This window comes from Perissodus microlepis, chromosome 2, assembly GCF_051167445.1.
Source record: "Perissodus microlepis isolate ML-2025 ecotype Zambia chromosome 2, ASM5116744v1, whole genome shotgun sequence".
Taxonomy (NCBI): Eukaryota; Metazoa; Chordata; class Actinopteri; order Cichliformes; family Cichlidae; genus Perissodus; species Perissodus microlepis.
The window spans coordinates 26,165,820-26,309,998 of NC_140462.1; the positions used below are offsets into that span (position 1 = coordinate 26,165,820).

Here is a 144,179-nt window from a genome sequence, read left to right on the forward strand (position 1 = left end):
ACCTGCTCTGCATTAAAAGAAGCCAAACACAGAGAGCAGACTGACAGGAAGTCCCAGAGTCTGCTCATACTAACTAAATAAAAGGCCCTGTAATTTAATGAAATCAGGCAGGGAGAGCATGTTTGTAGAAGAGGTCATCCTCACCGTTTCCAAAGTTTCAGATGAACTGAAGCTGATAAGAGTTAAACTAATGATATTGGTGACTTATTACTGACTTGATTTAGCCTCACTATGAGTTTGTTTTGTGCTCATGTCTGAAATTGAGATTTTGATGGGAAACACTCATCGAACAGCTCACGGCTGATGTTGATGTTCGGTCTTGAAACAAGATAATTTTAACAGTATGTTCTGGTCTCTGAGAGGCGTTCACTGCTTCAAATTAAACTGTGCAAAAAGCAGCTCAGTTTCAAACCTGGATCACATCAGGGACGATGCAGGATTCCCAAATGTTAGCGGGATGGAGTCACAACCACTGTTATAGGTAGAATCTGAGACAATTACAGAGCAACTTTTGTTGTAAAAATGTAACTAAGACATAATGATTTGATTGTTCTTCAACTTCACTTTCATACAGAGATGTTAGTGCAGACAGATGCGAGGTGAGGCTGAAGGACACATGGTGTCAAACGAGCGGCAGCGTGGTCTCACTTTTCGGTTTTATTTTACAAAAAAAAAAACTACACAGAAACCATCAGCTCTATGGTTGCTTCAAGCTCTGACATGCTGCAGAACAACACGAGTACAAAACACACTTTACAAAAGTTCACACTCTGAATTATGGAAGTAAAAACTAGCTGTTATATATATATATATATATATTTTTTACAGCGCACAGAAAAAACAACATTGGTTTGATTAAAAATAAAAAAGGAACAATTTTAAAAAGTCTTCACACACATTTCTTCTTTTCCAGACATGAATTACACCAGAAAATCACCTTCAGATCCTCTCATGGCCACGCAGCAGAGGATTTAACACATGACCTTTGACCCTCTTTAGAGAGCCTCTGCTTTTCTCCTTCTCGTCTTCCCTCTTGGCAGTGTTACTGCCTCCGGCTGATCATCTTGCTGGACTGACTGTTGAGAACCTTATTGAAGAGATCGTCTGAAGAAACAGAGAATGAAGCAGAGCAGATTCAGATGAGAGTGGCGTGCAGCAGGAACTAAACACATCATGAAGACATTACAAACACTCACCGTTCCTGAAGCCCCTGGAGTCTGCCTGCAAGACACAAAGGAGGGCATTGCAGCCCAAACATGTGATTCAGTAATCAGAGGACAGGTATTACATCAATCTTTCTGATTTCAGGATTTTGGACATTTTGAGGTGCAAAAGTGATATTCAGATTATTTGTGAAAAGGTTTTTTGGCATAAAGAAAGGCCTTTCTCACCCTGGAAGCGGCAATGGCTCTGAGAGGAGCTGCAGGTCCGTCGCTCTGCTCTCTGTCCACCTTTGGAGCTGAAGACACAAAAACGCCAGGTCAGCTTTAAAGGACAGGTCCACATTTGAAAAGCGCTTACTTCGCTTCAATTTTATGTATACAGCGCCAAATCACAACATCAGTGGCTGCATGGCGGGTTATATTGTAAGATAAACCCTACAATAATACAACTATCTTATCCATAGTTCGATGTTGTAAACATGGTACTCACGCAGAGGTCTAATGATGCTGTTGACGGCGTGGATAATTCCGTTTGTCGCCATCAGGTCAGCGTCAGCCACGGGGATTTTGTTGACGTAAACTGTGTAGTTACGCTGAGAGACAAAGAAAGGCGTCAGACTCACCGATTATCCTAAGAAATGTGATATTCCACATTTGCAGCAATACTGCGCAACATCTATGGTCAACACAAATTAAATATGCCTTTAAATGTGAAATAAGATACAAAGTGCTGAATAAAATATTGAAAACAAAATATAAAATAGACAAATTAGAGATGAATAATCAAAATATAATAATAATAATAATAATAATAATAATAATAATAATAATAATAATAATAATAATAATAATAATAATATCAATAATAATAAACTGTGTATTTAAAAAGAAAAAAGATTTCGGCATCTTTTAAATAAAGTTTTTGAACCAACCAAGCCCAGCTCCAGCTTCTCCCCCTGCAGAGTTTGGAACCTGGTGTGAGAGGAGACGCCACCGCTCACCAGCATACTCTCCCCCAGGTGATACTTGAGCACACCTGACAGCTGCTGAGGGTCACCTGGACACAGAAACACAAACGGTTCTTACTGTGCGTCTGATCTCATTTCCTTCTTCATGCTAAGCTCTGCTATAAGCCACGACTCGCTTTGCCCCGTGTCAGTAGATGACTGGAATCAGAGCAGAGTCTCTGTATGTCTTTATTAGGGTGGAAGGTGCTGCTGCTGTTTGTGCAGCAGATTAAACAAACAGTTTGTGAACATTCAGCGTGTTCAGTCCAAACAAAGAGCAGAAAATTAGCCGCCCTGAGAAATCTCTACAAACCACCTCTCAGTATAAACTGCTGTAAAGAAGAGAGACGCTTTCCACACGTGTGTGGAAACTGTCCATGTGGATTAATTAAGAATGTGAATAAAGAGAAGATGTGTGGTTGAATAAAACTCACGCATCAGCCTGTTGCGTTCATCCTGCGGCAGTGCATTGAAGGCATCGTTGGTGGGAGCGAAGAAGGTGAACACCTTCTGCTGGTTCAGAAGCTCGGTCATACCTGCTGTCTGAATGGCATTGACCAGCGTGCTGAAAACAGCAATAAATGATGTTAGCTCGAATGGCATCTACACAACAACACACTAACACCTCTGCTTCCAGTCATTATGCAACACCAAACTAACAGCTTTATGATAATCTAGGCTAACAGCTGACTCACTTTTTTGGAGCTTCAAACTACAAAAAACCCTTTTTCACTGATCATAGTTCGTGCAGTTGCTGCTCTGTGCCTCTAAGGTGCACTGTAGAGTCATTAAAACTGCCAATAGGTGACAGGGAGTGTTTTTGCTGTACTTTTCCATCAGAGAAACATGATTCAGATGGTACAGATCCTCACATGAAGCGGTCATCGGCCTTCAAGACATCCATGATGTTTCCCATTGGTGGAGTGATTACTTTGTCCACTGTGAACATGGTGGCATAGCGTCCAACCTTGTCATGCGCAGCGATACAGGCGTTCTCGATGCAAAGGTTCTACAAAGAAAAAAATTTGTGTTTAAATACCTAACACTGGGCTTTGGAATGAGAAAAAACGAGTTCTAGTTATTATTATTACTGTTATTATACTGTTTAGATACCACTGCTAGCAAGCCAGAGTGTTTCTGATATATTTGTTGATCTAATATTTGTTGTGGAAACCTGTTAACCTTCACACTGACCATGCTGAGTTTGACCATCTTGATTTTGAAGGTACCCTTCTAGTTATTATTATGTTGCTTAGATTAAAAAAAACTGACCAACTAAAGCTTCTTCTCTGTAATGTTTGTTGACTTGCGGAGGAAACCTGACCACAGGCCTGAGGGAATCACAGATGACTAAGAATTTTTTCATGCTACTGTCTCCACATTCTAGAGTCTAGTCTAGGATATTGCGTTGGTCTTATCTTTACAATGTAAAGTGTCAAACACAAACCTTAAAACATACTTCACATTAAAATGTAACAATTAATGGTGTAATGTAACTCTGTGGCTAAGTAGACAGGTTTATATCCTCTTTAAATGAGGTAACACACCACACACACAGTCCCACAATGGTTAAGTATGGAAAGACTTAACCGCTGTGGGATGCAGGAAGCTTGATGTGGTCTGCAGAGTTCATTACTGAGCAGACAACCACCCACAAACCCGACCTGGGACATGTGGAAACGAGCAGAACTACACAACCGCCTCACATCCTGTGTGACCAGAGCACAATCAATACTACTGCTAGGACGTATCAATGCGTAAAGCATCAGTGTGAGAGGCAGCTATTCCACTACAAAATCAGTTCACTTTTCGGTCATTCATCGATTATCTGACTTGACTTTTGCAAAGTATGTTTCTGAGAGCCTAAGGAAAAAACTAAAACTGACACATAGAGAGGGGTTAACAAGGGCAGAACAAGGGTCAACGGAGGGGAGAGAAACGGGGACCAAAAGAGGCCAAACAAGGGCTAACAGCGTGCAAGGGAGCACACAAGAACCAGCAACGCTAACATGGGGTAAAGGCCAAAGTGACTCAATACAGGGGCGATAGAGGCCAAATAGGTATCAACTTATTAGGTGTAAGCTTGTGAGATTAAAAAGGTTTTGAACGTAGACATAGTTATAACTGACCTTCGGTCAGCAGCCAGCTTGTTCCAAAGAACAAGACCACAGTAGCTGAAAGCACCCTCAGCAGGCTGAGACCTGATTCTGGGAACCGTTAAAAGATCTGTATCTGATTACTTGAGAGGTCTGACTGGGTTAGAGAATCAGCAAGTCGAAGATAGGCCAAAACGTGAGCCTTGAGGAACCCCTGATTGGATTTTTTTAAACTACTAATCACAGTTTAGGTCTCTGACCTGAACCAATGAAATCATAAAGGCTTTGAATTAAATGTCATAATCAAAACTGTTAAAGTCAATAATGAGATCAAGCAGAACTAAGACAATACAAACAAGGACCAACCAAGTAGAGGGTGCACAACATAAAGTAATCACCCAAAATAGTGACATGGTATGACTAATAATCTGGCTAGCCTACTCAGCAACTGGTGATGCTGACTGTTCAGCTCCAAACAATCATGGGAAAATAAGCATTTATTGTGTTTCATTTATTACTTCAATAAAGTTCTGTCTGCATGTTTCAAGTTAAAGTTAATAAAGAAAAGAGGTTTTCAAGAGAGATGAAAAACAGCATCTCATTAGGAGATGGAAGCGGTTTAATTCCTCATGGCAGCAGCAGACGGAGGCAGCAGCTCCATCAGAAGTTGATTCTTCAGCAGCAGCTTCCTGTTCTGACCACAAACAATCACATAAAACAAAACCACATAAAAGAGCAACATCTGCTGTGAACAGCCTCTTGATCCAGCAGAGAACCATCCACACTCAAATCAGCCAAACAGCTGTACAGTTGGCTGTTCTGCATTCAGAATATTTAACTTGTTTCAGGTCCAATTAAACAGTCTCATGGCTGTATTTTGACACATGATGAAACAATACTACTCTGCTTCTTTACCCTGTGAATTCCAAGTACTGCTAACCACATCTGTACACTTCTAGAATTTGTGATTTTTGGCTGTTCAGTCGCCCTAACAGAGAGTTATGGTTAGTAACCACAACTGAGTCTGAGACACAAGGAATCTGAAAAGTGTCTCTAACAAACTGAGGAACAAACCACCAAGTAAAGAAATGTCAGTTCTTACTTTTCTGTAGACAAAGACTCTGAGTTTGAGGCCTCCCAGTGTCTCCAACTCCTGGCCATGGTATAGAGCCTTGGATGACAGCTGCTCCTTCAAGACGTGATTGCTCATTAATTTTCTCATGCTGGGAGTCATTGTCATACTTCCTGTTAGACACGTGGAAACAATGGCTGTTCATACCCATTTCTGATTATCCCTACAGGATGGCAGGAAAGGCCTTTTTTGGGGGCCACATGTTACCTTTAAAGGCGTCGTTCAGAGGAGCAAGCATGGTCAGAGCCTCAGACCCGGTCAGGTGGGGGGTTAGACCAGCTTCAACAAACATCCTGGTCGCAGTGGAAACAGATGAACTTTCAGCCAGCTCCAGGAGAGTTTTAGCTGCAAGAGACAAAGAAGTATTAATACTATCTCTGGTACAACTAATAATCCTTTTAGGTAACCCTAACCCTAACCTAAAAATGGTAACCGTAACTTGTGTTTGTTAGAATTTTCCACCATTGTTCACTTCCAGTAGTACTCAATGTGGACAAATGTGACTTGGTTTATTTTAATATAATTGGTCCCATAGTCACTCGACACCACCATCGGACCAATCAATTGGTTCAAGGTGTGATTTCATAACACCAAAATTTGATTTGGTTGAATACCACCCAGGTGTAGAGATCCAAGAAGTGGACGGATCTTGTCTCTTAGTCTCAGTGAGGACCCTAAACTTTGAAAGATCTGTAAAAATAATAAACATGAGATTTTTTTGGATCTCCTGCTAAGACAGAAGTTCTTCCAATGACCTGAAGGTGATAATTCAACTCTGAGTCCATGATTATTCCAAGTGCTTATGTTAAAACCACTACTGAAGGACTATTTTGTGCGGATTCCTTGTGCAGCAATATCTTCCCTATATTGGGTGAAGCATTGTGGTATTAGTAGTATTGTTTGTAGTGCAATTACCTGAGTCAGGAATGAGCAGCTCGCCGATGTAGTGGATGACTCCATTGGTGGCTAGCTGGTCCGTCTTGGTGATGATAGCTTTGCCGTTCAGGGTCATGTGTTCTCCATCACAGCCGACCTCCAGCATGGTTCCCTGCAGCGTTTCCATTGGTGTTCCTGACACAACTGACTCTGCGCAGTGCATGTTCTTCAGGATGTGGTAGTTGAGCAGGTCTGAGGGGGCCACACATCAGATCATACAAAAGTAATTTAAAAATATAAACAGAGCCAGATAGAAGGAGTCACAGTGTCTTGTGCCGGTCACCTTTTAGAGCTATGGGGTCTCCCAGAATTCTGTTGAGGGTCTCCCGAGGAATCTTCTCGAAGGCGTCGTTGGTGGGAGCGAAGACAGTGTAATGACCCTCGCTCTCCAGCATGGTGGTGAGACCTGCAGCAGCAAAGGCCGTCTGAAACACAGACAATGAGACATACAAGAAAACAGAGACAAGAGGTGCTTATTCCATCAGAACTTACAACTACTACAAGTGTCTGGGGACGTGCAAACCTGTTGCTGGAGAAAAGCTAAATGTTCAGGATTTCATAGTTCTCTGATTGTTTTCTGTATGTGACAGATATGGACAGCAGTCACCCAGAATCTGTTACTGTGGAGCATGTGGTTAAAAATGTCTTTTTGACATAAGAAACAACTTCTGTGAAAAAGATTTCTCCCCAGTGTCAACATACCCATGGCCACACTCTAAATTGCCAGACAAAAGGTGGTGGCCAGGGTTCTTCTTCTTCTTCTTCTTCTTCTTCTTCTTTCATGTTTAACGGCAGCTTGCATTGGTGGCCAGGGTTTGAAACAACTAAATGCAAAGAGGGATAACTGGACCGCACCACCACTTCCTGCTGAAGGGGCGAATGTGTGTTTTCTTTAATTTACAAATAAAGTAGTTGTACTTCGTGGCTCAAGAGTTGGGAGTTCGGGTTGTAATCGGAAGGTTGCCGGTTCGAGCCCTGGCTTGGACAGTCTCGGTCGTTGTGTCCTTGGGCAAGACACTTCACCCGTTGCCTCCTGGTGGTGGTCAGAGGGCCCGGTGGCGCCAGTGTCCAGCAGCCTCGCCTCTGTCAGTGCGCCCCAGGGTGGCTGTGGCTACAATGTAGCTTGCCATCACCACTGTGTGAGTGTGTGTGAATGGGTGGATGATTGGTTGTGTAAAGCGCTTTGGGGTCCTTAGGGACTAGTAAAGCGCTATGCAAATACAGGCTATTTACCATTTACTTAATTAAATGTTTGAGTTTAGTTTAGGGTTTAGTAGTTTTGATTTCCTTCTTTGGTGTTTAGTTTATTAACAAACCAGACTGTACTGCATTGTTTGCTGTTTATGATTGTGTTTTGTTTAGTTACCCCTCGTGTCTCAATGGTCTGATCAGCCATTATATATACCCTCGTGTGTAATTTCATGTGGAGGTCATTTATGTTTGTTTGGGCAGTCATTTGGTTTGTTAAGTTTGCAGTCTTTGCCTGAGTTGAGTTTTGTTTCTTTGACCTCTTTTATGAGCTCAACATTTATGACTTTTGTAAATATAATTTTTGGGTTGGGTTCACAAATGAAAACCCTATTTTTGTAATAATTCCTGTGACTCCTCCTGCTTTTTCAACTCGGTCCATCACAATTTCCCATAGAGGTCTGCAACAGCAACTATGGACTAGCAGGTCCAGTTAATGGGGTAGACCTTAGATTCAGAAGGAGAGTTCATGGGACTTTAGAACTGATAATTTACCTTGTGATATATTTTAATGATTTACTGTGATGGAATCAAACTCTTTGTCATTTTATGGTGAAAAATGTTCTTCTTAAACTGCTGAGGTATTTGCCCCTGCTATGTTTCACAGCCTGGTGAAACTCTCTGTGATAGTCATTTTATACCCAGTCATGTTACTAATGAACCTAATTAGCTGGCTGATGTTCCACCAGCTGTTACACAACTTTTACAGTTGCTTTAGCTGTTCATGTAACAACTTCATTTAAATATTTTTAGATAAGCAGGTATTTCTAATTTCGTAGGCTGTTTTAATACAATTTTTTCCAAAGGTTTAAAACAACAAAAGGATTTTAAATTCAATGGACTTACACGCAGAGTCTCCAGGTCGTCATCAATGTCAATGATTGATTGCATGTTGTTGGAGATGGCTGTGATGACGCGGTCAACCACGTGCACGATCCCATTGGTGGCATGTTGGTCAGGTTTGACCAGACGAGCGCAGTTCACAGTCACAATCTGTAGATATACATACATTGATGATCATACACATAACTTTATGATACCTAATGTAAGATAACAATGATGTTCAGAGCAAGACTGTACATACAGCCTCAGTTTTGAGCCTGGAGACAGTCTGGTAAAAAAAAAAAAAAAAAGGTATCTTAACAAGCACTGGGACTGCTGACCAAAGTCCTCTGTGGAGAAGGGAGAGCAATAGCTTAGCTGATTAATACACAGAGACCTGACTAAAGTCGGTTGTCTCAGCTAATGATTCTTCCTGCGGTGGTTTCACATTAATTACAAATTTCTCTGGTCTATATTCATGTTATCATGACAGCTAAACTTGATTCCTGTGCCAGAGTTACAGGCTAACAATAGTATGTCTTCATTCACCCCGTTGCTGTAGTGGTGTATATGGACGGGGGCATCCTGGTACATGGAGGAGAAGGTGGATCCGTGCTTCAGCTCCTCAGAGGTTAGCCGGCGATTCACCATGTGGTAATGAAGAGCATTTAACAGCTCGATATTCACATTGCTCACCAGAGCGTCAAGGATCTCCTGGAAAACGACAACAAACGACACACAATGAGTTAAGCAGGAGAACCATCGCTGATTGCTCCTCACAAAAGGAGCGCGAGGTTGCAGTAAAAGGGTGTGAGTGTGTACTGACTGTTGGCAGAGATTCCCAGGCCTTGTTACTCGGGGCGAAGAAGGTGAAGCTTCCTGGACCTTCGATCTCCTCCCTGAGTTGGGCTCGATCAGAGTACATCTGAGTGGTGGAGGCGCCGACCACGCCCAGAGTGCTGTAGATGTTCACAAGAGGCAGCGCTGCAATGGTGCACATAAACAAACACAGCTGATGACTCTCTGCAGTAAAATCCCAACAGATGTTTTAAACATATTTAGTGTAAGGGGTGAGAGGTCATACCTGCAGGACAGCCCTTCTCTCCGGGAATCTTCTCATAACCAGGGCAGCACTCATAGGTGATCACCCTGCAGAGAACACATAAAAACACAGGAGAACATGAGGATTCTTGTGGACCTTCTTGTATTCCCTGACGTCAGAGCAGAGGCCTCATGTCAGACTTCATGTTCCTGTTTCTCTATAAAACTCTCAGCTGCCACATCAGGAGCTCGTAACTTGTCTGTAGGGTTTCTGCTACAGGATACTCATAAATTCCTGTCTGACAGTAATTATGCTAATAAAGTTACGAGCTGCATGAGCAGACCTGAGAGTCTGCAGGTAGTGCAAGTGGTCTTATGAAATGAGAAAAAAAGAGCTCCAGTAACCATTCAGCCCTTACCTGACTCAACAAAACCCGCCTGTTTGTCCAGGAAAACAACAGCTTCTACAAAGCTGAAGACCCACCTTTGTTTACTGCATCAGTACTTTGCACACTAACCACTAGTTTATCTAAAGAAAAGACAAAAAAACTATCTGTATTATGGCTTTAGCTGAATGGAAGAAGTACACATCTTTCAGCCTGAGTAAGTCATCAGCTGGAAGGAGTTAATGTCGTACGACACAAGCTAAAAGGGGAACTCTGAAACCAAAGATATCTTCAAAAGAAACTTAGACTTTGAGAGAGCTGGATCTGAATCAGAGGCAGCTCGACTCTTTGCTGGATTATGTCAAAGTGCTGAATGAAGGCAAAGTATAAGATAGTGGAATGGCAATATGATATGAACATCATCCTTCCATGTGTGCCTGTTTGGTGGCTCTTCAGTGTGCCTATGTACAAATGACACCAATCCACCTATTTAAATAAGCATTTGTCTGTAGAAGACAAAAGAGAATGGGCACACCCTCTGGATAATCACTGGAAAAGTTGAACCTATTGAGGCCACAATATTAGCCAGAGAAAAATCACGCTGCTGTACTACAGCCAATATCATCCAGTGGGACAGGTGAGCACTGAATTTGGCTGATGACCCTTTTCTGAGCGCCCAAACATGACTCATTTGGACACAGAGTGGATGAGGTGAGTGACATGCTGCCTGCAAATTATGGAAAAGAGAAGAAAAACAGACAAGGAAAGGCTTTGTGTTTCCCTGAGTGTTTTGGATTCACAGTTTGAAGTGTATTCCACCAGAAAAAATATTACTTCTGCATCCAGAGCATTTAATTGCCCTCTGATTTTTTCCAGTTTCTCACTGACTGGAGTTTTTCAGTCAGTTTTTGTAGACGTGATTTATGGCCATTTCATCTTGCTTAGATTCAGTTACACACGCCTTATTGCAGGTCATGACATGTGTGCTAGAGTTACATGTCACACATTAGTGGAAGCAGCACATCTACTATTCCTACTCATTGTAAAGCTGTATGTATGGGACTGTTTTTCCTCGCTGCACCAACACATTCACAGTCTGTCCACAATCTGTTCGTCACAGTGGGCAGAAGGTTCCTCTATGTCTGAAAAACAATTTAAAATAATTGGAATTCACATTATAAACATAAACTTGTCTGAGAAAGGAGGAAATTAAGAAATGCTTTGGTGACAAGTTTATGGTGTCAGATTGTAGTTTAAAATCTTTTAAAAAAATCCAAAAAACACAGTTTATTTTATAAATTATGGTCTGGATGTAAAAAAAATAAGGAGAAAGAACAGTATGGCTTATGGCTGGGTTACCCTGTGAGTGACAGGGATTAATAATGGATTCTGACTCTGATTACCTAGTGTACCTAGTGGTCACTCTGGGAAGTGCACCCACTGAGCAGGATTTACAAGCAGTAACTGTGGGACCAGGAGGACCTGTGGAGGTCTGTCTGCTGGAAAAATCTCAGAACGTTACTTCAGCTACAGGCACATGTGGGCTGCAATGAAGCGTACAGCCTGAATGGAGCTTTCAGGACTTCCTGTTGAGATTTCCATAATAAATGTGGCTCCGCCGTCTGGGCTCATAAAGCTCATTTCCTCAGAGAGGAGAAGAATCTGCAACCAGACTAGATGTCTGAGAGGAGACCTGCACCCACTGCCAGGAAAAACACTAAAACCAGGGCAGGAGCTCCCATCTAGCTCCTCACTTCCTGTCCACTACAAAATAAAAGGTCATTATGAAGAGAAAAGTGGCAACTCGACTGCACGTATAAACATCAGTTTGAATAGTTCTGGACATGAACATTACTACTTTCAGTTTAACCGACAGCTTGAGGGTGATTAAGACTTAACCAAAGCAGATTTGAACTATTATGTCACTGCAAAGGTAGTGAAGAAGACTGCATACCCATAATCATAGTCAGTGTCTTTTAAACTGAGAGCAAATGAACATAATTCAGCGAGGAAAAAAATCTATCTTTGGCTCAACAACCTTCACTAAAAGAGCTTCTCAGCTCTGACAAATACTTTGATTACATGTATGAGAGTAATTCTTCATTTATTTGAATGTCGTCTTCAAAGACTGTTTATAAAAGACAGAATCAAAACTGGAGAAAACTTCTTGGTCAGTCTGTTTATCGAGCAGTTTGCTGGGGTTGAATTCCAGAGGGACATAACAATGACACACAGTGACAGTGACAATACTATCGTTATGAAAGCTCTAGCTACATGTATTAGAAATATGTTGGAAATAACAGTAGGCCAAAGATTAAGTCTTGAGTCTTGAACACCATAGTTAGAATGTAGAAGGTGGAGAGCAGATTAGCTGAGGTGAAGCCTAGCAGACAGCCAGCAGCTACAACAACGTGTGTCGCTTTAATATTTAATATTTATCCTGCATGTATAAGCCAACCTCTTTGTGTCAAACCAGTGTCAGCCTGTCTCTATGTTGCATGACATGGGAACTTTTTAATTTGCAGCTGGAGATAAATCATTGAGTGATCAGTCTGCCAGCAGTTGAATTCTTCTATAAAAATCCATTTCCTAAACTTCCTCCTGTGTCAGCTCCTCCACTATGTCCTCTCTCTGAGACGTTCTGAGTCTATAAACATCAGATGTGTATTTTCTTCAGCTTTACGAGTCAATGATTGTTGGAAGGATGACTGGCAAGAGTCCCCTGATGGAGGAATCTGATTATGAATTTCTGAGTTTCTTGTGTTTGTTTTAAAAGAGCGATTAGTGGACAAATCTTTCAGTGAAGCCAGGACCACCAACCAGTCACTGCTCCATATTAACACTTAAACCGTCTGCGGACAGAGGTCTTATTTCTGCTCTCAGGTCCTCTATAATAAAGTTTAACGTCGACAGACAGAAAAAGGAAGCTCCCAAAGCTCCCGCAGCCTTCATCACCGCTGCAATAAGTGCAAACATGTGAAGAGCAGCTACTGATGGTGTGTGTGTTAATGTGCGCAAACACACACTGGACTGATTATCAAAGCAGATGGAAACTCAGGTCCCTTTTGTTCTCCACATAAGTAAAGATGGCTGCTGTGGATTTATGACAAAACAAACAGAGCAAGGTTGCAGTAATTCTGCTGCTGGGATTGAGCTGCTCGATGAAAACCTTAAAAAAGAAATGCTTTCACATCCGTCAGCAGCGCGTCATCCTTCAGATTGTCAGAGGAAGCTTCAAACATGAAACTGCCAGCCATGAAAAGCCTGAGAAAAGTTTCATCAGGGATTAAAAGTCATTTCCAGAATGTAAAAACAAGGTGGACACGTACAAATGTTGTCTTTGAGAAACTTTTATTAACTAAAGCTGATGAATTAAAGTTAGACACCTCAGTGAGGAAATTAAGGGACGAGTTACACAAGCTTGGTTATTGTGAGGGTGCGGTACATAAACGTGTGCTACTTAATTCTAAATGAAATGCCCTTTATTTAACAAAAATGCCTGTTAATGATCTAGATTTTTTTTCTACAAAATTAATACTTTTACACAATATTTAAGAGACAGAAATCTAATCTTCTGACCGAATTCTGTGTCTTATACACCGCACAGGTGCAAGATCACTGATTTTATTAACATCTCAACAAAAACTCTGAGTAAGTCAGCCATGACAAGCTAACAGCTAACAGTTTAAATCCAGACTCTACAAACCACATCACACATTCCCAATAATCAAAGTCTAAACATAACACAGCTCAAATCATAGTCAAGCGTTCCAAACTTCATGTGTACATCAGTGTGTACCGCTATATGCCTTATTATGTGGGCAAAAAGGACAGAAAGTTCAGTTTTATGTTGCATTTTACAAATAAAGGATTTGAAAATTATACTAAATTGCTTCTAAAACATCTTGTAGCTCTAAAAACTTCCAAAGCTCTCAGAGCTGGAAGTGAGCTTGAACCTTTGAAGCTCTGAAAGCTAGTGGAGCCCTTGAAGGTGTCTGAGCTGTCAGAGTGATCGACGCTCTCAGAGCTCTTAAAGTTCTTGGACCTCTAACAGCTACCAGAGGTCTCAAGTCTTTGAAGTTCTCAAAACTTGTGGAGCTCTGGAAGCTACCAAAGGCTACCAGCATCTGGAAAGTCCTCAAAGCTCTCAGATTTCATAATAATTATCAAGACTAGGTTAGGTAGCAGAAGATCAGCGTATAACTTTGGACACCAGACCTCTGTGCACTATTATAAAATAGTTCTGACACATAAGAAATCACAGCAAGAAGATCAAAGGGACAAAAGTAATGTAACAGTGATAAAGATATGTAGACCAGAGTAAAGAAATCCCCCCCATCAGATCTCACCCAGCTGCTGAGCTTTAAACATCTCCAGGCTACATCTCTGACCTTTGAGCCATGTTTTAGCAGTTGTAGGCTGACACAAAGTCTCTTCTCGCAGTTTGACTCCAAACCTTTAACGCAGTGTCATTTTGCTTTTGTTGTTTTAGCTCCTAAACTGTGGAATGAATGAACTCTCACAATCTGCACAGCTGCCTCCTTCAGTTGAAAACCTGTTGACTTGGATAGTTTTACCTCCTTTAACTGCATATTTTGATCTTTTGTTCTTTATAACATAAATAAGATGGTTACTTCAGTGCTGTTATTGTAAGTATTATTATAATTATTAGCAGTATTACCTAAGGTTAAAGAAACAGATGTGGCATTAGTGTCTGACAGACAGAGGGTACTTTGAGGACCCGGGGTTCAGAGGGGGGTTGTAGTGAATTACGATGGGAGTTATGAGTCTTCCTTCTGCTGACCTCTAACCTCCGGATCCTCCTCCACAGAAACCCACGGGTCCAAAGCCGCAGAGACAAAGGCATGACTGTTAGACTCAAAATGCCCCACCAGTGTAAATCCAACTAAACTGTCAGAGATAAGAGCTCAGTGTTTCCACACCCACACTGTGGGTGTTGTAAGATTTGTGTGCATGGGGCGTCAGGGTCCTCCAGCGACTTCACTTCCTACAAATGTCCACAGAAAGTCTCACTTCCTCTTTCTGTCCTATTTGCTGCCAGCTGAAAGAATCTGTTTGTGAGAAACGTTCAGGCTGAACTGTGAGCTGCGTCAAGGCTGAGTCCAACATCCTGACTGGACACATTCAGGACAGGAAATGCACAAACACACAGGACGAGCCTCACAAATGTATGAATAAATACACAGAGTAAGCAGGAGAGATGAAAACAGTATGAGACAGAAAGAGGTGGCGGACGGGAGGAGGATCATCTTTAGATACAAGACGGGAGAAGAAAATAGTGGAGCAGGCTGAGAGATGAAGAAGATGAGGGAACAGAAACTAACTAAGAAGAATTAAAGTAGAAGAAAGAAGAAGTAAATGAAACATTGCAAACAAAGTTATGAATCATTTCTTATGCTGTCTGTTAAACTGCTGAAGCGGACATTTCCATGAGTGTGCCTCATGATAAATCTGTGACAGAAACACCAACGCCTTCGGTTTGAATTCAACACGCACCAATAACCGATCAGCTGATACTAGACTGTGGCAAATAAAAAGACATTAACCAGAGACAGGGGCTGATATTTAGCTCTTCTATCTGGCTTGCTGAATATTAAAAATTAGAGCGACAAAGACCAAAAAGGTTTTAAAATTGTTATTTTTATCATCATCTGTGTGAATCCAGCCTAAATGCTCCAATAATTCTACGTAACATGTGAAGCATTCCTCGTCCAGAGCTCATGGAGCGATGATGGATGGAAGAGTCACCCAGGACACCAAGATTCAGGTTCCGTTTAAAAATAAAAGTAGATGTCAGAATTAATATTTTTAGACTCCGATTTAAGAACTCGCGTTATAACGTGAGTTCAGGGATGCCACGGTTCTGCTGATGTAATTTAAAGAATCTCCCCAAATATGGAATAAATAAAGTATTTCTCATTGATAATTGATCTGAGCCCACACGAGCTGATGACTTAGCTGATACCCTTCCACAAATCCACTTTTTCATCTATTTTGATTTTAAATACTTCACACACACTTACTATGCCTCTGCAAGCTGTTTTGCAACCCTCTTTTCTTGTTTCAGCGTCATATCTGCTGTCACTGACGCTTGCTCTGATCTGTGAGAGGCTCTTTGTGCTACACACGGAAAGGTGGGGCGGTCCCAGAGCAGAGTTTTACCAGTAAATCTAAACGACTGCAGATATAAATCTCCTCTGACTGCTCCTTTGTGGTGCTACTTTAACCCTGTCTGGGTTCAAATAGACGCTTTTACAACATTAACCACATACCTTCTGACTTTGTGTACTCTGTTTTGGTGGTAGTTTTTCTTTTTCTTTTGTATTTTGTTAATTTTTTTTGTCTCAGTTTAGTTTTTCCCTTCAAGAAATCTTCATTTCTCCACAACATCCATCACCTTCCTCTTACATATTGGACCAAAGCTGAGTTTAAAGTGGCAGCAAACAAACAAACTGCTGGCACATTTTGAAGGCATGAATGCATTCACACTGACAGTGGGTGTTTGTGTTTGGTAAAATGTGCTGTCAGAGGCTTGACAAGTTGCAAATGTTCAGATTTAAAAATCACCTCTGATGTTCATGTTTGAGTTTGTTAGAAAAAGAGAAGCTAATAAAGTCTGGGGAAAGCTTGAGTGGACTGAATAAATGTGGTTAAACAGCCTTTAAATCGTATTTAGTTTCATGTGTCCAGCTGATTACTGCTTTGCTAAACTGGCTACTGGATATAACTCAGAGTTTAGTTTTTCTGAGTAAGATTTAATGCCTGTAGTGATGAATGTTATGTAGATTAATCAGGAGAAAAGCTGTTATCACTGCAGAGGCTTCAACTCCAAATCCCTGTTTATGTGTTCTGTCATTTTGATTCAGCATTTGCAACTGCTGCTTCATAAGTAAACTGTATCACTGTGTTCCTGTTAAACAGTGTTGTCTGTATAAACACATGCATGAAAAATAAGCCTCCTGTCTTTTAAATCTTCCTCACCCACCGTCACCTTCCTCATGTTCACAGCTCTGCAGGGACACTCCGCAGCCAGCTGCGTTTCACTCAAGAATGTGCTCATAGAAAGAGTTTGGAAGGATTTTAGGATTTAGCAGCACGTTTCCTCTGCAGCGCCTTCCAAACACATACCAAGCAGAAATCCGGATTTAAAATAAAAATCAAATGCAGCGTTTAACGTTCAGAAAGGTTTTTCCTCTTTGGGCTGAAGATGGAGTTGGGAAGTAAATGCAGACAGTAAATTTCAGTGGTTTACAGTCAGAGACACACACCCACATTATTAATGAGGCAGCAGAGGCCAGCTGTGCTGCAGATCTCATGCCGCATGAGCTGGACAGGATTAAAGCAGAGTGCTGTGTCTGTCTATTCCTGTGAGGACGAGTTTCAGTTTTAGACTTTAGGGCTTTCTGGCCCTCACTTTAGAACTGTTCACACTTGGGCTCAGGTTTAGCTTTAGGCCAAATGAGATGAGTTCTCACAAAAGCAGGTGTAAAAAGCAGTCTGTTTCTCTGCACTCATGGAGCTCAAATGGGAAAAATCAGCTCTTAAGTGAAGTTGGTTTTAATCCAAGTGTTTGTGGATGGTTCTGGAATGACTTGTCTGACTGGCCAACTTGACCTCATGACAAAAAAAGCCAAGAAAATCAACAGTATTTGATTTTTCCACTCCCAAATTTCCTCTCAAACTTTATGTGCATTCTCTTCTGTTCCTAATGTTCAGATGATGTGCATGAGGTCTTTCCTGTTTGTGGATGCTTTTCACCTGACAGACTTGTTTACTATACTGCCTGATTTCCAGTGTATGACCTCAACTTTGATCAAAGACTTGGATTTGATAGACACTTACAGCAACAGCAACAACAAAAAGGCTTTCACTTTATGTACATGGATGCATTAATAGAGATGAGTTTATTAAGAACAAACTGGTTTCTGTCATTTTGAGGTTTAGATTAAGTCTTGTAGTTTAGCTGCTGTTTAAGGTTTTAGTCATTTTTAAGGACTTTTATGGTTTGAGGATTTGGGCTTTGTATTCCTGGGTTAAGTAATATTTCCTTCTTTTTGTTTAGGGTATTCTTTCTTCCCCAAGTCTTTATCTTCTTTAAATGATAAGCGGACTGTTCTTATATAGCACTTTTCTACACTACCTGAGCACTCAGAGCACTTTATACAACTCGGCTCATTCGCCCAATCACTTTTTAAAAAGAAAAATATAAGTGCTTTCTATCTAACATTCACACTTCAGTGGATGCAATAGACCAACTTGGGGATATTTGGCATGCAGACTGGAGGACTGAACCACTAACTTTAGTACATCACTCTACCTCTACCTCCCGAGCTACAGCCACGTAGAGGCACTTCTTTTATTTTTAAAGTATCTCTCATGTCTTGTATTCAGTTTTACTTCCCTCGTGTTTGTTTTGATTAGTTTCAGCTGTTTCTTGTTGCCCACCTGTTTCTCTTACCTTGACTGCTGTCAGTGACTATGAGTGTATATATAGCCTCAGTTTCTTTTATCAGGGTGTCTGTGATCTAAAACTGGTACCAAATGCAGATGGAACTTAGTTTATGTCATTGTCAGAGCAGAACAAAAAATAAAAAAGGTATATGTGGGCATGTTTTGGCAGATTTGGACAGAAATGGCTACCACAGCAGGTAGCTCCACGTTTGATTTGGTAGAGTTATGCACTGGATGCCCTTCCTAATGCAACCCCACAGCGTCTTGCCATTCACTTGGGAGGGATCTTTTGTTTATCAAGTGAATGTGTAGAGACTAGCCTTACGTTAAAAGTCTTGTTATGATCATTTTCCTATGCTCTGTAAGATAAAGCTAAGTGAAGAGGACTTTGTTTTCCTATTCTGGACCACAGTGTGATTCATAGGCAGGTCTCTGGATTCACTCTTAGGACACTGGATGCTGTTTATCATTCTGCCTTCTGGTTTATTACTGGCAATGGTTACATCCATCATTGCTGCAGCTTACATGGAAACACTGGATGTTCTCTGCAGTCCTTATGAAATAATATAAACATTTTACTGTTTATAAGGCTGGAAGCTTCAGTTTCACATCTACTTTGTCCTTGCGTCGTATCCTTATGTGACTTTAAACTGGCATGACTGTAATTCAGAGCTAGCCTCATTGCAGTTTAAATAATTTTCAGAAACTCTCTGGACAACTTTACAAGCTAAACTCACTTTTCAAAGGATGAATAAGTGTTTTTAATAAATTAAAAGCTTGCTTCATATACTTTGAAGCACATCATTACTGCAGTTTGGGGACTGAGTTCTGTGTTTCAACCTTATTTGATCTGAAATGAAGCTTTAGGTAGGAAACACTGAAGGAATTCAGACTTGACTTGGACTTAAATTAATGACTCGGACTCTAACTCGAGAGACTTTAGACTTAGACTTGAGGACTCCAAAGGAAGTGGAATATATCAGAAAAGTCGATGTATATGTTTGCACGTGTCCTTTAAATGAACTCATGAGACTGAGAGTGGAGTCTCAGCCTCAGATGTAAACTGACTCTGAAGTTTGTGCTCCGCTCTTTTTATTCTGAGGTTATGTAAGAGGCGGGTACACCTTGGGAGAAGAACATTTCTCTGTCATCTGAACACAAACTCTCTCTTTTCAGCAGAACTAAAGTCAAACTAACAGAGTTGGGGTGAAATCAAATACAAAAATCAACTCAGAACCACAGCTGTAACCAAAAGTGAGAAGCTGTCGACCTGTGCTCTGCTTCTTAAGGAAAACTAAGAATGTATTCAAAATGGTAAATATGGCAAAAAGTGCAGTCGGTGGGACTTACGTGGGTTTGCCACAGATCTTGCGGTGGTACCACTGTTTGCAGTTGGTGAAATATTTCTTGCTGGTGCCTTTAATCTGTTGCATGGCGCAAACATTGGGTCTGAAACAGAAGAGAGACAAAGAGGAAAAAGTTTAGTTTAATTCAAATGTTTATACTTATTAACCACTGTCATTTACAACATACAGAGACAGTTGGCTTAAGTAAACCGCTAATCCTGAGCGTGAGAGCAGAGACACGTAGAAGCTCTGTTAAAAGTCTAAATCAAAGTATTTGAGTCATCGATTCATAAACTGAAACAGACTGACAGCCATAGGTTTCACAAATGATAAACTGGGACTGTCAAAAAATTCAGTTCATACCAACTCTGGTAAACATAATTATCCCCAATTAAGAAAAACACTCAAACTCACTCAAGCACAATGTTGTGATCTCAGTCGGCATGCATATCGTTTCATTGTGTATTGTTCTGTCTGCATAGGGACAAATATTAAGATGAACCACACCACACAATTTATAGCCTAAGCTAATTTGCACTGGCTGTCTCCCAAGGCGTCTGTGCAAAACACACACACGCATGACTAATAAGCAAAACAATCTATACCATAAATCATCCACAAAGAAATCCCAAACTCAGAACATAAAGGACAAACAGAGCAGTAAAATAAATGAAAGAGCAGATCGTTCATGGCTGCAGGGCTGATCCCTCTGCAACAACCGTCAAAATGATTAAAATGATCTCAGTTTGAGTTCTGCAGGTTAGGAATTTGTCACGTTGTTGACCCGAATTGAAAAAGCTGTTTATCCAAATGAGGATTTACGTAATGGCACCTTACAGTTCCCACTAGCTGACCCATGTGATTATATCCATCGAGGAGCCAGAAGGAGAAGGCAGGAGGAGGTCTGATATTAGGTAATTCTTCTGTGCGGAAACCAAGTAAGCAACCGTTTTCTGAAGTGTTGTTTCTTGTTTGGTAACTAAGAAAATGTTGTCTGCCCTTCTTCCCTTCCAGCCTGGGCTCACAGCCAGATGTGAAGTATTTAGGAAAATGCATTTGTCCTTGTACATGAACAAGTTTACATCGCTTTTTTCAATTCCAGTCAGGGTGACAGTGAAACCGGGAGTTTTTTCTCTTGTTAAAATCCTCTGAGAACTTTTCTATGATCCTTTTGTAAACCTATTATAGCTGTTAAAAAAAACAAAAAACAGAACACATGAAGAAAAACTTTTTTCTAAAAGTTGAGGTCATTAAAGTTGATGGAAACTAAACTTAAAAGTGAAACTGCTGTCGTTTATAAAGGTTTTGGCACTGGTTCTTGTCAAATGGTCGATGACTGATTGCTGGAGCTCTTTCTCTAACATCGTAGGGTCTTCAGCTTAGGTATAGAAATTAACTTAAATTGAACATGAAGAGTTATGGTAGATTATATCAACCAGTACAGAGTACAGAGTACAAGCCGGATCACTGTAACACCCTCACACGCTGACTCTCGGCTTACACTCACACAGACTCGCTCAGGCTGGCACCGGTTTCCTGTCTGTGAAGGAAATCCAGCTGTTTAAACCCTGACACCCCCCCCCAAACCATGGATATTTAATATCATACTGCAGTACACAAAGAAGAATTCAGATCCTTCGCTTAAGAAACAAGAAACCGTGTCACTCCAGTGAGAGCTGAAAATTACCACCACACCTGGCACGAATTGAAACCCTGGATTCAGATGGATATCTGGAGCTGGGCTAGTTTTTTCATATTTTCTTCAGAAGAACCAGGATGTCTCCCTTTTTGTGTGTATATTTCAGTTGTATTTGTATGAAGTGTGAAGATATGACAACAAATATTCAATTATGTCACATCCAACAACAGGGAAGAATGACTAGATGTGGACCGACTCAAAACATTAATCACCTGAGTTGGCTGAAGCTCCACCTCTAACAAAAACCCATTAAGTGAATCCATCCAGAACTTTAAAGGCAGTCCTGCTAACAAACAGACACATTCAACCAATCACATGAGGAGATGATGCTCAAAAAGTCAGCGACTTCCTTCAGACTATTTCTAAAATTATTTTTAATTGTCCTTTTATCATCTCTGATCAGTTGCTTTATTGATTTTCAATTCTCCAGTTGTGCTTTGGAGGAGTGCATTATACTCTTTGAGATCATGAGGAAAACGTGAAGTGGTAGTTCTTGAATAAACTTGATCACAACCATTGTCCAAATATGGAGATACGCGCTTTTCCCTGCACAGTGAGGCCATGAGAAACAGCCGTCAGACAGATGTGAGTAAAATGGATATTTTAGCTGAGGTGTGGTGCAGAAAAAAGCTGCACAACACGAATTTGATTAAAAATCAGCAGAACATCTGTTTTTCATTTGCAGCAAATAAGTATATTCGTGACGAATCGATCAATAAAATTCAGTCACTTTCTAGTAGTCGCCCTTAGAAGGAATCTTTTTATTTCTCCAGTAAAAATATTCGATACACGTCATGTTCCTGCGTAATGAAGTACTTTTATTTTTACACTTTGTTTCCAAACCGGGACTTTTACTTCTTTATTAAAGCTGAAGTTTTAGTACATTTAGTGCAGTGACTAAAGGACCAGAGTACTGACGCTCCCGCAGATTATCGATCACTCTCTGATCATTTCTATTGATCAGCTCAGTAGTAGTTGAGGTTCAGTCGGGCAGGACCAGGCTCGGCTCGGGTCACTTAGATTCAGGAGAGAAAAAAAGAAAAAAAACTCACCCATGCGTCCGGCCTCTGATCCGGCTGTGCTGCAGGACCGCCTGGAACGGAGACCGGGCCACACACACGGTCAGAACCAGGGCCAGACCCAGGGCCAGCGCGCACACATTCATCTTCACTTTCTGGAGAAAAACCTGCTGCTGCTGCTTCTTCTTCTCTTTCTTCCTGTGCTTTTTCCTCCTTCCCTCTCTGCAGCCCTCGGTCCCTACAGGGACCAGGACAGTCCGGCTTTATACACCGAAGAAAGAGGAGGAGGATGAGGAGGAGTGGCGAGGAGGATGGGGAGGGGCGCACCAGAGCAGAGCTGGGAGAATCCTTTGTTGCGGGAGAAGTACTAGTGCAATTGTGTAAAATACTCCCCGGCAAGTTGAAGTTTTTAAGAGTACCCTGCAGTAACATGAGACTACTGCTTTGAATTCACGAGTCACCGATGATGATCGATATATTATTGGTTTATCTGTTGATTGTTCTTCATGAGTCGATCAAATATTTCTCTTTTATCTGGTGTGAATCCCTTACTTTGATCACGTTATATTGTCAGAATAAGTCATTATTTTATTAATTTTATTTAATTATATATACCAACAACCATTGATCCATCCGTTTTCTTAACCGCTCATCCATCCAGTTGAGGGTGGTGTTTTCATGGGTGGGTGGGGGGCTGGAGGCAATCCCAGCTGTCACAGGGGAGAGGCGGGGTACACCCTGGATCACAGCTCTAACACAGAAAACAGACAACCATTCACACTCACAGTCACAACTGTTTCTGGCCTATGGGAAAACGCAAGAGTACTCTGAGGAAACCCACGCAGACACGGGGAGAACACGCAAGCTCCACACAGAAAGTTAGTCTGTGTTTTGTCACTGAATTTTTAGATTTTTCAGTTATTATCTCGTGCAAACCAGACATTATCCTATGTGAATGAGTTCTCCTGTGCAAAGAACACGGAGCCAGTTATTGTCTTATGCAAATTAGCAATTATCTTATGCAGATTACTTATTATCATATGCAAATGAGCTGTCTCGTGCAAATCAGTCACTGTCTCGCGCAAATGAGTTAATAATTTGAACAAAGTTAATGACTTGTTATGATATAATAATTGGTTTGCATGGTCTTTTCTTGTGAAAGAGTTATTATCTTGTATAGATAACGGTGTTTTTGCTACACTTGCCACAATTTATAATTCTTGCACATGGACATAATTTGCTGTATAACACACTGCCTGTCTATGAATTTCATTGTATGGCCTTCAGGTAAAACTAAAACTTGACCAGCTGAGCTCTGGGGGCTGCATGCATCTACTTAGTGGTTTTATAATGCATGAGATGTTTTACTGTTCCACTAAGATAAAAAAAAAAGTCACCTTATGAGATCTCAGGGGCTCCACAGATTTGTAAAAACTGAAAACATGGTCGAATAAATTCTGAAACGTGAAACTGATTTCATCCTCACATATTTTATATGTGAGGATGAAATCAGTTTCACGTTTTTGCTTCACGTGTGTTTCCTTTTTTCCCTTTCAGACCCTGAAGTAATTTTGAGTGTTTCCACTGGTTTGATGGTTCAGGTCACTAAGGTTCACAAAAAAAGGGATTATTTAAAATGCAGATGATGATATGAGACTTGCATATGATCTCATTGCCCTCCATCTCTCTCGGGCATTAAACAGCTGCAGCTCAGATTTGTCTTTTGACATTACTTCATACAGATAACATGATTTTTCTCCTCACATCAGCTCCTGAAACTCGTACAGTCGGCCCACGTGTTCTCTGTGAACTGAGGCAGGGCTGAAGTTTTTCCATCTGTGTTCATCGTGATGGTGATGACACCCACGAATATCTCACACAGTCAGGGGTGGTTTTAACAAAGAAAAAAAAAAATCTGTGTTTGAAACACATTCATGCTTCCACGCACTAAAAGCCAAAAAGGCTGCTAGGAACTTTAATTTAATTTAATTTCCATCTCGTGTGCTGAAGTAAATGAATAGGAATGGACACCCCATCACCTTTTCCATCTCCCTTATATTTACTAAATCATACATAGAAACATCAGTATCCAGTAAAGATTCAAGATTATGGTGGCCACAGAAGATCTGCTGACATGAAGTTATTCACTTTGCCCTTTTCCTCTCATCTAAAAAGAACAAAAAACATACAAATTCACTGACTACTTTATTAGGTACAGCTGTTGAAGTGTTTACTAACGTAAATATCTAATCAGCCACTCAGCCAACCACTTGGCAGTATCCAATGCCTTTAGGCATGTAGACATGGTCAGGATAAACAGTTAATGTTCAAACCAAACATCAGAATGTGGACAAAATGTGATATTTAATGTGGCATGGTTGTTTTTGAAAGACTGGCTGATCTGAGTATTTCAGAAACTGCTAAAATAATTTTCCAGAGCAACCGTCTATAAGGTTTACAGAGAATCTGAAAAAGAGAAAATATACAGTGAGAAGCAGTTTTCTGAGAAGAAGTGTCTTATTGATGCCAGAGGCCAGAGGACTGCTGATTCAAGCAAGGCAACAGTAACCACTAATAAGTAAATAACCATTCATTCCAACCAAGGTATGCAGAAGAGCATCTCTGAATACACAATACCTCGATGCACATGGACAGCAGCAGAAGATCACAGCGAGTGCAATTCCTGATGGCTAGGAACAGGAAACAGGCCAATGAGGCTCAGTTTCTGCTGGAACGTTCAGGATTTGATGCAAACAACATGAAATCATGGATCAGCGATTCAGGCTAGAGCTGGTTGTGTGATGATGTGGGGGATGTTGTCCTTTAGACTTTACCAACTGAGGATTGTTTAAACACCACTCCTCATCCAGCTGTTTATAACCACAGTGTAGCCATTGTCTGACGGCTGCTTCCAGCAGGATGACGCACCATGTCACAAAGCTCAGATTATCTTAGACTGGTGTGTTGAACATGACGACGAGTTCACTGTACTCAAACTTCCTCCACAATCACCAGATCGCTGTCCAACAGAGCACCTTTGGACAAGCAGCCTTCAAATCTGCAGCAACTGTGTGATGCTGTCGTATCAACATGGACATGTAAAAAGTTAAGTTTAGGCCTGAAGGCAAAAGAGGATTCCACCTGGCACTGATAAAGTGTACCTAATAAAGTGTCTGGTGTTTTATTTATGCATGTGTCAATAAAATTAAAGAATAGATGATTCTCTGCTGGACAGATGTGCAGTATTATACAGAATTAGTGGATGTGAAACGATTTCCTGTATCTGTCATGTGCAGAATCACTCTGTTGGTGCTGCCTGTGGTGCAGAGGGTGGTCAGGATTTCGGACAGTTTCTTCAGTGATCTCTTCTCCAGCATAGTGGACATTTAAGTCTCATAGCATTTGTTTCCTCTGTTACTTTTGAGTTACCATTCCAGATGAAAAAACATCACAATGGCCCAGTGGCTTTGTTTGAAGTCACAGTTTTTCCTCTTACTGGTCCATGAACTTAAATGTCTCTGACATGTCCGTTCCTGGCTTCGGATCGCCCTTTAAAAAAGAAAAAAAAAAAGACTTTCTGTTTTCTGGGGTTAAATACTGATTTATTTTAGTTTGATGTGATTTTATATCTGAATATCTGAAAGTGGAAACCACTCCACATTTAAACTCCCTCTGCACAAAGACATAACGTGTCCATGTCTATGTGACAGCTGCTCTTCATTTCCCCACACAAGCAGATTATCAGCAGGAAAGCATCACAGCAGAAAATTTAAACCCGCACGAGGAGATGTGAGCAGGCTGATAGGAGCAGTTTGGAGGAAGTGAACTGGACTGGAACTGGACCTCCAGGGTGGGCTTAAGTTGTTCCAACAAATGCGTCCTCAAATTTTCCAAATTTAAAAACAGCAGGAAGTAGGAAGTTGCTGCTCTGGTTTGCATGAAGTAACTTTATAGATTATTCACTCTGACACTGATTTTTTCCACCAACTTCTCCCTCTGCTCCTCAGTGAAGCATCACAACAAAGATTTCTTCCAGACTTCTTTCTGAAGTGCCTACAGTTACAGTGGATGAGGAGCCATTTTAGCATGGGAGTCTGTGGGAAGTGATTCGCTTTTGGAGCCAGCCTCTTTAGTGGTGACCAGAGTTCATTTCTCTGCCCCAGAGGGTCATGCTTGGCCTTGATGTTTTGGCAGTATTAACCACTGATAGATCGTGGAGCTGTTTTAGAAACCTGCAGAGATCCTGTCAGGGTAGTAGGGGCAAAGGTGCAGGTTTGCAGCTTTCATTTATAGTTACACTCTCAATAACAACTCGGTGTCATGGTCCCTCCTGTCCTTCAGGTGGGGTACCTGTCATTGTGAGTGTGGGTGACCTCTTTCAGTGGCGGGCGTGGTCCAAGCAAACTACAGTCAGACGCACCACAGTCAATGCAGTTTATAAACCTGACTTCCACCAGATTTTTAACCTACTCGTCTAGTAGTGCACTTATCCGCTTCTGTAATGCCTCTAGTATTATGCCCATCTGCAGCACTGTTGGTCTTGCAGAGGTGACAGCTTCTGGATGTTGCATGGGTTTAAATTTAAATTGTCTACACCTGAGAAGTAGAATATCTCACTTTTTGTGGGCATGATCCCTTGAAACATGTGGGTCACAAACAGATTCTGATCTGTGGAAGAAGGTTGGTTATTACCAGACCAAACAACAGCTGAAGGTTTAACAGGAGCTACAACAGCAAGAGGAAGATACACTAGACTTCTAGTGTCCATTTATACTTACTAGAAGTTATAAAATGTAATTCAAATTAAAACAAAACAGTATTTCTGGCATACACAAGACAAAATTTTGATTTATTATCTCAGATTTTAATTGTAAAAACGCAAAATTCAGAGTTTTTAATTATTTATTTATTTTTTAATCACAAGTGAATATTAGGAAGTTGAAATTTCTAGATAAAACCCTGAAATTTCCATTTGAGTGCAAAATATTTTTCCCATAAAACACAGAAAAACACACACGATTGTAATAAATATGTGATAAAAGATCAATATAATTTTAACTCCTCCATATTCAGTAGCCGTTTAGATTCCCTCCGCGCCGCTAGGGGGCGACATAGTCACCAATTCATGTTTCCGCGTCAGAGGTTAAAGGTTGTGAGTCTGACACCGCCACATGCATGTTGTTGATGTTGGAGACTGGAGAGATTTTCCTTACCTCGGCTTGTTTTTTCACGGTGGGTTTATTATTTTTGTTATCGTTTTATTTTGGCCTCGTCGCGTATTAAAGTTTCTTTAGCTTAAAGCAAGCTAGCACGTCTTGTTCCATTTTCGGACACCCTTTAGCCTCAGCGTCTTCATCCCTCTCACACTGAGCAGCAAGTACTGGACAACAAACCAGCTGTTTAAAATGTTAAATGTCTTTAAAAAACTTTTGCCATCATCACTTTTATTTATTTATTTTACTGTTTATGCGTAAAAAACGTTCAGTCCTGACTCAGAAACCTTGCTAACAGCTTAATACGATTCCTTACATACGTAAATATTCCTGTAAGGAGGCTCGAAGTTATTTTCACGCCTTTGAATAGTAATTAAACTCATGTGAAACAAGAATGTGTATTTATATATTTAATGTTTATGAATCTGGAGAAATGTAAACAGTTAAAATAGCCTTGATAAATACAGTTGCAGTCGTTCGTAAATAACCCAGTATTGATGAGGATACATTATTTTTATTATTTTATTTTATAATTTGTTTGGGCGCTTTTAAGATTTGTTTCCCATCATAAGGCAAAACTAAAAATAACTTTTTATTTTCTGTTAAATGTAGAATTGTTCCTGCATAATTTTTTCATATGTGATATTTTCTAATTCTATTGTTAGTTTTTATGAGTGTACCATCTCATTTGAGAGCAAACTAAAAAATGTGTATGGAGAATATAACTAAAGGAAAAACAAACTAAGTATCTGACTTCTTTAGATGAAAATTTCAGCTGATAACATCCATTTCTTTCTTTGTTGTACATTTTAGACTTTCAAAATAATAACGCTGGTTTAAAAGATGAGGTTGAATGGATATGAGACTTTTCCAGTAAAACAAAACAAATGCAAACGTCATTTTCTCCACATTCAGCATAGTTATTCTATATTTCCCTCCAATATTATTAAGTATTGAGTTTTAAAACTGAAACACAGATCTTGTGGTTTTAATCTGTGGTAATTTAGGTAAAAACTCTTTCAACCAAACATTTATTTTTTGCCTAATTTGTACCAAATATACTGTGTCAGGTCTCCTTTGGCCCTTGGAGGCAGGTCCTGAGGTGAAATGAGGAATCTGAAACTTCTGAAGAGCCTTCGGAGTTCGGAGCTGCAGGGTCCAGGCTCGCCGCAGTGTTTCTCTGTGCGGGCGGACACCGGCTCGCTGCTTATCGCCTCTCAGTACTCCATCACAGAGTACGACCCCCGGACAGGCCAGGTGAGAAGCGATGATGTAACACTAACACACTGGAAATACTATGAAGTGCTGTTAATACTCAACAGGGTGTAGTTTAGCGTGATTCAGTGAGGAGACGGACGTGTTTAAAGTGTCCAAATTTGAATATTTAAGTGTAACATATGTTTGCCTCAAGGTGCACCTGGAGTTTCTTCATACCTGTACTGTTTGGGACTTGAACAGGGCGTCTTTCTTATAAGCTTTCAGCTCTTCTCCGTTTTTCTTCGGCAGGTTATCAGTGAAGCCTCTTTGACAGCAGACGGTTTCCTTCCAGAGGACGGCAGCGGGGTCGTGGTCGGACTTCAGGACCTGGCTGAACTGGAGTCTGCATGTTTGGCCACAGCAGGTGGTGATGTCGTCCTCTTTAACCTCAACACCTGCCAGGTTAGTAATGCTCAAAGTCAGACAGATTTTTAAAACTTGTATCCCCCAAAAAATCTGAAGTTAGGTTCAAGCTCTGGTTATGATCAGGGGGAAAGAAGTTAGGACAGTCGGGGTCCTCAGTAAGTGTGCTCTGATCCACAGCTGGAGTGCGTCGGCAGTGTTGATAGGGGCCTCACCTCGATGAGCTGGAGTCCTGATGAAGAGCTTGTGATTCTCACTACTGGTCAGTATGTTATATAATCGTCAGAAATGCTGATGATTTCCATAGTGAGCAATATTTCTTAGATTAGAAACCATCACAGATGAAGAAAAGTTCAGAATTTCTTGTAAGATAAACTGAAATGTTCAATATTTGGAGATTTTTTTTTTTTAAATTTTGTGACACATCATAGCTTAGGTAATTATTGATCACACACAGTTATAGGTGTTGTGGTTGAGTCACTAGTGTTTTGTGTTCACAGGCCAGGAAACGATCATCATGATGACTAAAGACTTTGAGCCGATCACAGAGGTTGGAATCCACCAGGATGATTTTGGTGAAGGTACGGTGACTCTAAATAAATTAGTGGTCTCCCAGCTGAGTCTCCCAGGAGCTACTCAGGTTCACCAGACGGTGATGTGCTCACCCACATAAGTTTGTTTTGCAGGGGAGTTCATCACCGTGGGCTGGGGGAAGAAGGAGACGCAGTTTCATGGCTCAGAGGGCAAACAGGCAGCACAGAGGAAGATCCAGGTCCCTTTTAATTACTCAAATATTTGAATTTATAAAAAGAAACTGTAAAGTCAAGTTGATGATTTGATCATGTGCCTGCAGGAGGTGCAACCTGCTGTATCATGGGACGACCACAGGCCACGGGTGACGTGGCGAGGGGACGGGCAGCTTTTTGCCGTCAGTGCCATCTGTCCCCAAACTGGAGCCAGGAAGGTCAGAGTCTGGAACAGGGAGGGTGTCCTGCAAGCCACCAGCGAGCCCATCAACGGCCTGGAGCAGGCGCTCTGCTGGAAGTAAGTTAGTTCATTAGTTTTCCCCCTTTCTCTCTCTGGAGAACTTTTATAAATCTGAAGCACACTTATTGTTGTCTGCTTCAGACCTTCAGGCAGCCTGATAGCAAGCACTCAGCGCCATCCCAACAAGCACAGCGTGGTGTTCATGGAGAAGAATGGGCTGCTGCATGGAGACTTCGCTTTGCTGCTCAGTAAAGACCAAGCCAAGGCATGCTCATCGAAATCACTCTTTCTGCACGAACACTGCAGTTTATGATACAGTGAAAAGTTTAATCAGATCATTGCACTGTGTTTGTGTTTTTAGGTGAAGGAGCTCCTGTGGAACAGTGACTCCGCTGTTTTAGTCGTTTGGTTGGAGGACATGAGTGCTGGAGAGGACGGACAGGTCAACGCTTACAGTAAGTTCACCATCAGATTTAGTGAACTGTCTGCCACAGATGCCACCAGCTGCAAACTCATTTTTGTTAAGAAGCAGGAACAGGAAAAATACCGTTAATGTGGAGAATGATGCATGTTGTAGTCAATCAGAAAATCAGGAAAGAAAAAAAAGTGTTTTCGCTCTGCAGTCCAGCTGTGGACGGTGGCAAACTACCACTGGTATCTGAAGCAGAGCCTGGAATTTGGACCAGACCCTCAGAAGGTGCCAGTCTGTGTCTGCTGGGACCCGGAGCGCCCTCTACGGCTCCATGTGGTGACCCGGAGCTGGACCAGTATCACCTACGACTGGGGCTGGACAACAGAACGGAGCACTGGACTGGACACCACTGACAACGCCAGCGTGGCTGTGATCGATGGAGGTAAGGGTCAATGAAAGACGAGAGGGTGCTCAGTTGTAGATTTATTCCAGTATGGTGTTAAGATTTACCAAAATCCCCTTAGAAAAAATCTTGGTGACGACCTTCCGGCAGTGTGTGGTTCCTCCTCCCATGTGTTCCTTCGAGCTCCAGTTAAAATCACCGGTTAACCAGGTGACCTTTCTGTGCCAGCCTGAGGGAACCAATCAGCTGGCAGCATTCACCGCCGATGGACAGATTTCAATCTACACCCAAGGTGGCTTAATAAAAACAAATTAATCTATTAATTTTCCTTCAGAAAAAAAGTTGAAGTTTAAGGATTCATGTAGTTTTAGAATTTAACATCTTTTAAAATCTATTCATCAAATGCATAAAAGCGATGTTTACCGGATGTTAAAACCAGAGAGCGTCTACTTCTGAAATAAAAATGAAACTTCTAAATTTAAGTGAAAATACAAACTACTTAAAAGAAAAAATCATAATACTTAAAGTTTTGTGGCTAGAAGAAGACCTATGTGACTGTGTCTTAAATTTTTTTGTCTCATAAACATGACTTTATCTTTCTGCATGATTCCAGATTCAGGAGAAAAATCAAACACATTGGCACATGGGTTCAGGGCTGTGTCTCATCCTCTCATCCTGCAGAAATCCTTCAGGTAACACAGCCTTCAGACACACATTCTCATTCTCTTCATCTGATTAGGCTGTTTCTACAGTTTCCCCAGATTTTTCTCCCTCCTGCAGACTGGCAGTTCTTCAGGATGTTCCTCTGGCTCTGCGGCAGCTGCTGTGGCTGCAGGATGAGCTGTTTTTGGGTGTCAGTCCTGGTCTGCTGCCAACCTCCTCCACCCTGCTGATGCTCCGCCCCAGTCAGGATGCTGGTGATACCCTCACTGTCAGGTCTGCAAACTAAGAAACCTCCTGCAGCCCCGTAAAGCTTGTAGAGTGTCACAGATGTCATTAACAATTAATCTTTCTAATAGTGATTTTCTGCCTCAGGTCTGAGGTGGAAGTGGACGGTGTTGTGGTCAGTGTGGTTCATTCCTCTCAGACAGGAACTGTGGCCCTGCAGCTGGAGGATGGACGGATCAGGAAACTGATCTGGGGTCAGCAAACGTACCTTTATTCATGTGTTTTAGCAACTGATCCATGGGGTGGGGGGTTAATTTTCCTTTTTTCATTTTTCTGACATGTTGATACTTTCCTTTGAAGCTTGTTGTACATGTAAGGAAGCTGTATCAGTTTACAGGAATAAATGTTTTATTTCTGTATATTTCTGTGTAGATTGTCAAGAGCCATCAGTGGAGGACTGGCAAGACTCCAGCGGCTGCAGCATCAACTTTCCTGTTCTCTGTGTCCAGATGGCCCTCTGCAGCATCAGCGGAGAGGTAGAAACTCACCAGCATATAATTAATTACATGAGTAATTGTCTCTAAGTTCTAGTCTGCAGGCCTGATGCTCATGTATGCTTTTGCTTTTCATCCTCAGGAATATCTGCTCGGCTTGACGGAGAGATCTCACCTATATGCTGGAGACTCAGAGGTCTGCATTTTTCTTTCTTGTTTCATTGGCAGTGAAGAAGCAGCAGAGCTTATTAGAAATATGTGCATTTGTCTCTGTTTACTTTCAGCTCGCCTCTAGTGTTTCTTCCTTTGCGATTTGCAACGACTTCCTCCTCGTCACCACGCACTCACACACCTGCCGATGCCTCCAGCTGAGCACGCTCACAGTGAAAGGTGGGAGTTTTTCCTCCTCTTAATAGGCCTTAGAGACCAGGTGTGAAAGTAACAATCATGATGGTTCATGACCTGGTGGATAGAAGCCTCTGAGTGTTTTCAGTGTCATCATCTTGGTGTTTTAACATTGCACACTGGCTGTGTGATCATACCATGGTTTATGTAACAAGGACCATATTTACTAAATGAACTTGAAAATAGTGCTTTGAGCTCATAAACCTGTCAGTAAATGTTTACTGAGGCTGGGGGACGGTTGGAAGTGAGGGGACTGAAGATTGTTTACTTAAACACTTCTATGCGCTCAGAAACCTTTTGGGTATTAGACTCCAGACACTTGCCCTTTAGGCTCCAGTCGCAACCTTGTCCCAGGGAGGCTAAGGCCTAATTATCGTGTGGTCTTTTTCTAGTGTTTTATATACAGTACCAGCCAATTAAAAACAAATAAAATGCTGTTTGTTTGTTTTTTTCCTTTAATTTTGTTTTTTCCCTTCCTGGGTCCACTCCATTTGCTTTGTGCAGTTTTTTTTTTTTAAGGCAGACATATTTGTCCCTCAAGTTTTTCCCCTTCTTTGTACATTCCCTCACTTCTGATCTTTTTAGCAGGAATCTGCTGACATTTGTGAGTCTTTATATTGATGCTATAATTTTCTTTTCTTATTCTGTTGTGATGATCGTTAATCTCTTATTGAAAAATTCAAAAACTGCAGTGAAAAAGTAGCGGGAAATGTGCAGGATCAGGATGAATTGCACTGAACAGGCTCATCACTGTAGTTGTGGGCTGCGCTGACCCAGAGTGTAGTAATATTTCTCGAGAGGTGCACGTCAGGTTACAGCGTAGATTTCCCGCTGAAGCATAAATCCCTGCTAACTGTGCATCGTAATCGGCATGGTTTTTAGTTGGAAAAGAGCCCACTGTGGGTCAAGGATGATTTGTTGCCACAGGTGGAGGAGTTTAAGTATCTTTGAGGTCTTATTTTCTTAACTGAGGGAAAAGCAGAGTGGGCGATCAGTCAGTAGTACAGATGCTATACTGGTCTGTTGTAGTGAAGAGGGAGCTGAGCTAGAAATTTACTCCATCTGTTTGATCTATGATCCATGTTATGTGTGATCCATGTTTCTACATGGATCACACATAAATGTTCACTTACAGCCGTGAGCTCTGGCTATTGACTGTAAGAATGAATCACCAATACACTCAAATGGGTTTCTGGGCTCTTCCATAAAGAAGTGAGTAGCTTGGTCATTTCCAGCTCACTGTAGCTTGGGCATAAATGTTTTTCATTTACTGAGCAAGGTCTTCTTTTTTTGTGTGTAATAGTGATGGTGAGCTGAGTGAACTTTGACCCCACAGGGTTGCAGGCGGCTCTAGCCTCCGGTGGCGGTCAGAATGATCAGAATGATGAGACGCTTAGACGAGTGGAGAGAGGATCCAGGATCGTCACTGTGGTGCCACAAGACACCAGAGTGATTCTGCAGGTCACACACACACACACACACACACACACACACAGGCCCGTTCAGCTATCTTAGTGAGGACCTTCATTGACGTAATGGTTTCCCTATCCCCTTACCCTAACCCTAACCATCAAAAATGAATGAGTGACTGTTGGTTCTCACAAGTATAGTAGAATGCAGATTTCGGTCCTCACAAAGATAGCTAGACAGGAACACACACTCACCCGTTGGGTATTCATATCTTCGAAAATGAATGCCTAATCCTAAACCTGACCGTAAACCTAACCATAACCCTGATTGTAACCCTGACACTAAAACCATGTTTTGACTCTCAAAAATGCCTTCAAACGTGTGGGGACCGGGATTTTGATTTAACTTGTGTCCATCCAGATGCCTCGTGGGAATTTGGAGACCATACATCACAGAGCGCTGGTGCTAGCTCAGCTCAGGAAGTGGCTGGATAGGTGCGTTTGAGATCGTCTTGATATGTTCTTTCAGAGAACATTAAGGTTCTGATATCCAGAGCCAAGACTAAACATTTTACACTAAATCGTAAAAATGAGATGTGTTTGTGTAGATGATGGCCTTCTTTTTAAAATTTTTGGTCCTTTTTATTCATGGAGTTTATCTTTAAAATATATTCTGTTTATGGCTAAAATTCAAAGTTATTTCTGTTTGTTGCTATGAAACAGTTGGAAGAATTTAGAAAGTTTTAGTACACAGTTCATGCGGGATCTGAGAGCGCAAATGACTATAAACATATGTGCACCTGACATTTCTGAGGAAGAGCTTTTAAAAATGTCTCCCTTTCTACGCTTCCAATAAGTTTGAGAACCAGACATCACACCTCTAAATACTGTAGCTGAAATCTCAGCAACAACCTTCTGCTCCCAGGCTGTGATGATCTGTTCCATTACCTTTTTTTTTTTTTAAACCCTTTAAATTTAATTAATTAAATCTTATAAATAATGTGTTAAGACTGAAAACATTAAACTTGTTTTTTTTTTATAACCAGTTTGAAATTCAGAGATGCCTTTGAATGCATGAGGAAGCTGAGGATCAACCTGAACTTCATTTATGATCACAACCCAAAGGTTTGTTCTGCGTCTTTATGTGTAGTTTTATAACTTTTTATTTTCCTTTAATGTTCAGGGCAGGCAGTTTATTTAAAATGAAGCTAAAGTTTATAGTAATATCTACTATTAGTCACCAAAAGTGATGTGAATATATTGCAAAGCCAGAGAAGCTGCAGGAGGTTTCTGTGCTTAGACACTGAAAGACGGATGGATGGGTGAATGTTTCTAAGCTATAACAAGGCTGTGAATGAGTAAAAACAATGTGTTATTTTTCTTCAAAGGCTTTCCTGGAGAACATAGAGACCTTCATCAAACAGCTCAGCTCCATCAACCACATCAATCTCTTCCTCACTGAACTCAAGTAAGACTTTTCAAAGAGGTCAAAGGAATACATCCTCACCTTAAAAGAAAAATGACTGTATGGTGTGACATCACCTGCTGTTTTTACTGCATTTTAAAGACTTGCCATCAACATTTCAGCCACAAGTTATCCTATTGGAAAAGAATGTTTAGTATTGGTGCAGTGCATAGAAACAGATGCCTGCTAATTAGTACTAACTGATTAATTAAAATACTAGAATTTAATAAAGCTGAAAATATTGGATGTTCGTTCCCATTGAGTCATATTATTTGTTAGATCCTTTGTTTGTGGGTTTTCTCCGGGTACTCCAGTTCCCTCCCACAGCCCATAGAATTGCATATTGGTTTAACTGGTGACTGTAAATTGGCTATACGTGACAAGATGGATGCCTGGATCAAAACAGTTTTGTATCAGGCTGTAAACATGTTTATTTCTGCTGTAAAGAGATTTTAACATGGGAGTCTACGGGGACTGACTCACTGCTGGAGCCTCAAGTGGACATTATAGGAACTGCAGTTTCTTATTATTTGTGCATTTGTTTCGATCTTTAATCCCTGAAGGTTGCAGTTTGTTTTTTATTTTTATTTAAAAAAAAAGAAAAAGTTTTCTCTTCCGTTTTTTACTCAGAGAGGAGGATACGACCGGTAGTATGTACCCCCGTTCTGAAAGCACCCCGGTCCAGCCTCAGCCTGCCTCGAAGCAGAAGAAAGTGGACGTGGTGTGTGATGCTTTACAGAGTGTCATGGAATCAATGGATCCAAACAAGTCAGTGAAATCGTTTTTTTTCTTAAATGATAGTAAACATATTAATGTAACAAACTTTACTATTTGCGATCTTAAAATAGCTGAAAGTAAAACTAGGAAGGATCAGAAATGTTCAGTAATTGGATCATTTGATGGGAGCAGTGGGACATAAAACAATTCTCCTTTCAGGTTCTGTCTGTCCATCCTTACTGCTCATGTGAAGAAGACTGTTCCTGAGCTGGAAATTGCTCTGCAGAAGGTCCACGAGCTTCGAGGTGAGCACACCTTAGACCCATCGATGACCTTTCTGTCTGTACTTGCTCTGATCCTTCACTCAGTGCTCTGTGTGTGCATTCCTATTTAGAGAACCCTCCTAAAGCTCCTGGTGCTGTGAGTGCTGAGGAGGCGTTAAAGTACCTCCTCTTCCTCGTCAATGTCAACGACCTTTATGACTACTCGCTGGGAACATACGACTTTGACCTCGTACTCATGGTGGCGGAGAAATCCCAGAAGGTAGGAGACTGCAGGAGAAGAGGAACCACCAGACTTTACCTCAGTGCCATGATATACTATATACTTTATACAGAATCGCTGATAGTGAGATCAGTAAATAAGTTAGTGGATCATCAGGATGTGTTATTTAAAATACGTTTTACATTATTTCTAATAATGATAGACCATTTGATATTTTTTATTTTTCAAACATTAAACAGGAGACTTTAATGCTCTGAGAGCCTGTGGTGTAATCAGGGGAAAGAGTATCAGTAAATTTGGTGTGAATTAAAGACTTTTCCATGTCCAAAGTTTTGAGATCTTCATATTTTGGGCAGCAACAGAAAGGTTAATCTTTCACATTGTTTATAGAGTAAGGATACAGCTGATTCATGTTGCTATCTCCTCAATCCCTGCAGGACCCCAAAGAGTACCTGCCTTTCTTGAACATGCTGAAGAGCCTGGAGCCAAACTACCAGCGCTACACCATCGACAAACACCTGAAGCGCTACAGAAAGGCCCTGCACCATCTCAGCAAGTGTGGTCAGTCCGCTTGTGCCTGTCAGCTTGGTCTTATCTTACTGAGAGTTGCTGTTTTTGGAAACTGCCAGAATCTTTTTAAGTTACATGATGAGTGTTTTTGTAAAACTTTTAACTCCTCCCCCTTTGTGAGTGTGGACGCTTCATCTCTTTGCTCGCTTCTTTTATTGATTTTTATTGATTTTTATGCTGATTTTTTCCCTTTTTTCCATATGAGCTTACCTGCGATAGCTTCTGGACACTTATAGATCATTAGGACTAAAGTGTTCTTAACAGAAACAGCAACATTTTTATAGTCACCTTATCCTCAGCGCTCCGTGTGTCTGTGGCCTAGACACAGCTGAAGCCTGATTACAGCGTCTGGGCACCGAGCAGCCTCAATAGCCTGGAAAGGTGCTAACCGCTAGGCTAACTAGCAACAAGATGCCTTCCCTCTCCACAGATGACTACCACAGCCTCCTGCAGAAGATTGCAGTACTGGAGACAAAAATTCATCGCTTAGAAGTAAACGTGGAGGTAAATGGACTGTGTGGAAATGAAACAACCTTGCCTTTGATTCAAAACAATGGCGATGAGCAAGCTAGTACACAGCTAAGGAGCACAGATAACATGACCAAGAAAGTAGACTTTGTGCACTATTATGAATCCTCAAGCGATAATCCCCCCTTGGACTGTCTTGGTGCAAAACCAAGACATAAATCATGTCTCCTAGAAGAGGGAGGACGTATCACAGGCAGGGCACAGCGAGCTGAAATCTCTGAAACCGACTGGCCTTCACTTCCTACGAGACAGAGAAGCTCTTCTACCCCTGTATACGAGAGGAAACAGGACTGGACAACCGTAAATAGGAAGGTTAACAACAAACCTCCAAAACAACTGAATGTGAAACTGCACAACAGATTTGCTCCACTATCAAAGGACCCTGGATCTATATCGGACAACCATCCATCTAAAAGTAGTGAAGTAAGGTCCGAAAATCTTTTGAAAAGTAAAAGGCCACAGGGAAAGCTAAAGGCTAGGCCTGAAACTCTGATTGTGGGTGACTCTGCCGTAAAGGATGTACAAAGGATGTGCGGTAAGAACACTAAAGTCCTCTGCTTTCCTAACGATATGGTCAACAACCTGAAGGAGAGAATTCTTCAAATTGCAGATGAATATCCAACTGTGACAAACATTGTTCTGCATACAGGGTCAAACGATGTGTCCAAACAACAGTCGGAGGTTCTGAAACGGGACTTTACTGGATTATTAAATACTGTAAACTCTCTGAATGCAGCTGTATTCATCAGTGGACCTGTACCGCCGGTCAGAGGAGGAGACGAGAGATTCAGCAGGTTGTTTACACTGAATAAATGGCTTGTATCAGCATGTGCTGACCACTCAGTGCATTTTATCAACAACTTTAATATTTTTTGGGAACGCAGGCATCTGTTTAAAGCAAATGGATTTAATTTTAACAAGTCAGGGGTGAAACTGTTCACCTCCAACTTGTTTTATTCCATACGCCATCCATCTGTGCTTGGTGCCAAGGCTGAGATAAACGAGGAGTTATCTCATAAAGAGGAACAAACAGTACTCCAAGAACAGACAAAGCCCAGCAGAAACCTTGAGGAGGAGCTCCATCTGCCCCCACCCGGGAAAAGCCTCAGAAAGGAGAGACATCTGAGGCAAGAAGAGGGGTCCCTATTTGCCTCTAACTCTCTCAACAACACCAACGACCAGGACCAGGACCAGGGACCACGATCTTCCCCAGTCCCCCAAACCCCTGACAGGCCATCACCCCCATCACCCTCCTCCCCCTCCCTTTCTCCCTCCTCCCCACACCTGAAATTCACTGAGGAGATGATGGAGCGGGTCAATGCTGGGCTCAGATCTACCCCCCGGCCCAATCCCTTTTTGTCCCCCATAAACCCCCCACCAGAGCAGCCAAAGGTTCGCCATCGAGCCCCACCCTCAACAGAGCAATCGAGGTCACATTGCCCAGCCTCGCCCCCCTTAGTTCCTCCTTACCACCTTCATGCTCTGTCTCCGCAGTCTGATGTGTGATGTGTGGAGGGTCCGGGCTGCGAGGATTATGGCAGTGGTGACTTTTCCCAGAAGAAGCTGGGACCCTGTTTACTAGAAGGTTTTAAAATCTCTATACTTTCAGGTGACAGAAGGAGACATGTGGCCTGGTCAAAACACAGAGAGCTGCACTCTAAAAGATCTTTAAACATAGTAAACATACCTTGTGTGCCACAGACTGCTCCCAAACACGAGGGGACAAGTAATGCCTCTAAAACACTTAAGTTGGCTTTATTAAATGTTAGATCTTTAGCTGGGAAAACATTTTTAATTAATGATTTAATCACTGAGCACAGCCTTGATTTTATGTTTTTAACTGAAACTTGGTTGGACCAAATTAATAGTGGAGCTGTTCTCATCGAGACGACCCCTCCTAACTACAGTTTTATCAGTGAGGCCAGGGTGAGCAGGAGAGGAGGAGGGGTTGCTGTCTTATTTAATGAATCATTTCAATGTAAGCAGCTATCTCCTGGAAGTTTTCAGTCTTTTGAATATGTGGCTTTACAGCTGAAGGCCCCATCCAAAGTTGTGTTTCTTAGTGTTTACAGGCCTCCCAAATACTGCACAGACTTTTTTAATGACCTCAGTGAACTGCTCTCTGTGATCTGTGTTGATTTCAACTGTGTAATTATTGTTGGGGATTTTAACATCCATGTGGACAACCCTCAGGACAAAGGGACTAAAGACCTGAGTAACACTCTGGGCAACTTTGGGCTGACTCAGCATGTAACAGAGGCCACACATAACAGAGGACACACTCTTGACCTACTGATCTCCAAGGGCCTGAGCATTTCAAACATTACTGTGTCTGATGTGGGCCTGTCTGATCATTACTGTGTTTTCTTTGAAAGTAAAATCTCAGCCCACACAAATATATCAACAGCAGTGATCACAAAACGGTGTATAACTGAATACAGTAGTGAGATCTTTAACCAGGTCTTCCCATTAACACCTGACCTGTCCAGAGGTTCAGTCAATGAGCTTGTCAATAGCTTCAATGCAAAAATGTTAAATGTAATGGATACAATTGCTCCCATTAAGGTGAAGGTTATCTCTGGAAGGAAAAAGTCTCCATGGAGAAACTCCACACTAGTGAAAAATGAAAAAAGAGAGTGTAGGAAAGCTGAGCGCAGATGGAGAAAAACAAACCTCCAGGTTCACTATGACATCTATAAAGAGAAACTTCACAATTATAATTTACAACTGAGGAGTGCAAGAAGGTCCTACTTCTCTGACATCATCACTAAAAACAGTCATAATGCTCGGGTCTTATTTTCTACAGTTGACAGGCTAACAAACCCTCCTGTGCCAGTGGCAGCTGAACTTCATTCAACCATGGCCTGCAATGACTTTGCCAAATTCTTCACAGAAAAAATCCAAAAGATTAGACAAGCAATTGGTACATCAACAGCAGATCCAGACTATGTACTGTGTCCACCGAAAAACTGTTTAAACACCATAAAACAGTTTCACCCTATCAACAGCAAAGACCTGGAGGACATCTTAGGTCAACTGAACTCCTCCTCTTGCTGTTTAGATGTCCTGCCAACAAGTTTCTTCAAAAAGGTCTCAAAGACTTTAGAGTCAGACCTGTTACAGATCGTCAACTTTTCTTTAATGTCAGGTGTGTTTCCAGAACCACTAAAAACTGCTGTAATAAAACCTATACTGAAAAAGGACAATCTTGACAAGACACAAATGAACAACTACAGGCCGATCTCAAATCTCCCATTTTTAAGTAAGATCATTGAAAAAGCAGTTTCTCAACAGCTCAATTACTTTTTAAAACAGAATAACTGCTATGATGCCTTCCAGTCAGGTTTTAGACAGAACCACAGCACTGAAACCGCTCTGACCAAAGTGTTCAATGACATATGTCTGAACACAGACAGTGGAAAAATGTCAGTCTTAGTTTTACTGGATCTCAGTGCAGCATTTGATACAGTTGACCACAACATATTACTCAAACGACTGGAGAACTGGACAGGTCTTTCAGGAACTGTACTAAACTGGTTCAAAACATACTTAGAAAACAGGAAATACTTTGTATCAATAGGTAACTTCACATCTGAGCAGACAAGTATCACATGCGGAGTTCCCCAAGGTTCCATCTTGGGACCCCTTCTGTTTAACATTTACATGCTCCCACTGGCACAGATTATAAAGAACAACAAAATGAACTATCATAGCTATGCAGATGACACACAAATATATATCACAATGTCACCAGGAGACCGGGGCCCTGTAGAGGCTCTTGGTAAATGCATTGAGGAAATTAATGACTGGTTGCGCCACAATTTTCTCCAGCTAAACAAAAACAAAACTGAAGTAATAGTCTTTGGCGCCAAAGAAAAACGATTACAGGTCACCAGAGAACTTCAATCTATACACCTAAAAACCACAAACCAGGCGAGAAATTTGGGTGTAGTGATGGATGCAGACCTGAACTTAGAAAAACACATTAAGACAATAACAAAATCAGCTTACTATCACCTCAAGAATATATCAAGGATAAAAGATCTGATGTCTCAACAGGACCTGGAAAAACTAGTCCATGCATTCATCTTTAGTAGGCTTGATTACTGTAACAGCATCTTTACAGGTCTACCTAAAAAATCAGTCAGACAACTACAGCTCATTCAGAACTCTGCTGCTCGAGTCCTCACTAAGACCAAAAAAGTGGACCACATCAGTCCAGTTCTGAGGTCTTTACGCTGGCTGCCTGTCCGTCAGAGGATAGACTTTAAAGTTCTGATGCTGGTCTATAAAGCTCTGAATGGTTTAGGACCAAAATACATCAGTGACCTCCTGACCCAGTATGAACCTTCCAGGTCCCTCAGGTCATCTGGATCCGGTCTTTTATCAGTTCCCAGAGTCAGAACCAGACACGGAGAAGCTGCATTCAGCTTTTATGCTCCATATATCTGGAACAAACTCCCAGAAAGCCTCAGATCAGCTGAAACACTCAGTTTATTTAAATCCAGGTTGAAGACTCACCTGTTCTCAGCTGCATTTGAATAAAGCACCAAATCCACACTTTTAAGCTTAAATTTCAAAACGTACATTTTAACTACTGATTTTATCTATTGTTCTGATTTTATCTGTTTTGATTTTATATACTGTTTTGTTTGTTTGTTTGTTTGTTAATTAGTTAGTTTGTTTGTCTGCTTGTTTTAATCAATTTTAAATCATGCTTTTTATTTGTTTTTGTTTCTAATGTCTCTGTAAAGCACTTTGAATCACCTTGTTGTTGAATTGTGCTATACAAATAAACTTGCCTTGCCTTGCCTTGCCTTGCCTTTTGTACAGGAGAGGAACATTTTCCTGAAGCTCTGCAGCTCGTGAAGGAACAGAAGCTCTACAGTGAAGCTCTGAGACTGTACTCAGCAGACAGCGCTCACTACAAGGTACGCACACAGCTCAGGACTGTTTCAGGTCCGTGTCGAGCCGAACCCAAACACTGCAACATGACACATGCATTCATGACACTGATCATAGTTTTTCCAAATCACTAATACCAGGAATGACAAACATACACCCACAGAAGGGCTTAATCTGGCCCAGAGGATGGTTTTGCAGAAAAAAATGGAAAATAAAATGGCATAAATTTTGCACAGGAAGCTGTGTGGTAAAATCATCAAGGCTAAATCACGATGAAAGAGGCTTTCTGAGCTGTTTATTATTTCCAGGCCAGAGGTCTGATTCTTTGTCAGTTTTACAGCCTTTTGTCTGACAAAGACATCCCACATTGTCTGCCATGCCACACCAAAGTCAGGTGGTTAAACCCAAAAGAGCCGTGCTGATGGGGCTCTTTGATTTACTAGTGGAATTTCTTTGTAATGACTGGATGGATGTGGGAAAACTGAGGCATTTTGTTGAGATTGTGCTTATTTTTCCCAATGTGCTTTATTTAAGCTTATTAATTCTGTCACGCTTATTAGTGGCTCATGATTGCTTAAGGCCTATGTCTGAACTTGACTACAGAGGCAGAGCATCATTCCATCCTTTCAGGGTGAAGGACTTCACTTTCTTTCTGTCAAGGCAGCTCACAATTATCTTAATAGCTTTACCTAATCAAGTTATGGCTTACCATCACTTGTGTTATAAGTATGAAGTGTCCTAAATTCATTCAAATTTTGTTTCCAATTCACTTGCAGCAGTTTAGACCGAATTATTAACGATAATAACCTTGCTCTGGACTGTCAAAGGTGACTTTAACGCTGACTGTTCCGACAATTCATTTTATAACATTTCCTTGTCAGATTAGCCAATCTCTGCACACTTGAATAAACATAATCAACATGGTCAATATTTTCCTGCGTGTTATTTCACCATGTTATCGATTCCAACTCTCCATCCGCATGTGGTTTGGCACATTATATTTATCTAAAACTCCACTCCGTCTCTAAATGTTTTGAAGAATTTTTCAAGCCGGGGGTCAAATTTTGAGAATTTGACCATAAGTGAAAGTTATGGTGTTATCACCCCCTTTTTTGGGGCTTACCTTTCCCAGTTTTGATGATATTCCTCCCTATTCTTTGCAAGTACCCCCTTTTGGTGGCGAGAAACTGTTGATGTGGTCAAGTGGGTGCTGTAAAAACAAAAGCTCAGGACAGAACAGTCACCAGTCATGTACTCACATACAAAATTAGCATATATTTTATTTCATATTGAACCTCTGAGTGTAATGGTACATTTTAATTTGAATTTCTCAAAGCTAAACACAAAAATTTTCTTTATTTTGCTCTTGTTCCTGTGCAGCACCACCTCTCAGCACATGCCCCTGTCGGTTATATCTCTACTTTTCTGAATTATTGACTATTTCAATGAAAGGACCTAAAAGATGGGGACCAGTGTTTATCCTTACATATCTCCATTTTGAATGTGACAAGCCTATCATTCCCCTTTCATTCATAGACATCAATAGAGTGTTTTTTTTTTTTTTTGGCTTTTTTCTTTTCTTTTTTCCTCTATAAAAGTTAATTGACTTTTTACAGTGGGCTGCTATGGTTAATAATAACATGTTCAGTCATGAGTGAAATCAAACCTTTTCTTCAATTTAGCATTTAACCTTCCCAACAATATAATGTGATACATTAATTGAAACACAGCTACTAAAACACAATTTTCTTAATGCAAACATCAGTAACTCAAAATTAGCCACCAAAGGGTTAAGTCTGCAGTTCACGCTCATGTGAAGCTACAGCCTCCCCCTTTTGTCTCTGTCATCCTTCTGTTCTTGTAAAAACAAATCAAAGCAAGACAAAACATCCACCTTTTTTTTTTTTTTTTTTATAGGCTGGGTGAATTGTTTGTGGACATTTACTAATCCTAAAGTCGGTACCGTTTTTGTCTCAGTATCAAATCAGTTAAAACTTTTAGTCGTCAGTCCATCACAGTCCAGCCACATGCATACATCCACACACATTCATACCAGAAGTTGCTGATAATGGAGTCTCACGCGCAACCTATTCGAGCCTCCCTCACCAGCAAGATGACATCATCATTTTAAAGGAAAACAGTTCCTTGTTTTTTGACTGGATTGACTCGCTGCAATCCTTTTAGGCTCAGGACTTCTCATGTGATCAGTGTCCCATATAAGTGAATTTCTCCCAAGCCCATTATAATCATGGAGAAAAACACTTTGCGACTGTCGTCAGTAAGAATATTTTATAGCGCTTTAAAGTTCAATCTCTCAGGCCTGGATGGTCAGCTGATTTGTTAAATCAGGAACTCACAAAATACTTAAATATCACCACCGGTGGATCACACCTCTCAGATGTTCTTATTTCAGTGCACTGTAACAAAAGCAAAAACAAACGTAACCAATAAAATACTCATATAATAACAAATACTGGGGCCCATTGCAAACATGTCCAAGCATAAAACCATCTTTCTCTCTCTTAGAGAAAGAAAACAATCCAAACCTCACTGATGAAATCAACCTAGTGTTAAGCAAAACCCAAAAATCAACTAAAATTCACCAGAAAGTTTTTCTCCCTCCTGGGACAATATTGTGTAGGAATACAGGGACTGTAACTCCTTTTTGCCCTGACAAAAAACGTGTTGGATTTACTTGATTCAATAATGGACACTGGTTGCACACAAATTTTTTGCTCCGACAAAAACTTATAAAAGATAATTTGTTAAATGTGAAATTTGTCAGTGTTGTGTTCTCAGTCATCCACAGATCTGGATGTAGTGAAACACTTGAAACGTTTCACCTCATACAGCTGTAAACACTGATGGAGAGTCTCAGGTATTTAACCCCTTGCAGGGTTGTCCCCTTGTATGCTGTGCAGTGCAGGGAGGAGTGTTTGGACCTTTTACATAGGAGAGACTGAACAGCCACGGCACAACATGAGGCCCAGGACTCAGCTGTACTCTCCTCTTTTCTTTAAGTGCAGATGTTTACATTTTGGACTGAGTAGACGCGACACGTGGTTTAAGCAAAAGAGGCCATGTAGATCCACTGTGATTGACCATCATCAAACAGAGGTGGTGGTCTTCAACGCCAGCTGACGGTGTTGAAGTATAACACAGACTTGAGATGCTTTACCAGGCGATTTGGCCCACACTCGCATCTTGACCCATGTGACGTTAATGGCTCGTGATGGTATGATGGGGAAATGTCCGACAGAGTGTTCACACCGTGGCCTCTGACTGCAGTGAGCCACGTCTTGGGTTACGTGAGGTTCAGTTTGAGTTAAAGACACCGAAGCCTTTTGGATGAAAGCTGGACAGATCTTAAGACATTAAATGTAAAAGTTTTTTTTAATTTAAAGAAAAGGAGAACAATTTTAAAAAGTTTTTATTTCATTATTAGAGGTAATTTAAAGAAGAAAAATCGGACTACAAATGTCTTAAAAACATCTTTAAGAATAAAAAGGCACTGAGCAAAGTCTAATGGATGAAATTAACACAAATATAAATAGAGAATTTATTTTGCATTCTTCAATAATCAAACCTCATTTCAAATCTCACTGTGGCACTTTACGCTGTGAATAAGGTCACACACATAAATTCAGGTTAGCTTGCCAAGTTTGGCTAACGTTAGCAGTGCTAGCAGCAGCCACTCACCCGTAGAAAGCGCTCACCTGTTCACCCGGTCTTGTGTTTATATGCCAGTTAATTTTGACACTTTGCTCTTTGACCTCAAGACACTGAGCTGTGCCTACGCCGAGCACCTGGTGGAGCAGCAGCAGGCGGAGCAGGCCGGCCTGCTCCTTTGGCGATGTGGAGAGCCAGCACGGGCCCTGCAAGCTTTTGCCACCAGCTCCAGCTGGAGGAACGCCATCTGCGTGGCGCAGCAGATACCGCTACCACCCGACCAGTTAGCTCTGCTGGCCAGAGACCTGGCAGGTAATCATAAGAACAGGTGGTCATGTGACCAGGAGATTAAGTGGAAAGTCAAGAAGTCACATCGCTGCTGGATTATATTTCCAGTGAATTTTTCTGCTTTGTTCCTTTGTAGAGAAGCTGAATGAACAGAGGCGCTACTCAGAAGCTGCTCTGCTGTTGGACCAGTATGCTAAAGTAAGCTCTTCTGCAGCCATGACCAACCTGAGAAATTCTGATACAGCTAAAGATCATCCAGCAGTGCAGCACTTCCTGCCTGCAGTTGCTAGCCGAGGTCTGAATGCCTGATTTTCCTTTGTTCCCACAGGACTGTGAGGAAGCCATCTTAGCACTAATCACTGGGGCATCCTGGGAGGAGGCGCTCCGATTGGTCAGTAAATAAACCGCCATCTCTTGGACCTTTTCACTTTGCCTTCACCTTTCTTTTTACACAATAGAACACAAATATTTCCTCTGCCTGCCTCAGATTTACATGCACAACAGACAGGACATCACTGAAACCAATCTGAAACCCGCCATATTAGAAGGTAAGAGAAGTTCAGTCTCTTATTTTATTGAACCATGCTACTAAGAAAGAGGGCAGCCATACAAAGAGGATATAGTCCTATCATGTTGATGTTTTCCATCAGCTGTAAACACCCAAACCTCCTTCCTGGAGGCTCAGGTTGGGACTTTCACCCGACACAAGACCCGCCTGGCTGTGGTTCGAGAGCAGAAAGAGAAAGCCAGACTGGACATGCTCGGTGAGAATCGGACTGAATTAGCGGTTTTTGTGTTATCTGACGTGAACGTGTTGTGACCCGACCTTTTGTCCGCCTCACCAGACGAAGACGGTCCAGACTGTGCTGACGCTGAGCTTTACTCTGAAGCCAGCAGTGTGATGACCAATTCCAAATACTCTCACAGTAACTCCCGCATCTCCTCGTAAGCCAGCCGCTTCCACCTTAAGAGTTTGTCAAACGTAGCCCAGCTGGAAAACACTTCAGCTTTGTTACTGATGGAATGTTTGTCAACGTGCTCGCAGGAGATCATCGAAGAACCGGCGGAAAGCAGAGAGAAAGAAGCTCAGCTTGAAGGAAGGAAGCCCAATGGAGGACAGAGCACTGATGTTCGCCCTGGCTGAGATCATCACTACTGTGGACAAAATGAGAGGTACGACTATGAAACAAAAACATCAGCAAACAGTTGTGTTGGCCCACATTTAGCGCTGCTCCCCATCACAAGGTTTTTCTTTATAATCATTCCTCTTGTTTGAACTCAACATCAAAAGATTAATTCCTGGTCTGACTTGGTGTGAAATTTAAACATAATTAGAAAAGTTTTACTGCTCACGTGCACACATATTGTTTTAATACAGAATTCAAGACTTGTATAAGTCACTGTGCCCTTCAGTGATGTTACATCCATCTAGGTGAAACCTTATTTGTTAATTCCCCCTGACAGAGGAAGTCCACAACCTGCTGAAGGTGTTGGTGCTGTTCCAGTTTGACAAACAGGCAGAAAAGCTGCAGCTGACCTACGATGAAGCTCTGCAGATGATGGAGGCAGCAGTTCCTGAGGTGTGGCCTGAAGGCCTGCAGACGAGCCAAGCCCCGGTAAATATAGTTCTTATCATTGTCTTTAACAGTCTTTCTGCACATTTGGCTTTGTGCATTGGTATGGATCTAAAGATCTATCTTACATGAATTTACATGAACTTACATGAATCCTAAATACACTAAAAGGACCTTTTATGAAAGAGAACAAATAAAGGGAGCTGTTCACCCTGCCTGGGATAAGGGTACACTATTAGGGGGGTTTGCACTATTCAGCCTTCCTGGGAAGATGTATGGCAGGGTACTGGAGAGGTCTCTCCATTAGTTGAACATCAGATTCAGGTTTTCTTCCTGATTGTGGAACGCTGGACCAGCTCTTTATTAGAGATGGACCGATCCGATATTACGTATCGGTATCGGTCCGATACTGACGTAAATTACTGGATCGGATATCGGAGAGAAATAAAAAATGTAAAACTTGTGACATGGCATAACTTGGCTCATAACCGTAGCACGTCGGAGCAGTATGCATCACGTGATAGAGTGGCTGTGTGTATTTGGAGCCTCGCTACCAAACCAGCATTTCATCTCTGAGGAAGTTATCCCAGAGAGAAGTAAAGCAAGTATGTAAGTTCATCTCTGAATGTCTGTCTGTCTGTCTCTCGCTCTCTCTCTCTCTCGCTCGCTCGCTCTCTCTCGCTGCTGCTGCTGCTGCTACTTCAATCATGAAACTGATTAATGATCAGCTGATCGGCATTTCTGTTGCGAGTCCATCTCTCTTGTTTGTTTTTGGCCCACTTTGCGCCAGAAAGAGGAAACCAGCAGCTGAACAACAGCAGCACGTTTAACCTTGATAAGCTGTTGTTAGAATTTATTTAATATTACTTTCGACACCAGGATCTTTTTCTACGTAGCTGACGGCTGGTAACTGTGCAGGGGCGGATCTAGCAAAGTTTAGCCAGGGGGGCCGATAGGGCATGAAAAGGGGGCACAAAGACATACTTTTCTTTCTTATTCTCATTTAAAATGTCTAGCTTTTAATAAATAATTATCTGAATCTTACACCCAAAGTTTTAATCTTATGTAAAATATATAGAAGTCCATTACTGTATATAGTAACTGTTAAGTCTAATATACCCTAGTAAGCTATACTACTTTTTCCTTTGGTAAGATACCATCTGTGCAGTCTGCAATTCTGTTGAAGAAAGATGTTGAATCTATTTAATTAATCTTGAAAACTTTTTTATTTCTGTGCATTTTTTTTCACACTGCATCAAATTAAAGTTGATTACGTCGATTAAGCATCATGAAGTGGAGCGTGAGGGGTGGTTCCCTATTTTTTTTTGCAACCCTATTAGTTAGGTTGCTTAATAGTACTTTTTAAAATACCAGAATAGGGAGGATGGAGTAGGTTTAAGTTTATTAGATTGATCAGTGTTGCTGAACTATGAAATATTTTGGGTGCAGTGTATTTTTTACATACAGGTATAACAGAATAGCTTTAGTGTTGTTGTTTATTTAAACTTGAGTATGAACTTATACAAAATGCAGCAAGATATTAAAAAAAACAGTTTTATTGATTAAAAAACACACTATATCGGATTCATATCGGTATCGGCAGATATCCAAATTTATGATATCGGTATCGGACATAAAAAAGTATCGTGCCATCTCTACTCTTTATCCTCCTGAGGATATTTGGGGTGTATAGGAGTTGCCCAACCAGTGGACATGTGTTTTGCAGTCACTGAGAAAGAATTCAAACATGTTTCTTGGAGGAATCTGTGGTAGTTTCTTTAGGAGGTTCTTCAGAAGTATGACATATCTGACTTATGGTAAATGGTCTGTATTTGTATAGCGCTTTTCTAGTCCCTAAGGACCCCAAAGCACTTTACACAACCATTCATCCACCCATTCACACACACATTCACACACTGGTGATGGCAAGCTACAGTGTAGCCACAGCCACCCTGGGGCGCACTGACAGAGGCGAGGCTTATTGCTATGAGCTGGCCTCTCCTTTAGAGTGAGGGTTTAAATCATTTGGGAGGGACACAGAGTCGAGTCGTTACTCCTACACATCGAAGGAGCCAGATGAGTTGGTTTGGCATCTGACTGTGATGTCACCTAGGCAAGGTATTGTGGACATGTCCTACCGGGATGAGGTCACAGGATAGACCCAGGACACGCTGGAGAGATGTATGGAGCATCATTGGTGTTTATTAATTTGCAGTGTATCGCTCAGGGTGTAGGTACAGCTCAGTGGGTTGAGCAGACAACTGCAGATGCCAGGGTTCGATTCCACTGTGGGCCTTTTCCTTAACGTCATTCCCTCCTTTCCTGCCCGCTCCACTGACCTGTCATAAAAATGACAAAGGCCAAAAATAAATCTTAAACTTTTCCTGCTCTGCAGCTCACTGGGCCAAACTCCACGGCAAACAGCATCATGGCTTCTTTCCAACAGCAGCAGAGACCAGCAGCTTCACAGCAAGGTCAGCACAATTTGTTTCTTTAGCCAGTCACTTCTCTTCTCCTTAGTTTCACCTTTTTAGTCAGATAAATATTAAATGCCACCATTTAAATTTTTCTCTTGTTTCCCATCTTTTCCCCTCCGTAGACGCCGAGGTCCCGACCGCTCCAAAGATGAGAAACGGTGTCAAGTGGAAGCTCAGTGTTCTGAAGTGAATTAGTTTTGTTTTTAATTTTAATTTTTAACTGTAAGGTCAAATACTAATCATGTAATAAAGAAAGACTCAGTTATTGACTTCTCTTATAAAATGTGTTCATTCTCTTGAGCTCAAAGAAAACAATATGACATCACATACATTTTTTTTCCTCAGAAATCAGGAAAAAGTCTGCAGCGAAAGCCACATTAATTATTCTAAGTTGCTCTGCTGCTCCACAGCAGAAGATAAAAACATTTCTAACGTGTGCGTGTGAATCCTGCGAAGGTGGGTCTTTGAACCAAGTCCTGCTTTGTTCTTGCTTTGATCACGATCATTATCACACCCTCTTTGCCCGTTTTGCTGCAGCAGCGCGTCTCCGGTTGATCGCCTTGGTGGTGACACGCAGCTTCCGCATGCGTAGCTGCCGCAGCCTGAGCTGCAGGTCTTTGGGAAGTTTCCCTCCCTTCATCAAAAGCTCCTTCAGCCTCTCTTTGGGCATCTTAGTGAGGTGGAAATCACAGATTGTGGGGTAGTGGTCATACATGACCTGGCAGGTGCGGGAGGAGGGGAAGTAGCCCTCTGCGGTGGCCGTCACCCGATACTCGCCGGGGTTCAGCAACCGCCAGTAATCGCCATCGGCCACTGCAGAAAGGAAATGACAGAAGGTGGCATGAGGAAAAGTATCAGTGCAGGGGACTATCACAGTATACAGGGAGTGCAGAATTATTAGGCAAATGAGTATTTTGTCCACATCATCCTCTTCATGCATGCTGTCTTACTCCAAGCTGTATAGGCTCGAAAGCCTACTACCAATTAAGCATATTAGGTGATGTGCATCTCTGTAATGAGAAGGGGTGTGGTCTAATGACATCAACACCCTATATCAGGTGTGCATAATTATTAGGCAACTTCCTTTCCTTTGGCAAAATGGGTCAAAAGAAGGACTTGACAGGCTCAGAAAAGTCAAATAGTGAGATATCTTGCAGAGGGATGCAGCAGTCTCAAAATTGCAAAGCTTCTGAAGCGTGATCATCGAACAATCAAGCGTTTCATTCAAAATAGTCAACAGGGTCGCAAGAAGCGTGTGGAAAAACCAAGGTGCAAAATAACTGCCCACGAACTGAGAAAAGTCAAGCGTGCAGCTGCCAAGATGCCACTTGCCACCAGTTTGGCCATATTTCAGAGCTGCACCATCACTGGAGTGCCCAAAAGCACAAGGTGTGCAATACTCAGAGACATGGCCAAGGTAAGAAAGGCTGAAAGACGACCACCACTGAACAAGACACACAAGCTGAAACGTCAAGACTGGGCCAAGAAATATCTCAAGACTGATTTTTCTAAGGTTTTATGGACTGATGAAATGAGAGTGAGTCTTGATGGGCCAGATGGATGGGCCCGTGGCTGGATTGGTAAAGGGCAGAGAGCTCCAGTCCGACTCAGACGCCAGCAAGGTGGAGGTGGAGTACTGGTTTGGGCTGGTATCATCAAAGATGAGCTTGTGGGGCCTTTTCGGGTTGAGGATGGAGTCAAGCTCAACTCCCAGTCCTACTGCCAGTTTCTGGAAGACACCTTCATCAAGCAGTGGTACAGGAAGAAGTCTGCATCCTTCAAGAAAAACATGATTTTCATGCAGGACAATGCTCCATCACACGCGTCCAAGTACTCCACAGCGTGGCTGGCAAGAAAGGGTATAAAAGAAGAAAAACTAATGACATGGCCTCCTTGTTCACCTGATCTGGACCCCATTGGGAACCTGTGGTCCATCATCAAATGTGAGATTTACAAGGAGGGAAAACAGTACACCTCTCTGAACAGTGTCTGGGAGGCTGTGGTTACTGCTGCACGCAATGTTGATGGTGAACAGATCAAAACACTGACAGAATCCATGGATGGCAGGCTTTTGAGTGTCCTTGCAAAGAAAGGTGGCTATATTGGTCGCTGATTTGTTTTTGTTTTGTTTTTGAATGTCAGAAACGTATATTTGTGAATGTGGAGATGTTATATTGGTTTCACTGGTAAAAATAAATAATTGAAATGGGTATATATTTGTTTTTTGTTAAGTTGCCTAATAATTATGCACAGTAATAGTCACCTGCACACACAGATATCCCCCTAAAATAGCTAAAACTAAAAACAAACTAAAAACTACTTCCAAAAACATTCAGCTTTGATATTAATGAGTTTTTTGGGTTCATTGAGAACATGGTTGTTGTTCAATAATAAGATTATTCCTCAAAAATACAACTTGCCTAATAATTCTGCACTCCCTGTACACAAACATCCAGAAAACCTTATTTTTTTTCCTTTATTATAAAACATGCAAAAAGGGCCAACATTTTATATCACGTTATCAGATTTCCACTTAACATCATGATAAAGAAATAATTAAAAATGTCCAGAATCTATTGACAGGCTATTGATGTTTAGTTGCTTCTGTTATTCTTACCACCAAAACTGATTCAATATCTGACGTGAAATAAAAATGTACCTGATCTAATGTGATGATTAATGTCATCGACTTTGATAACGGCGTCTGCTATTCCAGCCCCCGTATCCTTGTCGCGAACCACACCCTTAATACCACGGTGCACCTAAAATAAAATAAACACAGCCTTTAAAAAATAAAATAAAATGATAATCAAGCCGTTCATAAAATAAACCTATAAGTAATATACCTGCTCCATGTAAGTCAGCAGAGACTCCCTGTTGTTTTCCCACTCGATGGGAAGTTCGCTGGCGTGAGGAAATTTATCACAGGACAACTCCACAGTCACCTCGAAGCAGTTGGTGTGCAGATAGCTGAAGTCATTCATACCTGAAAGTAAAAAAGAAAAATATGACAAACTTTATTTATTCAATCCAAGTTATGTTTTGTGCTGAGGTTTTTCTGGTGTTGAGTTTATGTTTTTAAAGACAGTCATGTTCAGCTAAATCAAACACATCGTGTTATTAAACTCTTTCTCCTTTGGTCACCTGCTAGGAGAAACCCTAGTTTATCTGTTCTGACCCGAGAGGTTTCAGTCATATTTCAGCCCTGCTTTCAGAACAAAATGAAGCTAGTGAGGGTGATCTGCACCTGTGAATCTTACTAGGGATACCCTCGGAAAAAACTGTGACCTATTCTAATGTTTGTCAAACGACGTCTTTACTAATACATAAGTGTCAAAACCTGTCATTAAGGGTACAGAGGTTGTATAATATCGTCTTTATCCATTTAGTCTCCCCTATTTCACCCAAAGCATCTTATGTACTTTTAAATAGGTGTGCATATGTATACCATCAGTTTCAGAGCAACCAGGTTTGTTAGCAAGCTGAAAAACACTTTTAATATTTTGACAGCAACACTTTGTAATACAGCCCATGACAAAGGCCTTAATTCCTCTGTAACTAAATGAAATTTCAGTGCAGATATATTTACCTACATATACTGAAAGTCGGGGTCTCGAACTCCAGGCCTCGAGGGCCAGTGTCCTGCAGGTTTTAGATACCACCCTGGGTCAACACACCCTAAATCAAATGAATCAAATCACCTGAATCAAATGATTAGTTCATTTGATTCATTACCTCAACAAGATATGTTGCGGAGGTTGTTTAGCCATTTAAATCAGCTGTGTTGGATCAAGGACACATCTAAAACCTGCAGGACACCAGCCCTCGAAGCCTGGAGTTAAAGGTAGGCACACCAGAATAACAGGGTAACAAGTCAGTTTTTCACAGGTAACAAAGAAATGATTATACTATTATTAAATTTAAGCAGACTGTAAGTAACCTAGTAATGCGTAAGTAATTTTAGGTAGTGAAAAAGTTAGAGCTAAGGTCACATCTGTCTGCAGATTCTGATGGTATTAATTTTGTCTTGTAAGCTGATAAAGGAGATAAACAGAATAATAATTAAATGTTAATTTAAGAAACAGAACAGAGATTTAAGCTTTAAATCTGACTTTAAAAACACTCGTTCTTACTTCCTGGTACATTGTGCCAGTCGGCTCCATTGATGATGTTGTTGTATCTCAGGAAGTCCTTGTTGTGGCACGGCCGGCGGTCATGGTTGGACATCACCTGTTTTGTATTACGTGTAAAAGTACACTGTTCACTCACTTTCTTTAAGGTGTTTTGTAGTTTAAGAGCGTGGAAGGAGCAGTCACCTGATTGGTGCTGGCGTACACTACCGCCAACCAGCGGAAGAAGCTCTCATCAGCGGTGGGCGTGTGCTCACGAGGCGCCCAGTCCCGTGTCATGTCGTATGGGTAGGTGACCACCAGCTCTCCACCGTGGAGGTTGGCACCCAGAACAAACGGGATGTTCTGCATCCAGCTGATGACAGCTCGGGTCTCTGACGCCACCTGATGTTAAAGGTGGCGAGTTTGTTAAAACTTGCAATCAGGGTAAACTCGACTCTGTTTTAGGTGACATTTTAATGCCAGTAAATAGTGGATGGTATCCCCAGAAAACATGATGCTGTGGATATCTGTCCACTTTTTTAGCTGTTTTACAAGCTCTAGCTGTTGTTTGTTCCACAAGAAACAAAGAAGCATCAATTATAACCCTCCTGCAGCTCCTTTCTTCCTCTACCCACTAGATGCATTTGAATTAAGACATCCTTCAATGTGTTGTATTGAGATTAACTTTGGGATCGCAGGCAGGAGGAAAAAGGAGACAAGGAGGCACAAATTAGCCAAAAGAAACATTTAGGTATGACTCATCACAATCTAAGAGTGAAACCTAAAAAATTACAGGAAAAAAAACTGGAAGCTTATTAAAAGAACTTTGTCCTATTGTTAGAAAAACTAAGTTTAAAATATCTGTTTTTATTTAAAAAAAAATCCCTTTTTCTTTCTATTTTCCAGTTTAATTTTTTAAATGACATTTTTTTTAAATGTTTTTATTTGCTTAATGGTTTTTTAATTAATTAATTAATACTGAAAATCGTTATTTATCACCCAGACAGTCAGAGAATTTTAAAGTTAAAAATAAAATGTTAAATTTAGACATGTTTGGTTTGAACTATCCCTGCTTCTGAAAGCCTCCACATGACCCTGGTCCACGTGTTCAGGTTGTTTTTACTGATGCCTTTTCTCAGGACTGAATCGATGTAAAAATACTATGACCCGTCACCCTCGTGTTTAAACCGTTAGGATTAAAACGCCATTAAAGTATCAAAGTTTTAAATCATTCTACAATAAAATATGAAATTGAGATGCAGGAAAACAGGTGATGGAGATGTTTTTCGTGTGTGTGAAATGTGTGTTTGTCACTCGTGTGTCTCACAAAAGCTTCTTCGGTGGTGTACTGTTCAGGGATGGGGAAATAGTGGTTGATGAGTTTGGACCGGTCTGTCTCCAGCTCGATGGCGGTCCACATCACTGAGTTGAGGTCAGCAAAGTTGTGGTTCATATCGATGCCTTCATAGCTGTAACGTCCCAGCGACCAGCCTGCCAGCTCTGAGCCCTGAACGTCAAAGAAAACAGGATTAACTCCTTTCAGTTCTGGTAATTTATTACTCCAATGTCTAGTGCTGACATTCAGAGCTGACAGGGGAGTTTCCTGCACCTTTTTAAAAGCCATCTCATATCCATCGGGGTTCATGGAGGGCAGAAGGTGGATGCGGGTCTCTTTGACCAGGTGCACTATGCGCTGGTCTCCCCGTTTATACTCCTGGCAGATGTACTGCATGAGATTTAGCAGGAGCTCTCGTCCCAGCACCTCGTTTCCATGCATCCCTGCAACATATCGGAACTCTGGTTCTCCTGCAGGGGGCACCAAACACAGATGGGAAGGCTGGCTCATACCAGACTTTTACTTGTCATTTGGTTAATGCCTATAGAGATATATATATAGTATAATAGCAGCTGGATAGCGTATTGGTAAGACTACACGCCTCTGGAGTGGGACTTTCAAGTTAGACTCTCACCTGGGGCATCTGTATTCAGCAAGGTTCCTAGGCTAGACCCCTCATGCTGCTCTCACAGCTAGAGATTGATGAGGTACAGCACACATGCTATGGCAAGGGGGAGCCAGGATGACAGGTCGGGGGGGAGATATCATCACCCCTCCCAGTGTGGTGTTCTGGGATTATACCAGGGGACCAAGTATAAGATGAGTATGGGGGCAGATTTGCATTCAATTTCTTGTACACAATGTTTAAAGGTCATACTCTACAAATATGACCTTTCAACATAGCTTCAACAAAACACTGATGACACAACCATCATCAACAGCACCGTAAAATAAATCAGAGAAAAGAACAATGAAGAAGATGTGGTTAACCAAACAAGAGCACAGATTTAAACCCAAACAGACACCCCTCCCCCCCACTGACTTCAACATAACAACCTGAAGTGATTTTTTGGCGGGAAATACCCTACCTACCACTCTGCTGCCACGCGGGCTGAGTCGATGAGGCCAAAGAAAACATTTGTACACCTTAAAGCAAACGAGGGAGAACTCTGGACTGTTTATGTCTCACACAGTAGTGCACTGTATCTGAAGAAGGGCTGAAAGACTCGGTCAGACCCAGCATACTGACCCGCTGACCTCTTAGTTTACTGTCTCGTTAGGGGAGAAGCGGCATGGCAGCACAGCACCATGTGGAAGATTCAAGGTTTAGTTGAAGCTTTAGATTGGAGCTTTCTTATGAAACAGTGCCTGCCCAGATTAAACGGTAAATAAAACCGTAAATATTCTATTCACATCAATGAAAAGGCAAATTATGTTGAGGAATACTTTGACCTAGATGGAGCATGTACAAAGAGAAAAAAGAACAGGCTCCATGATTAACCGCTGTGGAACTCCAGATGTCATAACAGCTGATCGGCAGGAGTATTTTCTAGTGATAGCTGAGAAAATCCTGAGTTTAAGATAAGATTTAAACCAGTAAAGAGCCAAAGCCCTGACTCTTCACAGTGTTCCAAGCTCTCAATAAGTAAATAATGATTGCAGCTTTGTGCCATGTTTCTAATTAGAAATAAGAAGTTCAGCTTCTGAGAAGTAAACAACAGCTATTAAAAAACACCAGTGAGGAGGAGGTGGGACGTCATGAACACGCACAGGGCACCACTGCCATCCTCAGGGAATTTGGGGTCCTCTGCTTTTTTGCGTTGCACAAGGATACTCTGACATCCAGACTAGAGGAGTCAGGGATCAAACCAGAAACCTTCTAACTAGTAAGACTGGATTAAGCTTTGATTTGTGTTCAATAAACTAATGATTTCACTGATGAGCTTAAGTTAAGCTTCCCTCTCCTGCAGCTTTCACATTTCTCTGTAAGTCTCACCCAGCTCGTGTTTTCCTGGATTGTCGGAGATCTCCATGACATAGAGCTTCAGCCCTGTATAGCTCTTCCCGATGCTGTAGATGCGCGTGATGTCAGGGCACTCCTCTTGTACTGACTTCATCAGCTGTTAAAACAAACAAAAAAAAACGTGTTTCACTGACACAGTATTTCAAAGGGCAACTGTTTTGTAGCCTCATTGGAAGTGTGTTAAGCTTAGATGATGCCCAGACAAAATTCAAGTGCATCATTTCAGCCCATCTCAGCGGGAAACAAATGATACATATAAAAATGTGGGGTAAATTATTTTACAAATGGTTTATTAAAAAATTAATTATCTGAAGGTTCCTCATTTAGTCTGAGTGTCTTTGAACCATCTGAAGTATTTATCCAACACTTTAGGAAATTGAAGTTAAAAAACTGCCAAAGAACGCATAAAATACACATACAAAGTAAGTTAGATGGCACAGAGAAACTTCTTGTCACTGAAGTGGAGTATAAACATTTCATACGTCTACATCCCATAAATCAGCCATGTCACACCTCTGGCTATGTTTGGGGAAGGTGGACCTGTGTTTGCTTTGGTTGTTTGTTTTCTGACCGTCAGATTCAGACAGCTCGTAGTGGCAGCACAGTTCATTCAACAGAATGAAACCTCTGTATATTTGCTTTTGGTCAGACCAAGCAGACCACACACACATTAAAATGTTCAGGATATAAAACAAACACCTTTCTCATCTCCTTATAGTTGTGGTGTCTGAAGTCCAGCTTGTCTTTGGACTCTGTGGGCTCTGTCTGCCATGGATAGATACTGTTTGGATCTGTAAAATGGGAAACGTGTGTCACTTTAATTAAATACATATATCTATATGAATGTAAAAAACTATTTCCAGCTAGTGGCCTCTTATACCTGGGAGTGCACAGCCCAACACCTCAGCTCTCAGGCAGATGTCCCCCTTCGTCCCATTCTGGTACCAGGACTGTGGGTTGATCCGAATATAGCGTGCCACTGTGGAAGTGTTGAAGAGGGCGAGGACGGGTGTCTCTGCATCTTGGTTTCCTTCAAATATCTGCGACACAAGGACACATTTGGGTTAACGACCTATAATACAAATACGATTTTTTTAGTAATAAAAATAAAAAATTGTACTGTAAAAACTATTTTCATAACTGAGGAAGAGCACATTGCTCTATCACTGCAAACCATGAATTTTAACTTCAGTTTGTGCACGCTTGTCATATTTTGATCTCCTCTGATTTTCACCACCTGAATTCAAAAGCCCCGTGGAAAAAAAGAAAGAAAGAAAAAGGTTGGACAAAGCACATCTGGCACACCGTGCCAGCTGTGGCTGAGTCACACATGCCAGACAGAGCAGGGGAAAGAACAAACCCCAACAAATCTGCACAGTTAAACCAGTTTTTGAGTTTTCAATAACCGAACGTCACAAACTTTGCCCTCATACTGTAAAAATGAAATGGCATATAATCTTTAAATGTGCTGCGTCAACACTATGGACCAAACTTTCCTTTACAGGACTTTGTTGGAATGATAGTTACAGCTTGCGGGTAAATTAAACTCTAATGGCTTTTCCTTTTTTTTCTCCATGAAGTGGGTTCAAGCTTCTGTGGTGGGAGTAAGAATAATGCAAAATTATTCCACAAATACAAGAACCCCCCCCCCCAAAAAAAAAAAAAAAAATCCCTAAAAGTCAAGTGATACATCAGTTTGCTTATATTATTTTGGGCTGTATTCTTTCATAAACATGCAAAAGGCTAACCCGTTACCTTTAACAGATAAACCCAAGACAAAGAACGGCCTCGTGACTCCTTTTATAACCAGCTTAGAAAGTGAAATGTATACACAGAGTAGAGGGAAGATCAGAGCTCGGATGTTCACTCACAGCCTCTTCAGTCCCGTTCATACATGGCTTCCAGACCAGTGTGTCATTGCTGAACTGCACCTTGTAGGTATGCACAATGTCCCAGCTGTTTGTGAACAGAAAACACACATCTGGGTTGTAAATATGGCACATGTGATATGACACACACTTTTTAACTTAATCAAGACATTACCAGGTTTCAGAAAAAGAGCACAACCTGAAGACGGAGCAAAGCCTGCTTTCATGTGTCTTAAATTAAGTAACATTGAGTAACATCTCACAGTAGGCAGACTTTGGGAACATTATCTTGGACTTCAAAATGAAACAATACTTCCATTCTGTCCTGAAACCAGTTTCCCAGCAGGCTTACTGATTTCTAACCCACCAGCACTGACCTCCAGATGGAGTTGCGCCCCTGCAGGATGACACCAGTAAAGCGAGTCAGCCGTCGAGCGTCAACCTCCAGCCACTGCTTCTTATCTCTGTACTGAGCACACCAGGCCCCATCATAGATATCTCCATCCTCTATTCCAGACTGCCACACACAAATGGAATGCACAGTATTTATGATGCTTCTGCAAGTATAGCCTGAAGTGCAGCAGTGGATCTTTTTTTAAATTCTGTGCAGTCACCTGGATGTTGAGTCGACCCCTGTGGGGACCCAGGCCTCGGCGCTTGTAGGACGAAGCCCTCAGCTGTGTGTCTTTGACCTTCAGTGACTCGAGACCCAGTGGAGGACATTCTGAGACAACCAGCAGGGCTTTATCAGTCATTTCACTTAATTATGAATGAAATTACAGGAGAAGGGGTGAATTCGAAGAAGTGTGAGTTCGAAAGGCAGAAGTCTGATTTTTTTAGAACGTTATTAAAAGACAGAATATCTGTGAACTGTCAGTTTCTGATAATTTAGTGCCATCAGACAGAACACACTGTTGGAAAAAAGGGTTTTCTTATTTACACTGAAGCACGTTAGATTATTTTAAAATGCAGATGTTCAAATCAAACTTCCAGGAACTTGTGGCTCAGTGCGCTTTGACGCCCTGCATCAGTATGTGATTGTATAAAATATTCAGCCGCATGGATGCATTGCATTTAAACAAACATAACCGTGCCTTGTACATATTTTACTGAACACATGCACACACGTTTCTCGTGAATAAAAAGCTGAGAGTTGACCCCTCAAAAGCATTTTTCACGTTTTTTTTTAGCAGATTAGATAAAAAGGCAGATGCTTCCATACAAAAATCGCTTGTATGATGAATTTGGAAATGCTCATCATTATTGTTGACCTTTTTAGTGGGCAAATCTGAACCCCTCTGTACGAACGCTGAGCGGAAACATAACTATTATTATTTTATGTTTTTAAGATTTTCACTTGTTCATGTGTCTTCAACCCTGATGGGTTTACAAATTAAGCCAAAGGCAGCAGGTAGAAAACAGAGAAAGCTGAAGCACTGAGGTTTCTGTAAACCTGTTCACGGGCTCTGCAGCCGTGAGTCCTCGGACAGACTCTCATTGTCTGCTGGGTTCAGCTCGGTTCAAAACGCCTCCTCCTCTTAGGAAGCTTTATTAGCTGCTAAAAAGCGTTGGGCCAGAATATAGAAGTAGCATAAATGAATGCTAAATGTTGACGGCATTTCCTGTAAAGACCCTTTCCCCCTTTTGCCTTGCACTCCTGTAGGATCTCTTTCGAGTTGCTTGTGAGTCAAAATGTGTCTTTGTTGCTGCTGACCACGGGAATCCTGCCAAACCACAAATTTATTCTCAAACTTCTGAAGCGGAGCCAAAGACAGCTGGCAAACTCACAACGATGCCCGGATTACACTCAGCTTTGACTACATTAAAGGAATCCACAACTGAGCTGATTAACTGTGTAAATAAATCCCACCAGGAATTTTTCTAGTGGTAGAAGAGCATTATTGTGCCTCTTTCATTGTTCTCCAGCACTAAAGATTTCATCTTTCATTTAAAATGAATGAAGCCATAGAAGATGTTTTCCTGACCCTGAATCTGACCTCTGTGCTGGTTTCCCATTTTTCACAGACTCGCTCTTTGCTGCTTCCTGTTGTTCTAAAGTTCAAGTCAAGTCACACTCATATTAACTTATGCATCATGCTGCTGATGAATGAAGGCACGAAAACACCTCCGCTATCAACCAGGAAGAGGCAATATTATAAATTTGACACGTACTTATTCTCAACATGCAACATTTTCTGTCATATCACTCACTGCTAATCTCACCCCAGCACTGTCTGACAGGCCTGCATGGATTTTAACGAACATCGGCTCTGATTTGACATGACATGACAGCTTGCCTACTAAGCATTTATTTCTAGCCAGCCTCCACTGAGCTAACCTTCGATCATTCCCTCTGTATACACAGATTATGCAGACAGATGCACTATACACACACAGGCTTACTCAGCTGGCACGATTTCCAGTCTAGTACACAAATATGAGATATGTACTGTATATACAAGGGAATATGCACACGGCAGAAACCAGACTGTGCATAATCACACTAGTAACTACAAAACACTTCTATTCTGTGATGTGTGTTAACTACAGGGACTAAGTTCGGCTCAATCATACATGAGGGACAAAAATCAAGAGACGCTAAGAGTAAAGGGAAGCTAGAGGAAGATAATAAAACTCTTTAAATTGAAGTGAAGGAGGAGGAAACTCATTGTATATGGTACAATACATCATCTCTTATCATGTTCCCAATGTAAATAAAGAAGACTGGCAGAAGCAGAAAGGTGAAATCTGTGAGCAGTTCAGCAAAAGTCTGAGTCTGCACTTTTTTCTTTTTAAGGGCTTCAATGAATCAATTTTGCGTTTGTATCATGAATACCTGTGTTTTTAAAAGTAGCTGCAGGTGGAAGGAAGCTGCTGCCAGGCTTTAGTTTGAGCTTGCACTGAACGAGTGTAACACACAGCAGTTATACATCAGGCTGATTTAAAGTACAGGTTTTTACATATACAGTATGCCTCCATTCAGCACTGCCTTGAGTTTGATTGTTACAATATCAAACCCATAAATGGCTCTTATCTGAGCTAGTTTAGGAAATAGTTTGGTTTGTTTGTGGCTGCCTGGTGTGAGTGTGACCTGACAGCTTGACCTCTTTCAAGCAGGAAAAAGCAACCAAACCTGTCTGATGGGCATACTGTATACTTTAGGGCTAACCCCCGATACATACGTGGGGCTGTTTCTGTGGCCACTGATTGGCTCACTCTTTTTTTGACCTGGGGTTTTGCTCTTTCAGCAGCATTTGGCTTCTTGCCGATGACTTTGGGTTTCTTCAGGACCGTTTTGGGCTTCTTTGCTACCTTAATGCCTCTGGTGGACCTCTTTGCTATAAAAAAGCAAACCATTTGATACACAACAGGACATGCATTCCTCATACCACATCAACATGCAATATTTTAGACAGGACACTTTACAATGGAGCTTTGCTTTCAAGGAAAATAGCTATATTTCAATCTCTTGCAGAGAACTAGATGAGACTCTCATATATTTCTATTAATAATGAATTGGTCTGCTTATTTTAACACAGAAATGGGAAAAAGCCGTGCACAAACAATCAAATTTAAAAATTCAAAAATATTTAACTATGGAGACAAGGCCAGCTGTTTCTTGGTGCTGTACATCATTTTTTGATGCTATAATAATAATGTACGGTTTAATTTTTGAGGGTGAGATGACTCTTGCCAAGAAAGCAAACAAGATGTTACTCCCTGCGCCCCAAGTCTGTGAGACAGTAAACATGCACTGTCCTTCTTGAATTAAATAACGAGCTCAATAAACAAACTAACAACCCCTGCAGTAGATGCTCTGGATATGCATCTGCTCGCTGTGCAGTGGAATATTCCTGCATTACCAACATTACATGTGACTGGTTTTAAGAAGAGTTGCCTTCTGTTTTCTGCTCTCAGGCATTGCACAGCCCATCTGGTTTTCATCAGCGGAAACACACGGCTAAAATGTTTCACTGCACCCTCTGCAGAATGTGGAACATCCTCCCCCAGCCCTCGGACAATGACTCTCCGACCGCAGATATGAAAACACTAACACAGTCCTTTTACACTCCGAGTATCTACAAAACTGTGGCTTCAAGTTGTTGTTGAAAGTCTGTCGCTTCATCAGTGATTAATGCAACCATGATTAGAGTTGGTAGACAGTTTGTTGCATCTAACTTTCAAAGCAGAATTTACATTGAATTAAAGTTTTGGCTGCTTTGTTCTCTTTCAGTGTCACCATGATGCATTTACACTGAAACTGCTTTACCACATAGGCTTTTTGCTTAAGGGAAAAGTAATGACCAGTAAATCCAAAGGACAATCAGTGGAGTTCATTTGCTCTCATGTAAGCTTTTCCATGAAGGAGAACCCTTTGAATTTAACAATTTGTCATCAATTTGAGATTAAACAGCATTAAAGAAAATGAAAAACAGAAATAAATATCAGTTTGTGTCCACTCACCCAACTCTGGAGGACCTTCTTCTTCTCTTTCAGTTGTTTTACCAGCAGCTTCACTCAGACTTTCTGGAGCTGTGGTGGGTTTGCTTCTTGACTTACGATACCTAGTTGTGAATCCTGCGGTGGGAACCTCAGTGGTATTGGGTTTCCCTGCAGAAAAAAGTCTCTCAGTTGAAGTTAGAGCTGTGTTTAAAGCCACAGTGGCTCTCCTTGAGGTTGTGCCATCTGCAGGTCTGCTTATAACAACAACAAATGAGCCACAGTTCAGATAAAAAAGCACAGTGATGAGCAGAAATCCTGCCATAGCAACTCTCCTCTGCAGAAAACCCTCTAACACGAACTTCTCATTCAACCTCTGTGACCCGCTGCTCTGCAACATCAAGTCCACAGCAATACAAACAACTTCCTGTTGTATATATATATATAGAAGTTAAAAAAATAAACTTTAGTATGATGTGTTTTTGGCTAAATTAAATAAGACTTCAAAAAGCTGAAAATAAATTGAGCCTTGGTCTGTGTGGAATTCTTTTTTGTTGAAAAAAGTAGGATACAAATAAGTAATTGTTCATTGGTGTAAGAAACCACCACATCCTTCTTACATGCTGCCATTACAGGAAATAATAAAAGGCTCCAGAATCTTCAGAATAAATGACATTTTAATAATTTTTGAAATGCTCTTGACTTGGTAAAATAATCAAAACAATTCTGGTGACAACAATCAGAGTAGAGGTACGTTATACTTTTCACATTTGCGCTTTTATTTTGAAGGATTTACAAACCTTCCTTACCTCGCTGACTGACTGGATGCTCCTCTCCTCTGCAGAGCTGCTGTACCGACAGCCATGCACCAGTTTATTCAGGGATTAAACTCAGAGGCACAGAATTACCAAAACATCTTCCAGCACTCGGGGAGGCAGGAAATGAAATGTAGACCGAAATGCCTTTAAAAACTTCAGATGTTTTGTGAGGCTTCTTTTCTTTTTCTCACCTTTAAAATGTGGAAGATTTCTTGAATTACCAGTATGTCGCAATGATTCAAAAGCACTGGAGTGGATTATTTCTTTTGCATAGACGTCACATTTCACTGCTCTGGTTAAACAGCTTTAATGGCACAGACAGACGGCGTTACACAGGACGTGTGCATCCAGACAGCAAATTCATATAAATGGGTATAAAAAACCCCCAAAAACAAACCAGAAGGAAAAAACAAAAAACACTTGACATATTACATCCCATTTCCAAATGATAACCAAATAGGTGGTATTTTATGGATCACTGAACAAAACTGTTTTCTGTCCAAGATCAGCAATGTTTGAGGAATTCAAAAATACTGGGTAACATTTTCTACATCTTATACTTTTTCTATGCTAAATGAGAGGAACCAACATGCAACCATGAACTATTTAACCAGATCTTACTGAAAAACGCAAACAAAAATATATTTACAAAAACAAACTTTTAAAATGAGTCGGCTCAAGTATCTGCACTCTCACTGTGGACCTCTCTCCTCCTGCTGAAGCGCTCTTACATAAAAGTTGGAAATGCTTGCATGTTGAACAACAGAATCTTATTTATTGAACAGCCAGTGGAAAATGTGCAGAATTCTTTTCTTTAGGATTTCATTGAGTACAGTTCGAGAATTTGTGACAATCACGTTTTCTTCACATTTGTAATAATTTCTGTGGAAAACTGTTAATGAAAACAACAACAGCGGGTGGCCTACAAATTATTAAATACCATCGCTGTTCATCAAATTGCTTTCTAAGACACATGAAATGAAAACTTTATTTGTAAAAAATATGCAACAAACCTAAGAAGCTGAGTTAAATAAGACTCTGCTGTGCAAACACCCCGAACTGTCATAAGCTGTCAACATTCACATGTATATTTTTTTAATGATACAAAAACTTCTTAAAATCCTGCTCAGTCTTTGCATTTTAGTCACTACTGTGTTCCCATTAATTTAAACCTCCGAACCACCTGAATCTGAGAAGGATTCATTAGGGCTGCAGAAGGTTAAATAAATCAAAGTGGGCGGAGCCGTGTCCAGACTGAGGAGAGCATCAGTCTCTTCTCCTGAGGGTGTTTTTTCTTTTTTAAGGTTTCCAGAGCTTCAACAGGCCATCCTCACTGTAGGTGGAGATGAGGTTCTGGTGGGGGTGGTGAGCGATGCCGATAACATCCTTCTCGTGGACCTGGAGACGGGAGATGTAAGATGTGATCAAGATACACCAAAAACATCGAGAGTGAAACAGAGTGGAGCTTCTTCCAGTCTGAAGTGATGGATTCACACAAAAATTATCCATTATTTTGCAAAATAATTTCAGCTACTGTGTGTAAAATGGAAACACATCAGCAGTGACCAGTACAACACCTACATGTATATAGTCTTATATGGAAGACAAGGCAGCTACACATCCCCCCCTTCAACACTGACTTCAAAACTTCAGCGATAAGAACTTGGGGGAGGAACAGAGGACAGAATATGGTGTGGTATTTTTGGAAACTCTGATCCTGAGTGCCGTAACGTACCGTCAGTGTTCTCTCCAGCTTGCCGGTGACTGTGCTGAAGCAGTAGAGCACAAAGTCTTCACCCACGCAGTAGATCCACTCGCCGCGGGGCGACAGAGTGCAGCACACAAAGTCACCACCTTCCCTCTTACCGGAGCTGAAACTCCTCACGATCTGCACAACAAGAAAACAGCTTATTACCTAAAACTCCGGGTTTAGAAGAAAATCCCAAACAACTGTTAGTGATGTGGCGACATTAACTGACCTGTCCCTGCATGTTCATGATGACCACTGTGTTGGAGCGGTTGCACACGACAAAGTGCTCCGGGTTCTTAGGCAGCAGGATGACGTTATTGACTGTGATGTCAGTGCCGGCTGACGTTCCCAGAGGCTTGAAGGTGCTGGTGCACTCAGTGGTCTTCACGTTCCAGACCTGAAGCACGTTGAAGATGAGCAGGAAAGCAAGAGGCATTATGAGAAAGAAGTGGATGAATGGGGTTATTTTTAAATCAGCTGCTTCTCTTACCTTTACTGTACCATCAGAGGAAGCGCTGATGATGTGATGGCCGTCCGGAGTGAATGTGACCTCGTTGACAAACGAGGAGTGACCGCGGAACTCCTTTAGAGTTTTACCCGACTTAAGTCCATGGATTCTTATGAAAAACAACAACAAACAAACAGGGATGATGTCGACAAAATAATTTAAGAAGGTTTACTGAAGAGCACAGTAGTTTTAATGTAGATTGGAAGAACAGTAGTCTATTCAGCCTTGTTAAATTCCTGTGATTCTGCTGACTTCGCACTATATTTTCTGTTGCTGATAAAATACAGACGCTAAGATTGGATGTCACTGTTTGTGTGTTGCTGGTAAACATCTGGGACATTAATAGAAACAAAAGTAACCATGCTGTTCTTTTAAATCAACACTACATTAATGTGTGTTGATTTAGGACCAGAACTATTTCTTGCCCAGCTCCAACATTAATGTTATCATTTATTAGTCATAGCCAGCAGTGCTACCATAATCATAATGTACGTAATTACATGGCTAATGTTAACATATGTGCCAGTCAGGTAAACATTCTAACTGTCTTGGAGCTAGAGCAAGGCCATATGACCAAAAATATTTATCACGATATACATTTGAAAATTTGCGATAACGATATAACTGACAATATAATTGACACTAGACAAAATACTTTACAACTCCACAACTTTATTAGTGCAAAAACCCCATCAATGTATTTTCACTTAAACAAGCAGCTGTTTTTTATGTGCATTAAAGTTATATAAAATGTAACAGTGCAAATTCCTTGCTTCATTCCTTCCTTGCTGACAGTTTAACCAAAAGGCATTTCCAGTGGAAACTGGCCGACGTCCTCAGCATAACCATGTATAATATCCACAAAACTTAAAAAGAGGTTATACACACACAATACGGTAATATTATGTTGAAGCACAGTACGTATCACTCCGCGAGGCTCCTGCCTACGACAGCCGTAATGCTCCGACAATCCATCAAGCGTTGCGGCTTCGTAGCTTAGCAAAGTCGTTCTAAAACATTTGACAGATTTTTGAGCGCCGTGTACATAAAATCGTTTCGAGGTCAGTAAACACAACCAGAATTCATACATAAGGCACACGGGATTATAAGGGGCACTGTCGATTTTCAGAAAAATCAAAGGATTGATTTTAAGTGTGCCATATTTTCCAAACAGGGTAATAACGACGGCCCGCTAGCACGCTCTACCAAAAATAGTGCTTTGTTGTGTATCTGACGGATGAAAGCCAAACCAGTTCCACACCACTGAAGTTGCAGCATTTTTACAAACCAATTCTGGTTCATCCGTTTCATTCAAAGATCCGCTTTCGCTCTTCTCATTCTGCATCGCCGCCGTGTGCATATGTAAACATAGGCACTGCGTATGCGCGTTTTACCCATATTCTATCGTGATGTCATTTTCCTATCGTTGCCCAAAATTACACCGGTATTACCGTGAACGGTATGATATAGCCCAGCCCTACTTGGAGCTTTATTGAGCTCTTGAAATTCCTTGTTATTACTGGTTGGTTGTTTGTTGCTACTGTTCATGTGTTCAGCTGCTAGTGGGGGGAGGGGCTTTAGGAAATCATGTTCAGAGGAGCCACCACTGCTGATTTACTGACACAAAAATGCAGCTGTTTTTGTTTTTTAATGTAAGTGTATTTAATAATTCAAGACACAATTAGTATGGTCTTTTGTTGCCAATGGTAACAGTATTGTTAGCATCTAGGCACCAGCGGTTGTTAGATAAGAGAACTTCAAACAGTAGCAGCCACTCGTACACTCACACAGAGTGTACAGCAAAGAGAGAGCCTGAGTGGAGCTAAAAACTACGGTTCTTCTTAAACAACCAAAATCATCACGATAAAAAGCCAACTGAACTTTGGGAAAAAGTGATCTTTTCACCTGCTCCCATCCACCTCCTACATGCTTGAACACAACCAGACCACACTCATGATCCCATAGCCTGCTTTGAAGTTTGGTCATCATGGACATCAGCACTAAGATCATTCACTTTGTGACAATTAAACATCCTTGCACGTCCTTAGTATGAGCTTTAGATTTTGAGAAATAATAGTGGCAGCCATAACCACTGTATTATCTTTATTTCACACCACAGTCGCAGTGAGAAACTAGAAGTGAGTGCATGATAGAGTTTGGTACACACATTGTGCATATGGGGGAAAACACCACTAGAAAAACACCACCCTAATGGCTGCACAGCCTCCTCTGCTGCTGGTAAGGATAAACGGTCAGATAGTAGTTTACCTGATGGTCTGATCAAAGGAGGCACTGAGGAGCTGGCTGCTGTCCTTGCAGAAGCTGACACATGTTACTCCTTTGCTGTGGGCACGCTCGAACCTCCTCAAACACTGACCGCTCTGGATCTTCCAAACCTACACAGACACATACAGCTTGTTCTAAACTCGTGTTTTAGTAAAACAGAAAACACACGAGTGAAAGAAACTGAGGTTTTCAGTTTTCTGAGAGCTTTCATGTGTAATAATTAAAATGTCTTCTTGATAGGTTTTTATAATTTTATACCAATAGATGTGGTTATATAGCCTAGAAATGGGCTGCAAGTACAGAACTGGTGAATGAAACACAGAAGGACAATGACAGAAACTGAAGTACAGCTGGTCCTCTATACCTTAACCTTTCCATCCTGGGCTCCAGTGGCCAACATCTCTGTGTCCCGACTGAAGCCCATACACAACACAGCGTCATCCATCATCATGAAGTTATCCTGAGCCTGGTATTTCAGATCCTGCAAACACAAAAGATATATAATAATTAAAAATAACTGGCATAAACAGAGTGACATTTAAGCAGAAACTAAATCTGCCTTTCTTTTCCTTTCAACCCACCTTCCTGATTTTGCCAGTTGTGAAGTTCCAGACTTCGATGAAACCGTCCACAGAGCCAGTGACCAGATACTGACCATCAGGGGAGAATCGGGAACACTCCACGTGAGATTTCTGTCCAAACTGCGCAGGGAGGAAAAACAAGTCACGTCAGAACAAGTTTAAGTCATGAACTTGAAGAAATGTCAGTAAGGCCTGGTCACAGTGAAGAAGCTGACTCATACAAATTGCCATTTTGGGATAGTGTGGGTACCTTGATGTGTCTGCTGAGCTGCGTGGGAAAGCGTTCCTCTTCTACATCTTTAACGGCAGCTTTACCTCTGAACAAGTCAATGGTCATACCAGGAGGCAGGAGACCCTGATGCTGCTGCCACTTCAGAGCCTACAGAAGGAAAAAGATGACGGGGGACGACATAAGCATTTGCATTTTATCTGAACAGAGGAACAAATTTTATTTATATAGCACCAAATCACAACAAGGTGCTTTATAGTGTGTAGTCAAGACCCTACAATAACAAAGAGTCGATATTATGCATGCAGAATCATAATCAAGGACAACTCTGCTTGTACATTCCTATTTTTTTTTGTAAAATTAAGAGGCAAATGAGTTTCACAAACTAGTACAACACCTGCAAATTTCCAGGTCACATACCTGTCCCAGCAGAGCCATGAGACGAGAGGGAGGCACCACGCTGACCTCTCCTGCTAGCGCCTGAGCAATGGCTGCCCGACGCTTCTCCTTACTGCTGCCATCTGGGTACGCCTGGATAGAATTTCAACAATCCGTAAGAAAGAAACATGCCCATCTATTAAAAATGTACAGCACATTTTAATCTGATGTTCTTTCTGATTTCAAACCTTATTTTTCCAGATTTAAAAAAGAGAATTTATCAAAGCCTACATTCTACCGAGGGAAAAATAAATAAATAAATAAAATCAGGAAAAAGTGGAAAAAATAAATAAGAGTCACTTTAAGCAATTTATCTCACCTCTCTGGGATCAAAGTAGGAGCGAGCCAGCAGGTTCTCCAAGTGGATGTATCTCTCTGGCTGGGTCTGTTTCAGCATGATCATGGGGTCGGTCTGTCTGAGCAGTGAACGAGCTGCACCCAGCTCTCTCAGTTCAATCAGCTCTAACACGACCTGTTGAGGGAATCAACACAGAGGCCCAACTTAAAAAAACAAACAAAAAGATCTACTATGCTTACACTGGGAGATTTGCTATGATACAAATGCTTAGCCAAGAATGACAAGAAAACATCTGGATAAAGATAGTATTACAAGAAACACCTGAAAAAAAGACCAGAAACCGTTATAAATAAAGCTGGAGGACTTAGCCAAGCTTTGGACACCATCCAAAATGGTGTGGAAGCCCAGTTCAATGTACTATCATCATCATCATCTATCTATAACTCTCTAAATCTAATATTCACACTTTACTGTCAACACTTCTCATTGTATACAAACAAGCCCTCATCCCCCCGTATAATCCCAGATGATGATAAGATGCCAGCGTCTTCTGGACCTGTCAATCAAAACTTTATCCAGACCATACCTGTTCGTAAAGGTCTATCAAGGTCTTGTCTGGCAGCTTGAGGGACTGGATGGCTTGTAGAACAGTATCCCAGTGGCCGCTGTTGATGTCTGCCACGAAGCTCTCTATACTGTCCACTGTGTTCAGAGACACTGTAGTCTCCTCCTGCAGAGTGGCTAGTGTCCGGTGCAGATTGTTCTCTTTTAAGTACTGCATAATCAGACGGACCACGCTGTGAAAATAGACAAACAACGTAAGACAGAAGACGGCTCAGCTCAGATAAAACCAGCTCAGGATTTGGTGGTCAGAAATGTTCCTGATGATACCCTACACTTTGAGGTATAGTGAGTTCAAATTCAGAATTTTCATGTCACAAGGTGGCGCTCTTTTTACCTGGTTAGGTTCTCATAGTAACTTATACCAAACATATACCATTATCTGCATTTTATATTCACTAAGTCTTCAGTACGCTCTAAGAGTGAAATAGATTCTCTGGTGTGGGAATAAGTGTTTGTGCCTTACTAACACCACGGTGCATTAATGTGGCACATAATCACTGGGACTGAAATACATTTAGACTTTGATGCAGAAAATAAATGCTTTTATGCTTGACTCTTATCTCTTAACTCGGTTTTCCTGGGTCTTTTCACGTGTGTTATGAATAAATCTTCTTTTTTTCGGTACCGGTACTAGTTTTATTTTGTTGTATTTATCCGCGACACCTTAAAGGCCGGTCCGTGAAAATATTGTCGGGCATAAACCGGTCCGTGGCGCAAAAAAGGTTGGGGACCGCTGTTCTAGATCATCATCACCATCAGCACCACCAAGGGGGTACCAGGGGGGCAAAATTTGCTGTCCTCCCCAGAGGCTGGATAAAACTGTTTTGAATAAATGTGTTGCCAAGAGATTATTTTGTTTTGCACCAGTAAATAGTTAATTGTGAAACACATGGAAATATCTGTGTGGTGTTTAAAATGTCAAAAGTCTTATTTATTTATAGGTAAAAGCTAGTGCATCTCAGGGCCAACATAGAGACAGGCAAACAGTTCACACTCATAAATGATCTAATACTCATTTGTCTTTCCTCAACAAGTTTTCTCTTAAAGTGAACTCCATTCTGGGAGAGGAATCTTAAGCTGCTCCTGCTCAAACATTAAAGAGTTGGGACGTTCCAGTTAGTCAATCAATCAATTAAAACAGATTATTATGGCTTTCAAAGTCATGTAATTATACATATATATATATGATATATTTGACAACAACATAATAAAACTGGAAATTCTGCTTTTGGTGTGCCACCCCTATATTATTATTGCCCTCAAATGGCCACCCCTATGAAAAATAAATAAATCCTGAGGCATCCCTGTATGTTAAACTTGCTTTGGAGCACATCCTTCAGTCGTGATCAATAACTTTCCCTGTTTGTTTTTTTTTTGTTACTGTATTGCCATAAATTTTCATTTTAAGGAGTAAGAATCTGAAGACAGATGTGTGGTCATTTCTAAACACTATCCCTGCTTACTACCAATATTTTCACTAGTATTTTTTCTTGCAAAAAGCCTCAGTTTAGATAATTCAATTATGGATTCCTGTGAGATTTTGAAATTATGAGCACCGTTTTGAATCTAGTGTGAATCTAGTTTTGAATAAACCGCGAGTTACTGACAAAAAGTGGAGTTACTGACACCAAATGAAGCAGACTTAATATGTCAAGTAATCTGGCTACTTTAGTGAGTTGTCCAGGTTGGGTTTGTTTGAATCAGTAACATTTCCAGCTCATGTCAGAATCTACGGCGACTGGGAAGCGCACATCTTAAGCTAATGCTAATTTACTCACCTCTCTTTCAGTTTTGTGCAGTACACAGAAGCGATTAAAATATAAATGATCAATAAACAAATATTTCACATCACATAGTGTCAGCTGAAAGAGTACCTAACTCCACTTTCCAGTCATACACTACATACACTACAGCGTATGGTTGGAAGTTAGCTTGTTAGCTTAGCACAAAAACGCTACTGCAGTTTACTGCAGGATGAAGGAGGCCTCACTGCCCAAAAATGTGATCAAATATGGAGCTTTTAAAACCCAGTTTACTTTAATAATAACCCCCCTTTAACAATAGTTAAGCGGAGTACTTACTCTGCAGATTCCACCTCCAGAGACATGATTATTTATGTGAAAACAGCCTCCAAGATGCACTCCTGAGTCCACAGCAGAAACAAACGCCAGGAACACACGGCTACGGCACCGGAAGAAACAGAATCAGGAGGCGGGTTTTTTTTCCAAAATAAAAGATTCATTTGACGCTCAAAACACATGGAGTTATTTTTTGTTGCAGTTTTTGTTTTTGGATGACAAAAATGTTCACGTTTCGACGTCTTCATAATATTCAAACTCTTAAAACAAAAACAAATAAAGATACCAAATAACTGCACTAGTTCACATTACTGTATTAAAAAAAACCATGTTCTATGTCAACTGACCACCTGTTTCCTGGCAGGCCACCCCATATTATATCATACACAAACAAACAAACAAACAAACAAACAAACAAACAAACAAACAAACAAACAAACAAAAATGCTTAATTTTAGCTCTCCACTGTTATTAGTTTGGTCAGAAAAAGGTAAGAAGTATTTTTGTGATGAAGCTGAAGTTCAACATACATTTCTGAGAGCTTGAGTTTGGTTAAAAATTTGACAGCAAGGCCTGAACTACCATATTTGAAATAATAATTTCAAAGATGGGGGTTGAAATTTGTAACACAGATGATAAGTATAAAAAATACTGCTCAAGCTTAAAATGCCCCTAACCTCATCCCAAAACTCTAGAGTGTTTTATTTATTTCATTAATAACATTACAAAACTAAAATTGGAAGGTTTTAAGAACTTTTCCATCTGCCAGTATTTTTTTTTAGGGAAATCACATATGGTCAGGCTGGGAATTTAGTCAACTGATATGATATAGAATGACCCAGACAAAATAAAAACAGGTATCTAATCCAGTGTTGTTCAGTGCACTCAAAACTTCCTTAGTTTTCACAATTATTTTTCTTTAAAACTGGTAAAGTTATTAAATTAGTCTTTTATTTCGTCTCATTTAAGGTACCTGTAATTTTTTTTCAATGTTCCCTCCAAATATCCATGTTACTTTGGTTGAGTAGAACATAATTCAAATTCACCCACTGATTCATGATTCCGCTGCAATATTCACATTTGTTGTAGATGTTCTAATTCTGAGATCAGTTCTTTTTAAACTACAGGAAAGCCATAAATCCTTGGGGTAGCCCCAAAGGACAGCAGAATTATTTTTCTGCTAGAAAAGATCTAATAAAGATGGCTATTTAATTAATTAAGGTTGTTTGAGTGTGGATTTCCTCTTGCGTCCTTACATGGCATCAAAGCACCATTCCCAGCATTAAGGGATCTTTTCCTCATAAGCGTGTAGCGTGTGCACAGCCAATTCCCCTTTTTTTGCTGATCAACAGGGGGTGCTATTTGCACAGTAATGGCATCGAGGCCCTCTTGACTTCCCTCTTTCTGCCCATGAAGGTCTTTCAAGGTTATAATGATAATAGTGCACAGTGCAGCAGCACTTCAGACTGCAGGCCTGGGTTTGATTGTTTTGGCCAATCATGACATAATCCCACTGTGAGCCCCATCCACATGGCAAATGAAATTGGCACTGAGAACACGGCAGATCCTGGTCGGTTTCATTTGCAGATGGAGAAATATATTGGGAAACGATGAGGGGAAGCAGACGTGATGGGGAGGGGAGGAGTGGTGTTTCCACACAATACCATAAGACCTCAGTCATCCCGAATATATTACCATAAAAGCACAAGAAAGATGTCAATTCAATTTTGCCATCTTCTGGCAGGACAAAGCACAGGCTGCTGTTTGGAGACTGCTTGCCGATGAGATAGACGCTGCCATGCTGGAAGAGTGACAGCAGCACAAAAGGCTGTAATGCAATCACTCCGTCTTCTCTGGTAAAAACAAAAGAAATTTCGTTTCTATTTATGCGAGGTGCCATTCTTGGTGTGAAAAATTGTTACCTCTTTCCAACATAATTAGAAAGCATTACCACCACAAAGAAACATAACCTGTCTTTGTGCTGTCGGGGAGGAAAAATTGAGTGAAAAAACATGTTTTTACCTGATCTGTAACTGCGTTTTGAAAGAATGTCACTGCTGGTGCAACTACACTTATCTTCTTCTTCTTTTTTTTGTCATGCCAAAAAGGAACACAAGGACACAACAACCAAATGGTGACATTCATTCAAATAGCATTTATATACCATTCACAGCCACTACAAACAGTTCTACATATCTAGGAAAATCTTCACAAATCTTCACTGTCTATTGTTCTCATGGAAACCATTGCTGAGTCCATTCTTTAGTGCAGATATAAGTGAGAATAGGTAAACTCGAGAGGCAACAACAAGACAACTCTCAAAAAAGGAAGCAGACTGCTGCCTTCTCCTTATGCCTCCCCTAACTCATTTTCCTCTGTTTTTTGTCACTGCAGGTCAAGCTTCTCCAGGATGGCACATCCGTACAAGACATTGCAAGGTTTGCTGCATTTCCCAACACAGTCTTAAGAGTGTGGAGAAGACATGAGGTGAGCTGGGCAGGACTGTAGAAAGGGCAATAACCCAGCAGCAGGCCCATATCTGCTTTTTTTTTTTTTGCATGGGGGGCAGCAGGAGTGCTGCCAGAGCCTTAAAAATTAACCTACAGTGGACTACTCGTTATTCTGAGCAGTGTTTAGCAAAGTGCAAAGAAAAAAAACAGTGAAAGATAGAGAGCAGATGATGATGAAGGGTTTAATGCTCAGAACTGAACAGTAATGGACCCAAAGCAGAAACATTCACAAACACTAAGAAAGGACTGGACTGTAAATACACTGAGGGCTGATTGTGAGTAGGAAACAGCAGAGGAATGAGACACAGGTCACAGGTGAAAACAAACAGCACAATAACAAAGTGGGATGTAAAACAAAAACAAAGGAAGAAGGAAGCCCGATTCTTCATGCAGAGACGAGAAGTCTCAATAAACATGAAGACAGAGAGAAATGAACTTTTGAGCACTCAGATGCATCCACACAGGAAATCAAATCAGGAATGAACAGACAGGGAACTAAACTAATATTTAGGGAACTAAACACAAACAACAAACTCAAAGCAGGAACTTCTTAGGAATAATCCTAGAACAGAAACCAGAATCTAGTCTGCATTCTGCAAAAACATGAAAGCTTAATATACTAGAATACACATTTGAAGCATGAACTGTAACACAGGACACCTCACAAGAAAATTCACTTTAGAATAATAACAAAATGAAAACAGGAACCCAACATTTCAAATGCCGGGATAATTGAACCCAAACTCAGAGATAATCAAAACCCTGTGACTGTGACAACAGCACAGCAGAAAAAGACATAATGATTAGTTTGAGGAAGGAGTGGAGAAAGAAGAGCACCCAGGTATCAATGCATGTCTGCATGTATCACTATGGGACTGTCTGCGATGTTGATATTACAGAGTGCTGTTAACGAGACATCAGACAGCTGCCCTACTTTCTATATTTTTACCCCGTCGTGTCGTGTGGAACTATTGGCAGTTCTTCCATAACAGCTTGTGTTGCTTTGATGGAGAATATATACAAATGAAGGCACTGCAGGTGCTGCAAGAAGAAATGATAATAATTGTCAGGTATTCTGTATGCTATCTTGGTTGTATGTATTTGTGTTCAGTGTTTTGAGACACAGGGGCACCAGCCGTCTACCAATTACTATGAAAACCCACACAAACTTCTCTGCATGTAATAGCTGAGACTCACTGATGTTGCTTTTTAGTTGGGATAAACCCAGATATGATTAAGCTACATGAAGCAGTAAATCCTTGCAATGAATTGTCAGCAAATGATGGGAACAGATGTGTGGTTGGAGTAGGATGCACCGGGCTCTCTTTGCATGCTTTCTGCTGTTCAGTTGAACGCTGCACATTCACAAAATTGAGAAGCAGCTACAGAAGAAAAATAAACATCCAATCTCATCTTCTGTGTGAAATTGGACATTATGGAATAGATTCATCATTCACATCAGACAAGAAAAAAAAAACCTAATGGGATTGTTTTTTTTTGTTTATGCTGATTAGACACTAGAATCTAAAGAACATCACGCTGATGCAATGTGATGGATTATCAGACTGTGAACAGAGTGACAGGTTATTTCTTCAATACGGCTTCAAAAAGGCAGGGGGTTTGGGTAAGCAAATACAGATAGATCAGTGATTTGTTGGACAAAGACACTATTTTTGTACTTTTGCCCCTCTACACCACAACAACACTGTGAAGATGTGAGTGAAATACAAACTTTAATTCAACTTTAATTCCAAGGATTTTACAAAACACCTGCAGTAATTGTTTATCAATTACAGCCTTTTTTAAACATCACTCCACAATTTCAGAGTCTCAAAACGAATTGGATAAACTAATATTATGTTTAATATAAAGAACGTTTTTAATACTTGCATGAAATTCCTTGCAGTCGGTGACTGCCTGAAGCCTAGAATCCACAGACATCACCAAATGCTGTTTCCTCTCTCGAGTTGCTCTGCTAGACCTTTACTGCAGCCAACTTCAGCAGTTTCTTTTTTGTGGCTCTGTTTACATTCAGTTTTGTATTTAATAAATGAAATGCTGTTCTGTTGGGTTGGCATCAGGTTACTGCCTTGGCCATTGAATTTCCCATATCACATATCTGTGCTATATCTTTGAGAAACTCTTATGTTGGTTTTGCATTTTGCTTTGAGTCATGATCCTTTTTGCATCGTGCGTCCCTGTTAAACTAATTTTGGAGCATTTGTCTGATTCTGTGCAGCGAATATAGCCCTGCACCAGTGACCCCAGGTCCATTGGCAACCATACATCCTGCCATCAAAACACTGCCTTCACCATGTTTGACAGATGTCGTATATGCTTCAGATCATGAGCCGTTCCTTCCCTTCTCCATACTTTTATCTGCCCATTTGGTTCATCTTGTATCATCTGTCCAAAAGGTTTCCAGAAGTTTACAGAGCAGTGTTTTATGGCAAAGTCTAATTTTCAAATCCTTTGTATTTCCATTCATGAAGGCATCTGTTGATTGCAGAGTTAACCCACCTCTTTGGGAGTGACCTTGACTTGGCTCTATGTTGTTGTTTTTCTTAACCTTGGAAATAATTCTGTCATCATGCACTTTCCTTGTTTTCTGACATCGTTCAGGCATTTCGGTGTTCCTGAGTAGGTCAGAATAGTCATCATTTTTAAGAATGGACAACACTCTTGATTTGGCCACTCCTGATGTCTCTCCAGCAGGTTTATTTTGTTTTTATATGCAATTACAGTAAAAAGCTTTGAAAACTTTGAATTTTTTTCTGCTTCATTTTGTCAAGGGAACAAGGCTCCTGTAGCCATTAAACTGCAGTCATTTGTCCAATTAATTTTGATGCTCTGAAGATGAGGAACTACTTATAAAACTTTTTGTAATTCCTTAAAATTTAATGAAATGTTTTGTGAAACACTTGAATTAAAGCTGAAAATGTGCACTCCAATCACATCTTGATTTAACATCTACTATGATGTGTACAGAGGCAAAACTACATCAGAACGTATGTATGGGCAGAAATCTGTGCCATCAGAAACTGAATTTGAATAAGTTAAATTTGAATTTGAATTGCTCAGATTGAATCTGAATTGTAACTTGAATAAATGCTTTTGAAAACTGAATTTGAATTAGTCTAATTTGAAATTGAATTTATGGTTTGAAAATGATCATCACTAAATTGAAATTGAATTTTATATTTTGAAAATGTATTGATTTGCTTTGAAACTGCATTTTATCCTTTAAAAATTCAGCTCTCGAATAATTTCAGTTTCACTTCTCACCATTCAATTTCAGTTCTACAATTCAATTTCAGTTCCAAAATTCAGTTTTTTGGAACTTACATCCGGTTCCGGTTCAAGCGCAGATTAATAGAACTACGTTTTACTAGCGGACCGAAAGTGTTACTGACGGGAATCTACAGCGTCTTGAGCTGAATTAAGACTTCAGAAGTCATTCGTCATGTCGAATGACCAGCGGATAAACTCTTAGGTTGGTAATAAATGTATTACATGTATAAGAACAAGCGTCATGTTAACAAATGATAGCCGTAAGGTAACTTTTATGCTTATTGTAGCTGCTAGCTAAAAACGCTAATTTAGCGTAGTTTGCCCTGAATTCAGCTTTGACAAACAAATATGATCGACTGTTTCTAGTAGAATTCCAAAGTTGTCATCTTGTACCCTCTCAGAGCTCTGTATGCTTGCAGAGACCCCTACAGTAGGGAAACATGCAAAACGGTGTCCAAACCTTTGTGTTTTAGCTTTATTTATGTCTTACACAGCATCCCAACTCTTTAGCTAACTTAATAACTTTAGCTAAAGTGAATAGTTAGTCTAATTCATTAGTGCAGCATTACTGGATCACCTCTGTTTGAAGTGATATAATATGATATACAACTATCACTGAAACAGCAAACTTTGTAAATAAGCAAACAACACTTCTCATTCTCTAAACGTTTGGCCACAGCTGTAGATTACACTATCAGTGCTTGTTCACTCTTGACAATAATTACATTTCTAAATTTACTTTGTGCATTTACAGGTAAACAATATCTAATATTTTATCTAAATCACTGCTTTGTCTTTGAAAAGGGTGAAGAGCCTGAGGCCGGTGACAGTCCAGTTCTACTCTAAGTACATCCTTACAGTGGCTCACAGGACAAGGCCACATTCCTGTCCTGCCAGAAGAGAAGAGAAACTTCAGAGTCTCCATGCAGTTCAACAGTCTCAAACTCCAGTCCTCAAGGGCCAGTGTCATGCAACTTTTCCATGCCCTCGAGGACTGGAGTTTGAGACCCCTGCCATATGGTGTTCATGCTGTTTTCTATCCCACAGTTACAGCATGTCTGACTGCCTGTTCAGCATATGCAAAAATATATGAGTTTAAGCATGTGATGACTAAGGCCTTCCATTATGGTGTTTGTCATCACATGTCACAGACATCTGGATGATCATTTGGAATAAACAAAAAACTAAAAACTTGTCACTTCATCTTTTATCTTTATTATTATTATTGTTCTTATTTTACATTTTTCATTGTTAGGCATTAGGTTTATTTATAGTAGTCCTTTCCAACTTCTTCCCCTCCATGTTACTGTGTCAGCTTGTCAGCATCTATTTGGGTTTGGAAGTGGAACAGAAAGTAAGGAAATCTAAAGTGCCATTAAAACCAGGAGAGGTTCTTATATTTCAGAAGAAGGGATTAATATAAAAGAAATGACCTCAATGCCATATTTTATTTAGGAACCCTAGAGAGCACTTTGCAAAATAACACATTCTTATAATTTCACCCTCAGATGAGCCAAGCTACGACTGTCAGGGAAGGTGATGTAGGTACAGAGCATGTGAGAGTGGTTAAGTTAATGTCTCTTGTCTAGATGAATTCACAAGAGGGATCAATGGCAAGGCGTAGAGATTCAGCATCTTCAGTCTTCAGTGGACACTCCATTTCTGGCACAAAACACCTGTAAAAGATGGTCGATTTAGGAGGTGACCCGAGAACTTCAGCCTGTCAAACATAGTAATGGAGCAGTATGTTTTTAAAAAAAAAAAAAAAAATCTAATTAAGCATGCACTCAGTACCCTAAGAATTATTATGGTAGTTAAACACAGTGATAGTTGTATATCATATTATATCACTTCAAACAGAGGTGATCCAGTAATGCTGCACTAATGAATTAGACTAACTATTCACTTTAGCTAAAGTTATTAAGTTAGCTAAAGAGTTGGGATGCTGTGTAAGACATAAATAAAGCTAAAACACAAAGGTTTGGACACCGTTTTGCATGTTTCCCTACTGTAGGGGTCTCTGCAAGCATACAGAGGGGGTACTCTGACAGGGTACAAGATGACAACTTTGGAATTCTACTAGAAACAGTCGATCATATTTGTTTGTCAAAGCTGAATTCAGGGCAAACTACGCTAAATTAGCGTTTTTAGCTAGCAGCTACAATAAGCATAAAAGTTACCTTACGGCTATCATTTGTTAACATGACGCTTGTTCTTATACATGTAATACATTTATTACCAACCTAAGAGTTTATCCGCTGGTCATTCGACATGACGAATGACTTCTGAAGTCTTAATTCAGCTCAAGACGCTGTAGATTCCCGTCAGTAACACTTTCGGTCCGCTAGTAAAACGTATTTCAATCTGCGCTTGAACCGGAACCGGATGTAAGTTCCAAAAAACTGAATTTTGGAACTGAAATTGAATTGTAGAACTGAAACTGAATGGTGAGAAGTGAAACTGAAATTATCCGAGAGCTGAATTTTTAAAGGATAAAATACAGTTTCAAAGCAAATCAATTCATTTTCAAAATATAAAATGCAATTTCAATTTAGTGATGATCATTTTCAAACCATAAATTCAATTTCAAATTAGACTAATTCAAATTCAGTTTTCAAAAGCATTTATTCAAGTTACAATTCAGATTCAATCTGAGCAATTCAAATTCAAATTTAACTTATTCAAATTCAGTTTCTGATGGCACAGATTTCTGCCCATACGTATGTTTTATCCAACACATTAGGAACCTCACTTTACATCTACTGTGTGTTTTTCTATTGAGTGGAGGATTTAAATCTGCAGTCGACTTTCCTTACTGCTTTCAGGTAGCAGGTGGTTAACGTGAAATGAATATGAAATGGAAAATGCCTTTAAGTCTTTCCAACGTGTGAAGAAAGGATCACCCAACGGCTGAAAAAAGGTGCCCCAAATCAAGTCAATTACAATTAAATGCTACATCCACAAGATCTTCTTTTTACCTCATGGTTTACTGGGATTGAGTCTTCAATTGAAAACTGCTGGTAAGGGATTCAAATTCTAACCTCTGGTGCCAACATTTGGCCCTTTTTGTGCCTCAACAATTTAGCCCCGTCTTACTCCCCCTGCCTTTTTTTGTGATCTTTTTTTGCAAAAGATTTTTATTACAGAGAAGCAACAACGCATCAAGAAGACATAAATGACAACAGACATCAAGCAAACACCCCCACAGCTGGTGGGACTCAGTCTGGTTGCTTTGACCAAATGTTCCATGAGGAATTTCCCAGAAATCACATGCTCATCATTACATGTTCTTGGCAGGCCTTTTCATCCTGATATTACCTAACTAAGCATCCCAAAAGGTCAGTAGCTATCCTCGCTGACAAAACTGTCTCTTCGTGCCAAGATTCTGAAAAAGTGCAACTCAAAGTGTCGCTTTGCATGACAGTATTCTAAATAATACACTGGAGTGCACAAAGAGCATCAGTAATGGATTACATGTATTTTAAAGATGCCTTAAAAACACAAGGCATCCCCTCAATGATGCTCTTGGAATGATAACACTCAGCTCACTCAAACCCATCTTAAACATAGAGTGTATTTGCTCTGGCATAACATTTAAAAATATAAATATTATTTTTCTATATAAGTGTTTTCTTTCTAACACACATTTACACTCAGATAGATGCATCTGAGCTACTTGGGGTTAGAACCTTGCACACACCACCGGTCTAAATTTAGTGGAACCAGGACGCAAACATGCCCTCTTCTTCATCATATTGTATTTATAGTCCCTTTCAGTGTTTCTTTAATGTGAATTTGCATCTTCAGATCATCCAAATGTTATTTGAGTGTTCCTTCAATGCTCATTTCACAACATTTTCAGGAAACAGCTGATGAGGAGAACCTCACAAAAACCTGAATGGTTTGATTCTGGAAGAAAACAATCACATCAGATGACAAAGCCTTATTGATCTGTTTGGTTTTGTTTATGTCTCTTTGAGAGCTTTGCCCTTGAGTGTACCTGGCTGCCAAACACAGTCAACAAGAGTCCATTAATTTGCTGCTGAGAAGCTACTTACAGCTCCTTGCTAATGGCTGATTTTTCCACCACTCTCTCATGTCTTTCATCAGTGGTAGTGGGTGGAAGGAGTGTGTTTGTGAGGAGAGGTATTGGTGATAGGGTAGTGATGGCAGAGTGGGGGTGTCCAGGCAGTAATTCTTGATTCACCTCCTGTGCTGTAACATGGGTCTGAGCTTCAGTCATATTGGCATAGCCATTATTTTCAATGCATGCATTAGAAAGAGCCAAAGTGAGAAACCTTTGATGGTTTCAGTCTTCTTGATGCACACAAACAGGACTCAGAACCAATGCCACAGCTGCAGGACAGCATTCACGTTTTTGGAGAGGAGATTGGGAAACACAAAGATTCAGAATCGGGTTTGCTCATGCCGTGGCAGCTTGCAATGGAACGCGATAAATAACAGGTCATCAAGGTGATAAAGCATTGAGCTGGAAATGGGATTGTGCCTGTAAGGCAGCGGACCAGGCAGCACAAACGTGAACTGATATACATTAGCCCCCGAGCAGTCTGTACAAGAGAGATATGCTGCTGGGTACCCTTCTACCCGTGACAATGTAAATAGAGGCTATCCACTTACCGGGTGAATGCCGCTGCCTCTCCTCAGCTGAAAGGCTTCAGGGGCTGTGTTGTATTAAAAAAAAGAAAAGAAAAATGGAAAAAGACCCACAAAGTGCTGACACAAGTGAATGGTTTTGAGTGTGGTAAGAGTTCTCTTTTCACTTACTGGTTCTGCTTGTTCCAGTGTCTAAACTCATGTTAGTCTGCAACTGATTTTCCTTTTTTAGGTTCTTTGGGAATTCACTGGAGGCGTTTGTGGACATTGACCAAAAGCAGGAGCAGCTGAAATGAGGATATAATGGATTCTGTTTGGAAGATTGCAATGTGTATGATGAATTTAAAGTTTTTAAAAAAATGGTGAGGGAACAATAAAAGCTTGTATATCGCAAACAATGTTAATTTGAAGAAAAAGTAACATCGGGACTTAAAAGATAGAAGAAAAATCTTCAAAGGTTCGTGATGCCTTTTGAGGCTTTGAGTTTGGAAGCTGTAAAAAAAAAATCCCATCACTACTTTGATGATATTCTAAAGGCCTCGGCATACTTCAAACAAACGAGGCCATGTGTTATTTGACTGTATGTATGCATGAAGGCAAAAGTCTTTATATCTGCTGCAAAGGACTCCTCTCAGTGGTGGAGGGAAAAGCTCTTACTACTGCATCCTGTCTGTGATGACAAGAAGTCTGTCCTTCTAGTCTCGAGAAGATAAATAATACAAATGGGAATAATAGCGCACTTCATGAAAGCCTCTCCTTGAAAACATTTACTGTGATGTGCTTGAATGTACAGACAAAATGTGAAGTAAATGCGCGTGTTAAAGAGGAACCCTGGCAACACCCTTCCCACCAGGTCGTATATGTCAGCTATTACTGTGATGTCAGGAGTGGCTTTGGGAATAATGTGACCTCTACATGCAAAATAAGGGTATTCCACCAAGGCACTGTTTCAGTTTTTAGTCTTTATTTTAGTTTAGGTCCTCTGTTTCCACCTGGAAAAATATTTGGGAGGAAAAGAGTCAGAAAGGGGAAAATAATGACTTCATTATCAGTGTTGGGGAATAACGGAATACATGGGTTTAAAATACAAAAATGAGTAACTGTATTTAAAAAGTTAGTATTCAGAATACAGTTAGTTTGTTAAAATAAATGGATTACACAGCCGTCTTTTGTTTGACATGTTAGGCTATGCCATGTCTATTTTTGGTAATTCCACGCCGGTGGAGACCCAAACAAAACATGCATTAAGAGCCTCTAATGCCTGTGTCTCAACCTCGCGGCCCATGTCACCCCTACTTGCAGCGGCCCGCATAATGACGTTAAGAAATATTTAAAAAAATTATTATTCAAAAAATTATTTAATATGAAGGCAAACTATAGCAGCCTTTCAACGCTTCTTTCTGTCTCTCGTTAGCAAAGTTGACCCAGACAACAAAGTAAAGCTAGTTTTTGGCTAAGAGCCCGACACGGAACCAGACGTATTAGCCAGAGGTCCCGTTTTATATACGCATGAGGTGCAGCCTTACCTAATGTCCACCCTACTGTTACTCATTTTATATTAAGATTTAAAAATCTAGTTGGTATTGGTATGCCGAGTAATCTTCAGTAATAGTAATAAATCACACAGCAATAGTACATTCATGTAGTTGTAAAAAGCATGATAATATATCAAGTAATCCAAAGTATTCAGAATACGTTACTCTCATTGAGTATATGTTACAAAATACATTTTGGGGCATGTATTCTGTAATCTGGAATACATTTTAAAAGTAACCTTCCCAACACTGTTCATTATCAAACTAGAAGACTTCTAGTTAGCTGCTATGTAACAAGCAAAATGGTCTTTATATTTTTGGTCTACTGAAGCACAATCTCTGCAGCAGCCAAAAATTGTCAAATTGCCACTTCAGGAAGTCGAGCCCCAAAAACAAATGGTAAATGGCCTGTATTTGTATAGCGCTCATTCACACACACACTGGAGATGGCAAGCTACATTGTAGCCACAGCTGCCCTGGGGCGCACTGACAGAGGCGAGGCTGCCGGACACTGGCGCCACTGGGCCCTCTGTCCACCACCAGTAGGCAACGGGTGAAGTGTCTTGCCCAAGGACACTTAGCTAACCACTAGTATGTACTTTTTCTTTAAAGGCATATTTGAATCAGGAGGTGGAGTACCAACTTATCAGCTAAGGCTACCAAGCTGCATCAATAAAGTTCATGGGAGCCATGCAAAAGGCACAGAAACCTGCAAATTAGTGCTGAGCAAAAAACAAATGAAGTGCTGGAATTTCAGTCCCCAAAACTGGAGCACAGACTTATTGAACAGCCGTATTTTATCTGATAATTCCATTAAAAATCTAACTAAACACAACCCAGTTCCCGTGTCAACAAAGCTGTCAGTCAAAGCAATCATGCCCCTAATTTTAAGCCTGAAAAAGTCTCATCTCTAAAATCACCGATTTACATAAAAATAAAAATCACTGACTGTAGAGTTGGTATGAATGGGGAAACATTGCATCGAGACTAAAACAATGCTTTGTAGCAGTCCATAGACAAGCTTTGTAATACTGTAAAACTGAACATTTTACACTGAAGTCACTGGGGACTGACTTGATTTTGGAGCTGCAGGTGCAGAAACTCCTGCACCTGTTTTCTTCCACTTGGACTTTAGTTCTGATGCGTTTGAGATAAGAACAATTGAGATTTTCTTACAACAAGTCAGAACAGTGAACGCTTACATTAGACCTTGCCAGCTGTCCTTATAAATCTACAATATTTCACTTTTCACCTGATCTCTTCTGTTGCTGGTGGTGGAAACTGAGGAATTGCCTCTTTTACCCTAGTCTCAAGATTCAAACTAAGGACACTCTCTAACCCTTGAAGAATCATGTTCTGTCTATGATACTATAAAATCCTCCAAGGTGCAGAACCACAAAAGCCTCTGTTCACTCAATTGAGGCCCACAATTAAAGCCTAATTGTGTTCAGAAACCCAGTGAACAGAGCTCACAGTAGGCAGGTTGAAATGAGCTTATTATGCAAAACACAGAAGACAAAAGGAGGCTATTTGCAGTTAATTAATGTGGTAATTTCTTAGTAACTGTCTAATAATTTATACAGCAGTATGGAAGGAGCTGCTTTTCTTTTGTGCTTACTTTTACTGGAGGAATTGCCTTACTTGTAACCTTGCCTGACCCTTGATTTCTATGGCCCTCACACTTTTCCCACAGAATTATTGATTCCACGTCTTGCTTATTCACATTCAGACACCATAATAAGTAAATCCATCTCCTGTGAGTCCCTGCTGAAGCAAGTGCAGTCCTAAGGGGAGGGAGGCAACACATTCAGGCCCAATTTTCTTGTATTTTGTTAAGGATTACCATCATATTGTTATGTACTTTACAGCCCCTACATCTTGCCAATTCATGAAGAGCAGGGGGACTCGGACACATTTGGGATACTCGCTGGCAGAAAGAATCCAATAATAGAATATATTCATCCGTAGTGGCTTAATTAACGGGTGCTGCTCGAGTGGAACAAAGCTAGTTGATGGGATATAAACACTCAAAAAAGGCACAAGTGCATTTCATGAGATAGAAACACCCAAGCTAATGTATAAAAAAATATAATTTTGGATTCTGGCCATCTTAGACGTCCAAAGTACAGAAATACTGAGATATGCAATTAGTGTTTTCCACTTAAAATTGTGCCTCAGTTTCCTAGGTCTGCTCTTAGAGTAGGCCGTAGACTTTTTTTGCAACATGTTAGCATACATGTCAGCTGTCCACTTGGCTTTTGACACCCAACTGGTTCTGAAAGAAAGTCTCCGACATTTCCTTTTTCAGTGATTGTAGTTATTCTCGCTGCTTCACTGTGGCATATCTCAGCATGAAGCTGGTTTCAAGCTGAAATAATGGGCCAAGGAATAGCACTGTGCCTCATGTCAGCTGTCATCTTTAGAAATGGGAAGGGTGTGCACGGTTCCTTTTCAAATATTGGATCGGGCTGAAAATCACTTGTCGGTTCTTTAAGGCAGGTCGACCACAGAAAAGAAACAAGGAATCTTAAATGTCACTGCCTCTCCTCGTCTGTCCAGAAGTGCTCTATATTACTTTTCTGTGGCATTTTGCCTCCCTAAGAATGTGCCTGGATGTCAGCAATGAAAGAAAGTGGAGTAAGGAAGTAGCCGTTTGTAAAGGGCACAGACTAATAATCAAATCCAGATGGCCTTTTTCCCCTTTCCATATCTGCATTTTGAAATGATCATTTGTCATGCATAGTAGAACAAAGAAAAAAACAAACAGGCAGTCTTGTTTTTAGTGCGGGACCATTCACACTTCCTTAACCTGAAGTTCCTCAATGACCACATGATGCACATCTGCTGTGTGCACCGGACATCATTTGCTGTGTCAAAACAGCAATTCTTCAACTTAAGTTTAAATTTGGGGTGGAAGCTGAAGTTGCATTGTGCCAGGACACAATGGGAGTTTAAGTTAACAATCCAGCCCAGCAAATGAATTCATTCTGCACCACTGAGTTCCAACCAACCAACCAACCAAACAACCTTCAGGTTTGGACATTGTTGGTTCATCCACTGAAAACTGTCATCTGGTCCTTGGATCATAAGCATCAGCAGCAGCGAGACTGCTGGACTCAGGTCTGAAAAATGAGGCCAGTATGGAAGTACCACATGGTGCAGTTCTTTTAGCGGCCACTTGAGGCAGCAGCAGGTAGCACTGTGGTGCAGTAGTTAGCGTGCTGCGGACAGCTGCTGCCTGGGGCCTTTCTGTTTGTAGTCTGGTGACCGGTCCAGGATGTACCTCACCTCCTGCCCAATGACAGGTGGAACAGGCTTCAGCCACCCCGTGACTCCAGAAGAAAACAGAGAGACGGATTATTAAAAATGCAGGTTCACAACAGTGGGATCACATCACATTATAATAAAGATAATTTACCTATTTTCTTCAATTATAAGAATTAGACAAGGTCTACTAAACAGTAAGATTTTTTTAACTATAACTATATTTACTGCTATAATAATCTAACACCCCTCTGATTTGACCTACCAGAGGGGGGGTCAAAGCTTCTGGTTATAAGTCAATCAATCAATAAACAAACAAACACAAACATTAAATTCCTAATACAAGCAGCAGTTATATGAGACTGAAGATGAAGATTCAAATCTTGTTAAGCTTCTTTAATGTTTCTATATAATATGTTTGCGTGTTTGATGTGTTGGCTTCTTATATTTTGGCAAAACAATCATGCACAGGTGAGCTCCTGACTGAGTGACACATTTTTCTTTGCTGTGTTCACGAGGATGAATGCTCCCCAATGCAGAGAAAACACCTGCAAACAAAAACATGGACACACACACACGTACACAGGAGGACTGGAAGCAGAAAAGCAATGTGTGAACATGTGTCAGTCTCTCCTTTCTCCATCTCGGAGCTTCAAAGGGAACGTGAGGAGAAAGCGAACACTGTTGCTGCAGCGTCGTGTGCTACTGTTTTCTACAGCAGTCTGATTCACTCAGAGAGGCCACAGACATTAGCTGGGTGATCCTGAATTATGCTATCATATAACAGTAAATCTAATACCGTGGTTCTCTTGACATGTGACTCGAAGAAATGATTTTTACCTCTGCTTTATTCAGTATTTTGAGCTATTGTGCTATTTGGTATGTGCAGTGTGCATGGTGCTATTTGCTCTATATGAACTGTTTGATCTTTAAGGTACATCATACAGTACTTAATGTCAGAACTTTAATAAATTTGTGTAACAAAACAGTAATTTAAGCTTTCACATATGTTATGAAGCTTCGAGCTGATTCTGTGGCTCAGTCAATAATTAACTTCCACGCTGTAAAAACTCAAAACAACAGCTTTCCCACCGATTAATTAACCAGGAGCCAAATGTTTGCATCTGGGTTTTTAATGAATCTCCTTATGATGGGCTTAACCCCCACTTCACCCCCCACAGATCACAAAGTACAAGTGAGCACGCAAAACACGTATGACTTCCATTTTATCATGCTTTATCGAAATCTTTGAAGTCATGCACAGGATGACTGCATTGAATATGCTTTCTCGCAGCACACTGTAACAAATAGGTGTAAAACTTCTCCCCTGGGGATCCCACGCAGCACGAGTGGAACGTGCACATAATCCAGCCTTTAAGACATCTCGTTCTGATTTGTTATCCAGTAGTCAGAAAATAAGAGAGAAGACTTTCAGTGACATGTCATCAACTCTTTTGAAATGATGAAATAATAACACTTGATTAACTCACATTTTGAAAATCCATCTCCACTTCTATAATATTCTTCTAAAGATTTCCTTTCACAATCCACCGAGTGCCATGCCTTTATATTCTAACCTCTCCTTGTCACGGTCTGGCTGGCAGACCGTGGGGATATGGGGAATGAGGACCCAAAACGCAGACTCTGCGATGCAAACAGTGCTCTTTATTTACAGTGAAAGCTGTAAACACAATAAATCCCCGTTGCTCCCTTGAATCCCGTGTGTGTGCTTCCCTCCGACGTCTGTGCTCGTGCTCGTGCTCCCCGCTGTTGTGTTTCTGCACCCCCGTGCGTGCTGCCTTTCTGGTCCACTCTTCCTCCTGCAGGAAAACCACAGAAACAGCCGTCAACACTAACCCTGGCGGACATACACGAACAGCACTGTCATACACTGTCATACACTGACACACACTAACTTGGGATGCCAACTCAATGATCCCGCACCGATGGGAGCTCCAACACTCTCCTAAGTAGCTCCCCCAATGAGCCCTGATCACCAACAGGTGTGTGGCAGGAACTTCAGGTGTGGCCAGTCCTCCTGCGGGGCCACACCCATCAGGCCTGCATGTGGCTGTTCTCCATCCTCCAGCCACACATGTACACCCCCACACACCCACACCCTGCCTCTACATATAATGAGTGGAACACCGAACAACACAGCATAGTGCAGAAAAACACACATCCCCAAATAACAACAACAACAATACTACTACTAATAATAATGATAATAATACTACTACTACTACTACTACTAATAATAATAATAATAATGATAATAACAGTCCATCCTGCTCACGGACCCCCGAGTCCTCCAGAGCCGGGTCCGTGACACTCCTATGTTAAGACATCTTTATGAATGATAGAATTTATGCATATTTGTGCAGACTGATCAGTTACTTTTAATATTTTTGTTGCTTCATCTATAAAGCATCTATCAGGCCATGTGATATTCTCCTTGGATTTTATTTGTCCATCCAAGAAGACACACTGAATATGTAAGATATTTATAAGTGGATATGGGTTCAGTCACTAAAAGACATTAAACTGCACTACAGCTTTACTTTTAGACAAACGGGGTATAAAACCATTAACCCTGGCAGTCAATGCACTTTGCACTACTCAGTGAGCCACACTGAATCCCTTTAGCCTGGAACTAAAAATAAAAAGGACTGCACAAGCTGTTGCTGCGAGCGACTCTGCAGTTTAGTCAATATGTATTGTCAAAATTATTGTCCATTTAATTTCCTTAATTTGGTTCTGAGTAGAGGCATGAGAAAAATGTGCTCGCGTTTCCGCTGCTCAAGGGAAAAATTATGTAACATTAAATGTCTTTTGTGGCCAAGGAGAAAAGAAGAAATGAATGATGTCAGAGAGCAGAGGTGTTTCTAAACCTCCATTCACTGACATAAAAGCTTACACAACATGAAAACCCACGCAGCCCAACACTGAAGAGCTGATAAGACTCTAAAGCAAATCCAGTACATTAGGGTGCCACTGTTGGTTTCTGGCTGCAGAGAAGACAAAGACAGAGCAAAAGTACAGACGCAAGGTTGTCACTGTGGGGTTGTTGGTTCACATCTCTAGATTGTTGCATTCATAATGACTCCAAATCAAAGGAGATAGTTGACCCACATTATACTGACTTGTTAGATTTCAAGGCCTGACTGAAAAAAGGACAAACAAAAAGATAAATGCCACTTCTTTTTCCTCTGCCTTGGAGATAAAATAATGAAATCAAAGGACTGTTCTGTTTGCAACAATGTGAGTGTTTAGTGAGCATTTTAAATTTAAGTGCAAGGATAAGTAACGCAACTGCTGTAACTGATCATGTTGTTAACATTTAATAGTTAAATTATTACTCACATTATACTTACTGGCATTTTCCAGTCAGATGGTCTTTACTTATAGATGCTGATGGATGAGTTTCCCTTCCAACAGAAGTCAAAATCAATTCAGTTTTTACCTGCCATCTTTTTTCCCCCATTTTAATTGTTCAGCTGTATCCCACGCAGTAACAAGCAACACACACCTCATATTACTGACCAACAAAATTTAATGGTCCTTAATTTACTGACAACTAAGTCTTATTAAAAAAGTCTTCAATTTCTGTCCAAGAGACTTCCTCCAGGGGCTGGAAAATGAAACCAACGTGGAAATGCTAACAGCAGTTCTTTGAAAGGCCTTTAATCTGCCTCCTTAAGTGAGTTCATCCCCACAGACTCTCACTTTGAAATGAAGTAAACGTGTTTACAAGCTGCCACAAAAGTGGTTTTGGCCTCTGTAGCTTATTTTCCCTTCAAGCACAACTGTAAAAGGGTTGATTTTTATTAATAACCAACCTGTTTGAAATGCATAAAGTTTAAAGTGATATGCTATCAGAGGCACGGATGCTTTGAAAGGAGGATGCTGCTGACACAGCTGTTTGTAGGTGGCTGCTGCCTGTCTGGCATCATCTCAGCTAAAGTGAGTCATTGAACACGACTTCTGTGCTCTGGAGTATTCTAATGCAACTATTATTAACGTGGCTTGTCTTCAGTTTACCTGAAATTAAGCTGCACTAGTGTTTCATCCGAGACGTATTCTGTGCCTCAGTCTCGGTCAGGAGTAGATTAGTAGGGAAGATCATGGGGTGCTGCTGCTAGTGCTTCCTTCCAAAAGAAAGATCATCTGTAGCACCACCTTTGCTTGACCTCACCTTTCTCATCTGAGTGAGTTAGCAGCAAAGCAAAATGGCAAAAATCCCCCAGGACTGGATTTTACCTGACCAGGTAAATGGCTTTCTCATACGTTCACTGTAAATATATTAAAACTGTGATCACTAGTGTGAGGCTCAGCTTAGCTCTTCATTCAGATGGATCATCCTCTTATAATCTGATTTACTGTGAACACAACTGACCATGTTGTGTTCATTAAAAACTGCAATAATTAAAACCTGCATATATGTGGATTATCAGCATAACAATGAAAACAAAGAGGGCTTCAGTAAAGCTGATGTTTTTAAGACGTTTCCTCAGAAATACCTTTACTTATATGGCAAATATCATCTTAAGATTGCTAGCATCAGCTGATAAAAGAATACATCACCTTAACTGTAAAAGCAAACATAGTGGGTATGTTCACCTTTTATGTGCCATCTATATCATGTGATGCTTCACAATTTCAGGTTTTAGATCTGGTGAAAAATGACTTTTCTACCTTGTTAATTAATTTCCATAACTGCATCTTGGCGCTGTGGCTCATTATGTAATCATGGCTTTACACTGTTTCCATATCAGTGATCCTCACCAAATGAGTATATGTTATGTGAAGGCATAAAAAAGTGCTCTACCATTTAGTGGTCTAGCTTAGAAAAACACTTGGGAAACGTGGACATTTTCTGTCCAGTATGCAACCTTGTTCCCGTGGCCCTGCTGGCAGTGGCAGTGAAGACAAAAAGTCAGCGCCTCGGGGCTAAATGATGCGTTCTGTCGATGTCAGAAAAGCAAGGCTCAGCAGGGAAAAGGAAAGTCCTGCTAGAGTTACAGTATGTCTCTCTGTATCCTCATATGAACCCAGTGTGGATGACATTATATCAATAAATTCAAGATATGAAACCACTGTAATATGCATTCTTTTTGTTTTAAAATATTTATATCCTCCTCGAATATTTTCATTCTTATTTCTGGCTATCTTTATATCTTTTCTTCGTGAGCTGACATCTCAATTATTTAAGTGAGTGTCTTCCCCCTCGGGGATCAATAAATAAAAAGTTTAGTTTGTCTTATCTTGTTTCTCCAGGGAAAGTTGACTGAGCGTGCACTCGTTTTAGCATTAATCAGGCTCAGTCACAGTTAAATGAATTCACACCAGGATGCTACCTAATAAAACCACAGTCTGCTGAACACTGACTGAACAGCTCCATTGGACCAGTTTGGGTTTTTCTACTTTGCTCAAGGGCATTCTCGTTTTTTAATTTTGTTGCTTTTACTTTTTCATTTAACTCAACCTCAGTTAATCAGAGGTTGAGTTTTCTCTGCAGGGCTGCCGTCTGGGATTTTTATTTTAATGACCCTGAAACATTCTTTGCATTCATAGTTTCCTAAAATACTTTTAAAAATGTTAAATTCCACTGCCACCTCAATAGAATGTATACACACTATAGCTCAAGGGTCAAGTAGATAATGCTATTAATTGTCGCAGGTCATCTGCAGAGTGTTTTTGAAGAGATCTCTGTTATGTGCACTTACATATTTTAGCAAATAGCAGAAATCATTTTTTTAATTACTTTCACATTAACCCGAAGACCAACAGCTGAAGATTCAATATTTTTTTTAAAACTTTGTTCACGTGGTTATCTGGTGTTCTAAGACTCGTAAAAACACAAAGTAAGCTAAAGCATGGCTGAGAACTTTTTCCTTGGAGGTTTGATTCTGAAACTCTTAACAGTATCAGAAACATGGATTTATGAAGGCAGTGTTGAAACACGCCTAGAGAACATAACCCATTAACCTGCAGTGACGGGGTAACTTATCTGTGCTGATGACCAAAAACAAAATTTATGTAACACTAGCAGCAAAATAACTAGTTGATAAAGCAGACAACATTTCATTTCAGCTTTTTATGTTTTTACTGCCTCAACACTGACTAGCTCTACTAGTCTCTCTCCTCTGCTTAAATTCATGTGTCTGTGTTTGTGTGTGTGTGTGTGTGTGTGTCTGTGTTTGTTTGTGTGTGTGTGTGTGTCAGAGTGTAGTATTTAAAGAAATGCATACAGTTTTATTCAACTTCCTCTTGTGTGACAGTAACCACAATTAGGGGGCAGGGATAGCTCAGTAGGAAGGCGATCGGAAGGTCAGGGGTTCGATTCCCATGAACGGCTACCCTGAGGTACCCCTGAGCTTGCATTCACCAGCGAGCTGAACCAGTTCTACGCCCGTTTCGAGGTTAGCCAGGCGGCTAATGCTAACTACCGCCTGACTACCGAGGACAGTGGCGTCATCAGCGAGAGACCGGTGAGCAGCATCCCGGAGCACAACGTTCGAGCAAACCCTCATCCCTGAACGATTACCGACCAGTTGCACTGACCTCAGAAGTAATGAAGGTGTTCAAGAGGCTGCTGAAGAACATCATCTCCTCCATTCATCCTCCATCCCAGACACCACAGGTCCGCTCCAGTTCGCCTACCGACCCAACAGATCCACAGAGGATGCCATTGCCATGTTTATTGATTACAGTTCGGTGTTTAACACAATAGTGCCCAGCAGACTGTTCACAAAGCTGAGGGATCTGGGACTCAACAGCCGTCTGTGTGCATGGGTGTTGGACTTCCTCACTGGCAGAACTCAGGTGGTGAGGGTGGGTAGATGTGTCTCTAACAGCATCACCATCAACGCAGGAGCACCACAGGGATGTGTCCTCTCGCCACTGCTCTGCTCCCTCTATAATTCAGACTGTGTGGACACCCACGGCTCCAACACCATTGTGAAGTTTGCTGACGACACAGTGGTGTTGGGTGTCATCTCCAACAACGATGAGGCGGCCTACATGGATGAAGTGAAGAATCTGGCATCATGGTGCCAGGACAACCATCTCCAGCTGAACGTTGGCAAGACCAAGGAGCTGGTGGTGGACTTCAGAAGGAGTCAGCACAGAGACTACAAGCCCATTATCATCAACGGAGCTCCAGTGGAGAGGGTGCAGTCCTGTATAACTATACATGTGATGAATAAAGAACCTTGAACCTTAAAGCTTCTTCACACTTCTTCACACACACTGGTTATTTAGTTAGTTTGTGTAGTTATTATCCTGTTTTGTCTTCCATGTCATGCTGGAACATCAGTCTCAACAAAACTTCAGCAGAAAGGACTAATGTGCTGCCGTCCCCCATGTAGCAGGAGAACCTGTGAGAGAGTGGGGTTGGGTTGTAGTGTAGGCAAATGGGGCTGATTTTCATGTTACTAAATCTCACTTAGGCAAGAATGTAGTGTATCATTTAGGTATTGGAATCATGAATACATGTCCATCCACTGCTGCAATGTTGTTGCTTTAGACTGATTTATAAATACATGTATTTATTTAAAATGACAAATTATTCAGTTTCTCTGGATTTTTTTCCCGTGTTTTGTCTTCATATTCATTATTAGTGAACTTTGTGTATCTTTTTATTATTGAGTGTGAGCTATTTTATTATGTTTTCTAAACTATGTAACAATCCTCAAAAATGTGCCACACAAACAAAATGCTCTATTATTACACATACCAAATCCTACATTTTAGCTTATGAAAATACAATAATTTATCATTTTAGACATGAGACTGAAAGGCAAACATGAGCTGTGTTTGTGTGAATATCACCGTCTGTTTCCTTTGATCGCACTCATTAATGATGTTACCCAGTATGCTTGTACATCGAATTTACAAATATATTTATATAATTTATAATTTTGTCTGCGGACAACAGTATTAAAATTGTGTTTTGTAGTACAGAATCAAATGGATCAAAACTTCTCCATTACGTAAGAGATTTAGTCAGATTTCAGAAAAATCAGAAAAAGGAAGCAGTGGGTGGGAATTTATAGTTAATCAATGTACAACTATCCATCCTACTTTGACTCCACTTTAAAATTGATCCACACACTGATGCACTTTCAGACGCTGAACTTTCCATCTTTAGCAAATCTTGTAGCTGTGATCAAACCCTGATGCACTCTCCTTGGCCTCAGTCTGACTTCCACAGCATGACATTTCTCAAACTATTCAAAAGTGTTTCTCTCATTAACACCCGTGACATTTAGACTCTTCTGGGTTCAGCTGCTCTTTCACAGCACAGGCTGTATAAATTATTTATGAGTGGAGTTCAAACATGCATCCGGGGTCAGATTCAGATAAATGAATTTGAGCCCTACTGTACTCTTACCATGGTAGATGCTGATATTAAAAAACATCCAAAGTTTCATCTCAAGTAATCCTTGTGAGCCACAGTGTCAGGCTCTGGCTCTACTCTTGGCTCTTTATGATGATATCGAGGTAATGTCCTCATGTGATGATTTCGTTCACATATCTGTAGCAACAGCCCCACACAATCACCATTCAAACCTCTTCTTTTGGAGCCAGCCAATCAGAAAACAACAACAAAAACAACATACCGCTTACTGCTGGAGAGTGGATTGTAAAGCTAATTTATGCAAAGCAACTTATTTCAGAGAAACAAACATGCCTCCTATTTGAAGTATAATTCACCTGAAGTAATGCTGTACTAGTCGAGTAAAAGATACACGAGCAGCCTGCTTTGAACCAAAGATATCAATAAGCCAGGCTGAATCTTCTCTCTGCGGTGTAATGGCCCGGCATCCAGCTGAGATGCAGCACACGAGTAGACAGATGGATAATGCGTTAGGAAATATTTACACCATGTTAGTCAGTCTAAAAATGTTATCCATTTTACGTAATTTGTGTAGCTTTGAGTTGATAAAGTGAATGCTAGCAGTGTTGGTAAATTTAATGGAGTAAGACAGTATGTTTCTAAGCTAATTCTCTCCTGGAAATGGATTCAAACGGCTTTTAAGGGAAGGAAACAAAATCCAAAATACTGAACAGATCCTTTTGTTATGTCTGCATCTTGAAATTTGGCACACCGTGCAGCCCCTATTAATGACTGATTGCTGTGGTCCAAAAGTCTCCTTCCTCTGCCTCCTGCATGTGGGCATTTGTGGCAAGCTTCACCATCAACTGACACACCTGTTTCCCAACTAGACTGTGTGTAAGGGGAGGTCTGTTCCTCCACTCTTTGCCAGCACTGATAAATGACTCATGTTTGGTTGTGGAACAGTGCTCTTACCTAGTGCTCTCATCTCCTTATCCATTGACCTTGGTGTGATAACATTGACTCAGGTTTGGATATCTGTGATTTTGGAAACTGCTCTCACTCTGGAAGGAAAACCTTGCTTGCCATTCGCCTGTCCACTCTCTACCCTCCATACCTCTGGATCGACCTGCCTGAGTCTGTAATAAATCTGGTAAACTTGCGTACAGATCCCCATCTACACTTTGAGTCCTCAAATTTTGGTTCTTTATGACACCTGTCCTGTAGCAGAAGTGGACCGCTAACGATGAGCTCACTGTCACAGTTTTTTTTTTTTACTTAATCTCGTATAAGAACTGGAATGAAATCGCATTTGTGAAACGATTTTTTTGGGGTATATGCGTGAAGCTGTAACTCATATAACACTTCATCTGTTTTGTGTCACTAACACCAGCAACATACAGAAAGCTGCACCAAGAGATTCAATAAAGGATTCAAAAGGATTGAGATTTGTTCGTGTTGCTGGTAAACACAGCTTTGCTCGACTGCATTATGTCAGTCAGTCCCTGCTGAGTTTGAAACATAATCTTCAGGGGAAAAAACAGTCTATTAGATGACACTTTGGAAAAAGAAAAAGGCATAAACAAAGGCTGCAGCACTGGGTGACAAATTGCCTCCTTTAGCTTTAGCAGATATTATCTGAAAGGACCAGATCTCATCTTCTCGCTGCTTTTATCGACTATCAAACTCGTTCTCCTGAAGGCGGAGTCTCCGCTGCTGGGCTGCAAAACATGACAAACACTATCAGAGTGACTCTGGGGAATTCCAGTGCAGATTCACTATGATATTAAAGGTCATCTCATTTCGCTCTGATTAACTTACTTGCTTGTCTTTGAGACTCTTGCAAGGTAATAAATCTTTTTCCCAAGCTCCTTCACTCTTTCGCACACGCAGAGAGACACTTTTAATCACATCTTATGTCTTACGAATATAATGGCTGGGTGTATCCAAATTGCAGCGGGAACATTCAAAGATGATAGCATATCACCCCCTCCTTTCATTCCCCGTAGTGGAGAATAATTAGTTTAAGGCAAAAGAGAGGATTTGTGAAGAGGAGGTCCGTCTCACTGCTCCAGCGCAATCAGTCCTGTCTATAAGTTCACTGGCTTCACTCCATTACATTTGATGATACATGTCTAATATCTATCTCGTTGAAAGGCACCTCACGAGGAAAGAACGCATTTCACTGTGCAATTTATACAGAGGAGTCGATGAGACTCAAAGAGGTCCCTCAGATAAAAATCAATAGCATTATGAGGGTTGTGCTTTATGGAATTATGGGTAAGAAAATTCTTAGGTGCAGTTTACAATTTCTACACTTTCTTAAAACACAAATCTCATTCTGGCAAAATTGTACATTGAAATAACAGCTTCAACAGCCCTTTGCTGAATTTTATTTTATCACTGGACATCCCTGTAGGAAGTTGTGGAAAAAAAGAAACTATATAATGATAATAATTATTATTGGGATTTTGAGATGTGGCTTCTGTTCTAGCTCTATATCTAGCCCTTCCAGTGTTTCCTCGTGCTTCTGAGTTTCCCCTTGTGTTCCTCAATAGGGTATGTAATACATAGTTTTGGGTTCTTTTTGGCCTGGTCTTTTTTACATTTCAGTTCAGTGAGGTTTGCAGGCATTCATTTATGCACAGGTGTCTTAAAGTCCTGCCACAGCGGTTCATTCGGGTTGAGCTTCGGACTTTGAATCAGCCATTTTAGCACCTTGACTCTTGTTCAGCCATTCTATTATAGATTTGCTGCTGTGCTTAAACCATGCAGAGTGAAGGCTGATTGGCTCATTGTCCTGTTGAATGACCCAGTTTGGGCCAAGCTTTAGCTGTCAGACAGATGACATTTGACTCTAGAATACTTCATGGTCGACTCAGAGAGCATAAGGTGCCCAGGTCCTGTGCCTGCAAAACAAGCCTAAATCATTTGTCCACCCTGTGATTAAAGTTATGCTGAAGTTCAATAAGGAAGGTCACTCATTTGCCTCCTTTCCTTAGTGTTGAGCTGTCTTTTCACCATGTTGCTATAACTTTCCCCTGCTGTCACACTCAATATTAACATCATTACACTGGCCCAATCATCTTCTTCCCTGCCATCTTTGAGGCAATCAGCCTCCAGTCTGCATGGTTTAAATCTCAGCGATCTCCGTCATTCTCCCTTTCAGAACCCCATTCATGCAACTGACCTCCTCCCCATCTCCACCTCACTTGAGTCACTCAGAGCTCCATCCAAGCTTCAGTCTTCATCGTGACCAGGACGAGCATCGAGACTTCGTTGCGTTCCTATCCCAAAGCCCATCCCTACCGGGATTCTGTTTTGCCGCGATAGGTTGTTGGATTTAGTTGCCAAATACTTAAATTAATTTCTCTATCTCAAAGTGTCATGTTCAGTTTTTTAAAATGACGTCTCCTTATTGAGCTGAATGTTGGTAAGAGGTGTTGCTGATGTGCTGTGTTATGTGGCGCTACACATGATGGTCAAACATCTCCACTCTGGCTTCTCTGTCCAAAGCACATTGTTGTTTGTTCAGATTCAACTTCCCTCCCTCCAGTAAGCTGTGCTGCCATGTACAAAGAGAGAAGCAGCTCTCAACAAGCCATATATGTTCAGTCTTTTTTTTAAAAGGTGTACAGTCATGAACTTTAACCTTTAACATAATCACGAAGACTCTACAGAGTCTGAGATAGAGCTCTTGGTTTTTTCATTTTTTCTAAGCATTGCATGTTTGTTCTGCAAAGGCAAATATGTATTATCATCAAAATCTTTTCAATCTTTTAAATATTTCCTCAGACCAAGACTTAATAGTCTTCTGTATTTGCTTGAAATGGCTTTTCAGATATCTTCCTGGTGGGGAAGCTCCCTCACCATCAATCTCCTGAATTTTTTAATCTTGTATGTAATGTTTGCTCTTGGGAAGACTTCTGTGCCACGCTGCTGGGGAAAGAGATGTCAGAGAGCATCAATCCATCTTCAGACACTCTTAATGGGAGTGTTTTTCCAGTGCTTTGGTGCATCCATTTGTCCATTAGAAGCTGCTGTATTAGTGTGTGGGTAGTTTCCCCTCGTCTCTCTCTCTGTGAGCATCTCTCTGTGTGTGTGACTATATATTAAGTATCCTGTCTCTTCCCGGAGCAGGTAAACAGCCCTTGTTACAGACAAAAGTGGTGTGGTGCTTCCTCAGTCATCAGTTTCCTCCCCTGCAGCAGGTCTCTTCTCGAGGACAGCCTCGCGCTCTTTTGATTTCTCCCCGGATCCACGTCCTCTCATTCCTTATGACAATAAAATAATGGCTGTTGAATAGCTCGTTGATGGTGTAATCACATGCTGTCTCTGGGTGATCTGCCCATGGCTGGTCTCTGGTGGTCACATTAGAGGAGCTGATAAGTGAATGTGATCCTCTCTGAACAAAAGCCAGGATTCTGATTGGGCGTGTTGTTAAAGTGCCAGTTTATCTCATAGCAAGGTGAATAGTCAGGCCTTGAAATTCACCCGACATGCGAGAATCTGTTTCATAATATCAAAACCCCCCAAACAACCCTGATCTGCTGCAATTCTGCGATTTCACGGTGAGAAATTAGTTGGAATGACTTTGGAAAGGTTCATGAGTTCACAGCTGTTCTTTGGAGAGGCTGTGATTGTTTGGTTCACTTTAGTACGTGGGGTGTGTGTGTTACTTTCATGATTTCTTTTTGTACTTTTAGTACAATATATTGTCTCTGATTTTCTCAAAGCCCAATAAAAAAAGTTTTCGTGATTTTAAAATGTAATAATAATGAAGAGAAAATTCTGTATACAGTTATATAACAAAATATATCAATCAATCTGATTTAGCCATTTTCCTCTTCTTGCAGCTTTGGCTTTCTTGTATAAAAATTTTCAGTCCAGCATGTTTGAAATTCTTTGTTGCTGTGACATGACATTAAAATGACAAAAAGCTATTTATGTGTTTATCCAGTCAGGCTTTCTCTCTCTTTGTGTTGTGTTGAAGTCGGGGCACATGTGTGAGTTAATTGCTGTACGGGATATGATCAGACAGATATCCATCTAATACAGAAATTGTCATATTTCAGGAATTTCAGGACAGTCCAAGTTGGTTTTAATCCTGTTTTCATACAAGTACAAATGTAAAGGCTATTTATTTCTGGACATCCCAGAGGAAAACAAAATTCTGAACTGTGGCGATATGGCATCCCTTCGTTTTTTTGAGGTCTCCGCTTGTTTTAAGCTGCCATAACTGTGTTTGTTTGCATACGTATTTGACTCTGGATGAGCTTCTGTGCAGTCCTCAAAAAACCCAACAGAACATAGCTTGACTGTGGGTCAAATACTAATGGCGTGATAAGTGGGCGAGCCCCACCACCTGAGCTACAGCCACCCTTACAGTGACATCATTGTTTTCAACATTTTATTTCGCTTTACTTATATTAACTTATCTTCTCAGCAGCTGGCTCATGGACCAACAAAAGCACTGCCAGAAGTGTCCTGCAGACTGGTTGTACCACACACTTTGGGCTCTCCATGTATACAGGTGATCCAAAGCCAGGAGAAGCATGCTGAGCTGCTGAGCTGTTGGCTGGTGTTTTCAGCAATGCCTTCTGCCTTGTGGTTGCACTTAGTTAAGGCTGTATAACCTGCACTGACCATCACACTCAAAGACTTTCCTCTTGGAAGAACTGCTGTCATGCCTGTTGTTGTGTTGTCCTTTCTGACTTAAGCTTGCTTATTGTTGTTTCACCTGGTTCTTGTTGTCATAAGTGTCTGAATTTCAGTGATATAAACTGTCATTTATGGTCTCTGCTCTGTACATTTCTTCTAATGTTCTTGCACGGATGCCTCTTAACATCAAACCCCCTTTGGAGAGGAGGTGAGACAATCTGTTAAGCGCAGGAGGTTTACAGTATATACACTACGGAGACTAATGATTAATTTGAAAGAGGTGTGGAGGATGACACAGATGACCCTGAACTAGAGTGGTGTAGTGCTTGACACTGTCACCTTGCAGTAACAAAGTCCTGGGTTTGATTCCTGACTAGACATCTTGTCGGTTTTACTTCCAGACAAGGAAGTAAAACTGACAAGATGCCAACAATAATAAAGTAAAATAGGAAATGACTTGACAGGAACCCAGCATGTTCGTGCACTGGAGGCCACAGATACACAGATGGTGTCTTTTGCAATAATTAAACCTTGTTATACCCTCATAACAGGCATTGATTGTAGTTATGCACCTAATCACCTTTCAATGTGCAGCTAAAGTGTTTTATGTAGGGGCTCAAGTATTGTAACCTAAATATTTTCCAAAACCCTTTAGTGTCTAAGGCAAATTAAGCAGTAAGTGAAACCCAGAGTAAAAAGTAATTGAAACAAAACAAATTGTTAACAATTGTTAAAAGCAAAACAAACTGGAGATCCTTAAAGAATTAATCAATGAGGGTGAAAGATGTAAGTAAGCTTCTAATTTACTCCAGTGCCCCGATAAACCTTCATCACTGACCTTGTTGACTTTATTGCACTATATTTGGTTACCTAGGAGGTGTACACCTTGTTAGCCCTCATACTCGCAAATGAAGATTATTGTAATGACACAGGCTGATCACTGATTTTTGTGAACCTCTTTCAAATCAAGGCCTGATTTAGACTTTAGAATCTTTGTAGAGCCAGTGACGTAACCCATGTAAGCGGCCAACGTTGTTGCCCACATTTATGCTTGTTCTGGTGTTTCAGAGAGGTTAAACTGAATTAAATTGAAGATGCAACACAGAAATGTGCAATGCTACCACTGTTGGATGTGGCTGGTACAACCCCTCAGGCAAGGGGTAGCTTAGTCACTCTCTGATCACGTGTCACTTTCAAAACATTCCTTGTTTTTCACCATGTGAATGCATATATCAGAGCTACATTTGTGCTGAAGTAGTCAAACTGGGAAAAAAAAAGGTTACCTCATGTCATCGTATAGAGGAGATGATCTTAGTCTTGAGAATCACTTTCAGTGAAAAGAATGAACTTTGAATCCATGACTTAGACACTTGTTGAAATATTCATGCTCTCTTTTATAAACAGCAGGAGGTCAGATTGTGGGTGTTGCTGCTTTGAATCACAGGACCAGCGGGCTGACGGGCAACAGCCTTCTTAATGAATGCTGGTGACTTATGTATGTATGCCCAGTGAGATATGAGGAGTCGAGATGCCTCGGCCCGTTTTCCAAAGGCTTACGAGTACACTTTCATGTTCAAACTACAGAGCCGCTGAGTTTCTGCTGGTAAGGTCTTTGTCTCCGAGCAACTGTCAAGCTCACTGAGGGGAGCCAACCATGTACAGGAGAAAAAAATTAAGTCACTTGTGCCAAATTAACTAAGCTACAGATGAATTAAACATGAATATCTCTCTTTAGTTAGAAATCCACAGAGGAGCACACTTACTACTGTGATTGTGATGCTTTGATAATGTCAAAAGAATCATTTCAATCACTGAGGGAAATCCATCTCATTATCACATCAGATTTTTTTCTTTTTTGTTCTGCTGTATTTAATTGAACGTAATATACACACTGAAATATGTGAAATGAAGCTAAATAGAAAAAAACCTCTAGGTTAGTGTGTCATGTGCACCTGAAAAGGAAGCATATTGCTAATTAATCCCCAGTAAAATGGATATCCTGGAAATATTACGTGGATCACTTTATGTGAGCTGCAGGATTTTCCTGGAGACACGAGACATCAGAGTCTTACTCTGGCATCCATCCTCTCACATTTCCCAGGAACTCTGTTGAGACTCCGGGCTGTCCTGCTCTAAAAACAGAAAGAGCCCCAGGGCTCCCTCACTCACAAACTCGCTGTAGGTTTGCATGCTCTTAGACAAAAAAGGTAAATTTTTATCCCTGTAGGTACAATGCACACAAATGTACCCCACCAAGGATTCAGACTGGAAATCAAATAACTATGTATACCTTTTAGGGGACCAAATAGATATAGATAGATGTTCTTCAACAAAAAAGGTTCAAATTTATGCTGTTTTTTCCCTAAATTTTAAGTTGTGATATTAGGAGGCATCTATGTTTGCAAAAAGAAATTAGGAGAAATGGTATTTCAGAGCATTACAGGCATCGCAGAGGCCTAGGTTTGAATCCACACCGAGCTAACACAGCCGTGTTATGATAAAGGCTGACCCACCAGTTCATATCCAAGCATATGAATGAATAAGGAATCACCAAGCACTCAGATAAAAAGCAAACGTCTTCATTAGCCACTCAAAACATCTCAGCTGCTCTAAACAGTTAAGTCACGAGGTTCCATTTCTCATCGTAATCTAATCTTCTGTGAAGCTTAAACACAGTAAACATTGATCAGGCCAGTGTTTAGGACAGCAAACATAGAAGCCTTTTATCATTTAGATAGAAGCTACAAGTCTCTTCAACACGATGGCCTTTAATCTCTGTCATAAGGAATCAGAACCCTGCTAGTCTGACCGTGAAATCAAACTAATCAGCGATTTACTTGCATTTTATGAAGCTCCAGGTCAAACTGCAGAGACTGTGATGCTTGTTCGCCGTACAAGCAGCTTTTTAAAAATTGATTTTATCTGCTTTTGTAATTCAATTTTCCATTTTTACCTCCAATTATCCTGCTTGGTCACATTTAGGTTGTTTGGCTCGTGAAGCACATTTAGTAGATTGATTTGTCAATTTTAGATAAAATCATCTTGAATAACAGTGAGCTCTTAATTTGAGATAAAGATATGAAGAGCAGAGGGTCAAAATGGTCAAAACTTTAATCAGCGTTTATGAGAGCTGACAGAGCTCTTCTATGGAGAGCCTGCTCTCTTCCTATTAACGCCATTGTATGGACATTAGTTGTAAAGCACCCAAAAGGCACTTGTATGACAGAAGCTAGACAGCTAAAATAATCATTTACACCTGTTTTTACAAAGAAAAGCCCAACTTTGGATATAGTTTTTGCAAACATAGTATTGATCACAAGTCAGAATAGAAATGTAAGAATGCTAATTTTCTTTTTTTCTGCATGGTGATTGATCTGTTAAGGTTTTACAACAGGACATACTCCCTTGAGGGCAGCCATTTCCAAACTGTAAGTATGACAGATGATGGGAATGAAATTAAACTAAAGCACAAGCTTCCATGTGCATAAGAAATAGTAGGTTGCAGAGGTTGGAAATTCTGCTGGTTTGATGTGTGAAATTAAAATGGTGAATGTTCTAAAGTGACTCAAAGTGCTGTGATACCCCTAACACTTATGAAAGGTGTTTTACTAAAGGAACTATATCTTTTGTCTCTACCCATCATAAAAATATATAATTATGATATAAAATGATATAACATAATGAAAACTGCAAGAAAAAGAAACAATATTACCCCAGGATCTTTATTGTTTAGAGCTGCAGCTATACGGGGTGACCGTGACTCAGGGGGTTGGGAAGCGAATCTGTAACCGGAAGGTCGCCGGTTCGATACCCTGGCTCTCTGTCCTGGACCCGGTGTCCTTGGGCAAGACACTTTACCCCACTGGTGTTGGCCAGAGGGGCCGATGACCAAGGGCAGCTGTGGCTACAACTGTAGCTTGCCTCCACCAGTGTGAGAGTGAGTGAATAGTGGCATTGTAAAGCGCTTTGGGTGCCTTGAAAAGCGGCGCTATATAAATCCAATCCATTATTATTATAATACCCCATTCATTCTGGAGTTAGAGTATGTGTAGATATAGATAAGCTAAATGACCTTGCATGCGCTCTGGCTATAGTGGTGGTTATTACTTGACATCTTTATTGTTGCACACGACATAAAACTGACAATTTCTGCTGCAACAGCTAGATCATTAAGAAAAGGGCATGAAAAAGAAACTTGAGTACCACAACTAAAGCCAAGACACTTCACCCGTTGCCTACTGGTAGTGTTCACAGGGCCCGGTGGCGCCAGTGTCCGGCAGCCTCGCCTCTGTCAGTGCGCCCCAGGGTGGCTGTGGCTACAATGTAGCTTGCCATCACCAGTGTGTGAATGTCTGTGTGAATGGGTGGATGACTGGTTGTGTAAAGCGCTTTGGGGTCCTTAGGGACTAGTAAAGCGCTATACAAATACAGGCCATTTACCATTTAAAGTGCATTTAATTGTCAAGATAGATTATGTATTATTGTACAATCATGGTCTTTTAGCTTGCTACCATTTCATTTATTTTTTTGATCCAACCATAGAACATCTAATTATGATGTCAATTCTTCCCATGTAACTGTTAAATATACTATGAAGTTTTAAACTTTGAATTGCAGCCTGGGTTCAAATCTACTCTGTGGAACTTACGTGTTCTCCCCTGTGTTTTCTCCGGGTTCTCTATCTTCCTTCCACAGTCTAAAGAAAAGCATGTTAGATTGACTGGTGGCTGTAAATTGGTTGTAGTTGTGAATGTGAGCATGAATAGTTGTCTGTCTTTCTGTGTTGGCCCTGTATCAGAGTGTTGACCTTTCCATGGTGTACCCAACCTCTCCTTCCATGATGCTGTGATAGGCTTCAAACTTCCGCAACCCAGAAAGGGGATAAGTGGAAGAAAATGGATGAATGTTTTTGTTTGCTTTAAAGGTATTTCCCTTGGCTCTCTTTCTTTGGCTCTGATGTCCACACCATGAAGCTTGAAGCTTTTATATCATCTTATCCAGGTAACTTCAGGGTTAACCAAGGGCTTTCTGTACTACAAAGGTGGTTCATTTCTTACCAGGTTATATCGCCATGATAACCTTATGCAGTGAAGCTATACAGCTTCGCGGCAGGTTATGTTCCTGATTAGAAATCAACAGGTACAAAATTACTATCGTGCAAGATCCCTCAGACCTCTAGGTACAAATTTAATGAAATGATTGATTATAACCCAGCAGATTCTCCTGTGTCTTAATGCTAAAGTTGTGATATTGATAAGTCTATAAAGGTACAGAGTTGCCATTTGTGCTGGCTTTCTTTCCCCGCTACAAATACACTAAATACACTTAGTAGCTCTTTTTCACTCTTACCAACTAGCAGCAGCCCTAATGCCATAAATGTAATTAGACTTTTATTTTGAAAACGTGGTGATTTGATTGAACAATAATTACATGAATGCATAGAGCTGCTCTATTAAATCTAAACATCAAATCTAAGATGATAATTGTAAAAATGTTTTTTCTGAGCCACTCCAATAAGCCCTTTCAATCTAAAAATGAGGTCACATTCTTACTTTTAAAGGAGGAAATAAACCTGGTAGAAATTAAGTTTGCTTGGTTATCCACATTTCCACAGAAGGCCGAGAAGACGCCGGACCTGTCATATACAATCTCTGACATGTTTTACTTTATAAATATATCAGAATGGGATCAGTAAACTAAAACTAAGACACGATGCTGCAGCCGGTGGATGTGAAGGTTAGTTTCTCATCCTGGTGACAAAGACCTCAGCTCATCGTCTTGAACGACAGCTGCAGCCCCATTGAGACAGATAGATGTGCAACCTTTAGAAGAAGATGGTGCAGAATCATGAATGAGAGCACAGGGAAGACTGAGTGAGTTACAGTTATCACTGCTGTCACTTCAATCTGGGGAGGAAGCCAGCTGCCATTAGTGTGTGATTTCCAGTCCTGACCACGGGAGCGCTGAGCAGTTATTTAGCCCCAAGGCAGCAAGGCCACTTAAGAGGATTGGGATTATTTTCTTTAAAGTTACAAAAGCCACTCTGCCAGTTAATGCCACAATTTCTGATTTTACATGAAGCAAAATAATGACAATAGCCTCCTTGTGAGAAAAATGATTTTTTTAGTACTTTAAATATCGTCAGTTAACAACTGTGAAACTCATATTTGCAGGTGCCAGAAAATATCCGCAGATAACTAATTTTCCTTTTCTCCTCATTTAGTGTTTTTGCAAAGTTTTTTTTGTAGAAAGTGGAAGAAGATCTCTTGAATCAATCTTGAGAGATGTCTCTGACTCTTGGAAAACATAATAAAAAACAGGTACAAGGACATCTGTCCACAGTCTCAGCTGGAGCTGCCTCTGCTGATCACAGACTCTGACTCTGATTACATCAATGCCAGCCTCATCAAGGGGGCGACAGAAGACCACAAGTACATCATCTGTCAGCGGCCCAACAGCTCCACGGTGACTGATTTATGGAGGATGATCTGACTGTACAATGCCAAGGTGATAGTCGTGGCCTGCAGAGAGTTAGAGCAAAAATGGAGAGTGTGCCTCGGTTGCAGCTCATCCCAGACACATCCCAATGACGATATGGTGGCGAAAACACTGACTGTTACAAACAAGCACGCCAGCAGATTGCAACATCCCCTATAAGACTGCTGGAGTCCTGGATCTGCTGAACAGAGCCAGAAACAACTGACTACATCCATGAATTTCTGCTTACCAAGCAGATCATGTTGGAGTTCAGCATGATGAACATCGTCCCGGAGTTTAGGAGGTAGAGCTGAAGAAACCAGAGAAGTCAAAACAGCTGCTTCACAGCACACTGTGCTCAACGAGCCCAAACACATGCTAGGTCCCACCTCTACAGATGGAGCCACGCCCAGATCTAATGGTGCAAGCAGGATGCTGCCCGCCTCCTATTACTATGACAACAATCCCAAAGGAGTAGTGGCTGCTCCCATCTACAGCACCATTGAACCCAGAACTGAGCTGCACAGTTTGTCACACTCAGCCACTATCACCTGGTTTCAGCTGAACAACCTTCATTGGACGATAACAATTATGAGGATTTATCCTCTTCACTCTCAGATGTGATTAGCTTCTGTTTGCCTGGACTGATACCATCCAGAACTTTCCCTCCCAGTTCTTCACACATGGATGCTTTCAAAGACCTACTTGACCTCAAACTGAAATGCTCTCAGGTTTAACTATTGAGGACCACTGGACCCAGACATCCTCTACCTGAGGGGAGTCAACTGGAGAAATTAACTGGTTGAACTTTAATTCAATTATGTTTTATTTATATGGCTCCAAATCACAATAACAGTTGCCTTAAGGCGTTTTATATTGTAAAGACCCTACAATAGTAAAAAAAAAAAAAAAAAAAACCCAGAGAAGACTCCAACAATTATATGACCCCCTATGAGCAAGAGTGTTGGCGACAGTGGAAAGGAAAAACTCCTTTGTAACAGGAAGAAACTTCAGGATACTGAACCGTGAGCCACTAAAAGCACTTGTATAGGTGACTGAGGCTTGTGGTAAGAAAGTGCTTTGTGCTTCTTAAATAGAGAATAAGTATTAGTCCATTTCATTATATGCAAAGAAATAAATAATAAAAATAACCTAAACAAAACTCTGTATGCTTAAATCAAATCCTGTATGATAAACCTAAACTAGACACCATAAAAACATAAATTCCTATATTCTCACAGAGTTCCTAATAAAATAGCAAGACAAAACCTTCAGGCTGGCAAGGCCCTGATATAAATCTATTTCACTGGAGTTATGTTGTAGTGTCAGATGAGTCTTGCGCCTCTCTTGACCTGCAGTCACATCCACACATCCTGACACTGTCACCACAGCTCTGTCTCTTCTCCCTGTGCTGATGGATGGCCAGAACACAAACCCAATTCTCTCTGGTGCCCTGAATCCGCTCAGCATTCAGAGACTCCGTGTCGCAGAGACGCTGAGATCATCCCTCTTGCTGTTTGAGGATTTATGCCCAGTTTTTCTGCTTTTCAGTCGAGTTTTTTCCTTCACGTTTTGCCCGCAGAGAGTTAAGAGCAGCAGACGTATGGGCTGTCATGTTCCTGCACTGTCACAACTTGAGGTGCTATTCAAAATGCTGTCACGCACAACTGCAGTGTGAGCTTGCATCTCGTGTCAAAGAGCTCACACACCAACGTCGCTCGTCTTGGCATTTCTTAGAGTCACCACATGCCACCTATGGAGGCGTCAAGTGGGTGGAAAATGTCAGGTTTTTGTAACCTTTATTTAAGTTGGGAAAAGGTGATGCAACAGCAATAAAATGTTGCTTCAGATTCAGACCAGGGAGATGCCAAATGAAACCTTGAAGATTGTGCATTAATAAAGAACCCATTAAAATGAGCTGAAAAGAGCTTCTGATTATTTTTCCCACACATCCACATATTTCTGGACAGTTTAGGATTTTAAAGGACTTTAAAATCACAAGCTAACATTTCTAAAATCATCTATATTGAAGCTTCAGAGTATCGTTTAGCTACTCTTTTCCCCTCAGGGAGTTCAGATGTCAGGCTGAGAGGCAGTACAGCACCACTGTGGGCGAGATGTGATACATAAAGCAGCAGCACAGTAGCCAAAAGTTTCTTGTTTTGTCCTGTTTAAACATCCTACACTGCAGGTTTCCTTCAGCGGGATGTGTTAACTATAATATGGAGAAATCCACCACTGTGTGTTGTACCCATAATGCACATTTAATGTACACATTAAACAGCATGCACAATATAGGCAGAGTATAAAAAGGATGAAAAAAATGAGAACAAGATGAAAGGGGTGCACTGTCATAATTTTGTATCACTGTGACAAATAATTCATAATCTTTTTGATCTTTCCTTATATTCCAGTAGTCTTTAAAGTGCCACTAACCATCAGCTAAATCCTGTTACACCAATTCACAGCTCACTGATCGTAACTTTCCCCGTAAGTCAAATAATCAGGGTAAAACGTGCCAGGGTAAAAAACATTAAGGGGTCCACCACTGGCTGTAGCTCCACAAAGACTGTGGTGTGCGCCACATGATGTGATGTCAAACACCAGCATAAAAACTCCATACGTGATTCGAGCACAGTTAACTGAAGATATCATTGAGGAAGCCTGTACTAAACACATAAATCTGGGGTTTTGTCAGATAACTTTGAGCCTTCTGTCAGTAACAAGCAGATTCCAATATTCTGTGTCCTGTTCATGGTTCGGCTTGGGTGCCTCAGGTTTCTGTTCTTTCGTTCTCTTGTCAACCTCTTTGCTCTTAGACTGAGGTGGAGTGCTGGGCTGGCACTGAGTCTCTGATCCACCCTTGGGTGGAGCCTTCCTGCCTTGGCCAACATTTTCCTTATGGTGAAAGCAATTGGTGGGTATTTGTAGGCTTAAAGATGCAAATCAAACACTCCTATGGAATGTGAGCTCATTCAGGCCCTTCTTCCATTCCATTTTCACCTTGATCACCTGCAAAGGGAAGGATTCCTTGCTGTCAACCTGCAAGGAATACTGTTGCAATCAAAAGCTGCAATAATAGTCCACTTACCTGATCCACAGCTAATTTTCTCCATGGGGGCACTAGGGGTGAGATTCTACTCAGTTCAGAAACAAGTCTCTAACCAGAACCATCTTTTTCAATAAACACTTTAAAACTGCTTTAGTTTGTTCCTTGAGTCCAGTTTAAACCACAGTGAAAGAAACAAGTTATAGAAAGGTTTCTCAAGAGTCTTGAGTATTCTTCAGACCAACCCACAGGGAAGTCTTGAGAATGTGATGATTGTTTTGTGTGATTGGCTGCTTAGTTCTTCACCTTATTGTTACACTGGAACTCCAGTACAGGGTCCAGTTTAGTGTTCCTATTAAAATAGTGTCAATGTGACACCTTTCTGCTGTGAAGTGGCGCTATATAAGAAAAACCCTTTCTGTATTGTATCACGGTTTGGATGACAGTTACACTCACATACTGTGTGGTGACATCAGGATCCAAAACATTGGATTGTGCACCACCGCCACAATCCAAGGTGGCGGTGGTGCCACCACCTTGGATTGTGAAATCAGGGTTCTCCGTCTTTCTTGTCATGTTTAGGCAAAGGTAGAACTCTGGATTCAGATTCAGCTCACCAGGCATGGTTGAAAAAGGTTCACTGAATGGCAGAAAATGGTGAACGGCGAGTGAGCCAGGCGAAGATAAATACAAGGGCCTCTTTGAGTTGTGCTGGTAAGAAAGAGGCTTTGGAGGGGTTACCCGAGAACATGCAGGTTTCCAAGTTGCTGAGAGGAACAGCAGTGGAGAGTGGGCAGGCAGGTGAGTTACTGCATTGCCCTTCTCTTCAGAGGTTTGGGAATCCAGATTCAGAGGCAAGTGTCTACCAGTGTGTACCAAATTTGTCAAAAGAACAGGTTCAGTGATGAACAGGATCGTTAGGTCAAACTCAAAGTTGGGGATATTTTGTGCATTAAATAAAAGAGCCCAACTGCAAGAGTTTTCTTTTGAGAGTTTTCTTCTTACAAGAAGGAATTCAGTCCACACAGAGTATACAGCAGTGTAGTGAGGAATTCACAAGAACAGAGGAAACAGACCCTGCATACACAGGGTCCCAATACATGTTTATTACCCTGTTGCCAGGCAAAAATCCAGTCACCCTACACAGATCAAACACAGGATATATGTAGCAGATTGGCTAAACAAGTCTTATCTGTCCACATCCACTTTTCAGAGTGGGAATGGGGTTGCTCCAGTTGATGCAGAGCTGTATTTTTTAAATTGATAACCAGATATAAACATTGTAACAAATATTCTAATACTGAGCAGTGAACCTCGTCTCATTGTCAGAGCACCAAACAGCAGAGTTTTGTCAAACCCCAACTAACCAATCAGCTGAGACTGAGAGTAAAAGGTGAGTGTAAAATGACAAGCAATCACAAGACACAAGATGTCGCACATAAAAATGATAAATGTGATCTTGACCTTGAGCAGACTTTGGCCCCATTAGGTCATCATTGATGCAGGTTTCACTACATTCTGACCACTATTCTAGGAGGAGTGCTGGTTAATGAAGCAGGACAAGGACCCAAATCTCCAAGTTCACGCTCATGTACCAGTGTTGCCCAGCCTTCCTACTTTTAAAACAAGTCTTAAACACTAATTTTATCCTAATGATGGCCATTTAAATGAAATTTATAGATGAAAGTAAAGGTGTGAAAAACAGTCACTCAGAATTTCACACTGTCTGACACGGAGACACCTAATTGGGCTAAAATCAACACAAGGACTGCATTATTAGTTGGACTGTCACATTTTTCAGTGAACATTGTCTCAGTTTTGCGCACTGAAAATAATTTGACAGATGCTATGATCACACAGATCTACTCGGGGTGGTTTCAGACTCATTTTCCAGCTTACTTTCTATATCCAAGTCTTGGTGACAGCCAAGAAACTTAAGGTCCATGCTGCATCACATTTATGTCCTTATTTTGATATTGTTTCAAACCTTTTATTCTTTATATTAAACTTTTTGAAAGGCTGAGATTTTTATTCTCTATCCTGAAAGGCATTCCCAGACTCAGCACACACTCATATTCACATACCTTATCCTGGCCATGTTTTTTTTTTTTTACCATTTAACTCAGTCATACTGTGCTTCCCCTAGCTTTCATGGATACTTTCCTTTTAACATAATGACTCAGTGATTGTCAGCAGTATAAAGAGCTTGCTAATGATGAGAAATGACATGAAATGAATGACACAGCATGTCACAAATGGCTCATTCCTGCTATTGGTACAACAGCCTGTGATTTCTCTAATAGCCTGTAATTTCTCCCGCGTAGCAAGCTGGGGTCGAGAGAACAGGCAGGACCTGCGACCGGCCTATTTATAGTGCGCATGTGTGTCTGTGTTTGTATGTGTTTCTAATGAGAGCCAGTCTGTAGCCTGAGATGCTTCAGCTGGGTGGGATGACTCTCTTTCGCCATTAGTGAAAATGTCAACACTGAGGTAAAGATCCTGAATAATTTACTGCTACCAGTATAGATGGAGCACTCGTCCAGTCACACCACCTCTCTGTGCCCACATTTTCACTACACTGCATGCACAATATGGTTGACAGAAAACCTCCCTTATGTTTTCTGTTCATGTTATAGACAGCTCTAAAGCTAAATTGGCTTTCAGGCTGAAGTAGAAACATGTCATTCTTCTCGGTGAGGGGTGACACATCTCATCTCTAATTAGATGTCTCGAAGAGATGAGAGCGTTACAACCCGCTGTTACTGCTGTGACCGCGGTTCATCAGAGCCTGCAGCCAATCCAAGATGGCATTCTGTTCACAGCGCAGCCTCTGGTCCTGAATCAAATTGTTTTTGGACGGTCAGTTGGGATTGTTTCTAAATTTCAGCTCTGCCATGTTTCTTGGTAGTTTCTGTTGGTTTTTGTGGCCCTTTGCGTTTCTGATTTCTCTGTTTCCCCTGCCTCCCGTGTTCCTCTATCTCTGTCCTTATGTTTCTTTATTTGTTTGCTTACTTTTTACTTTGAAGGCAAGTTTCATTATGATTTTACTTCCTGTTTTATTTCCACAAACACTTCTACCACTGTTCAGCTGTTTGTTAGTATATGATATATTTATACACGTCTCTGCATTGATTTATTATTAATCTGTGGTTCTCTTCCACAGCGTGTCTTGGTCCTGTCTTCCTCCCCAACCCAGCAGCAGATGGCCAGCCCTCCCCGAGCCTGGTTCTGCCAGAGGTTTCTTCCTTTTAAAAGAGAGTTTCTCCTTCCCACTGTCATCAAAGTATGTGCTCATGTGGGGTCATGTGATTGTTGGGGTTTTCTCTGTTTTTTCTGTATTAATGTAGGGTCTTTACCTTACAATATAAAGTGCTTTGAAGCACTGTTATTGTAATTTGGCTCTATATAAATTAAACTGAATTGAATTTAATCTGGATTTACCTCCTGTCTGTCCCGCATGTTAGTTCCCGTCTCCTTAACGCTAACTTCCTGTTTTATCTTCGCAATGACTTTCTTTGTGTATCTATGGTATTTTTGCTTTCTTTGTTCTCCCTCCTTTGTGGTTGTCCATCTTTCCTTAATTACCATAGTTTCATCTTTGACTTTTTTCATTTGTTTGTCCTCCTCTTGTTCACCATGCCCCTTCTTGTCATTTTTTTTGGTTTTACTAGTCCACTGGACTTCATGTATCTCTTTTCTTTTTTTGTTTAGCCATTTTAAATAAAATACAACAAGCCCATTCCCGATTTCAATTTAACCTTAATGAAAATGTTAAAAAACAAAGATCACTTAAAATGCACTCACTCTAATTAATATAAATACTTGTGCTCTGGTTGTGTCTCTTGGACACAAACAACAGGGACATTATGTCGAGTGTATATTCACAGCAGGGCCACAGAGCATGTATGTCTGTGACTGGGAGGTGGGCAGGTTTGGGAATCATGCCAGCAAGACTACAACAAATGAGGTCTTAAAAACACTTTCTCCGTACTACATCTTTTGAGACTCACCATCCACTGAAGCAAGGACAGGACTGTGACACTGAGGCTGAACTCTCATTAGTGTGCGACCAGTAGACGTGTCTGAGATGATGAGCGCTGACATAAAAGATTCCTGGATGCATTTTCAAGCTTGTTAGAGTCTTGTGACTTTGAGCCAACCATCTCAGAAGGACTTTGAATTAAACAAGACTGTGTGTTTGCCTCGAGCATGGATCCCTGTCAGCTGCTGCCAAAAGTTTGGGTCTTCCTATATCACGGTTTGTTACTGACAACAGCGGAGTGTCCATCACACACGGGGAGCAACAGCAAAATGTGATGCATCCACTGAGGCACAGAGGCCTGCAGGCTATGTATCATTACGACAACAAGGCTTCCTTCAAAGATAGTTTCTCCAAGTGGACCTCTTGCTAAGACGAAGAACACACTGTGTGATTGCAGTTTGTTTGAAACCACAGCAGCCACTGCCGTACGGCGCCTCAAGGAAGCTAGGCTACTGTGACAGTGAGGCTGCCTTCATAAATATAATTTCTAGTCAAGCCTCACAGGTCCCACATATAAAGACAAAAAGGCTGCATGAATCTGTGGAGCCCTCTGGATGCAAACAGATTGGATGATGTATTGCAAAAAGTTCTGACATTTGGACTTGCAGCAGAATTAATCAGATAATGGATAATGGTGCACTGCTGCTGCTGGAATGACACTGAAGGAAACAATCAAAGCGGACAAAACCATGGAACCAAGTTCTACTCTGGAAAGAATAGAGAGAGATAAAAGGCAATGAACAACTATTTCTCTCTTAGTTTGGCCTTAGAAATGACCTCTTTCATATGCACATGTAGATATGTGCCCCACTGTACCCCCACAGTCTGCTGACACGTGAGTTAAGTGAGCGTGCATCTCCTTAAAAAGTGATTTAAATTGTCAGAGCTAAATGCTTTAGAGGTCCAGGAAATGACAGGACTTCACAGCAGACTGGAGCACAGATGTTTGAATCTCAGGAGGATCGGGGTTTTACGTCAGAGTGCAGCCCAGAAAACAGACTGTCCAGAGAGATGTAAAATGGAAACTAGGCGGAAAGGAAACGAAACCACTCAGATTACAGAGACCGCAGCAGGCACCTCATATACGCTGGATATAATAGATTTATCCTGTAACTGGGTAACCCGACTCTGAGCTTAATGTTAAGGCAAAAGGAGGGATTTGCACATGTTATTGGTAAAAATACAGCAAATATTTTTAGCATGTACCATTATTATCTCATATATTAACCGAAATTCAGCCAATATTACCCACTTCTATTGTCAGCTGACATTCAAGTAGTAAAATATGATGGCCACAAAATCATGAAAATTGACCTTGATGAAAAGATGCTGCAGAGGGGACCATAAGGACAGCTGAAAAAAAGTCACTGGCTGCTCTCTTCCTTGCTTTGATATAACATCGCTAGCTTCTGATGCCTCTCGAAAGCAAAGAGGATCATCAGTGACCATTCCCATCCTGGCCATCATCTCATTAGCCTGCTGCTGGGACCAGCAGACTGAAAAACAGCTTGTTTGGGGGCATCGGGGTTACTCAGTACCCACAATAACTTTAAGCAGTCACATGCTAAACACTGATTATTCCTGTGAAATATCCACCTTAAGTGTAAAAGTGAGAAAGACCTCTTATATCCATTTATTCCACTGCTTATGCCACTGTTAGAATTATTAAGATTCTATTTTATTTATTGTTTATTTATAGAATAAAATAGGTATACTTTTATCAATGGAATGACTTTTGATGTGCACCAAGTATAGCAGTGCTTCCAGTTTTGTTGTATGCTTGAGTTTTTTTTCAGCTTATTTAAAATGTTCAAAGATAAAGTGTAGGATGAACCTTCTACTATAGCAGAGCTCAAAGGATGTCAGTGTGTGTACATGTGTCTTTATGTCTCCCTGTGTGTCACTAGTGGGCGGGTTTTTGGTGTGTGTGCATGCGTGCATGTGCGTGTCCATGCTACAGTGTCATGGTGTTTTGGAGGCTGGTGCTTGCATGTACATTTAATGGGCCCACATTTACTGACCTTTTGGTATCCACAGGAGTGCTCTGTGTCTGCAGTGATGAAGAGCAGAGAAGGAAGGAGCAAAAAAAAAAATGAAAAAGAAAAAATGAAAAAGAGACATCAGCCAGAAAATGATGGAAAGACAGGGGAAGTTGGGAAAATGGGAGAAGACACAGAAAATAACATAGGGAAGAAAATACTGTAGAAAAATGGTAAGATGGAGTTTGCAAAACTTTTTTTTTTAAAGAAGAAAATCTGCAAACTATTTAAAAATAATGAGGAAAGTTTCAGTGGCGGTGACTCATATCAGGAAGAGAGGTCTGCCCTCTACTTGAGCTAGTAAGCTTTAGAATATAGAGATAAAATGTGTGGCACATACCTGAGAAAAGTTATCAGTGACAGTTAATGGATGCATTTCTGAAAACCTAAGTCAGTCTGATCCAGAGAAGGTATTATTAAACCGAGTAATGGTCCTCATGTGATCTCATAGCTTGGGAGTGTTACTGACAGTATTAGTGCCAATGTGTAAAAGGTTCTGAAACTTCCTGCAGTGGAGGACATCTCATTTAGAAAGGCCCTGCCTTCAAATACTAGCAGTGTAATACAACACAGAGAGGATAGTAAATGGTGCGGTTTGGCTGATGAACGTGACTGCAGCCAGCTGTGAGCATGATTCATAGCGACATAAAATGCAATCTGCTGCAATGCTGGTTCACTCAGGAGCCATGGATGATTTTTAAATACAGAAAGTGAGTAAAACCCCGGTGATGAAAATGATATAAGTGTCTATATAAATGTTGGAATTCTTTTGTCTTGCTACTAAATAAAAATAAAAATTCTCCTTTAACTATGAAAGTGACAAAAACTGAGTGTCATTAAGAACTACCATTTTTGTTTAATGCAGTGACACCATAAAGTTCCTCTTCCTTAATGTCCGAGGAGACGATGATGACGTACAACTTGCTGCAGTTTTACTGAAGTGAGGAAACAATAAAAATGTCGAAATATGTCAGTAAGAAATTATTACCAGTTTTAAAGAAATGTTTCATACTGACTGAGAAGAAATTTTAAATAATGCACAACACACAGAAATCACCTTTATCGGCCCATTTGTACTGATGAAAGCCAAAAATTCTTCAGTGATGGAGGTAAAGGAAGGCCACAGGTTTCAATAAAAAGCCTTTTGATATGTTTTTAGCCCTCATGAACTGATGGATTAAATAATGGATTAACCGTGCAGGGAATAATTTTTGAACCCCTCACATAAAGAGAAATGGCCAGTCTCTAGTTTTTATGTTAGTTTTATTTTAATGGAGAGATACAAAATATAAACCAGAAAAATACAAATTACGCAAAAGTTATAAACTGATTTGCATATCACTGAGTGAAATAAGTATTTGATCCCCAAGCAAAACGTGACTTGGTGGAGAAAGCCTTGTTGACAAGCACAACGGTAACCATTTCTTATAGTTGGTCACCAGGTTTGCACACGTCTCACACATTTTGGCCCACTCCTCTTTACAGAAAATCCTTCTGGTTTTTTGGCTGCCGCTTTAAAACTCAAACCTTAAGCTCCGTCCACAGATTTTCTATGGGACTGAGTCATGGATACAGGCTAGGCCTTAATGTGCTTCTTTAGCCACTTGCTTTGGGTCATTGTCATGTTGGAAGACACATCCGTTACCCATCTTCAATGTTCTGTCTGGAGGAAGGAAAGTTGAGCACCTTCCGAGGTTTTACAATTCATAGCACAGCCCATTAGCCCCTCAATGTGATCAATTTGTCCTGTACCCTTGGCAGAAAAACAGTCCTGAAGCATAATGTTTCCACCTATGTACTGGACTGAGGCTGGTGTTCTTTGGGTCAAACTGAGTAGTTCTCTTCTTCCAAACACAGAAGATCAAGTTGATACCAAAAGCTTGATTTTGGTTGGACTTTCCCCCAAGCCTTCTCTGAATCATTTAGATGTTCACTGACAAACTTAAGACTGTATGTGTGCCTTCTCGAGGAGGGAGTCCTTGCAGGTGCTGCAAGATCAATCCATTACACTGTAGTGTGTTACCAGTTGTGTTCTTATGACTGTGGACTCAACTTCTTTCAGGTCATTAACAAGCTCGTCTTGTGTAGTTTCAGGCTGACCTACCACCTGTGATCACCCTCACCCCATGAGGGACCATCTTGCATGGACCTCGATGGTCATTTTATATATCTTCAATTTCTGAATAACCACACCAACAGTTGCTACCTTCTCATCAATCTCCTTGCTGATGCATTTCAGCCTTGTGCAGCTCTACAATCCTTTTCCCTGATGTTCTTTCATCTTTGGTCTTGCCCATCATGTTGGAAAGGTTAGAATGGAAGAAATCGATTCTGAAGACAGGTGTACTTTATACAAAAAAACGATATAAGACCAGGACTATCTGTAATTGATCAATCAATTGATTGATTCTATTCTTTCTGCCACATGTACGCATTGTATATACCAGTCAGACATTTTACTAAAAGGTGAAACGTGAAAGGATTCAGCTTTCTCCATTTAACTTGTAAATAATTAATTCAGCAAGACTTTAACATGAGTCCATCCAGGAGATCCCTTTCAGATAATTAACATCAGCTAATGTTTTGACTGGATGCAGTGGGTGGTCAGTGAGGGATAAAGGTAGTGAGGAATCCCACAGTGAGGGATAAAGGCTAGCATATGATCTTCACTCCCGCTCATTAGATGACCTTTCAAACAATTGGCTTGATTAACAAAGTCACATGTTTCCAGTGGAGCTGCTCAGTAAGGCAGGAAATTACCCTCAGGGATGAAGCAGCAAGCTTCCTGAAATACACTCAGATCATTTTAGATGACACGCTCATACATTTTCTGCCAGTAAACAAAAAAAAAGATTCTCTCATAAACACTCAGAATTTATGTGTATTTCATGAGGACAACAGCGTATGATAACATTTAAGGTCAAATTGGGTAAATTTAAGGATACAAGAATTGATGGTTTTAGCCTTGATAAGAAAAGTTTTGCATTATTACCTATGTTATTACTGGAAATCTAACAGTGCAGTATTCTCTGACTCTCTTAAATAGTTTAATATTTAACAGTAAAGAGAATAATTTACAGCTTCTTTAGCTATATAAAAAAACTTCACCCTCATTTTTTTTATTAAAACAGATTCCTGTTTGAACCATGGACATGTTCAGCAACGTCAAAATAGATTTTAAGCAAAAACAGTACCTTAGAACTAAGTTATTTAGATTTGTGGACCGTGAAAAGAGCCTTTATAAATATTTCATCCAGCTACACAACATGGGGCCTGCAGTACATGTAGGGAGTGAGCTAAATACCTCCCATTTGGCAGAAAACATCATATCCCCTCCAAAAATCCCTAATAGTACTATGTGTAAGCCTTTTTATTGTATGCTGCACACAAAATGTTCAATTCTGATGTTGAACTAAAAAAGGAGCCACTGACCGCTGAGTAAATCAGGTATACGATATAAGATACACAATAAAAAAAAAAGTTCGCCTTTTCCCTTCCTTTGTCTTATTGGCTTGTGGATATTTAACTGTTTTTGCTTCTTGATGGAAAAAAAAAACTTTTAAATATGATGCACTGAGATAAATAAATAAACAATGTTCTCTCTCTCTCTCTCTCTCTCTCTCTCTCTCTAGCTGAGTGGCAGGCAGGTTGTGAACACAGATGGAGAAGTAAAACATGAAGCAAGCCTTTAATGATGATTTGTACTCAAAATACTAAAGTAATCCAGAGCACTAAGTGGAAACCAGGCAACTCACACACATGGAGATACAAGAATTTTGGGGAACACACATGTACCACACAGCAAAGGGCAGGAGGGAGACTCAAACAATATAATGAGGCTAGGTGAAACAGGTGGGACACAGAGCAGGAAGAGATCAGGACGTCATGTCTGTGAAGGCAGATAGCGTGGAGTGAAGTGAATATGAACCCAAATGCAGACACTGAAGCTGGATGCTAACAAAAAACTGGGATAGCTAAACACAAAACACTACATAAAACTAGGAACCTGGAAACACGAGGAAAGAGAAGCAGACATACCAACAACAGACAGAGGAAGACAGAGGACTAAATATACAAAGGGGTCATGAGGGAATGAGAACCAGGAGGGAAACACAGCTGGGACTAATCACACACACGAGACAGGGAGGAAGAAAAACAGAATACTCTAACACAGGACACAGGACTGTCAAAGTAAAACAGGAAATACACCAACATAGAGACAAGGATGACTAGAGATAACACAACGAACAAAGGGGAGGTACAGTAACAAAACCTAAAGACTAGAAATCACCAAAATACTAAAGAATGAGTAAGCGAGCTAGAAACACTAAGAAAAAACACTAAATCACAGAATATTAATAATCAAACACATAAACACTGGGTTAAGCACAGACAGTTTGTGCTTTCATGCAACATTTCAGACTTTTTATGATTTTGGAAGTTGAATTCTGGATGACAGAAATACCCTTTCAGCCTCTTATGATGGAGAGTTAAAAACTCAGGGAGCACATTCTCCAACAATTCAGCAATTTTTGAAAAAAGAAAATAACTCCTGATCTGAGATTTAATACTTTCTTCCTCTGCCCACGCCATCTCTCTATGAAGTTTCATTAAATTTAACTTAGTTGTTTTCTGATGAGCAGACAGACAAAAAGCCGTGATTATATTTCTTTGCCTAAAGGACAGGAAAAAGATGAAAGAGTACAAGAAGCAGAAATGAAGCTAGTCTTAGCGAGAAGTCCATTGGGACTACAAAGGAAATAAACTGACAAGGCACAAAACAAAGCATAAAAATAAGTTTTAACATTATTACATGGAGTTATTATGCAGCAAGTTTTATTTTTGATAAGTTTAGAAACACAAAATTCAGATTATCCATCTGTATCACTAATTTTCTCATCTATGGACGGTCTCTTGCAGGTCCATCTTTCCGTCACTGCAGCCCTGAAGGGCTCATACTGTATTTGAACTTATATTTAACCCTCACAGTGCTGCTTGTGGACCTAAATCATCTTAATATCTCCAGGAACTAATTTCCCTCAAGTCAGGTTAAAAAAGGCAAACTGTGTTGTGATATAGTATGTCTAGGCTTTTGGGAGTAGTTTGTCACCATTAGCTGAGATGCTAAAAGACGTGCTCCATCCACTTACCCACAGGAGAAACATTTTCTGTCAGCAGGAAATGATTCAGTTTCTGCCGCGTAGGCAGAAAAAGAAGTTGTTCATTCATTATATCCAATATACTTCACTTATTGGGGTACTCGGGGGTTTCAAACACAATGCAATTAGGCCGAGGAATTCCCACCTCACCTTTTCTGACAGTTTGAAGCTCTCCATTGCCTGACGTGTGACTTTTTGCATCTATCTCCACTTCCCTCTCTGTTGGTTCCTCAAAATTCAGCTACCAGGAGTTGCAAGGCTTCCCATGGTGCAATGCATTATTCAGAGGCACCAGATTTATCCTTTGATCTAGTCTAAGCAGGTTTTTTTTTTTGGCATCTGCAAAGTTTTATCCAGAGGCCATTTGTCACAATACCCACAGAGCAAAGTTATTGCAAGCTTCTAGGGACCTGAGTCTGAAAAGTAAAAAGGCAGAAATTTTTTTTTGCAATGAAGTGTTGACTGAAAGACTTGGATCTTGACAAAAGGGCAACATAATGAGATAAAACTACACTTCATTTCCAGGCAATTTTAGTAGCCGGTTCTGCTGTCTGCTGTAATCACGGCATCCATCTCACATAAAGAGACCTGCTCTCACAGCTGTCACCTTAAAGGCAGACATAGGATGCACCACAGCCAAATGAGCACTTTAATTACTGACTGCCAGTCTGCCTATAGTACAAGCTTCAGGTCACACACACACACACACACACACACACACACACACACACACACACACACACACACACACACACACACACACACACACACACAGCAAATCTGCATTTATTTGTCCCACAAGTGGAAAATCTACATTGTCATTGCAAAAAAGTGGACAGTGCAAGACAAAAGCAGCTAAATAAAAACTGTACAAAGAACACGGTATAGAAAGTGCACTATACAAACAATCTGGAAACATAAATATGGACACGTGTATTCAAAAATATTGGTGTGTGGATACACACACACACACACATCTATATCTACATATATATATATATATATATATATATATATATATATAGATATAGATATAGATGTGTGTGTGTGTGTGTGTGTATAACTAGACTTTATGCATATTATGTAAGGTGTGGCTATATAAATATATGTACAACTCTGTGTATGTGTTTATGGACAGGCATGCAATGTAGTGACAAGGATTGACAAGAACTAACATGGTGTATTGTACGCTGCAGGTAAGGAAAGAAAGTAGCCTTGCAGGGAAGGAAAGACCTGAATCTCTCATGGTTGGGGGTTGGGGGAGGGTGTCTTTGCACAACAAAAGCAGGAGAACAATGGAGCTGAAGACCTGTGAAAATCTCAGCGGGGTGCCAAGAGGTGTTAGGGTCGGGGGGAATTTACGCAAATTTGCGCAGGCTAGTAAATCTAGTAGCAGGGACTTGCACCAGGGAAAAAAAGGCTCAGTAATTCTAGTGTTAAAAAAAGAAAAAAGGTCACAACATTTTTCATTGTCGAATATGGTCAATATGATGTCAGGATAGTGCTGACTCTTGTTTTGTTGCTCTTGCATGATCCAAGTAGATCACATTATATTCATACTTACTGTGCTAATTAAGAACTAATAGATTTGGGTCTGTTATAGCAATGCAATGCCAGTTTACCTTATGTAACAGTTGAACTGCATTAAGAATGCCTTTCAACCCTTTGAGCAGAGTACCAGGCTTAATGCCAAGGTGCATTGAAGCTGCAGTTGCAAACACATTTTCATTGAGTTTTTCACATTTCAATGGACTGGTCCTTTAGCGAATTTTATGAAGTGCAGGAACTCATTCTTTCATTGTGAAGTCAAGAGTTCAAGTCCTGGGCACTTATCCTGTCACTTGCTCTTCACTCACATATAATACAGCCCAGTGTTTTCTATCTCAAACAATGTTAAGAACATTTTTAGAAGTTTTGTCTGCCAGACCAACTGGCAGGGATCCTCACCAGGCTGTTCGGTTCCCACCTGTCTAAAGGCTGCCACCATCATTCCCATCCTCAAAAAAGACTGGCATAAACATTCTCAATGACTACAGACCTGTAGCCCTGCCCTTTGTAGTCATGAAGTATTTCTAGCAGATAGTGTCTCAGCACATCAGAGACTGTCTACACCCCATGCTTGACCCCCACCAGTATGCTTCCAGAGCAAATCGGTCCATGGAGGATACCACCACGATCACCCCTCACAGAGTGCTTAGCCGTTTGGAGAACAGGAAGAGCTACGTGAGGATACTCTTCGTGGACTACAACTCAGTGTTCAACACCACAATACTGGACATCCTCACCACCAAACTGGACCACCTTCAGATCCCCCCTTGCCACTTGATCCTGGATCAAAGACCTCCTCACCAACCGGCCTCAATCAGTCTGATTCGAGTCCCAGCAGTGGCTGCACTTCCTCGGTGTGCTGAGGAAGAATAACCTGGACTAGAAGCTGCTGATGGCCTTTTACCGCTCCTTGGTGGAGAGCGTGCTGTCATACTGCCTGGGTGTTTGGTACGCAGGGGTCACTGCGGAACAGAAAGCAAAAGCAGTTCATAGGAAACACCGGAGCCCAAGAAAATAGCCCAAACACAATTCAGTTCAGGTGGCTGACCACGCGGAAGGCAACGGCGGCAAAGTGGAAACAGTTCAGGGGGCCGACCGTGTGGACGGCAATGGCGGTGGCGACGACGACGACAGAGCTGATCAGGCAGGCGAAGGAGACAATAGAGCTGGTCCGGAGGCCGCCCATGACGGCGACGATGTCCGGCTAGAGGCCCAGAAAGTGGCCAGCGATGCTTAGGTGCTGGACGTACCTTGGACAGCGGTGTAACAACCGCAGGACCAGGCGAGGCCGAAGCAGAGGCAGGACCAGGAGACGCCGAAGCCGAAGCTGACACTGGACCAGGAGATGCCGAAGACGAAGCTGACACTGGACCAGGCAACGGCGTGGGAGCCACAGGTGGTGGCGCTGCAGGCGGCCACTTGGACCCTCCAGTGGAGACAGGTTGCTGCAGCGGCCCCTTGGACCCTCCAGCGGAGACAGGTTGCTGCAGCGGCCCCTCGGACCCTCCAGCGGACACGAGGAAGGGCTGGCCGGGCTCTCCAGAACCCCCAGCGGACGAAGTAGATGGCGGCGCGGGAGCCGCAGAGTGCTTGATCTGCTCACTCGAGCCTCCAGCAGGAGCAGATGCAGGGCCAGAGGGTGTGGGGACCCCTGACTGAACATTAGGCTGACTAGGTGGGTGAGTGTGCAGCTGACCAGGGAACTGAAGTGCTAGAAGGGACTGCACTGAAGTCCGCACTAGCACAGGGGACTGAACTGATGGCTGTAGTAACGGTTGTGGTGAGAGTGGAGTAGGTGGTGGAGTAGATGACTGCACGGGAGACTGTACTGAGGGCGTCTGCACTGGCACAGGGGACTGAACTGACGGCTGTAGTAACGGTTGTGGTGAGAGTGGAGTAGGTGGTGGAGTAGATGACTGCACAGGAAAATGAGCTAGAGGTGACTGCACAGGAGACTGAGCTAATGGTTCTGGTGCAAACGTAGCTGCTGATGACAGAACCAATGGCTGAGCTACAGGGAGAGGGGACACTGAAGACTGAGTTATGGGTAGAGGGGATAAGGGCTGTGCTGCGGGCAGCTGACAATTGTGGTGGAGGTGTAACGGGTGGAGGAGTGGCTGAATTGGCTGCGGGCCGGGCGGCTAATGGCTCATCTACGGAGTGCATTAATGGCAGGGCTATAAGTTGAATGACTGACTGAATAGCAGCCTGAATGGCTGAGTGTAGTGATGGTTGTGGTGGAAGAGAAGCAGGTGGTAGTGTGGATGATGGAGCTAAGGGCGACTGAGTGGCAGACCGAACTGATGACTGAAGTGATGGTAGAGGTAAAAATGGAGCTTGTGGTGGAGTTAACGACTGTGCTAGTGGGGACACAGGAGACAGAGTTTCTGGCTGGGCAGCTAAGTGAGCTTCTGGCTGGGCAGCTAAGTGAGATTCTGGCTGGGCAGCTAAGTGAGCTTCTGGCTGGGCAGCTAAGTGAGATTCTGGCTGGGCAGCTAACTCAAAAAACACAGCCCCGGAATAAACAGTCCCTAAGTCAGGAAACTCTTGATTGTCTCTTCCACTCACCACAGCCAGCAACTCAGAAGTCTCGGGGTCCAGCTGTGGCGGTGGGAGTCGGCGGCGTGAATGCCGTTTTCTTCGGGAAGCAGGAGGTGCAGGGATGGAGGAAACTGGCAACGACGGAGAGGTCACGGCCGGATCCTCATCCTCCGACCACATAGCCGCGAGAAAAGCAGCGGGTGAGTGACAGTCAGAGCGGAGGGTAGATGGAGAGGAGTTCTGTGGCAGCGGCGTGGAGATGTTTTCCAATTGTGGCGATCGCTGTTGCGGTATGACGAGCTCCATTGGCGACTGTTGCTGTGGCACGGCAAGCTCGCGAGCTCGTACTGCCTCCCGCATCAAAACATGCAAAGACATAGACCAAGAAACACGGACCTTACACAGAACAGAGGGGGCACAGAGAAACATGAGGGGCAAGGGATCAAAACTAGAAACCATAGAATAAATTACACGAGTACTTGACAAAACACAAAAATCACACAGAACTAAAAACGCTGGGTCAGGAGACCCAGGATCCTGACAACATTAATATTTACCAGGCACCGTTACCTTTTTTAAGGAAGCAAGCACTAAGACAGCAACAGAGGGAGCTTCCCAAAGATCGTTTACATGTTCTGTCAGTGCTTAAAGTTATTGTCATTACACAGACCAGAAAAAAAAATCAATACTTCATCAGAGCTGCTTGGACCGTGTCTGCAAGAAGCAGCGAGCATGCAGAATTTCAACCAGATCTTTTATCTATTTATTTATTTTTTTCTATCAACCTCTATACCTTCCAGTCTCCCTCAGGACGAAACAACACACGTTGGTTATACAACTGTGAAGGGATATTGATCATTGCCTTGACACTCAATTTGGATATGAGTTGATATGCAGTAATAAATCTTAGTCAGTTAATAATAATTCATTATTTGTGTGTGAATAACATTTGTTTAGGTACTGCATGACTAGAACTGCAAATACTCAGTTTTAAAACATACATCTCTGCTGCTTTGAAGCTTCTGCTGATTATTTTTTTCTTCATGTAAATGGTTTTCAAATTGTCTCTTTTGTCACTTAAGTTCTCTATAGAATCATTAGATTTTACGATATATATATTTATTACTGTATATATAAAACAATACATATGGGGATATATATATAATATATACGGGGATGTTTCATATGAACCAAGAATATACCAAATAGCATTTACAGCCTAAGCTAATTTGCAGTGCCTGTCCTGTGACAGATTTATTTTGGAAAAGAAAAGAAACCAACAACCCCCTCCTTCGTGCTTTTCTTGCCACCCCAGGCAAGGGGAGACTGTATACCATCACTATTTTCTATCAAATGCTTACTTCATTGCCCCAGTTTCCCAAAATATTACGATCTGATGTAGAGACACATGGGAGATATGTACGCCATGTGCTGCCTTTGTTCCCTGCTCAGCACAGACACCGCAGGGAGCTTAAATCTCCCACGCAGAAATCTTCATCTCACTAGTAATCAGAGACATTACCCTGTAGATAACATATGCAGACATACAATCCATATACTCTGCCACATAGTGTACTTGAAAACAGAAGACTGGGACATCTGATTGAGAAAAGGAGATTTTCATTCTTGTGAGGGTTCCAACTGTAATGGGTCTTTGGTTAAGCTGATTGTGTTGTATTCACGTCTGAAAAACATGAAAAGCTAAAGTGGGAGAAGAAAATAGAGAAAACAAGAGCGAAAACCCACACAAACAATATTCCACTGATGCAGACGCATTGCAGATGCAATCTCAGAACTGCAGCGCTGGGGCTCCAAACCCCCAAGAATGAATCTTTTTCTGTGCATAACTTTTAAACTATTCCCTCTGACTGGTGTCGTACTACTCGCCTGCTGTGTCTCAGGGTAGTGTTTCTTTTTCTAGAGCAGGAGGTGATGATGCACTGCAGATGATCTCCTTCCACAGCGTAAAGGCTGAAGTGCTGGAAGCACCGGTTCCTTATCTGGAGGTGTTCAAGGCAGCTTCAAAGGACTCCAAATCAAAATAAGAGTTCAAGGCATGATTAGCATCGATCAGCATCACTAAACCTGTGAAACGCCCCCTTCTTTCAGTCTGAAGAAGCTTAACTACAAATTTAATCAGTGAGACATCTTAATATAAGAAAAGGTGCAATTTCAAAGGTACGTCTCACATCTCAGATTTCTTTGATAAAGAAATGCTGCTGTAGGAAATGAAAGAAATCTGTTGGCTTGACTCTTTGGGCTTAAACTGTAAGAAATAAACATACTGCGGACCAGTTGTTTAAAAACAAAACTAGAATTTTAAATAATGGTAACAAAACAGTAACTTTTTTGTCATTATTACCTAATTACTTTGGTGTAGAATGAAAGACTTGGTTATGAAAAACTTAAAAGGCCAAAATTTCCTTCCAAAGTCTTCCAGTGGGTGAAATTGAAATCTCTGGCAGGCTGATTCTGGACCCCAGTCCTCATGTTTGACACCCCTGTTGAGTAATGAAACCAATGAGATTCACAGCTCAAGCTTGTCCAGTGTCTATTCCTCCCAAGTTAAAGTTTATTTCACAACAGAGGGCTGAAAAATGAAGCCAATGCAGAGGTGCCAAAAAGTTCCTTTTACTCTTGCGGCTGGTTTAAAAAATAAAGTGAATCCCAACAGGGTTGTATTTTCAGACTTTAAAGCACTGATTTGGATAGTTCACCCCTTCAAAACAATGGCATCTTTTAAGCCTCAACCTTTAAGTTGCTAAACTGGACTTTGCCACTGTGTTAGTGGTGCTGGTGCCATTTTCAGATGAATTAACTAACAAATAACATGACTTGCTGTGTGCTTAACTATACCAACATACCATCCAAGAAGTCAACGCTCCAATTTTGGTGATTGAAATCTTCAGAAATCTTACTTCGGTGTCACTTGGCACTGACTCGGATATCAGTATCTTAGCAATTCAGCCATATAGTCTATGAATTCAGCCTGCCAACAAAGCAAGCTTGTATCCAAATATGCTCAGTTCTGGCTCCAAAAACCCTGCATTGCAGCAAGTGAAGAGCTAGTATTGCAGTTTTAAAATGTGGAGTCCAAACCTGGTGGGTGACCTAGCTATGTCTATCATTTAAATAATTTACGCCCAAACCATAACTTTATCGTGCAACATTTTTAATTTTCACTGAATGTAGTCAAAATTGTTCAGTAGTCATACATCTCTCTGCCACCATAGTCGGTGTAACTCACAACTGCTAAAATAGTGCATACAAATCGTGGCGGACACAGAATCTAAATGGTGGGCTTTGCAGTGACAAAGGTCTGAGCTTATTTCAATCTTTAAAACTCATTAGGGATTATGATGAATGATTAGTCACATGCATTGACTCGTTTTTTGTCAAACTAATGGGAGGGAAATGGCAGTTTTGAACAGCCGGGGATTTGCTGCTCTCAGAGTGTGAAAAAAAACATGACAATAATGGTGCAGAGAAGCAAGTAGGACCATTCAATACAGATTATGAGGAGTTGGCACTAATCACATATTGTAGCTTGTGTCAAATGCTGTGCTGACCTTATTGTTGTTATGCCAATACTTTTTCAATTAATTCTTCAAACCTGAGTGAAAAGATTTATTTGCCATAAAGAAATCGAAATGAGGCTGACAGGATGGAGGACACCACACAGTGTTTTTAAAACCACACATTTTCCACAGTTAACTTTTTTATTAGAAACTTTAGACACTAAAAATGATTGAAGGGTGATTTTTTTCACATTAAACAAACATGCTCGCTTCTCAAACTGTACAGATGGAACACTTTTGATGCTTAATGCTGTGACAAGAATATGGGCAGCTTTCTGTTTTGGGAAGTGACAGCAATCTGTCCTGGGGATTATTGGATGATTTATTCTGCACTGAAATGTGAAACTTGAAGTGCCTAAGTGGTGCCTCAGCTTGAGAGGGAAGGGGCCACCAAGAGAAGAGTGGCTGCAGCGAGTGTGATTTATTTTAAGCGTCTTTATGTTTCCAGGCTGCTTCATCAGCTGCTGAGATTCATGGGTTGTTGACTCTCGCTTGAGGAGAAGCCAAATAACTTGGAGATAGTTTGGAGTCAAATAAGCCCGGAAGCTTTCAACATGCAAAAGGAGATAAGAATAATAGAACATTGGATGGAAGTTCAATAGGAGCTTTTCAACGCGGTTGCTGCAAACAAGAATTTATAGCTTCTTCTGAATGTTTGTCAGGAAGAAAAAAGACGTACTCTATGAAAAACAATAGTGTATTGGGAAGTCACTGCCCCAACTGAAATTTCCAAGGAGATGGATCCACTTATCAGCATGTAAATTGCTGGAAATTGTGGTGCAAATAATTTAAGAAGTCTCTCTACCTCGGAGCAAAGGAAGTACTGGTTAGGAATTCTTACATGAGGTCTCTCCTTTTATATTGGAAAGTTCCCAAAAGAGCCGAGCTAATTTCTTTGCTCTGCAACATGATGAGTGGAACTTATTCCTCTCTCCAGTGCACACCTCCACCTCTCCAGGCTCTCTTCCACCTGCCTCTTCCATCTGCAATCATCATAGTTCACTGAGACCCCTGCCTGATCTCATCTGTCAGCCTGTCCAACACCATCACAAACAGGACAGATCCCTGATAAAATACAAACTCCACCTTAATCTCATCTGTTGCACCTACCTGAAAACTGTGTTGGTGTAATAGATGTCCTGCACCACCCTCACATACTTCTCTGCCACTCCTGACTTCCTCATGCAGTGCCACAGTTCCTCTCTTGGCACCCTGTTATCTGCTTTCTCTGATCCACAAAGACACAGTGAAACTCCTGACTGCTTCTATACTTCTCCATAAACACAGCAAATGCCACATTTGTACCACACAACAACTCTCTCCCATATTTTCATGGATTTTCTGTCACAATACAGTATAAATAACATAATGACCAATGTGGACTTCAGTGGTCCTCAGCAAGAGCTTCTGTTAAAGTTCCATGTGCTCTGTACGCCTGATTAAAAAGATTTTCTGCAGGGCAATGCGGCAGTTTAAATGATCTGCTATCTAATTAAACACATGTTAAATGTGAGCCACAGTCATTACTCACACTGCAATGAAATTTCGCTTGCTTTGAAACAGTTTTGCATGTGCTAAAATTGTGTGCCGGCTTGGTGTGGAAAACTTTATCATCATGCAAAAACTGTCACAGAATTCAAAAACTGAAAGTTTTCTCTCCAAAACGCATCTAGCCATTAGGAACGAGCCAAGTGTGCAGGTGTAATAGGCAACAACAGTTTTTAAGACTATTGCCATTTTGCTAGAGTACTAATTAGAATGCAAATCAGAGGATGTACTGCCAGCAAAATGTTCTGTCACCACATCCTGCAGACAAAGAATGCACTTTTTCAGTCGTTATGGCTCCAATCAGCTGCAGAGTTGATGAGGAATGAAACAACATTAGAAATGGAAAGAAGACTTTCTTTATAACAGCGTGGGCTCAGAGATGAAATGGAGTTGGATAACTCCATGGCATGAATGTCTATGAAATCTAAATATAAGTTATTTGATTATACATTGTTTAATTCTATATTTAAATTGTTTTAAAAAATTGTGTATAAAAGGCACTCTATGACACCCTCATGTACAAATATTAAATATTACAAAGTCTCTAAAATAAAGGAAGCCTTAATTACTAAGGTGTAAGAAACATGAGCTCTGGAAGTGGAAATGTTTTTCTTTCCCAGGCTACAAAAAGCGTAACATCTGGCTGAGATAATATGCTGCCGGCTTCTTTCTCTCAACTCCAACTCTTGTTGTGAGTCGTGACAAGAGGACTGATTAATAAGCAAGACGAACAATATCACACAACTGTCGTTGTGCAGTTAAAATCGCAATCACACTGTCATTTCACATTTATCCTGTTGTTCTGAAATGTAAATGTTTCGCCATCTTATGTTCTTTCCATTCATCACAAATAACTTGAACTGATCCAAACAAAACAAATCTGCTCTGCTGTAATGTAATTAAATACTTGGTAATGAAATGTAATCTAATTTTTCATTCGTATGACATGAGTCTTCCTGTTATTGTCGTAACGACAGGGCTGCGATCACCGTGAAGCATTTAATCTCATCTCATTTTGTCTTAGTATAGGATTGTGTGACGTCAAGCTTTGTGCCTTTGTCATGATGACAGAGCAGCGCTCCAGTTGGACCGTGCTATGTAAGCATGGAGGTTAAAAATGACAGAATACTATTAAATTCAAAAGGTCACATATTCAAACCCTTCTATCCCAGGCAGGTGACTCTTTTTATTGCCTTTCCTTGAATGTGTGACCATTTAATTGAGTGCTTCTGTTTACAGCAAATAATGTAGGATGTGTCTGCTAGAGTTGGATGTCTCGAGACCGGTCTTGGTCTCGAGACCACTTTTACGTGGTTTTGGTCTTGTCTTGGTCTCAGATCCCTCGGTCTTGTCTTGGTCTCGCTGTCTTGGTGTTGCTGTCTCAGATCGACATAGTGGTCGGGAGATTTGGAGTCAACAGTATCCATGACACACAATGTAACGTTCGATAATGTGTCATGTGCGAAAGCATCAGCTCTAAGAGCTGCGCTTTAATGGATTGCATTTATATAGCGCTTTTCAAGACCCTCAAAGCACTTTACAATTCCACTATTCATTCAGTCTCACATTCACACACGGATGGAGGCAAGCTATAGGTGCAGCCACAGCTGCCCTGGGGCAGACTGACAGAAGCGAGGCTGCCACATCGCGCCATCGGCGCAAGTCTAGTGTCTGCCAGGAAAAGCCTTTTCTGAGAAATTTTGATCTAACTGTAACAGCAGCAGTCGTGGTGAAGAGAGAGCTGAGTGTAAAAGCGAAGCTCTCAATTTACGGGTCGATCTACGTCCTTACCCTCACCTATGACCACAAGCTGTGGGTAGTAACCGAAAGAACAAGATCGCAGATACAAGCGATAATGAGCATCCTCTGAAGGGTGGCTGGCCTCTCCCATCAAAAGGAGCCAGCTGAGGTGGTTTGGGCATCTGACAAGGATGCCTCCTGGGCGCCTCCTGGGTGAGGTGTTCCGGGCATGTCCCACTGGGATGAGGCCCCGGGGCAGACCCAGGACACACTGGAGCGATTATATCTCTCGGCTGGCCTGGATGGATGGATGTAACAGCAACAGCAGTTACTTTCCAGAGGTTGGGTGTCTAGCAGCAACTGGCAAGTTCTCATGCAGAGCTCAGCTACCTTTGGAGGAAGCTCATTTTTGCTGCTCGTATCCGTGATCTTCTTCCTTTCATCGCTACCCAAAGCTTGTGGCAATAGGCGAGGGCAGGAACACAGATCGACAGGTAAACTGACGACTCCTTTTTTACACTCAGCTCTCTCTTCACCAAAGCAGATCGGTACAGCATCCACATCACTGGTGACACCACATCGATCTGATGTAGTTTTAAGAGAATTATGCATTTAAAACACATAATAGTCAATGTACTGAGATGCTGTGTGACATTTTTCACATGAATGTTAAAGAGGTGTGCATTGGGTCAGTATTGAGGAATGCTGACCCAATGCACACTGAACTGATGTACCATGATAGCCAAGGTTAATTGGGATCATGCCTGTGTGACATCAACCTCCTTTCAAATAGGATTTTTCCCCTTTACTTTTTCCCTCCTGTATGTGTTTATCAGAATGTGAACGCAGCAAATGTCTCCATTATCAGTAAACAAAAAAATGTCCATTAGCAAAACACATAACCTACCTGCTGACTCATTACATGCTCCTCACAGAGCACTGCAGGTGATTTTAATTTTGTACCTCTGCTTTATCTCTCACAGATACTTGGCTTGTTTTGGCTATTTGCAAAGCATTTCTAGTAAATACTTTAACATAATGTTAAATTGCCCAGGAGCATTGTCATTAAGCGCTTCCATAAAAAACTAACATGTAATTTAATGACACATGTGAATGACTGAATGAAGATGGTACTAATTATGGGATTTACTCGATACAATTTCAGCAAAATATAGAATAAGCTGTTTCTTTCATACAGAATTTATTGACCAAAGTTTCACTGTTTTCACTGACACATAAAAGCTGTGTCTCCAATCCGATACAGATCAGGTGAAATCCAGACTGTTTAGTAATTGTTTTGGACCGAAACCCATCCCAGCATGTTGTCACTTTTGCTCCCTGAGCCCCACAGAGAATTAAACAATTAGCAGGTAAATTCCTGCCATGACCACCACTGTCATAAACAACAAATGATCACAAGGTAAGGCCATACTGGCAAGGTAAAGACTTGAAATCTCACCTTGAGCTGGAATAGTAAAAGTACTCATCATTTGTCACTAGGGATGGGTACTGGTATCCGGTGCCATGATGGCACCGGTTCTGACATAAACGGTAGTAACCAGACCGAAAAGCAGCGCACATTTCGGTGCTTTTTTTTCCTGAGCTGTGATACACTTTAGATTCTAGCCAATCATTTTATGTTTCCGAGGATAGTAGGCGGGTCCAGGTACGTACGTTCTTTTAGAGCAGAGCTACAGATTAAAAATGCCCAAGGAGGACCGGTCAAATGTATGGCTGTACTTCACAGCAAAATATGCAAACTCAGCAGCCTGCAACAAGTGCTTTAAGCTGATACTGTGATACTGTCAAAGGAGGTAACACCTCAAATCCGATGAAACACCTGGCCACGCATAGCGTTTTTTTTAAAAGCCGAGAAATGCGCCGTATTTGATAGCTTGCTGCGAGACCTCACTCCGTGCACATCTACTGCGGGTGGGTTGCCAGTTATCGGACCTGGAGCAACATCCCCCAAAAACCCGAAGAATAGAGTCTTGGCCCCTAGCCCTGCCAGTGTAGCAGAAATGATGACGGATGATGATGGCAGCAGCAGCAGCCGTTCTTCTCTGCGTGAGTAGCGTAATGTTGTTCGTGTGTAATTTACGTTGAGTAGGCTAACCACGTTATTACATTAATGCATGTAAGGTGAACTAGCAAACATCATCATAGCTACATGCGGCTGTCTTCTTGTTTGATGGCAGACACTCCCTTCACCCTGGCCAAAAAGGCTAAAATGACCAAAGAAAAAGTGGAAAACAGCTAAACACGAGAGGTTTTTGGATAAAGTTTGTGTTTTTTCCATTGTTTAAGCACTGCTTCCAGCCAAGAGTGATACCATATATGCCCCATAGCTGCAGAAAAGGCTAACATTGTTATCTTTTTACAAAAAAACAGCTGAACATGAGAGGTTTTTGGACAAAGTTGGTGTTCTCCATTCTTTAAGCACCGGTTTGAGTACCGTTTAAGCACCGGCACCGTTTCAAAAGTACCGGTTTGGCACCGGTATCGGATAAAACCTAAACGATACCCATCCCTATTTGTCACGATGTCTGTTCTCTATTAGCAGCTAGCCAGTAAGTGCTGAGTCGGTATTGATCAGCAACATAATCAAGGTTTTACAGCCACACTTCCCTCATTTTCTACAACAATATGTAAAAATAAAAAGTTGACTTATAACTTTTATGCTAAAAGAACAAAAATTAATTGAAGCAGACATGTGAAGTGTTGGATATACACGTGCACTCACACATCCATTATTTTATTCTTTTGTTACCATGGCGACGTGTCCTGTTATGTAAACCACCTTCGTAATACGGGAAACCAAGGATTAAGCCTGAAGATATCAGAACCTAACCTGCCATATAGTATGGGCCTCTGGTTAGAGTCATACTGAGGTTTAGCTTGAACTTTTGGGACCCCAGGAACCTTGATTACACCAAAGCCGTCTGTCAGCAAAAGATTAGACTAAGATTACCTCCAATACCGGGAGGATACAGATTTTAATGTAACAGTAAGAACCACGAAAGTATGAATTCAGGTTGTAGATGTGGCAAAAACAAAAACAAAAGAAAAAAGGGAATGAACTGCAGTTACCACACAACCAGTGATTAAAAACAGATGACAAATACACAGAGTTAGCAGTGTATCTAAACTAGTTTGATTAACTTCAATCAAATCTGAGACCAGATCTTCATAGAGTGGTGCCACTATCTTCTTTCCATCCCCACCCCATAGAGGAGATCTTTTCCTCTCAGAGGTGAAACGCTCATGACCATCAGTGGCGTGACGAGGTGTCCCTCATGGATACAGTGAGTGCTTGAATTGTAGACATGTCTGCAAAAAGGTTGCCAGGATTTATCGGACGGATAAAAACATTCTACCCAGAGTAAGATATAAGGTGTGAGGGCAACATGTGGTCAAATGCAGGCAACAAAAAAGACTAACACTCTTGTAGTGCTGTATTCTAGTGACTGTGCCTATTCTGAACAAGTGTATACCATAAATACTGGCATCTTTAAATGAAATGCCTTTAGTTTTATTCTGTTCACTTAGAAATACTAAGCACATTAATGAAAAAAGCACTATGATGCATATTGCTACATTTCTGATTCAATTATGTAACATACTGCAAGCCAGCACAGTGAATCCAATATGCCGATATGCTAAGTGTGTTTTTGGATGTTAGCATCATGGAAGGTTCAGGAACTGCCCAACATGAAACGGAAATCCTTTTCAGAAATGTGGAAGCCAAACCAGAATCCAAAGCAGGGATGATGAGTTAAAAAAAGCACAAAACAAAAACAAAAATAAAAATAAACCAGTAAATTTCTGAACACAAGAGGCAGCACAATAAAAAGATAACACAGACGAACCTACAAAGGAAAAAAAAAATCCCTGCAGACTAACTGAGGATTAGAAACAGGAGAGGAGGGAGACAGGTTCATCTCATCAACACAGTTGATTGTTATGGTGATTGTTATTGTTATGATTGTTATAGCTGTTTTTTCTCTGTTTTACTGTTTTCTACTCACTTGATGCTTCCTGGTTTTCCATGCTTCAGACTGAACACCTGTTGTTGACTATTCTGGTGGACAGTTGCTGTTGCTTGTCTTCCTTAGGCTACAGATGTGTTTTTATGTGATCCTTAGAAACCAAACCAAGAAATTCTGTGGAAAACGTACCTGTTTGCTCCCAGCTTACCCACCTTTTTCAGCTCAATAATCTCCACCGGGGGATCCTTGACCAGTTCCTTCCCCCACAGCTCTTGCCTTGAGCCTCCCAAATTAGCACCAAATCCTATTCTGATCCAAGTTTTCACTCTCCTAAACTGTCCTGGCTAATCTCCCTCTCCTATCTGGCAGACCAGACCTCCTGAATTGTGAAGACCTCCAGTGTTTCTCTGGCTGCGAATCCCAGCTGTTTTCCTTTGAGAAAATGCCAGTAAACCTTTTAAAACTTCAAAGCTGTCGGTGTAGAGGTCCGATTTAGACTCCTGACATTAGATTTGCCTGATTTGGCTATGAGAACAATCTTAAGAAAAATCCCCTAAGAGCAAGCACTGAACAGCATTAAAAGACAAACCCTAAAGACAGAGACAAGAAGGGACACAAACAAGAAGACAGAAACAGGGCAACAGACACTAAGACAGAACAGAGGAACTGACAGGGAAACACTGGGGAGACTACAATAATAATATCAAACAGGAACCAAAGGTTCTACAAACTAGAACTCAACATCATACAAAAAAACTCAGGACCATGACAGGTGACTGTCATGCTTTGTCACAAGATGTCTGGGCAGCTTTCTTTAAAAGAAAAAAAAAAATATCAACTCTGTTATCAACAAGTTAACATGACAAGGATGAACAATCTGAAATATCTTCACGTAGTTCTTTTTGACATGTCTTTCACTTCTGCGATGAAATGTCATCGCCAATTTTGAAAGCAAAAGAGCGGCATGTTTGAGGAGTGTCGGACCTGCCCATGGCAGAGTTCAGCATGCTCGACTCAAAAATCTCTGAATTCTTGAACTGACAGCGCACAGCAAGTGACAAGAGTTTGCTGCCTGCTGCCATTACAGGAATACCGGTTTCCTACTTTCAACAGAATGGATGCGAAATCACCAATAACAGTACAGTTATAGGAAACGCTGTCAGTTTTGTGACTTCTATCCTACAAAATCTACAAATTAACATAGTGTAGGATTGCACTCTGCTCTGGTATAAATAAGTCTACATGCGTGTCTTTAACAGCTCTCATACTTGCATTTTATTGTGCTAGATTTGAATCCACCTCAAATCCTATAGAATAAAAATAAATCCTTAGAACAGAAATCCTTGAGAAAATTCTGTAACAAAGATGGCAGACGTTGTGTTCCTCCCACCAACGAGGCAAACAGGGAAACATAAGTGAAAAGTGCTGCAGCACTGATGCAAATGCACAGTTAGGGTTAGGAATAGTCTCGACTGTGTGGTCACAAACATATGTTCTTGTTAGTGTAGGGAAGATGGAAGTGGGTGTACATTTTATTCATAAGGTAAATTCACATGACTTTATTTAAGAGTGTTGGTGAAGTAGGTCTGAGATGTTGACTGTATCGATGTATTTTGTGAGCTGCATGAAGCAGTAATGTTCTCTAAGTTCGCACATGTGCAATATGCGCTGCAGGCTGGTCAGATTACCCATGTGTACACAGGCCCATGTGCATTGGTTCCATCCATAGGGTGAATCAGATTTTGATCCACTGAAGGAGTTGTGTTGTAGGTTTTTGCAGGTGACATCTTTTTTTGATGTTTGCTGAATGTCTAGCGTTGACGTCTGTAGGACCTCTGTGTACTGGCTATTTACAGTCAACAAAGATTATAGAGCATATAGTCCGGTTCATACATACACATTTGTCCTTCTCGTACCTTCCGTCGCAACTTCTCTCAGAGCAGGCTACAGATCACAACCACATTGTGAACGATGCACGACAGACCTGACCATGTTTCCATGCTTTTCAGCATCTACTTTTATTTGCACGATTGCTGTTCCAACAATGGCTGCAGCTTTGCAGCTTGCAGCTACACATACACACTAACAACAACACAATTTCAGGACCCAGTACAGATTTTAACAGCCGGCGAGGCCTGATTGCGGATACTGTGCAGGTGCGTCCGCTTCCCCTGCAGCGGCACCGCAGATGACGCCCCACCACACACATTCACTTCCCCTTACATTCATGAGCTCTTTACAGTAAAACAGGATACTTGTAAAAATGAAGGCTAGGCTATGCCAACACATAAGAAATCGTGTTCGCTTATAAATAATTCATAGTCATATGTTTTATGTTGATAACAATGCTGATATTTGTAAATTTAAACAAAAAAATACTACATTTATCAATGATGTAAATTTTGTGCATGACATCCCCAAAATTTAACCAGTCCAAAGTTTAAATGCTGAACATCAAAGTGAGATCCAAGTTGGGTCATAATTGGATGTGCAAAGTGTCGACCTAGTTTGGACGTTGTATAGATGTCCAAAATTGGTCATGGACTGACAGACCCAATTCTGGACATCTGCACGTCTATCCAATGTCCAGTGTTTAATGGGAAAATGATATAATAGGTATGATTTAGTAGTCTGTATTTTACCTGCCCTTCTCTCCTGTCCATTGCTGATGTTAGTCGTCTCTCCCAGAGTCAGCTAGTTAGTGAATATGTTACTTCCAAAATGAATGAAACAGGCATGGCAGAGGAAACTGGAAAAACTAGGGATGCCCTAGTACCTTTTTTTCTTTCTTTTCTTTTCTTTTTTTTTTAACAGTCAATTCAGGATGAAATCATTCCAATTATTTTATTGAGATTTTCAGATGACATGCAAGCTAATCCAGAAGTTAGCTTTAGCAGTAGCTCACAGTTGGAGTGGATTAATGACCTGAAATTTTGGATGGATCCAAATGAAGGAGCCAGTGTGCCTTCACCAGTGGAGGGCCTTCTGCACCTCACAACCGAAGAACCAATATCCATGTAATAGTTCAGTTTTACTTGCATTATTATTATTATTATTATTATTATTATTTTATTTATTATTATTTATTTTTTTATTACACTTTTTCATCAAAGAAAAAACTGTTGATTCCATTTCTAAATGGTCACCTCTTAAAGGTGCTCTTCCTGTTAAAAGCTTACAGAGCTATACTTCATTATGGTTTTAACACTCATACTGTGATACTGTGCTGCTGGCTAAAGGCACTGAAAGGATGGAAAGGAAGAGGGGATCACCAGGACAACAGACAGAGAGAGAATGACAGAGGAAGAAGACAACAACAGATGAGCACACATGAAAGTTTTTAGCAGTAAAAAATGTGATGAAAATTATTTGCTTTCTTTCATAAATTTAAATAAACTTGTAACAGGACTTGGCAAGACCGCTGCCGAGTGGCAACATTTAACAAGTGACTCCATAAAATGGGTTAGAAATCTTGTATGGGACTAAATACCCATGTTGTAGTGTTAAAGCAAACTGCTTAATGCAAAGTATATTTTCCATACAAATGACCATAATATAGGGTAGCTTGTTGTGAAATGTGGAGGGTAAAGGGTAGCAAAAGCACTCTGATATAAACTTTGCTTGCAGGCAGTGGGGCGGACAAACAGTTTAATGATGACTCAGCCCTTAATGAAGCCAACTAAATCGGTCTAGCTCCCTGCTCATGGTCTGGGAACAGTTTTAAAAAAGATCACACCCACTGGGCCAGCCCCCTCCTAGTGGAGGTTGAGGTAACATACGCACAATAAAATAAGGCAGTGTTCCTAATGAAAACAGCCACACTAATGAGAGCATACATGTCCTTCATCCTTCTTCCTTTCCAGAGTTAGATGGTGCTTTAGCTGTCAAGAGCTTCTGTGTGGAAAGTGGTTGTGTTTGCAGACCCCACAGAAGTACGCAGGACATCAAGGTTAATGTAAAGTGAGGATTTAATAAAGAAGCGACAAGAGGGAAACAGTCCAAAAAGAAAACCAGGAATCATGAAGAATTACTACAACACTGGGGAGAACAGGGAAAGCACAGCAATGTGAGGTGACTTGACAAAGGGCAAGTGACTGAGATAATAATAACAAGAGGTATCAATAAACACTGTGAGAGCTCACTGTCTTTTAGGGGAATAGTATTTTTTTAATTTTTATTTTTACTATAAGAATCTTTCTGTTATCTGCAGTGTTGGGTAAGTTACTTTAAATTAGTAACTTAGTTACATTACTAGTTACTTCCATCAAAAGTAACTCAGTTACTTCAAGTTACTCGTTACTTTCAAAGTAACTAGTTACTAGGGAAAGTAACTTTGGTTTTACTCAGACTTCTCTTGTTAATGTGTTGCTAACTGGATACCCAGCAAGAGTGCCAGTCTTCTAGCTTGCTTACTTGCCACAGTGCACTGTGCCACCTACCAAAGGAAAAAATAATGTGCATATTTCCACGAGAGAAATCCCACGCCTGGACCGTCGTTGACCGCCGCCATGATTCTAGCCTACGTCACAGCGTCATGTGCGCTTTTTACATCCAACACAAAAACTGCAGTCGTGGTGCTTTTGATTGTACTCAGAACTCAGAAATTCTGCCTTCTGAATAGGAAGATGTAGGTAACACCAGACTGCAGATGAGCTGCATACAGGGCTGGACTGGGACAAAAAATCAGCCCGGGCATTTTGACTAGAGACCGGCCGCCATTATAGCAAATATCATAAAGCCTTTGAATGAAAACAAACGCTGTTGTGACAGTGATGTACACTGTCTTGATGGTATATATGTATCAATCTATCAATCGTTTGTTGTAAGACTCAGATAATTATTTATTAAAAGTGAGACATTTTAAATGAGAATAAGAAAGTATTTCTTTGTGCCCCCCTCTCCCTGTTAATGCCCTACCTGGCCCCCTGGCAACACTTTGCTAGACCCGCCCCTGCACAGTTACCAGCTG

General features: G+C 41.0%; 4 protein-coding genes and 1 pseudogene across 6 annotated transcripts; 2 read left to right on the forward strand and 3 right to left on the reverse strand.

Moving 5' to 3' along the window:
* Positions 1-632: 632 nt before the first annotated feature.
* tgfbi (transforming growth factor, beta-induced) lies at positions 633-22,652 on the reverse strand. Its single transcript, XM_084953712.1, has 17 exons — positions 22,401-22,652; positions 19,654-19,752; positions 9,489-9,553; positions 9,231-9,388; positions 8,954-9,118; positions 8,429-8,575; positions 6,618-6,759; positions 6,314-6,526; positions 5,606-5,743; positions 5,369-5,511; positions 3,043-3,179; positions 2,605-2,735; positions 2,096-2,220; positions 1,654-1,756; positions 1,392-1,459; positions 1,197-1,221; positions 633-1,104 (listed from the first exon to the last, which is right to left on the reverse strand). Exons 1-17 carry the CDS (start codon positions 22,511-22,513, stop codon positions 1,043-1,045), a joined length of 2,034 nt encoding a protein of 677 aa, XP_084809838.1. The 5' UTR covers positions 22,514-22,652; the 3' UTR covers positions 633-1,042.
* Positions 22,653-27,508: 4,856 nt separating this feature from the next.
* On the forward strand, positions 27,509-51,164 carry elp1 (elongator acetyltransferase complex subunit 1). Of its 2 annotated transcripts, none has more exons than XM_084953669.1 (36): positions 27,509-27,599; positions 28,651-28,837; positions 29,087-29,239; positions 29,381-29,462; positions 29,701-29,781; positions 29,887-29,972; positions 30,054-30,244; positions 30,329-30,452; positions 30,549-30,642; positions 30,811-31,041; positions 31,124-31,294; positions 31,616-31,694; positions 31,783-31,938; positions 32,038-32,144; positions 32,323-32,426; positions 32,527-32,580; positions 32,669-32,774; positions 34,126-34,250; positions 34,620-34,693; positions 35,245-35,323; positions 35,587-35,666; positions 36,294-36,431; positions 36,600-36,685; positions 36,775-36,923; positions 37,322-37,445; positions 42,816-42,913; positions 46,667-46,868; positions 46,981-47,042; positions 47,173-47,235; positions 47,332-47,392; positions 47,495-47,608; positions 47,690-47,789; positions 47,890-48,017; positions 48,309-48,460; positions 50,814-50,892; positions 51,018-51,164. In XM_084953669.1, exons 2-36 carry the CDS (start codon positions 28,688-28,690, stop codon positions 51,083-51,085), a joined length of 3,951 nt encoding a protein of 1,316 aa, XP_084809795.1. In that variant the 5' UTR covers positions 27,509-27,599; positions 28,651-28,687; the 3' UTR covers positions 51,086-51,164. The 2 variants fall into 2 exon arrangements, with proteins under 2 accessions (XP_084809795.1, XP_084809805.1); XM_084953679.1 differs by having other exon boundaries at positions 28,675-28,837.
* A 76-nt stretch (positions 51,165-51,240) lies between these two features.
* On the reverse strand, positions 51,241-65,669 carry cpxm1b (carboxypeptidase X (M14 family), member 1b). 2 transcript variants are annotated; one of them, XM_084953701.1, is made up of 15 exons: positions 64,699-65,669; positions 63,417-63,572; positions 60,849-60,958; positions 60,612-60,751; positions 60,238-60,322; positions 59,247-59,406; positions 59,066-59,157; positions 58,340-58,463; positions 56,617-56,813; positions 56,335-56,514; positions 55,212-55,409; positions 55,029-55,125; positions 53,742-53,881; positions 53,555-53,657; positions 51,241-51,708 (listed from the first exon to the last, which is right to left on the reverse strand). In XM_084953701.1, the coding sequence occupies exons 1-15, from the start codon at positions 65,072-65,074 to the stop codon at positions 51,404-51,406; spliced, it is 2,463 nt and encodes an 820-aa protein (XP_084809827.1). In that variant the 5' UTR covers positions 65,075-65,669; the 3' UTR covers positions 51,241-51,403. The 2 variants fall into 2 exon arrangements, with proteins under 2 accessions (XP_084809827.1, XP_084809819.1); XM_084953693.1 differs by lacking the exon at positions 63,417-63,572.
* A 114-nt stretch (positions 65,670-65,783) lies between these two features.
* smu1a (SMU1 DNA replication regulator and spliceosomal factor a) lies at positions 65,784-74,404 on the reverse strand. Its single transcript, XM_084953725.1, has 12 exons — positions 74,288-74,404; positions 72,169-72,379; positions 71,604-71,756; positions 71,267-71,377; positions 70,868-70,996; positions 70,618-70,737; positions 70,401-70,517; positions 70,019-70,146; positions 67,733-67,859; positions 67,472-67,639; positions 67,228-67,380; positions 65,784-66,890 (listed from the first exon to the last, which is right to left on the reverse strand). The coding sequence occupies exons 1-12, from the start codon at positions 74,311-74,313 to the stop codon at positions 66,792-66,794; spliced, it is 1,542 nt and encodes a 513-aa protein (XP_084809851.1). The 5' UTR covers positions 74,314-74,404; the 3' UTR covers positions 65,784-66,791.
* A 35,402-nt stretch (positions 74,405-109,806) lies between these two features.
* LOC146392813 (tyrosine-protein phosphatase non-receptor type 18-like) lies at positions 109,807-110,285 on the forward strand (annotated as a pseudogene).
* Positions 110,286-144,179: the final 33,894 nt, after the last annotated feature.

Excerpts from the sequence above, each read along its gene's own strand:
- elp1 (XM_084953669.1), top strand. The coding sequence starts at position 28,688 with ATGAGGAATCTGAAACTTCTGAAGAGCCTTCGGAGTTCGGAGCTGCAG. Across the intron at positions 29,240-29,380 it reads TTAACCTCAACACCTGCCAG|CTGGAGTGCGTCGGCAGTGT; the intron begins GTTAGTAATGCT and ends TCTGATCCACAG. Across the intron at positions 42,914-46,666 it reads CAGACAGCGCTCACTACAAG|ACACTGAGCTGTGCCTACGC; the intron begins GTACGCACACAG and ends TTTGACCTCAAG.
- smu1a (XM_084953725.1), bottom strand. The coding sequence starts at position 74,313 with ATGTCTCTGGAGGTGGAATCTGCAGA. Across the intron at positions 67,860-70,018 it reads TCCTTTGATCAGACCATCAG|AATCCATGGACTTAAGTCGG; the intron begins GTAAACTACTAT and ends GTTTTTCATAAG. Across the intron at positions 67,640-67,732 it reads CCTCTGATGGTACAGTAAAG|GTCTGGAACGTGAAGACCAC; the intron begins GTAAGAGAAGCA and ends AACGTGCTTCAG.
- cpxm1b (XM_084953701.1), bottom strand. The coding sequence starts at position 65,074 with ATGTTGCAGAGCAGCGGGTCACAGAGGTTGAATGAGAAGTTCGTGTTA. Across the intron at positions 60,323-60,611 it reads GGGCGCAACTCCATCTGGAG|CTGGGACATTGTGCATACCT; the intron begins GTCAGTGCTGGT and ends GTTCACAAACAG. Across the intron at positions 59,407-60,237 it reads TGAACGGGACTGAAGAGGCT|ATATTTGAAGGAAACCAAGA; the intron begins GTGAGTGAACAT and ends CTTGTGTCGCAG.
- tgfbi (XM_084953712.1), bottom strand. The coding sequence starts at position 22,513 with ATGAATGTGTGCGCGCTGGCCCTGGGTCTGGCCCTGGTTCTGACCGTG. Across the intron at positions 5,512-5,605 it reads TCTGAACGACGCCTTTAAAG|GAAGTATGACAATGACTCCC; the intron begins GTAACATGTGGC and ends CGTGTCTAACAG. Across the intron at positions 1,222-1,391 it reads GAGCCATTGCCGCTTCCAGG|GCAGACTCCAGGGGCTTCAG; the intron begins GTGAGAAAGGCC and ends TGTGTCTTGCAG.